Here is a 101978-nt window from a genome sequence, read left to right as displayed (position 1 = left end):
CTTTGGGGCTAAGGAGGAAGAATTGCTCGAGCCCAGGAGTTTGAAACCAGCCTGGGCAACCTAGGGAGATCCTGTCTCTTAAAAACAAAAAAAATTAAAGTTAAAAAAGAAAAAATGAAGTAAGAGATTGCAGACATGGCGCAAGGTTGCTGGGAGGTTCGCGGAAGACAATGTGAGCCTGTCTGGTATAGGCTAGATGCCTGGCAAAGCTGCTGTCCTTCTCTCCATCCCTCATCCCCCGGACCTGCCACTGGGTCCCATCTCTGCCATATTACTCTCTGCCCCTCCCTTGCCTGGCCCCCGCCCCTAGGCCGCTGCTGCAACTCCTCCTCCCAGCCTCCCTCTTGCACTCCCTCAGTGTCTGGGGCCTCTTTTCTACAATACAACACAAACTTATTTCAAACTCTGCTGTGCCGTGCCCTGCCCTGCCCTCAAGAGACAGCCCCAGCTCTACTGCCTGGCACTTGTGACCTCCCAGGACCTAAGGGCTACCCTCTGCAGCCCCACCTTCTGTTTGGACGGCAGTTGGCCCCTCCAGGCCTTTGCTGTGGCCATTGCTGTTTTCCACACCGTATCTCTGCAGATCCACCCCCAACTACAACTACCCTTCTTTTTTTTTTTTTTTTTTTTTGAAGCAGGGTCTCGCTCTGCCACCCAGGCTTGAGCGCAGTGGTGTGATCTCAGCTCACTGCAACCTCCACCTCCCAGGTTGAAGTGATTTTCCCGCCTTAGCCTCCTGAGTAGCTGGGATTACAGACATGCCCTACCACACTCAGCTAATTTTTGTATTTTTACTAGAGACGTTGTTTCACCATGTTGGCCAGGCTGGTCTTGAACTCCTGACCTCAAGCGATCTGCTCGCCTTGGCCTTCCAAAGTGCTGGGATCATAGGCATGAGCCACCATGCCCGTCCTAACTACCCTTCTCTAACCTCCAAGCCAGGCCAGACCAGTGGCTCCCCTCATGTCTGTGGTCACCGGGCCTGGCACATGGGGTCTCGCCTGTACCTCCTCCACTAACCATGAGCCCGCCACGTCTGCATCACGAGGACCACCAAGATGGCTAGCCCAAGAAAACCATCTTATTCTCCACCCTTCCACCCTGCCATGTGCCTCAAATTCTACCCCTCCGGATGCACAGGGGAAGGGCACACAAGACACAGCTAGGTACAGGTTTATTGTGGCACTGGAGGTGAAAGGGGGCCGGTGTGGCCAGCACCGGTGTGCTGTGGTGGTGGAGGGAGTGGGGTGGGAGGATAAGGGGGGTGGGGCAGGGCCCAGGGAACCCCAGGCTCAGGCCAGGAGCCAGGGTTAAGGCAACCATTGCCAGCCCTACCCAGAAATGCCGAGCCATGACTCCAGGCCCCTCAGGCTAGGCGCCACCGCGGCAGCTGTGGGCAGAAGGGGCTCACACATGAGAGAAGGCATGGCTCTTGCAGAGAGGCCTGTCCTTCTTGGAGTAGAAGGTCTTTCCTTCCAGGTTGATCTGACATATCTAAGGACAGCAAAGGCCCAGTCACATGGGACTGGGGGCAGCAGGAGAGGCCCCTTCCCAACTTCTCCTGTATCTCCCGGGGAACGAACAGAGGGCCGGTGGGCTTGGGGCTGAGTTCGAGGGGCGGAGCTCTCACCGCACAGACGAAGCAGGTGTCATGCCAGCTGAAGCCCAGGGCCTCCAGGAAGCGGTCCCCAGCGTCGATCTTGAAGTCACAGCCATGGCATTTCGTGCCAAACATCTTCTCATAGTCTGAGAATGGGGGCAGAGAGAAAGAGGACCTGGATTCATGCCTGCCCCATGCACCATCCCTCCTCACCCTCACTGGCCAGTGGGTACCTCGCTCGCAATAGGGCACGCCCTCCTCCATGTAGAAGGCCCTGTTCCGGATGGGCGTCTTGCAGGCAGCACAGGTAAAGCAGTGCACGTGCCAGGTCATCTTCAGGGCATGCATGATCTCCTGGAAGGAGGTGCCAGTCACTCGGCAGGCTCAGGCCCCTCCCGCCGTCCCCTGGGATGGGAACACAGGACGGCTGGCTGCGAGCCCTGTTGCTTCTCACAGTAAACACTACATCTAACTGTTCAGGACTCCCACACCTCCATCTCCAACTCCAAGGTCTCTGAGTGGACGGCCACTGTGCCTTCAGACTTGCCATGTCCAGCACTCAGTTCCTGATTCCCTCACCCCAAACCTCTCCTCTCACAGCCATCCCCATCACATGGATGGCAACTCCATTCTCCTGTCTGCTGCAGCCAAACACACCCTCCTATCACACCCCACACCAGGGCCACCAGGAAATCCAGTGGGGCCCACCCCCAAGGCACATCCAGATTCTGAGTGCTTCTCACAGCCTCCCTGAAGCAAGGTAAGCCACGGCCATCTGGCCCCTGGGACCACACACTACTGGCCTACGAGCTCCTCTCTCTGGTCCCAGCTGCCACAGCAGGCCCCTGCAACCTGAGACAGGCTACATCCCCCCGCATGAAACCCCGTGCTGCCTCCCATTGCTCCCAGCAAGAGCCAAGCCCCATGCAGAGGCTGGAGGCCAGCAGGTCTGACCTCGTTCCCGCCCGTCTCCTCCACTGCTCTCCCTTGGGTTCTCACCTTGCCTCTGCACACTGGCCTCTTGCCTGAAACTGGCACACCAGGCACGCTCCTGTCCTGGGCTTGACACCGGCTGTCCCCTCTGCCTGGACTGCTCTGCCCCGGATATCTCAAGGCTCACCCCTCACCCTCTTCAAGTTTCTGCTCGAATGTAGTCTTCTCCACGAGGGCCCACTCTGACCACACCAGCAGCAGCCAGCTGCCTTCCCTGCACCACGCCCCAGCACTTCTTGCTCTGCTCTTTCCTGTTTTCCGTAATGTGATCTAACATTACTTCCAGGCAACTTACTTATTGCTCTTATTGCTTACAGTCTGCCTCTCCCCTCTTCTTCCAGCCAAAATGTAAGGCCCAGAAGGGCAGGAAGCATCAACTGTTTTGTTAGCTGATCTATCCCCACAGTGCCTGGCCCTTTGTGGGTGAGTCGACTGGGCTCCGCAGGAGGTGGGAGGGGGCAGAGGCACAAGGGGCTGAGCTCTCCCTGGGCGAGGCTGTTCATCCCTAGGACCCTCGGGGCCAGCCAGGCCAGGAGTATTCACATCTGGAGCAGGCAGAGGGCAGCATGCGGCCTCAAGACAGTATGAGGGTCCTCGATCTGTGGGTTTGGCCAGACCTTGACCTTCTCAAGTCTTGTTTCTTCCCTTGTGAACCGGGAAGCTAATCCCAGCCTTGTGAGGCTGTTATGAGGATGGCCCTGAGTTTAAATCCAGGGATCCCAGATGCAATCCCTGCAAGGGCCAAGTGGGGACTGTGTCACACGGAGGAGCACCTCTTCTTCTGGGAGCAGTACTACTGGTTCATTCAGGAATGCCTGCCTGGCTCAGGCTGAAATCTAGGTGTTAAAGAGAAATCTGCTGGGCGCAGTGGCTCACGTCTGTAATCCCAGTGCTTTGGGAAGCCAAGGTGGGAGGATCACTTGAGGCCAGGAGTTCGAGACCAGCCTGGGCAACATAGCAAAACCTCATCTCTACAAAAAGATTTAAAAATCTGCTGAGCATGCTGGTGGGCATCTCTAGTCCTAGCTATTTGGGAGGCTGAGGTGGGAGGATCCTCTGAGCCCAGGAGATCAAAGCTGCAGTGAGCAGTGATCATGCCACTGCACTCCAGCCTGGGCAACAGAGCAAGACCCTATCATTAAACATAAAGAAATAAGCAGATCTCACTTTCCCTCTGCCTCCCAAGTAGCTGGGACCACAGGTGCATGCCACCACACTCGGCTAATTTTCTAATTTTTTTTTTGTAGAAACAGGGGTCTTGCTATGGTGCCCATGCTGGTCTTGAACTCCTGGGCTCAAGCAATCCTCCCACCTTGGCCTCCCAAAGTGCTGGGATTACAGGCATGAGCCACTGCGTCATGCAGGCAAATCTTCTGATTTTTTAAATTGTTGGCTACTGATTTTAAAATGAAACAGTGTGGGCCAAGCAAGACATAAGTGTGGGTGACATGTAGCTTTCGGATGGTGCGTTTCTGCCCTCCACAACACCTGTACCCCATCTTACATCTACCTTGCAACTGTGCTGGCCCTAGCATAGTGCCACCCTTCTCTTCAGTGAGGCCCAGAGAGGGCAACTAGCCCCTGCTCACACAGCTAGTAGATCACAGAAACAGGTTTTGTGCCCATGTCTGGCTGGCTCTTCTTACTGTCTGGTGTTGCCTGTTTTAGAGGAGCAGGCAAGGTCACAGTGAGGGAACTTGGCCTTTGAGCTGGTGGGAGAGGGGGCTCTACCAGGGGTGTGGGCTGGTAGGGTGGAAGCCCAAGGCTGGGAGGCAGATTTCTCTTTTTCTTTTTTTTTGAGACAAGAGTCTCGCTCTGTCACCCAGGCTGGAGTGCAGTGGCATGATCTTGGCTCACTGCAAGCTCTGCCTCCCAGGTTCACGCCATTCTCCTGCCTCAGCCTCCAGAGTAGCTGGGACTACAGGCGACTGCCACCACGCTGGCTAATTTTTTGTATTTTTAGTAGAGATGGGGTTTCACCATGTTAGCCAGGATAGTCTCAATATCCTGACCTCGTGATCCGCCCGTCTCGGCCTCCCAAAGTGCTGGGATTACAGGTGTGAGCCACTGTGCCTGGCCCTTTTTTTTTTTTTTTTTTTTTTTTTTTTGCTGCCTCCCAGGCTGGAATGCAGCGGCATGATCTTGGCTCACTGCAACCTCCACCTCTCAAGATCAAGCGATTCTCCTGCCTCAGCCTCCCGAGTAACTAGGACTACAGGTGCACCAGCACACCCAGCTAATTTTTGTATTTTTAGTAGAGACAGGGTTTCACCATATTGGCCAGGCTGGTCTTGAACTCCTGACCTCAGGTGATCTGCCCACCTCGACCTCCCAAAGTGCTGGGATTATAAGCATCAGCCACCACACTCGGCCATTCTCCTGTTCTTGCCTACTGATGGAACCCCCAATTTTGCTGGACACATGGGTGCCCAAAATAAAGACTGTATTTCCCAGCCTCCCTTGCCATTGGGTGTGGTCATGTGACTGAGTTCTGACCAACAGGATGGAAGCAGAGGTTCAGGTGGCAGCATCCTCTAAGGATGGACACCATGGGGCTCTGTCCCCTTTCTTCTCCTTCCAACTTCCTGCTGGCTGGAAGGTGGGCATTTTGGCAGAGGCTGAAGTGTTATCTTGCACTGTAAGTGGTAAGTAAGCAGGTGCTGCCAACAGTCAAGCAACAAGGCAGAGCCTGGGTCCACCAGACCCGTCCCAGACCACCCACCCCTGGATGTTTTTAGATGAGGAATAAGCCACCATTATTTTGAGTTTCCCACTGCTCGTGGTCAAGGTAAACCTCACTAATGTTAACATCACCACACAGAGCTCTCTGGCTACCCCTGGCAGCCCTGGCTCTGGATCCAGAAATAAGGAGGAAGCATGAGACAGAGCAGCTTCAGTGTGTCAAGTTGGCCGTTCTGTCATTTCACCAGGGCAGGGAGAGCCCAAAGTGGGAGTCAGGAGGGCCCAGGGCTTCTCCTGGCTTGGTCCTCATGCTCTTTGCAGCCTTGGGTGGTTTCTCAGCAGGAACATGGGCATTTGTTAAGAGCATCCTGACTAATGCAGGGTGAGGCCAGTACAGCAGCCCAGTTATTAGGCTGGTAAGGACCCGGAGGGCTCACTCGGGGAGAGACCTGGACTGAGGGTTTCCCAGCAGCCCTCCTCCCCACTGACAGGCTTGGGACCACCTCCCCGCCAGCCAGCCCTACTCACGCCTGTAATCTTCTTCTTGCACTTGGCGCAGCTGGGTGCATAGCGCACGTCATAGCATGGTGGGCAGAAGATGGCGCCCTTCTCCTCAAAGAAGCCACCCTCTTCCAGGACCTTCCCACACTGGCTACACACAAACTCCTCCGGGTGGTACGCGTGGCCCAGCGCCACCAGGTAGCGGCCCCTGCAGGGAGGCGAGAGCGGTGAGAGGGAGCACATGCAGAGAGGTGGGGGTCTTGGCCTCCTTCAGGTTGACTGACCACCCACCGGGAGGCCTTGGGAGGGAGAGTTCATTCTCCCCATTTTCCACATAGGGTAGAAGATAGGCTTGGGAAGTGACCGTGGCAGCCATGAAGCTTGCAGAGCCAGCCCGCCACACTGAACTGCTGGTGACAGGAGAGGCAGTTTTAGAGCAGGGAGGACCCCAGGAGGAAGGGCTGGCAACTGGAGCCTCATGAAGGCTGAGGTGCCCATGGGCAAACCCTGGAGCTGCCCTGTCCTGCTGGCCTGCCTATTCTACCTGGCAAGAGCCAATAGAGTCGGCTGGGCGTGGTGGCTCACACCTATAGTCCCAGCACTTTGGGAGGCTGAGGCAGGCCTGAGATCACCTGAGGTCAGGAGTTTGAGACCAGCCAGGCCAACATGGTGAAACCCCGTCTCTACTAAAAATACAAAATTAGCCAGGCGTGGCGGCGGGTGCCTGTAGTCCCAGCTACTCAGGAGGCTGAGGCAGGAGAATCTCTTGAACCCAGGGGGCAGAGGTTGCAGTGAGCCAAGATCGCGCCACTGCACGCCAACCTGGGCGACAGAGTGAGACTCTGCCTCAAAAAAAAAAAAAAAAGAGCTGACAGAGTCGAGAGCAGGCCAGGCCTGAGGACTAGGAAGGCTCTAGAATCCGGCACGCTGATGCTAGGGGGTGTTCGATTCTACTTGGCCCCATGGGGCAGTGCACAGAGGGAGTGGCTCCAGGCCTGTATGCTCTGAGAGCAGAGGGAGACAGAGAGCAGGAAGGAGGGGCAGAGGTACCCTGTTTGCCCAGAGAGCAGCAAAGGTAGGGTGCAGCTTCAGCCTACGGTTGGCCCTTCGGCCATTTCGCCAGGGCAGATGCTGCTAGCAGTTGTTGTGGGTGGGCTGGGGTAGGTAGCGTGGGATTAAGAATCGGAGGACACAGCCCAGGTCCCTACTCCTACTCCAGCTGGGAACTGAATCCTTATTCCCCCTAGTCGCAGCTGAGGCAAGACAGGTGGGCAGACAGGTGGGGCTGGGCTGCAGGATGGGAAAGCCAGAGTCGGATGGGAACAGGCCACCCACCGGATGACCTTGTGGCACTGGTGACACACGGGAGTCTTGCCGTTGTTGCTGCCCCCTCCTGGCACCCCTCCGGCAGCTGCCTGCACAATGGAGGTGCGGCTCTGCAGCGGCGTGGGCGTGGCCGGCTGGCTGTGCCGGGTCAGCACTGTGCTCGTTTTGTCCGGGGCATAGCGCTCGGCAAACGCAGGGTCCACAGCCCAGGGCGGGCGGCTGGTAGGGCTGGGGGCGGTAGGGCCTGCCGGGGAAAGTGGCTCTAAAGGGGTGCCCAGGGACCCCAAAGGACGGGGGTGGAGCCCCAGGCAGCTGACAGAAGCCCACCACCCCCATGCCCCTGGAGGCTGCCCACCCTTGCCCAGGCCCGAGCCCACTCCCTCTCACCAGGCCAGGGCTCCTGGGGTGTAGATGAGGCTGGGGCTGGGGCTTCTGTCCTGGGCACCTGGCTGCAAGATCTGCCATTCAAGGCCCTGCATGGCTGAGCTTCCTGGCATGGCCCCACCCCCCAACCTGGGTCCTGCTGGCCCCACGGGAGATGCCTGGGGGCATGGAAACTGCCGAGTTGGATTCCAGGTCCCACTGGGGTAGGGATGGGAAGGGCAGCTTCTCCTAGCAACATCCAGTTAGCTGGTGTGTGGTCTATAGCTGGGAGATGAGGCAGGGCTCCCGCTTCTGAGGCAGCTCCCGGGGCTCCCCTCATGCCAGGAAGCCATCTGTGATGGCAGGGCAGGGCCCCTTTGCCAGGTACCCCCTCCCACTGAAAATGAGGACGGCAGGGCCCAAACTGAGTCCAAACCACGAAACACCCCCACAACCCAAATGCAAACCAGGTCCACAAAGATAGAAGACAGGCAGAGCAAGCAGGGCTGAGAATGTTTATTCCATGCCCAAGGCAGCACAGACCTGGCAGACAGCAGTACCATAGGGCAAAGAGGGAAGGCAGTGTCAGATGAACCCAGGCGGGTGGCCAGGGCCAGGCCAGCAGCAGGCTCAGGCCGGGGGCAGGAAAGTGGGGGGTGAGGTAGGCAGAAGCTGGAGGCACTAAGGGGGTGCCCTGGGCAGGAGGAACAGAAAGAGGGAGGCAGAGAGGGCAGCCGGCTGGAGAGGGCCGGGCTACGACTGCACGTTGAGCACGTGGGCAGAGCGCTGGTGGTGCCAGTCCCGGAGGCGGGTGTAGCGTGGGCTCTGCAGCTCCAGGACATACTTTTCCCTGAGGGGCAGAGAGAGGGAGGAAGAAGTGGAAGGAAGGAGAGATGGAAGGGAGGCAGGGAGGGAGGAGGGAAGGAAGGAGGGAGGGAAGGAATGAAGGAAGGAAGGAGGAAGGGAAGGAAGGAAGGAAGGAAGGAAGGAAGGAAGGAAGGAAGAAAGAATTGAGAGCCCCAGCTGGGAGCCTCAGGAGTAGACATAGGGCAGTAGCTGGAATGGAAGAGGCAGGAGGTGGGAGAGGGGCTGGTGCCCGTCCCTGTACCTTGATTTCTTCAGGTGCTCCTCATCCGGGTCTTGCACTGAGAGGGCAGAGGCAGGCATTGACCAAAAAAGACACAGGGTCAGGGCTCACGCCTGGGCTGGGGGCGAGGAGAGTACCCCCTGCCCTAGGCTGGCACTTACTGAACTCGGTGCCTGTGAGGTGGGCAAGGATGCGGAACGAACGCGACTGGCCTGTCCCCGGCCGCGGCCGCCAGTCCTCCGTGTTCTCCATCAGCCGCTGCTTGCTGGCGTCTGGGACCAGCGGTCGGAGCGGCTGTCTGTGGGGAGGGTGTGGCTCAGAACCCCACACTGGGGGTGGGCGGTGGGGGCAGCCCCTCCCAGGATTTGGTGCATGTGGGTTTGGGTTACAGTGATGGGAAGGAGTGGGTAAGGGTGAGGCCAGGAGCCCTGCTGGGCGGGTAGGTGAGAGGACAGGAGGGCGAAGTGGAGAGGAGGGCAGCCAGGGTGGGGAGGGGCCGCCACCCAGAGTGCCAAAAGGAAGAAGAAAGGGACAGGCAGAGGGGGCTCACTGACTTGTCAGGGGTCTGCACCTGTGAAGGAAATAAGACAGACAGACAGATAAAGGGACAAAGAGACAGACACAGGAGAGGAAGAAAGACGGGGAGGGGTCAGAACAGCCGGGGACAAGTCGGCACTGAGTATCTGGGGCTCAGCTGGCCCGACACCACAACCCAACCCCCAGCCGCCAGCAGAGGGGCGCGGCCTCATTCAGAGACCCCTCCCCAGGGCGGTGCCCTGCAAGGCACCACAGCCTCGGGAGGGACCCTGTGCCTGCAGCCCCACCCCGGCCGCCAGGGGTCGCTGCCGCACGGTTCCGCCGGGCTGGGGCGCAGCACAGACTGAGCAGCAGCGGGCAGCGGGCGTGGGGCCACAGGGGGCCTGATGGCGTGGGCGCGGGCACGGGCGCGGGCGGGCAGGGGCCGACGTACCCATTCTGCTGCGGGGCGCTGTCAGCGGGCGGGGGCGCCCCAAAGGGCCGGGCCGTCTTGTTGAGGGAGACGCTGGGTGCAAAGGTGTACCGCGGAGGGTCCGCGGCGGGGGCGGAGGCCTGGGCAGAGACACAGCCGGGCAGGGCGGGCGGGCAGGGTAGGGTGGGGGCCTGGGTGGAAGTGGGGCGCCTGCAGCAGAGGACAGCGGCAGCTCCAGCCCCCCATCCCCACCCCCCACATCTGTCTGGAGGCTACGGGGAGAGGACGACTCAGGTTTCAAGAGGCTCATTTGGGAGTGGTGATCTCAGTCCACGCAGGACTGAGGGCTGACCGAGTGCGGGCGAGCACGCAGCGCCGGCGGCGGGAGGCAGCAGGCGGACAGACAGGCGGACATGCGTGGTGCCAGGACCGTGCGGCAGCCCCTGGCTCAACTCCAGGGCCCTAGACCCGCCTTAGCTCCGGTTTCTGCCCTCCACTCCCGGCCAGGGATTGGGGTACCGAGAATGTGCCAGGAGGGAGAGCAGGCCTGGCCGTCCAAGCCCACACCGCCCACCGCCCCGATGTCCCGGCCAGCCTCGTACCTTCTGCTGTTTGCTCTGAACCGGCTGGGCCCTGGAGGAGAAGGAAAGCGTGACAGCAGGCCGGGCCCGGGGGGATCCCCACTGCCAGCGCCGGCGCACCCATCCATGCCCACCCGCATACCTGCTGAGGCCGAGGCTGAGGCGCTCCCCGCAGGCCCGGATCTTGTTCTGAGCTTCGATGTGTGTGAGGCTACCCGCGTTCTCGCCATCGATGCTCAGCACCCAGTCACCCACGGCCACTCCGGCCTGCGCCGCTTTGCCTCCAGGAGTGAGCTGCGGAGAGAGAAGCAAAGTGACCGAGGCCCTGGACCCTGCAGACCCAAGCCAGGCTGATGGTGGTAACACTGCCACACCCAAAGCTGCCCCACTTCCAGAACCCAGACAGCTCTTCATTCAACATAGTTCTAGGCAGCTGCTGGACACTAAAGCAACCCAGGAGGTGGTGGCGCTCACCTGAGCTTCACAATTGCCCCAGTCACACTGCTTATTCATTCACCCCCACGACCCTCTCCCTCAGGTGGTGCTCACCTGAGCTTCCCCAGTCACGATGCTTATCTATTCACCGCCACCAGCCTCCCCCACAGTCCAGAAATTGTGAGGATGTCCACAAACAGCCACGCTCAGGCTAAAGCCCAAGTTTCTCAGGAGGACCATTGCCCTTGAGGCTCCTGCTGGCCTCCTGCCCAGGCCACTCCACCTACCAGATATGCCCTCTGGCCCATGCGGGGAAAGCTTCCTCCCTGAAACCACTGAGGGCTCTTAGGGACCTCTTACCCCCAGCACCCTGTTGGGGGCCATCTACAGGGGTCTGCTGGGACCCCTCGAAAGCCAGGAACAGGCCCTGTTATCTCCCGGTTCCCTGTGAACACTGCCTGAATGGGACCTAAGTTGACAGCTGGGGCTTCATAGGCCATACATGGCTGTCACTCCCAAACCCTCGACTGCCCACTTCCCCTGACCCCAATCCTTCAGGCTCTCGAGCTGGGAGTCCCTGGTTCCTGTGGCAATGAGTAGAGACAGTAGGCTAGGAGAAATGGCTGCCACCAGCATGAGCTGAGACCATCAGGAATGACTTCAAGGAAGTGGTGGGCCTCCGTAAAGGAGAATGGGGTGTGCTGCCTAGCGGGTGAGAGTTCACTTATGATGGCTTTGAATGCCAGGGGAAGGGACCAGGACTTGGCTTTGAGGGTAGAGGGGCCACTGGCAGTTTTAATGTCTGGGAGTGGGTATCTCCCAGGCCCTGAGAGGGTGACCCTGATAAACCCCTTCCAGGCCTCTAGCCCAGCCCCAGCAACACAGGCAGGGCAGCTTGACTGGGTCCCAGCCCAAGGGACAACCCAGCCATCTGGCAAGAGGCCTGGCACTGCATCAAGTAGGCTTTTGTGAGGCAGTGCTGGAAGACAATTTCACTGGGTGGGGGGGATCTGGGGGGTCCAGGCTGCCAGTGGCCCCAGGAGGCTCCTCAGGTGGGTCAGTGCACAGACTGAGCTGAGGCAGGGAGAGGGGAGGCAAGAGGTTTCAGAGAGATGTCAGACGGCAGGGCAGCCAGGCACAGAGCTTGACAGCACCGGGAAAAGAAAGGCGAGCTGGGCTCAACATGACCTCTTGCTTGCGTAGGAGGTCAGAAGGCTAAGAGAGCTCGGTGGCCCCTTCCTCACTCACTAAATAAGAAGAGTTGCTTCAGTTTTTTGAGCACCAAGTATGCTACATATTGACACTGAATCTTCCAACAACCTTGTGGAGTAATCTGGGATTTTACCCATTTTGCACTTGCAAACGTACACAGAGAGGTTAAACAACTCGCCTCAAGTCACCCAGCTAGTAAGAGGCAGGGCCAGGAAGTGTCTCTGACCCTAAGGCTCCACCACTGTGGGCCACCTCTGCTGAGCATGGGGGCCCAACTGAGGGGTCAGCCCACCTGGAGACACCCTGAGCCACTCCCTCACCTTTAGTTCAATCCAACTAAATCAACCCCTTATACCGTGCGTGGGGAAGTGACACCCCAGAGGGGAAGTGACTTACTCAAGGTCATGGTGAGTCAGTAGAAGGGAAACCTGGCCCAGCCACTCCCTGCCCACAGGGCTGGCTCCTGGGAGCTGTGGGCTGAGCCCAAGGTGGGGGTCTTGGGGTGCAGCTAGCTGGCTCCTGGAGAGGGGGTGGGGGCGGGGATGGCTTCCCTTCCCAGAGTGAGGAGGGCAAGAAGCACAGAGGATGAGGGGTGTTCAGAGCGTGGGGAGGGCAGCAGGAGAGCAGGAGACAGTGCTGGGCGGGTGGCTGGAGAGAGGCAAGGAGGGGCTCAGGCCAGGGGCAGGGTAAGGCCAGAGGAACCAAGGAGGGAAAAAGCCAGGGGGCTGGACGCTGCATGAGGTGGAGGTGAGTCAGCCTGAGCAGCCCAGCCCCCCAGTCCCAGACGTTACCTCATCTCCCAGGCCTGGGCCCACAGCCAGCCCTCGCCCCTCCCACCTCCCTCCATTCTGGGGTCAGGGGAGGGGGAGGGGGCTGGCCTAACTCAGAAAAGCCCACCTCACCCACCCATGTGGGCCCAGGTCCAACTCCAGGGCTGGGATCAGCTAGTGGCCCCGCCCACATGCCAGGGATGCTGACCAGGGAGCCGGAGCCCGGAGTGCCCCCAACAGGCCATATCTGAAAGTCATCTCCATCAGGGAAGAAACTGAGGTTCAGGCTCCCCAGACACACTGGGCCAGCACTTTCCCAGGGAGCAGGACGTCAGGTAGGTTTCGGGCTGTGTGAGGGCTGTGTAGGGGGATGTGTGTGATTGAGCAACCACTGCCTCACTACCTGCTGGCGGGGCAGGTTCCAGGAGAACGCCATGGAAGGACCCCTAAGAAGAGCGCTGCTGCCCTGCCTACCCTAACCCCCGCGCCCAGCTCCCACAGACAGACTCCACCTTGAGCCCCTCCTCAGGCCACAACCCTCTGGGCCCCTCCAGGCTGGGCTTGCCTTGGGCTTCCTGACAACATCTGCCTGCCTACCCGGCGCCTGGGTGGGTCTCTCAGGGCAGGCGGATATAGGGGCAGGAAGTCCCCACCCCCTCCTGACCCCCAGGCCAGTCAGAGATGCCAGCCCCCAGGCTGGCCTCACCCACTCTGGGCAGGCAATTTGTTGTGTCTCACAACTGGACCATACAGCTGGAGCTGCAGCCTGGTGACCAGCTGAGAGGCCCACCAGTGGGGTTCAGGGGGCCAGGCCTAGGCCAGCCCTTTTCAGCTCTGCAGACTGCAGCCACTGTTGGCCATCCCAGCGTGGGGCTGCATTCTTGGGCTTATAAGGCAATCCCCCTGCTACAGGGAGGAGCCAGCCTCCAGCTCCACCCCCACCAGGACAGGCTCTTGGAAGCTGAAGTTAAGCCCCTAGAATGGAGCCCTGTCCTACACTTCTGCTTGGGGTCAAAGGCCACCACATCCTGAATGGGAACAGTGGATGTGGGTCCTTACATAGGCTGGGGAGAGACCCCTTCTACCCACAAAAAAGCACGCCATGCCGTGCCTCAGTTCCAATCCCTGCTTCACCGTGGACTCGATGAGCGAGCCCCGCCACCTCTCCATGAGTTCTTCTCTCCTCTGGAAAAACAGGATGACGATTGCTATTCCCTGGGCAGCAGTGAGGTTGAAGTGAAATCCTATAGTCACAGTGTCCTCCCTGGGACCTGGCCCCAAGCATTGCCACCTCAAGTTTAGATACCTCCTGGAAATGTTAGGCTCCCATCCTGCACAATGAGCCTCCCTCCAGCCCTCAGAGGTGGCCACAGGAGCTTGGGAGAACAGCATCGGGTACAGTGCAGGGCTGAAGAAGCCTGGGTGCTCCCTCCCAGTATCCACCTCATTGGGAGCCCTTGTGGCGGGCAGGTACCACTACATCTCTGGACCTAGGCATCTCCTGGCCTGCTGGCCCCTGACCAGCTCTCCCCCCATCACCCTCTGGAGACCTGAGCACCGAAAGACCGCTGGGGGAGCCCTCTCCCCAAACCTAGGCTCACCCGGGAAATGGAGAGGGGCACATTGAAGTCCTTGCCCCCTTGCAGCCGGAAGCCCCAAGGTGCTGGCCCCTCCAGCACTACCTTGAAGGAATCCATGATGCCGGCTCCTGAGAGGAGAGAAGAGAAGGCGAGTGGCCAGCATGGTGGGCGGGCAGGCAGGCAGGCCGGCCCAGCTCAGGATACCAGCCTTGGACAGGGGCCAGGCAGGCACGGGCAGCCCCTGAGCACACCCAAGCCATAGTAGGCAGGTATTTTGTCAGGCTGGCCTGGGCTGCTGGCTGGCGGACCTCACTTTTGAAAGACAGGAGCAGCCTCCCTCCCCTTGGGATTGGAACGGTGAGGGGTGCCTGAATCCAGGCTTGAGGTTCTTTGCAACCAGGGGTGGCCCGAGGGACTGAACTGGCGCGGCCTCCCCCTAAGCCAGCCTGGAGCCTCGGGCGGCCGAGTGAGTCAGGGGCCGGCTCTCCTCTCCCCCGCCCCCAGGTCCCGGCAGGCAGGCCGCGGCTGGAGCCTGCTCGGACTATATAAGGCGTGTAAGCTGACACTGTGCGGAGAGCCAGCGGAGGGAGCACACGGGGGCTTGGGACGCGAGGGGGAGGGGAGGGAGGCGGCTGCAGCGGATCCTCCTAGCCATTCTGGGACCAGTCCAGGCTGCTGGGAGCCAGGGCAGGACCCCTGGGTGCTGAAGAAGGGGAAGGCGGGAGTGGGGTGCGGCCCCAGTGGAGACAGATGGGGGCTGGGACCCTAAAGCATGGCTTGGAGGGGGATTCTTCCCCGAGCCCAGTGGGGGTGGTGCCTCCCACACGGAACTGCTCCCACACCGACGTGACTCAGTTTCCCCCAGTCCCCCGCCCGGGCCCCATGCATTAGACTGGCCCCGGCCGCAGGAAGCGGCGCAGGCGCCAATCGGCCCCGCCGCAGCCGGCTTAGCGGCAGGAAGGCGGGGGCGGGGGCGGAGGCAGGGGCCAGGGCCAGCGGGAGGAAGCACAGCCTGGACCACGACCCCCAGTGCCCCTTGTGGTCCTCAGCAGGCCCCGGGCGCCCGCCTGGTCCAGCCCAAGACGCCCCGCGCGGTCGTCGATACCTGCTTGGCCCGGCCAGGGCGCTGCTCTGCGTCCGGCTCCAGGGAGCCTCGTTGGGATCGGCCGCCAGTGTTCTGACCCCGCCCCCGCAGCCACCCTCCACTTTGAGCGCGCGGACGGGGGCGGGGCACCAGGCCACGCCCTCGTCGCGACCACGCCCACTAGACGTTCTCCGATGGTGGAAGGCCCCACCCAGCTCTTCCGCCCCGCCCAATCACCAAGTCCCGTCGGGCTTCGAGCTGAGAGGCCTCGCCGACCCGGGCCCTGCAGCGGGGCGGAGTCGGGAAGGGGCCGGAGCTGCGGGTCGCCTCCTTAGGGAGGCGCTGCCTCGCCCAGTCCCTCGCACCGCTCGCTGACGGAGGGAGAGGAAAGCGGACCTTCAAACCAGACCGACCTGGGCCCTAGTAGTCTCTGAACCTTAGTGTGCTACTCCGAAAAATGGGACGATCATACTCGCCTCGCAGGGCTGCCGCGAGGGTCGGTATCGTAGGCGCAACCCTCGGGGACTGCAGAATCTCTAAATCAGAGGGGCTGGGGGAGACAAGTCGAGGTCGGGAAGTTGAGGGGGACAGGGGCGTTTAAAGCTAGATTTGCGCAACGCTCTACCGAAGGCAGGAAAACAGGGCAGGAGCGGACGCCAGGGGTCCCTGGCCTGCAGGCCTTGCCCTCGCTCGCATCCCTGCAACCCCGAGCCGACCCGCGCACCGTCGGAAGCGCCGCGTCCCGCTCCACCTTGGCCAGAGCGGACTGCGCCGCCTGGGGGCGTCCTCAGAGTCCCGGCCCCGCGTTCAGCCGGGGCACTAGGGCCGGCGGCGCGGACACTGAGCGCGTGCGGGTGTCGGGGTGAGGGAAGGGGCGTCCACCCTCCACTCGCTTGGTGGTCCCGGCCCATCAGCTCCTCCTAGGACATGGTCGCTGCAGTTCTCCCCTCTCTCCACCCACCCTGTTCTGGACAAACCGCCGTGAGAGTTCTCATCGTTAAAGACCTTCTCTTGACCCCACATCCCTCTCCAGCTACTACCCTTTAATTCTCCTCTTGAGAGTAAAATTCCTCCAGGGAGTTGTCTATTTATCGCGTCTCCACTTGCTTTCCTTCAGTTATCTCTTGAAGCCATGCCAGGCAGGCTCTTGTCCGCACCAGTCCCCTGAGGTCTCTCTTCTCAAGATCCCCTGTGGCCTGGAGGCCATCGGGCCATGGAATCCGTGGTGGTTGAGTTTCATCCTGCCCTGCTTAGGGGCAGCAGTGGTCCAGGTTGATCCTTTTCCCCGAAACACCCTTTTTCCCTGGCTTCGCAGCTTCCCCCTGCCCCACTGGCCCCTCCTTCCCATCCTCCTCTGCCTCTGGCCTTGGCCATCTGATGTCGCCTCTCTTTATGCTCACCGCCTAAGACCCCGTACTGTCCTGTGGCTTTCAACACCACCTATATGCCAAGGCATCCCATGTTTCATGGCCAGCCTGACCTCTCCCCAGGAACTCCAGACTCCATTATCCAAAACCCTGCCTAGATGTTTACTAGATCAGGGGTCCCCAACTCCCTGTTTGTGGCCTGTTAGGAACTGGGGTGCACAGCAGAAGGTGAGCAGCGGCAAGCCAGAGAAGCTGAGTGTAGCGGCAGCATTAGATTCCCATAGGAGTGTGAACCCTATTGTGAACTGTGCATGCGAGAGATTTAAGTTGCTCGTTCCTTATGAGAATCTAATGATAAATGGGCCAGGTGCGGTGGTTCACGCCTGTAACCCCAGCACTTTGGGAGGCTGAGGCGAGGGAGGATGGCTTGAGGTCAGGAGTTCGAGACCATCCTGGCCAACATGGTGAAACCCCCTCTCTACTAAAAATACAAAAATTAGCTGGGCGTGGTGGTGCATATGCCTATAATCCCAGCTACTTGAGAGGCTGAGGCAGGAGAATCACTTGAAGCCGGGAGGCAGAGGTTGTAGTGAGCCAAGATGGCTCCACTGCACTCCAGCGTGGGTGACAGAGCGAGACTCCATCTCAAAAAAAAAAAATCTAATGATAAATGTACTGCACTCGAACCATCCTGAAACCATCCCCACCCCACCCCCAGTCTGTGGAAAAATTGTCTTCCTGTCTTCCATGAAAGCGGTCCCTTCTGCCAAAAAGGTTGGGGAACCACTGTACTAGGTATCTCAGACCATCATGGCCCAATTTCAAACTTGTGCCTTTCCCACCTTCCTAACTCCTTCCTCACTTCAAGAAGTGCCACCAACATTTATCCAACTGGTTCAGCAGAAACGATGAAGTTATCCTTCCTTTCTCTTCTGTTCTCCCCCAGATTCTGCAAATTCCACCTTCAACATGTTCACATCTAACCGCTGCTGCCACCGTTGTCCCAACCACTGCCATTTTGTGCCTGCGCCCCTGTAACAGTCTCCTAACGGGCATCCCTGCTTTCACCCTTGCCCCTTCCAGAGTCTTCATGAAGCAGCCAAAATGATATTTTTAAAGCCAGAATCACGCCACCATGTCACTCTCAGCTTTTAGCATTCCAGTGGGCTCATATTGCACTCAAAATAAAACTAAAGTCCTTAAGACGTACAGAACACGAAGAAACTGGGGCTGACTCCTACCACTCACTCCCTCCACTCCAGCCACCCTGACCTCCTCACTCACATTTCCTCCAGGAGGCCAAGCATATTCCTGCCTCAGGGCCTCTCCACTTGCCAGTTCCCCTGCTTGAAACACTTCTCTTTTTTTTTTTTCTTTTTTCTTTTCTTTTCTTTTTTTTTTTTTGAGACGGAGTCTCGCTCTGTCATCCAGGCTGGAGTGCAGTGGTGTGATCTCGGCTCGCTGCAACCTCTGCCTCCCAGGTTCAAGTGATTCTCCTGCCTCAGCCTCCCGAGTAGCTGAGACTACAGGCATGAACCACCGTGCCCGGATAATTTTTATATGTTTCGTAGAGATGGGGTTTCTCCATGTTGGTCAGGCTGCTCTCAAACTCCTGACCTCCAGCGATCCACCTGCCTTGGCCTCCCAAAGTGCTGGGATTACAGGCCTGAGCCACCGTGCCTGGTGCCCGGCCCTTGAAACACTTCTCCAGGTATCTCAGCAACAGGCTTCCAACTTTATTTAGGTCTCTGCTCAGATGTTGCCTCCTCCCAGGGCCTTCCCTGATCACAGCTGAAACAGCAATCCCTGTATGCCTCACCCGCATCACACACCAGGCCCTCCCTCTGCTGTATTTTTCGCCATAGCATCTCCATCATCTCACATTCTGTATGAAGTGTTTGTTTATTTAAGAATCCCACAGCACCAGAGACATCTGGATGTGGAAAAGGCATCTCCAGATTCCATGTGTGGAGGGAGAGGGGGGAATGGGGACTCTCTGCGGTGCTCTTTCCAGGGCGTGTTCTTTGTTAGGACAATAAAGACACACAGCTTATGTGTCTCATCTAACATTTCCCCAGGGCCTGCACACAGTGGATGTGAATGAACACACGAAGAAAGGATTGACAAAGTGAAACAGCAAATGAGCAAAGGAAGAGGTGGCAGCCTGGGGGTCCTGGCAGTCCTCCAGCAGAGAGGACCCCAGGCTCCCATGCCTTGGGCTGGTGCAAGGCTCTGGTCTGTGTCCCCTGGGGATCCTCCAGCACAGGCAGCCCCTGCGTAGCAACTGGACCTGGACAGGGACCCAGCGCCCTCTGGTGGCTGAGACTCCTGAGGCTCCAGGCCAGGCCTCTAGAGTCCTGGTGGTTTCCCAGGACTTTCTTTCCCACAGTCCCCTTGGAGTATCACAGAAATCCCTGGGAAACAAAGCAGCTCAGATTTGTAATGAAGGAAAGGATGCCATGCTGGGTACCCAGAGTCCTGGGCTCTGGTTCTAGCCATGCCCCTCTCTGGGTGACCTTCAGTGTGTCCTGGGATTTGTTGAGCTGCCAGGGGCTGGGCTTGGGCTTGCCACTGTAGGGAGTGGGGGTGCCTGCAGCAGCACCTTGACTGCCAGCCTCTTGGCCTCAGCTTGCTCTAAGACCTTACCCATCAGGAAGTGCTTGTATGAATAAGTGACCTGAAATCTTCCTCCCTATGGCTCTAGCATCCCTCCAGGCTTTGAGTTTTGTGTCCACACACATCCTGGAAGAACACCAGAGTCTCCATTCCCCCAACCCCCTTTCACCCAGGGGATCTGGAGATGCCTTTTCCACATCCAGATGTCTCGTGTGCAGTGGGATTCCTCAATCTGGAGCTCAGGGGGAGGTGTGCACTGAAGACAGATCTTCGGGGTCATTAGCACCTAGAGGGTCTGTGACACCTGGAGAAAGACTGGCTTGCTGAGGCCAGTGGTTCCCAGCCTAGGCTGCATAATACAATCATCCGGAAATCCAGTGAGCATGGATGCCCAGACCCCACCTACCCAGACTGATGAAATCAGAGCCCCTGCGTGTGGGACCAGGCATGGGCATTTGATTTTAAAAATTTTTTATTCTCTTGGTAGGTCACTCACAGAACATGCATGGACATTTTTACAGGCTTTCAGGAGATTCTTTGTGTAGCAGGGTTGAGCTACACTATATCTGAGCCTAGGACCCTGGGAAGAACTCAGAGAAGGCAGCAGTAGAGGCTGGGAAGGAGATTGTTATGAGGTAGGAGGAATAGCAAGTTAACGGGGGTGTTTCAAGAACCAGAGTTGAGTGCTGCTGAGAAGTCAAAGTCCTTGTTGCTTTTGTTTTGGAGAATAAGGTTGGTGACTCTAATAAAAGCCACATAATGGCATCATGGGGTTGAAGGAGAGTTAATTGAGGGGAGAATGGGGGTGAGAAAGTGGAAATGAAAGTAATCAACAACTCTTTTGAATAGTTTTTGCTGTGAAGAGGAACAGAGAAACAGGGAGGTGGCCGAAGGGGAATGTGAGGTCAAGGGAAGGTTTAAGATGTGAAATTACAGAGCATGTTTTCGTGTGGCTGGAAAAGCTGCTGGTAGGATGAATGGGTCCAGGAGAGAGCGGGGACAGCTCAATTTTCCAAGCTCTGAGGTGAGAGGAGCCGGGATCAGAGCATAGCTGGGGACAGACAGTTACTCCTGTATGGGTAGGAAGAAGACAGATGGATGCCAGTACACTTGCAGATGTGGTGGGACAGCCTGACCTGTTGCCCCAATATGCCTGAGGAGACACTGGGTGGGGATAGACAGGAGGTTCTGGGGAGGAGAAAAGCTGCCCCTCAGGGAACAGGGTCTCTGGTGGCAGGGAGTGCCTGCCTTGCACTGTTAAGAAGGATGCAGGCAGTCTGCTTAAATGGATTTCTCTGGCTGTGGGCAACTGTGTGCAGGCACAGACGAGGTCTGGGCTCACCCAAGGCCAGGGACTTTGCCAGACTAATAAGATGAAACGAGAGAGAACGGGGGAAGGGACTATGGAGAGCAAAGAGGGAACGGTGGGCAGAGGCCTCGAAGAGCCAGAAAAGGGTCCCTGCAGGTCGACATGGCTAGGCAGGGGTGGTACTGGCCGTGCTAAAGGAAGTGAGCTGGAAGGATGAGGTGGCCAGAGGATGAGGCTTCGACAGGAGAGCGCAAAAATTGTGCGTCCGTCATGAAAATGAGGTTCAGGATGGGCCAAGCGTGTGGGCAGCTGAGGTGGAGTTGTAGTGAGGGGCTGAGCAGCCAGAGGCCTGGAGGCAGGATGCTTGCGGGCGTGGCTGACGCTTAGGATGGCGACAGGAGCAGGAGCAGAGGAGGGAACACAGCATGGAAGTCTTCAGGAAACTTCTCTCCCCACTGAAATGTCGGCTCCCGGAGAACAGGACCAAGGCTGTCCTGAACACGGCCGTGTCCCCCAGCGCCTGGCACTAAGTAGGCACGCAGCAAAACTCTCATTAAGGATTATGCCTGATACATCATCTGTTCTCTCTCCTTTACAGATGAGGAGACTGAGGCCTGGGGTTCCCAGAAGTATCTGCAAATTGTTGGAGTTTCAGCAGGGGACGAGTGTTTTGGGCGAGGGTGTCTCTGAAGTCCCTTCCACCCGCCCCCCGCCCCCACTGCCTCCTCCCAGCTAGGGCCTCCGGGTGTCATGTTGCTCCTTCCTGAGTCTGACAGGTAAGCCTCACGGCTCCCTCCGCCTGCCTCTTCGTGTCACTCCGGTCGTGCAGGGCAACATGGAGTCCTAATGATCTCCATCCCGTCTGTCTGCTGCAATGGATTTGAGCCCACGGGTGACAGGTCAGGCCCAGGTCACCTGTGCCCCTGGAACCAGCACAGGGTGCTGGTGTTGGCCGCAATGAATGTGGGCAGGGGTGTGTGCCGTGAGTGCCCCTGCTGGGAGCTGCTCTGAGCTTTATTATCTGCGAGTCTGCACACTGTTCATGAGGAGGGCAGGGCAGGGCTGAGGTCCTCCATAGGCGGCCTGCCTTGTTCCTGCAGGCCAGGGTGGACACAGGTGTGTGTCCACATGGGCCCACTGTTTGCCCACCAGCCCACCCACCTGTCCCAGGGGGAGCACCCTCCCCTCTGGCCACCTCTGCTGGGTGTTCAGGGCCGATCACAAGGTGCAGGGCCCTTCCTCCGCTCACGACTCAGCAGGGTCACCAGCTTGGCCTTGAAACCTGCCTGAGGGTCAGGGCGGCCTGTGCCCTCCGCCTGATCCAGCTCCAGTAGCCGCCGGTACTGGGCCTCCAGGGTGCTGTCGTGGGCCGGGCCGGGCCAGCTCAAGTCCTGGCCGTTGTGGTAGATGGGACTGGTTGTGGGGCTGTGGCTGCTGGGGCCCTTGTGCGGCTCAGGTTCCCCGCCGTGCAGCATGGGGCTGGCCTCCAGCACACACAGGTTCTCATAGAGGTGCTCAGTGCCTGGGGGCCCACTGGCGCGCTTGCACACTGAGGCGTAGAGCCCAGACGCTGGATCGTTGGGCTCCAGGCCTAGCAGTAGCGGCAGGCTCTGGGGTCCGGGCTCGGCCGGGCGCATCCTCCTGGAGGTGGGTGGCTCAGGTCCTGGTGGCATCTCCTGCAGCTCTCCAGGGGTGTCCAGGGAGGGCAGAGAGGTGGCCCGTGGCAGGGGGCAGGGCTGGGGCCTGGTGAGCTCTGGCAGCCGCTCCTGCTGGCGGGCGATGGCCCCGGCCACAGCCCTGCACAGGTCAGGGGCACAGGGGGTGCTGAAGGCAAAGAGGCCCTCACCCGAGTTGCAGCGACGGCCGGCCTCAAAGGAGAACACGCCCTGGGCACAGGGGACACGGGTGGGGATTAGCAGGAGGGTCCAGGGTGTCAGCCCCCCACCCTTCGCACCCCTGCACCTCACCTTGTCGGAGCCGAACTTGCGCAGGAAGTGATAGGGCCAGCTGTAGAGGACCTGGGTGCCCTTGGCCTCCCTCAGCTGGATGGCATCTGGGCCCAGCACCAGCAGGGCGGGCCCCTTCAGCTGGCAGCGGGTGGTGGCCTCAGTCCTCTGCACCACCACGGGAAACTCGCCCACTGTGGCAGCTGGCCAGGACAGACCCGTCAGTCCCACAAAGACCCGGCCCTGGGTGTCGGGGGCTGAGGCTGCCCTTGCACCTCCTCTGACTTACCTTCCTGCCAGGAGGAGTAGATGGAGTTTTCCTCCATGGGGACCAGGCCCCTCTTGGGAGACTGGGCATCTGTGGATCCTGAGGAGGCCTCCCCTGTCCCCTGGGGAATGAGTTCAAATCAAAGGTGAGAGCACTGCACTCCCATGCCCTGTCCCCTCCCCTCAGTATCCCAGGACTCCACCACATGCCAGAGCATCCAGGGCCTGGGCCCCAGTTCCAGCTTTGCCCGGCTCGCTGCGTAAGCCTGGGTCCTCTTCCGAGCCTGCTCTCCCACTTGGCTCCCCACTGAGAGTGCTGGGCTGGGAAAGAGGCACTGTGCTTGAGGGTGTCTGAGAGCTGCAGATTACTGGGGACACAAGGGGATGTCCCCTGCAGCCCCTGGGCTTGGCTGGGCCAGCTTCTGTATGTCTCTGACAGCCTAGAGCAGTGTAGGGACAGGAGTGTTCTGGTTGGGACACACGTGTGAGCTGGGCAGGGAGCAGTACCCCAGGTGTCTTCCTCCATCTCACCACAATCACCTGCTACGACCCTGCAAGGTGCCCCCAATCTCTGCCTCATCCCCACACCCAGGCCTTCAGCATGTCCCCTGTGCTCTTTCCCACTCAGCTCCTCTAGTAGGACCACCCTGGCCCACAGCAACACGGCCGGGTCAAATGCCACAGCTTCCTCACTGGGCTCATTGCTCCTGTCAACTGCCTTTTTTTTGAGATGGACTCTTGCTCTGTCACCCATACTTGAGTGCAATGGCGAGATCTTGGCTCACTGCAATTTCCGCCAACCGGGTTTTTTTTTTGTTTTTGAGATGGAGTCTTGCCCCGTCACCCAGGCTGGAGTGCAGTGGCGTGATCTCGGCTCACTGCAAGCTCTGCCTCCCAGGTTCACGCCATTCTCCTGCCTTGGCCTCCCAAGTAGCTGGGACTACAGGCGCCCGCCACCATGCCTGCCTAATTTTTGTTTGTATGTTTAGTAGAGACGGGGTTTCACTGTGTTAGCCAGGATGGTCTCGATCTCCTGACCTCGTGATCCGCCCATCTTGGCCTCCCAAAGTGCTGGGATTACAGGCGTGAGCCACTGTGCCCATACCCCCTTCCCGGGTTTAAGTGATTCTCCTGCCTCAGTCTCCCAAGTAGCTGGGATTACAGGTGCCCACCACCACACCCAGCTAATTTTTTGTATTTTTAGTAGAGACAGGGTTTTGCCATATTGGGCAGGCTGGTCTCGAACTCCTGACCTCAGGTGATCCACGTGCTTCGGCTTCCCAAAGTGCTGGGATTACAGGCCTGAGCCTCCATGCCTAACCTCAACTGCCTTTTGTTTTTTGATTTTTAAAATATGATAAAATACAGAGAACATAAAATTTACTGTTTTAACCATCTCACTTTTTTTTTTTTTTTTTTTTTTGAGACAGTCTTGCTCTGTCGGCTAGGCTGGAGTGCAGTGGCACGATCTAAGCTCACTGCAACCTCTGCCACCCAGACTCAAGCAATTCTGCTGCCTCAGCCTCCCAAGTAGTAGCTGGGATTACAGGAGTGTGCCACTACACCCGGCTAATTTTTGTAATTTTTTTTTAGTAGAGATGGGGTTTCACCATGTTGGCCAGGCTGGTCTCGAACTCCTGACCTCAGGTAATGTGTGCCTTGGCCTCCCAAAGTGCTGGGATTACAGGTGTGAACCACCACACCCGGCCCATTTTACATCTTAAAGTGTATCATCAGTGCTTTTTTTTTTTTTTTTTTTTGAGACGGAGTTTTGCTCTTGCTCTTGTCGCCCAGGCTGGAGTGCAATAGCACAATCTCGGCTCACTGCAACCTCTGCCTCCCAGGTTCAAGCAATTCTCCTGCCTCAGCCTCCCGAGTAGATGGGATTACAGGCATGCACCACCATGCCTGGCTAATTTTGTATTTTTAGTAGAGACGGGGTTTCTCCATGTTGAGGCTGGTCTTGAACTTCTGACCTCAGGTGATCTGCCTGCCTCGGCCTCCCAAAGTGCTGGGATTACAGGCCTGAGCCACCGCACCCAACCACCAGTGCTTTTTAGTATATTCACAAGGTTGTGCACTGTTGCCACTGTCTAGTTCCAGAACTTTTCCATCATCCCACATGGAAGCCCTGGATCCATGAGCAGCCACTCCCCACTTCTCCCCTCCTCCAGCTCCTGGCAACACTCACCTGATTTCTATCCCAATGGAGTTACCTAGTCTGTACATTTCTTTCTTTCTTCTTTTCTTTTTTTTTTTTTTTAGAGACAGGGTCTCACTATGTTGCCCAGGCTGATCTTGAATTCCTAGGCTCAAGCAATCCTCCTACCTCAGCCTCCCAAAGTGCTAAGATTACAGGCAAGAGCCACTGTGCCAGGCGTTTGTTTGTTTTTATGGCTGAGTAGTATTCCATCTTGTGGACAGACTATGTATTGTTTATCCATTTGTCAGCTGATGGCCACGTAGGCTGTTTCCACCTTCTGGTGGCCGTGAGTAGTGCTGCTATGGACATTCACGTCCATGTGGGTTTTTATTTTATTTATTTTATTTTTTTTGAGACGGGGTCTCGCTCTGTCTCCAGGCTGAAGTGCAGTGGCACGATCTCGGTTCACTTCAACCTCCGCCTCCTGGGTTCAAGCAATTCTCCTTCCTCAGCCTCCTGAGTAGCTGGGACTACAGGCGTGCGCCACCACGCCCGGCTCATTTTTTTTTTTTTTTTTTTTGAGACGGAGTCTGGCTCTGTCGCCCAGGCTGGAGTGTAGTGGCGCAATCTCGGCTCACTGCAAGCTCCGCCTCCCGGGTTCACACCATTCTCCTGCCTCAGCCTCCTGAGTAGCTGGGACTACAGGTGCCCGCCACTTTGCCCGGCTAATTTTTTTCTTTTTTTTTTTGTATTTTTAGTAGAGATGGGGTTTCACCGTGTTAGCCAGGATGGTCTCGATCTCCTGACCTCATGATCCGCCCGCCTCGGCCTCCCAAAGTGCTGGGATTACAGGCGTGAGCCACAGCGCCCGGCCAATGCCCAGCTCATTTTTGTATTTTTTAGTAGAGACAGGGTTTCACCATGTTGGCCAGGATGGTCTCGATCTATTGACCTCGTGATCCGCCCGCCTCGGCCTCCCAAAGTGGTGGGATTACAGGCGTGAGCCACCGTGCCCGGCTCATGTGGGGTTTTTTTAAGATACGGTCTTGCTCTGTCTCCTGGGCTGGAGTGAAGGGCACGATTACAGCTCACTGCAGCCTCGACCCCTGGGGCTCACGCGATCCTCCTGCCTCACATGTACGTGTTTTGTTTGAACACCTGTTCAAGTTCTCTTGGGCACACACCTAGGAGTGGACCTGTGGGCCCCATGGTAACTCTGTTTACCTCTTTGAAGAACTCCCAGGCTCACTTCCTTTTGACCCATCACAGACCTTTTGGGGCTTTACAAACATGTCTGGCTTAAACCCTCCAAAGCCTTCGCTTCTCACTCAGAACAAAACCACACACATGGCCTGGGGCATTTCAGCCGCTCCCCTAAGCTCTGTGAGTTGGCTTCTTCCTGCACTCCTTCCCTTCCAGCCATGTCGCCTTCTTTCTGCCCTTGAACACCCCACACTGTCCGGCCTCGGGGCCTCTGCCCACGGGACTCCCTCTGTTCACAACTCCCCAGGCTGCCTGTCCTCAGACCTTTGCCCAGTGGGTTCCTGTCATTCAGGCCCCTCCTCTGAGAGGCCTTCCCTGGCCACCCTGCCCGTCACTCCCTCACTTCCTCCTGCTCCCCTGACGGTCCATTTTCGCCATGGCACGCACGGCCCTCTGAGAGTCATTATAGATTTACTTTTCCCAAGCTTGTAGGTGCTCGGTGGAGCTTGCTGGGTGACGGGATGTGAGTGTGGAGGTGGACAAGTCGGGGGCAGGTGCCTCAGCCCAACCGACCCCTGCCCGCCGCACTCACCGGGAAGGCCAGCTGGCAGATGGGGCCCATCCAGGCCTGGCGGTGCTGCGCAGCCAGTAGGTGGCTTCGCTCAGTGGTGGTGAGCAGGAAGGCACCGGTGTCCCGGGGGCAGCTCTCGCCGTCGGCCGGCAGCACAGATACACAGTCAGCCAGGCGGATGACCCGTCGCTCCCCTCGCCGGCCAGGCCCTGCCGACCTGTCACCCGCTGCTCCCAGGCCACCATCCCGGACCTCCCAGCTCTCCAGCCGTGCCACGCCTGATGGACCTCCTGCATACAGCAGAGCCCACACCTTCCGCCAGCACTTCTGCGGGAGAGGAGCGGGAGGGCGAAGACCCTTGGGTGGCAGATTGTCCGTGCCACTCGGCTCAGCACAAGCTGCTTGGCAAACGCTCCCAGCCAGGAGCGGGCCTCTGCTCCCGAGTTTCTCAGGGCTCCAGGGAAGGAGGCCTTGGCTGTGCTTGGGACTGGTCAGCCCTGGGTTCAAATCCCAGCCCACTCTTTCCTAACTGTGACCTCCACAAGCATCAGTGTCGTCTCTCAAAAGGCCATGAGAACTCGAGCTGGGGCTGCTACTGGGTCATGTTTGTAAAGCATCCAGTAGCCGGCAGACCACCAGACACTGCCATTATGTTGGTTCCCTCTCACCCCCAAAAAGGGGCACTTGGGCCACAGGCCAAGAGCTGGGGTGGGAGGGAGGCCTCCGCCTCACGCTGTTAAGGAAGGAAACATGCAAATAGCTTCGAGCAAAGGAAACTGACGGTTTATCTGCCTGGGCAGCAGCTGCAGCTGAGCTGCGGGGGTGTGGGGCTGCTGCAGAGGAGAGGTGACCCCCCTGCCTCCTTGTTCCCAGGACAGTGCCGCTGCAGGGAGGGGCTCCACCCTTGGGGCCTCCTCCAGCTCAGCCCTCACCCTATTTAGGGCCCTCGGTGGCACTATTTCATGGGTCAGAGGCTGTGAAGCTCTTCCCTGCTGGGAGATTTGAGCCTTCGACCCTCTCCCGCTCCTGTATTCCCATCTCTCCTGGAGGCAGGGTCTGGCAGAGCCTGCTCAGCCCCTGCCTTCTCAGGCTGAGACCCGCACTCCGTTCCACTCCCCATACCTGGGTGGGATCCTCCACCCTGACTCCCTTCCCAAGTCTCCCAGGTCTGCCTGGGCTGTCCGAGGCAGGGGCGGAGGCTGCATTCTCCGCCCACTGTTGGTCCTTGGCAGCTGCCTGGCAGCCAGGGGTCCCCACCTTGCCAAACTTGACATGCTGCTGGTAGAGGATGCCATCCTTGATAGGGGTCTCCAGAGGGTCCATGGTCACGGCCAGGAGCAGGGCCGCCGCTTCAAGACCTGGGGAGACTGATGACAGGCTGGACGGGAACTCCTCACACTTCCCCTTCTGGCCACTTCCCGTCCCTCCGTCCAGAGGCAGCTGCAGGCCGGGGGAAGGGCAGCCTTCAGCTCAGGGGCTGGGGGCAGCATGTATTTCCTCCCTGGGGTTCTGGCTGTCCAAGGTGCCCACACCTACCTGGAGGGAGCCCCTGGCCACCTGAAGGCAAACAGCCTTGGCACACACCTGGATCAGCTGCGAGCGTCTGATCGCAGTCTGGCTCCCTGACTCATGAGTTCCTGCCCCTCCCCCGTCCCGCCCGGGGCAGCTGCGCACCCTGGGCCTGACACTCCCTGGCCCTGCCTCCACCGGGACCCTTCTCTAGCCAACTCCTGGCTTTCCCACTGGGCGTCCTGGCTTGAGCGCCTCACCCCGTGTTGCTGCTCTTCTTTCTCCCTGAAATCTCTCTTGTGTTCACCTGCTCCTCTCCACCCGAGCCGCTGAACATCACCAGCCTTGGCATCCCCCCAGGGGCCACTGCCCCACTGGGGCTCCATGCAGCACTCTCCGCAACCCAAGACCAACCTGTCTCTCCCCTTCCTGGGGTGCAGCCCAGGCTCCTCAGCCCAACACTCAGGGACCTGTGTGTTCTGGCCTCCATCTTCCCCAGGCTCATTCCCAGGCCAGCCCCTCCAGGGCCCCCTCACCACTGTGCTGCCTGGGGCGGTGGGCCACCTCTTCCTCCTGGAGGCCTTCCTTGACCACTCCACGCTGCCTGAGAGCACAAAGGCCCTCGCAGTATACACTCACGCTGGGCATCCAGTCCACATGGGACCCACACCCCTGAATGGCCCCAACCACGTGAGTGTGGGTGGCAGGTCCCAGGGGGCCCCGGAGAGGTCACATGTTCATTTAAAGCTTTGCTTCCTGCTGGGGGCTCCTTTCGTTGGCTTGCCTAGCAGGAGGCCAATAGCGGGGCTGTGTGTGTGTACCTTCATTCTGGAACAGCCTCAGGTCATTCAGCACCACCTCTGGGAGAGAACATGGAAGCAGGATAAGGAATCCCGTTTGGAAATGCACTTGGCCAGGAAATATTTCCTAAAGGCCTCCTGGCACCCGGCTCTGTGCCCACTGTGGCCCAAGCAGCCCTAAGCTCTGGCCACCTCAGACGCCACATCCTTTGCGTTCTCATCGCCATTTCAACAGTGAGGAAATCGGCGCTCAGAAAAATTAAGTAACTTGTCCAAAGCCACATACCAAGTGACAAATATGGCTTGAGCAACCGCCGTCTCACTGGAATGAGCATGTGGCCATACACGCAAAGTGCCGGCTCAGAGGAAGTGTGGCCGCCTGTGCTGGTCCCTGCCTACCTCTCACCAGATGCCGAGATCCTGCTTCATCTGCTAGCGGTCTTGTGACTGCTGTCCACGTTTCTGTGTGTGTGTCTTTCTCTCCCCTCGCCTGACGGCTTCCCAGGCAGTCATCTCCCTGGTCCATCTAGGTCCTCAAAGCTCAGCAGAGCTGGGCACAGAGCAGGCTTAGGGAGAGCTTGTGTCCTAAATGGCAGTTCTATGACATCTGCTGCCTCCTCAGTCAACGGAGTGGAGGGCTTCCTCCAGGTGGCTGGCACAGGCAGGCAGTGGGTGGGGGTCCTGGGGCAAGAGGCAGCCTCCCAAGGGGCTTCAGGAGAAGCCCCTGAAACATCACACCACTGACAGGAAGAGTAAGCCTGAGAGCTATGACAGCTGGCCAGGGAGACCAGAGAATCCAAGCACTTCTCCTTGGCCCGCCAATGTGGTCCCTCCTTGAGTCATAAATTCAGACAACCCAATGGAGAGACCCTGAGTCCCCAGAGGTGGGCACCAGCTCGGTGGCTCCTTCCACAGCCAAGTACCAGCAGGCCAGGTGTTGGCAGTGCCAGCGGGAGATGCCAGGGCCTTGCCTCAGAGGGGCTGCAGAGGTCAGAGGTGATGTCTGTCCAGGAACCAGGGGGCGGATGAGGTGAAACACAGAGGCAGGGCCAGCGCTGGGATAGAGGTTTGTGCTTTAATGGCAGCTGGGGTGAAAGGAAACAAAAATAGTAATTCTGAAGAGCACAGGGAACAGGCAGCCAGGACCAGCCTGGCCCAGTCCAGGCCAGCTGAGCTGAAATGCTGATTCTGTCCAGGGAGCTGCTGTGTGTGTAGAGTGGTGGCAGTCTTGGGGACTGAGGCCTCTTGGAGAGGAGGGAAGACTGTCGGCTCAGAAGTCCATGGAGCTGTGGGCCAGGTAGTCCTTGCGGCCGATGTTGCTGACCTGCTTGGTCTGCATAGCCTCGAGTTTGGGGCAGTCGGTGATCCGATGGCCCAGGCCCCCGCAGAAGGCACAGCCGCGCTCTCCTGGGGGAATGGGGACAGGCGTCAGCCAAGTCAAGGGCCAGGATCCACACCCTGGACCTCGGGCCCCCCGTTAGGCACCCTTGGTCCACCGGTTTCATGTTTCTGACTTCCAGCACCCCTCCCTGCCACCCGCCGGCTGGGGACTCAGGGATCCCGCTCCGCAGTCACCTCCAATGTCCAGCATGGACTCGTCCCCGCAATGCAGCACCTGCAGCACGGGCGGCACCTTCTGCTTGGCTTCCAGCAGCAGCGCTTTGAGGTCCATCAGCACTGACTCATCTGGGGGAGGAGTGGGGAAGCATCAGGGCCCATCCTGGGCCCTGCGGCCAGAACCTGGGTGGCCACAGGCAGGGGACCCAGGGAACAGCTAAGGTGGCTCTGGTGACAGACTCACCACAGGCTTTGTTGATGAAGGTAGTGGCGATGCCTGTGTTTCCCGAGCGCCCAGTGCGACCAATCCGGTGTACTGCAGAGAGAAGGACAGAGTCTCTGGCCCATCGCTGGACACTAGGGGCCTGGCTCGGCCCTTTTCCGGCCTCGCCCAGGCCCTTGGGCCCCAGGCCCTTACCATAGTTCTCAATCTCCTCCGGCATGTCATAATTGATGACGTGCTGGATGGCGGGGAAGTCCAGGCCCTTGGAGGCAACGTCTGTGGCTACCAGGACATCCTTCTTGCCCTCCCGGAATGCCTCGATGGCCTTAGTCCGTTCCTCCTGGTCTGGGGAGGGTCAGGCAGACATTGTCAGAGACACCAGGGGATAGGGGAGTGGCAGGCCAACCAGGCAGGGGAAGGCGTTAGGTAAAGTGCCGCTACTGCAGCAGGGTCCAAGCCAGTGCTTGCACCACCCTGACCTTTGCCCCCATGGATGGCTACGGCCTCAACCCCCTTGAGCAGCAGGTACTCGTGGATGGCGTCCACGTCTGCCTTCTTCTCTGCAAAGATGAGTACCTGTCCAGAAAGACCAACTCCAGTCAGAGGCTAACTGCCTGGGCACCCACCTCACCTCCCCCGGCACTCTGTCCCCTCCAAAGCCCTCCCTGGTCCTGGGGACTCTGTCCCCGGCCTGGCCTGGCTGCACTCACAGGTGGGGGTGTCTTCTGCAGGCATTCGAGCAGGTACACCATCTTGGCCTCCTCCTTCACATATTCTACCTCCTGCCACCACAAGGATCAGGTCAGGTGATCTTGAGATTATGCTTACCCGCCACAGCCCTGCCATAGCCTGTCATCTGGACCAGGAGGTGACCAGAAGCCACTGGCTGCCAAGGGCTGGGTGCCCTAAAAATGGCCCTGGTTAAGCATCAGGGGCTTTGAACGAAACCCCCGGTTCCCACAAGGTGGACCCCCGGCTCCAATCAGCTTCAGGGAGACTTGTCAGATCCAGCCCGCACAGGTGAGAGACCACCCATCAGGAGCACCTGCCCACCTGGATGACATCCAGGCTGGCAGCCCCAGCGCGCCCCACATTGATGGTGACAGGCTTTACAAGGGCACTCTTAGCAAAGTTCTGAATCTTCTTTGGCATGGTGGCACTGAAGAGCAGGGTCTGCCGCTGGCCCTGAGGAAGAGGGGGGCTGCGACCAAGGGCATGCAGGGCTGGGCTGACGGGCATGGGGTCTGGGGAAGCCGAGCAACTGAGACACAGCCCACAAAGTATGAGCAGTGGGTGGGGTGGCAAGGGGCATGGGGTCCCCGCAGTCTGATGTGGTGTGCGGTGGGGGGTGGTGCAGGGTGCCTGGCCGGGCTCCACAGTCTGATGTGGTGTGCGGTAGGGGGTGGGGCAGGGTGCCCTGGCCGGGCGGGGGCGGCACCTTGAAGTAGGAGAAGATGGTACGGATGTCACCCTCGAAGCCCATGTCGATCATGCGGTCAGCCTCGTCCAGGGCCAGGTAGCGACAGATGTCTAGGCTGACCATCTTCTTCTGCAGCAAATCCATGAGGCGCCCTGGGGTGGCCACCATCATGTGTACACCACTGGGGACCAAGGAGAGACCCTGAGGTTGGGGTCACTGGCCTATCACCTACCTAGAGGCAAGCAGGCACCCTGCATCTGTTCTGCTCTCTGTCCTCCTTCCTATTTCTTTGTCTGTCCCCTTCTCATCATTCCCACCACCTGCCCTATGTATAGCACACAGCTCTCTTCCAAGGCACTGCAGCCATCTTCACCACCGCTCGGCCTGGCACGCCTTCCCCCTTCTCCTGGGTCAGCCTCTCACCCAGAAGCGCTGTCATCAAGCTCCAGAGGCTTTACTCTGGACTCACTTTCCTGGCCCACTGGCTTCACCTTTTCTGTGCCCACATCTCCCTAAGACTCAGAAGTCCATGGAGGAAAGCCTCCGGGATGGGGTCTGGCCCATCTGTGAACGGAGGGCCTGGTCCAGGGCCTCTGGTGGTCTGCAGAGGACTGCACAGCACGGAAAGGACACAGGTGCCGCTGGGATCCAGCCCTACCCCAGTGCCTCAACCTCCTTGACTGACTGCTGAATGACCCTGACCTTCCTGGGCCGTCCACCTCTGTGCTTTCAGCCTGGACTGCCCCTCTTCCCAATTCAAACGTCACCTTCCCGGAAAAGCCTTCTCTGAGCTCCCACCTCCCACTGTCCCCATAAAGGTGGGCCATTCCGCCTGCTGTGCTCCCACAGTACCTGGCCACATCCCTCTGTCCTCCCCCAACTGACCTCCCCATTAGACTGGGAGCTCCTTGAGGGTTGGACTCACAGCAGCCCTCTGTGAAGATCTGTGGAGTGGCTAAGGTAAAGGGTCCTTTAGCTTTTCCACGGACTCGCAGGTGGCAGAGGTGGGGGCAGGGAGCGCCAGCACTCACTGTCGGATGGTCTCCATCTGCTCTTTCACGGACATGCCCCCAATGCAGAGGGCGCAGCGCAGGAGTGGTGAGCTGTCCTCCTGCAGCAGGCGGCAGTAGTACTCCAGGATGCCATGGGTCTGCCGGGCCAGCTCCCGCTGCAGGCAGAGGGACAAAGGCTGGTACCAGATGGCAGCCCCAGTCTCTGGCCTGCCCTCCAGGCCAGCCTATCTTACCGAGGGGCAGATGATGAGTCCATAGGGTCCCTCGCGCTTTGAGAAAGGTAACCTCTTCTCTTGTTCCAAGCAGAACATGATGACAGGCAACGTGAACACCAGTGTCTTGCCTGAACCCGTGAAGGCAATGCCTATCATGTCACGGCCAGATAGACTGTTGGGAGAGGATGACCCGAGGGCCAATTTCAACAGAAGATGAAGGACACCTAGCCATTGCTCCTCCCTGTTCCAGCCCTCCTCAAGGACCCCAGGTCCACAATCCAAACTCACATGGTGGGGATGCCCTGGATCTGAATGGGTGTTGGGTGATGAATGCCTTTCTTCTTCAGGCCTCTCAGGATGGCTATGAAAACCAACCGACATCGTCCTCGTGACTCACAGGTACTTTCTCAGAGCCCCAAAGCCTGTAAAACTGGCACTACCCCTACAAGTTGCAGATGAGGAAACTGAGGCTCAGAGAGAGAGACAGAGAGGAAAAAAAAAGAAAAAAAGAGACTTGTCCAAGGCCCACAGGCTAGGTGCAGCCAGGATTTGTATCCAGTGTCTATGCCCAGTGGCACTTTCCTCCTGAAGCTTTGTAACAGCAGAGAACAATGAATATGTACAGCTGGGGCAACAAGGAACCTAAAGAAACTTCTCCTCAAATCCCTCCAGCCCCAGTGACTGGATCCAATGCAGATGTGGCTGAGCTCAGTGGGAGCTAGGACATAACCTCACAGGTGTTTGATTATAAAAGTGTGGTATCTCTCTCCAGCCCCTGACTACCTGCAGGAAACTTCATTTCCTTGAAGCTCTTGATGGGCGGTGGGATACCGTCTCCCTCCACCAGGATGTGGTATTTCTTCCGCACGCGCTCATGTCGCTCTTCAGACATGCTCAGGACATAACGGGGCGGAGTCCAGCTGTGGATGGGTAACAGGGATCAAGAGAGCCCTGGGAATAGCTGGCCTGGGAGCATCCCTGCATGTACCATCCGAAGCAAGGGCAACTGCAGACTGTACAGATATACCTGGTTTTGATGGGGTCATCATACGTAATGCCCTTAGCCATCTCCTTCACTGACATCAATGCTGAGGAGAGAGACATGGCTCAGGGCTGGCTCCTGCTTCTGAGAAGCCAAATCCCTTGAGATATAACATGCCTGGGGCTAGGAGGAGGAGCCTCAGTCCACCTTCTCACTATCCTGGCTACAACCATACCTCGGCCCTCGGCCACACTCTCCAGGATCTTCTCTTCTTCCTTCAGCTGCTTCTCCTTGGCAGACTCTTTGCGGGCTGAGAAAAGAAGTGGAAGATGTCAGACAGATACACACGGTGCGCCAGGCTCAGCTTCTTCTCTCCCGCCCAGGCAGTGCTGCCCAGCTCACCTTCAGCCTTCTCTTTAAGGTGCTGGTGCTGATCCAGGAGGCTGACGTTGGACTGAGGGCCTAGCGGGATGTCGTCCTCATCTCCCCGGGGTTCACTACCGCTGTCCTGCTGCTCTTCCTCCGCAGCTCCCTTGCGTCTTCGCTGCAGCAGCTTCTGGAGCTGAAGTTCCACCCGGGACCCACAGATAGAATGGGCACGGGGTCCACAAGGCCAGCGTCAGGATCCTGGCTTTGGGGCGAGGGTCCTGTGCTCGAGGCGCAGAGCTGCCCTACCCCTCAGATCAGGCCGTCGGTCCCTCGTTTGTCTGGGGGCCGCGCCCCGGTGTACTGAAGCTCACTCCTCAGACTGCCCTCCTCCCCACGGAGGCCGAGGCCACGCCCGCCCCCTGCGACCCGGCGGTCACGGCCCCATCCCTCCCCGGACGCGGGCCCCTCACCAGTAGCTGCCGGCGCTGCCGTAACGGCACGTAGGGCACGTAGTCCTCGTCGTCCTCATCCTCCGCCTCCGAGCGGCTTCCTCCGGCAGGCATCTCGTCGGTGCGAGCCCGCTGCAAGCACACGCGAGTCAGGCACGGCCTGCTCCCCTCTTCACGCCCGCTCCCACCCGCGCGGGGTTTCGTCTCTCTCCCACCTTCCGTTCAGGTTCCGACTCCTCCATTCTTTGCTGCACGCATGCGCGCCACGACGAAACCCCGCCTCATCTTTGCGTGGGACCCAATCCGATGTGAAGAAGCGAACGTCGGCGCCTAGCAACGACCTGGGAGTTCCGGATCGCGCAGAGGGACAAATTTGCTCTGGAGACGCCATCGCACGGCGAAGCACGGACGTTTTCATGGGTGGTTACGCGACAGTTGCCAGGACCGAGGGCGAAACCGGCTGCAAGGCATTGTGGGACACTGGAGGACTTGGAACATGCGCTAGAAGGCTCAACCCAAGCCCACTGGAAGAGGAAGACGCACGCAGCGGAGACAGCTGATCCGGAGTCGGGGAGGACTGCCAGGTGCCCAACCTCTCCCAGAGCATGGCGTGTTGGGCACGCCCATGCCGGCGGACAGTGCATCCTCTAGGGCCGGGAGCTCCGGGCCGAGTTCGCGTGGGCCGCCTGCGCTTCCATCCCTGCCGGGGCCGCCGGGGTTGCGGGATAAACCGCTCGACGCACCCTGCCTCCCTGACTGCGCCTGTGTGACACCTACGTTCACTGGTGGGGCACGCATCAGATAAGGATGGCAGTGGTTTTGAACTGGGAGGCCCTGTATAAATGTAAACGGTTATTACTGTAAATGCTGTAATAGAGCTGCCTGGGGGGCGCTTCCAGGGAAGCGTGGGAATCTCAGGCCGGGAGAGGAGAGGCGTCCTGGGCCAGGGCGCTGCAGGAATACAGGTCTGGCGATGTGCAAGTACACAGATTCACCAGGCAACAGCATTGCGGCTAGGGTGGGATGGGGAAGCCGGACCTAAGGCCAGAAAAGGAGATTGCGACCAGAGCATGCCTGCTGTGACTGTCAGAGTAAGTGGTTTCAACTTTGTTAGAGACTTCTGAGGAATGACTTGGTCAGCTCTGTGCTTTCTTTCCTTCAAGAGTGTGTGCTGGGCATTGGCGCTGCGCTCAAGCAGATGATAATCAAGACACATACCTGGTGTGCGAGGAGCTTATGGATTAGTTGAGACTAGAAATATAGACAGATAACTGGTCTTGAAGTTAAAGAGAAAGATCCTAAGACAAGGTACCGCTTTTGGAAGTGTCCTAGTTTTCATAGTAAATGGCCTCTTAGCTGGGATGTGAAGGATACACAGGAATTCATGAGAAAAGGGTAAACTGAGAGGAGGAAAATATGTGAAAGTTGGGAGACCTGAGGTTGTGGGACCTAACTGGAGAGGAAGGTCGACCAGCATGGCTGGAACAAGTACTGGAGTCAGGGGCCCAGGCATGAAGGTCCCAAATGCCACAAGATGGGCTGCTTGATCAGACCTGCAAATTTTGAATGAAGCAGAATTTTAGGTAGTGTTGCCAGTTCAACTGCAGGGCAGGAGTGTAGTACAGGAGTCCATGGGAGAGGTGAACACAGCCAAGAAATATACAGAGAAAGGTTTCACAGGGAAGTGTCCACATTTCCCTTGGGGATTGGGAAAGGCCAGGGACCAGGAATTGTGAAGTCTGTGGGCACTGCTGTTCTCTTCTTTAGTAATGAAAGCTTAGGCTGAGCACAGTGGCTCATTCCTGTAATCCCAGCTCTCTGAGAGGCCAAGGCAGGAGGATCGCTTGAAGCCAGGAGTTCGAGACCAGCTTGGACAACATAGCAAGACCCCATCTCTATAAAAAAATAAAGAAGCTGGTGCTTACTGCCAGTCCCATAGTGGGTCTCAACCTGGGAGGGATGGAGGAGGACATGGTTTCTGGTCCTGCTCACAACACCCAAATACATGGCTCTTAGTGACCCTGTTAGCTCCCCACGTAACCTCGAGTTGGTTTTAGGAGCGAAAACTAAATTTGGGGCATGGAGTTTGGACACAAGTGTGTGAGGGGCATTTTGGGCAAACTCATTATATTAAAATCCAAATTTACAAACCAGATCCATTTCAGGGGATGAGGTAGTTTGCTTGACTTTACAGAAGAGTTCATTATCCTCTTAACTCTCAAGTCCTCAGCTACATGTCCCACCCCCACTGCAAAATCAGATCTAATTTATAAAAAACTCAATTTACCCCCAACTTCCCCTGACTGTGTGAAGTCAGTGTGAGGGGCCTCGATGGCCCAGGCTACAGATCCATGAAGGCCTCAGGGTCTTTCCTAGACCTCTTCTGACATCCAGATGCACAGAGACCAACTTCAACCCCTCCAACTCACCCATCTTGCAAAGAGGGAAACAAGAAAGAGTGGGGAAGGGGCTGCCCCAGGCTCACATACCAGAGACCTCCCAACAGGAGAAAAGAGCACAGATGCCAGAGTCATACCAGTCTGTGCTCAACCCTACTCGGCCAGACTGAGTTGAGCTGAGTCACTTTCCTATCGGCTTTAGTTTCCTCACCTGTAAAATGGGACAACAGCACCAAACTGCTGATGCATGGCGCATGCTAGGGTTAGTGACTAAGGGAGAGCCCATGCTTCTGAGCACACCCTCAACTCCCTCCCTGCCCAGACCCGCAAATCACCAACATGCCAATTCTGTGTCCAAATGTTGCTTTATCTTTCGGCACGAAAGATCTTCACAGTATCAAAAGTAAAGAATTGGAAAAAAATAAAATAAAAACAAAAACAAAAAAAAAAACCAAACACAAAGAGAGCAGTGTTGGGCCAGCAGTACCATCAGCCCCGGCCCTTAGGCCAGCCCAGTCCACGGGCTCTGAGTGTGGAGGCTGCGTAGCACCAGGAAGCGGCTCTGCTGAGGTCAAGGGGCCCCAGCACAGTGTGGCATCCATTCAGCTTTTGGTTGGTCCAGGATGGTAGGGAGCAGAGAGGGTCTTGGACGGGTAGGTGGGGCACACGGAGGGAAAAATTGTAGGCCTTCAGCTGGCAGTCGGGGTCTCAGGACGCCCTGAAGAAGCTCAGCCTGGGCAGGGCCTGAGAAAGAAAAAAAGAGCAGAATCACAGTAAGCAACGGGCCATGTTCCAGCCTCCCCATTGCCATTTGGGTACCCATGGGCCTCTGGCAGCAGAAATAGCTGGCTGCTATTTTTGTTCCCTGGGCTAAAAATGTTGAAGATTCCCTGGATCACCTGTAGCAGAGGATGTAAGTTAACAGGTTGGCAGACAGAGCCCCAGTCCCGGGATCTTGACAAGGTGTGGGACAATCCTTGATAGATCCAGCCTTTGGCACCTGCTGTCCATCAGCAGGGGCCGGGAGGCCAGCTGTGCAGCTGTGTTCCTGCCTCTGACTGTAGGTGCACAGCCCGGGGGAGGGTGAAGAGGGTCAAAGGAGAGTGTTTACTAGGGGGTGGGGAGAGGGGCATCTCCTATCTTGGAAAAGAGGCCAGACCAGGTGAAAAAGGGTCGAGAGGAGGCAGTGGAAGGAGACAGTTGCATTTGATTTCTTGGATGACAGAACTGGGCTTGTGGGAGGAAATGCGATCTCTTTTCTCTCAGTAGGGTTAACAGATGAAGTGCCTGGGGTTCCTGCTACTCCTGGTTCCCATGGAGGTGGAGAAGAGAGGCAGGAGGGCACCTTGAATCTGGAAGATGCTTCTGGGGCTTGTGGGCATCTCAGTTTGGCAAAGGGGGCTGATGAGCCCAACCCCCTCAGAGCAGAGGAGGACTAAAGTGAGTGTAAAGAAGACAGTCTGGACTCTGGGGCAGCACAAGGGTCACAGGGAGCCCCAGCTCTGAAGGTTGTCCCGGCTGCAGGCTCTCTATGCTGAGGGTCCAGGAAGTTTGCTGCTTAGGCCCAGAGAGGAGCTGGCCTGGCACTGGAAAGAGGAGAAAGACAGGTGGGGCCGTCATGGGGGAAGTGAGTTGTTTGTGAGCTCAGTCTGCCTGCCCCAGCCTTCCATAGTCTCCAGGATAGCTGTGTGGTTGCCAGCCAGAAAAGGCCTGACCCCAGGGACGCAGCTGAGGGTTGAATATGAAACTGCAGAGCCACTCAGCCCCCAGCCCAAGGTCTGCCTGCTAGCTGCCCTTCTCTTCATCAACAGGGTTCCAGGCCCAGTGCCTTCTCCAGTTGTCTGTTCCCAGTCCAGATCATCATCTGGTACATCATTGTTTCAGACAAAAGGACCTGTGTGGGTGGCTGGGAGGGGATGCCAAAGCCATCTGGCACCCAGGTCTCTTCCTCTAGGAGGCAGTGTGCTACCAATATCCTCATGGAACTTGTCCTGCTTTGGGTAGCCCCCATCAACTCCTCCATGCCTAAATGACCCACAAGGTGTCGGCCCAGCCCATCTGCACCCCCATGATGTTCACTCAGGGCTGGCCCCTTCTTAACACTGCTTCAGCTGGGAAGCACCTTGGTAGCCTATATTGCGGAGCCCAGGGCAGGAAGTGGGACTTGACACAAGGACTGATAACATCAGGGGTGAGGACAGCCCCATGGGTCTGACGGCTACCTGGGCACTTTTGAAATCAGCTGGTTAAGACCCTGATGGTTATTCCTTAGGAGATGCCAGTCCAGGAAGGGGACCTTCAGGAGCATGGGCAGGAGGGCCCAGGGAGGATTAATAGAAGGACAGAGGCCTACAGGTGAGTGGCTGTAGGAGGAGATGGGGCCTAGACCTTTGGAGGCTGTAGCCAGCTGTGCCATTGCTGTGGAGATGCAGACAGAAGCCAGGGCTCCCATGCCCAAAGTCCAACTCCCTGTGCCCCAGAGCACAGAATGGTCTGGTGGGCATATAGAGAGGGTGGCCAAGCACAGGGAGAGGCAGTGGATGTAACTCTTGGGGTCTCTGTACCTCACTGAGCTGTGCTAGGAGTGGTTTTCTTGAGGCTGAAGTTGGTCCAGTTCACAGCAACTTTCTGACGAGTCTGCTTTGCAGAATCCAAACAGAACCTGTTGGGTTTGGGGGACACATGAGAAGCACAATCAGAGGTTCCTTCTTTTGCTCACTGGACTCCTAAGGTACCATGTCCCTATCACTAAGAAACCAGGTTCTCTACAAAACCTCTTTGGCTCTCAGGTGTTAAGGTTAGCAGGCATAGGAGCTTTGCTGGCTTGGGGGCTTCTGGACTGGGCCCAGGGAACTACGTATGAAGACAGTGGAACTGCCTTGGGATTCCAGTTCTTCCTCATCTGGTGTTTGACTCTCTAGCTCTGCTGGGCTGGCTTCTGTCATTCCCTTAAGTACAGTCGTCCCTCTGATCTGCTGGGGATTAGTTACCCAAATACCAAACTCTGCAGATGACAAATCCCTTGTATAAAAATGGTGTAGTATTTGCATAAAACCTGCACTGCTCTTCCCATATACTTTTTAAAAAAATTACTATGTTTTTTTAAATAAGAGATGGGGTCTCACTATATTGCCCAGGCTGGTCTTGAACTGCTGAGCTCAAGTGATCCTCCCACCTTGGCCTTCCAAAGTGCTGGGATTACAGGCGGAAGACACTGTGCTTGGCCTTCCCATATATTTTAAATCATCTCTAGATTACTTAAAATACCTAATACAATGTAAATGCTATGTAGTTATTATATTTTTATTTATTTGAGACAGAGTCTTACTCTGTTACCCAGGCTGAAGTGCAGTGGCACGATCTTGGTTCACTGCAACCTCTGACTCCCAGGTTCAAATGATTCTCTTGCCTCAGCTTCCCAAGTAGCTGGGATTACAGGCACCCGCCACCACATCCGGCTAATTTTTGTATTTTTATTAGAGACAGGGTTTCGCCATGTTGGCCAGGCTGGTCTAGAACTCCTGACCTCAAGTACCTCAAGTGATCCACCCGCCTTGGCCTCCCAAAGTGCTGAGATTACAGGCATGAGCCGCCTCCTGTAAAAATACGTATTTTTTTGAGATGGAGTCTCGTTCTGTGGCCCAATCTCAGCTCACTGCAGCCTCCGCCTCCCAGGTTGCAGCGATTCTCCTGCCTCAGCCTCCCGAGTAGCTGGGATTACAGGCATGTGCCACCATACCTGCCTAATTTTTGTATTTTTAGTAAAGACAGGGTTTCACCAAGTTGGCCAGGCTGGTCTTGAACTCCTGACCTCAGGTGATCCACCTGCCTCGGCCTCCCAAAGTGCTAGGATGAGAAGCATGAGCCACCGCGCCCAGCCAAAAATACTAATTTTTTAAAAATGTGCATTATTTAGCAATGTATTGCTATTTTTTTTTCTGAATATTTTCGATTGCAGATATGGAGCGTGACTGTATGCCATGTTTCTTTCACCCTAATCTTTTGTACTCACTGCACTGGCCCCTTTGGCATGAATACCTTTTCATCTCATCTGGCCAACTCATTCTTACTCTTCAGGTTTCAACCTGGTTACCACCTCTCCTGGGAAGGCCTCCTGGCCAGCCCCCATCCCTTCTATCCTCCCCAACTCTATGCCATTTATCAGTAGGCTGCATGTTCATGGCCAGACTCCTGGTCTAGACTGCTTCACTGACCTCAGCCCAGGCAAAGCAGAGAATGTGCAAGTGAAGACACCAAGCGAATAAAGCTGGAAAAAGCCCTGGTTCTTGGGGCCTGACATGCCTCCTCCTATCTCTTGCACCTTCCCAGATGTGCCATCCTGCCCAGTGGCTCTGTGGGTTTTTGGCAGGCAGGCTGGTGGGAGAGGGCCTGCGGGGGCGGTGAGCCTCCCCAAGGGGTCAGGGCCAAGGGAGCAGGCCTTTCTGAGGCCTGAGGCACAACACAGGGCTAGAGTGTGGGCAGGACCTGGAGTCCTCCACAAGTGGGAGAGCAGGCAGCCCACACCTACCTCTTAAAGTACTCCACCTCTCGGTCAGTCTCATCCATCTCCACCCCGTCCATGTCCTTGGGCAGGAACACATCGTCTAGGAAGACACAGCCAGGAGGGCTCAGTGCCCATGGCCAGGCCTCTGGGGTTATGCTCTGGGGGCAGCGCTGCCTACACACAAAGGCTGCCCCTCCACCCCGTGGCCTGGCTGGGGTAGGGGGTCAGCCGCTCGGTTCCTGGTGCACTCACCCAAGGAGGAGGCTGGCTTCTCCTGCTTGTTGCGGCTCCGGCGGCTGCGGCCCTTGCCCTGGGGCAAGCTCTGTGGCCTTGCTGGGCCTGGGGGCTGCACAGACTCCTGCTCCTGAGGCCGTGCCTTGGCCTCGCCTGGCCAGTTTCGCCAGGAGCTGCCCTTCTCCTTCTCAGTTTTGGGACTGCCAGCCCAGCCTGGTCCTGGCCGGCTCCCCCGGCTCCCCTCTCCAGCCTCAGCACAGCTGCCTACTTTGGGAGGCTCTAGGACCTTCCCTGGCTGCTTGGGGCCAGCGACCTGGCCCTTGGCACTGGGAACCTCTAGGCTGGCTGGGGGCCGGGGGGCTGGGCTTGCCTCGCTCTTCTTGGCCTGACTGCCCTGCCTCTTGCCCTTCCGTGGCTTCCCACCTGAGGACACAGGCTCAGGCAGCTCCTGCTTGCAACTGGGAACTTCCTTTGAGCTTGGCTCCTCGGAGCTGGGGTAGCCCGGCTTGGGTGTCTTGACCCAGATCACCCGGGACAGGTTGGGCACGGTGTTGAGTCTCCTCACGAGCCCGTTCTCGGGGACGATACCAGGAGGGGGCCCCCTCACCTCTGTCCATGGTGGGTGGGGGCCTCTCATTTCTGCCCATGGTGGGGCTGGCTCGCCTGGAGCTTGTAACGTGTGGTTCTGAGGGGAGCCCAAAGTCAAAGGGGACAGGTCAAGGTTGATGTCAGGCTGCTGCTCTGAGGAGCCACTGAGGTTTGAGGGGGGTAGACTCTGAGGCTCAGGCTCAGCAGCCCCCTCCTTAGAGAAGCCATTGCTGTCCATGCTGAGCTCACACACACTGAAGCTGGCACGGATGGAGTCTTTGACAGTGTTTTTGATCTCCTGCAGACGGCTGCTCAGGAAGCTGTTGACCCGATCCAGTTCCCGGTCAGGCCACTCCAAGAGCCTCTCCCTGGCAGGCCTTGGCTCCCGGCTTCCAGAAACACGATTCGCCTGCTTTAGAGCTTCTGCTGCCAATTGGGCCTTCTCCTTTTCCTGCCAAGACAAGAGGCAGTTTTAGCAGGAGGCTGTCAACTGCCAGGCACAATATGATACCTGACCCATCAACCTGGGGCCCAGCTTTGCCACTAACTTGCTGGAAGCAAAGCCTTAAAATCCTAGCCTGCTTACCCACCCTGCAGGAGTGAGGGCAAACTGCAGCCAGACAGGTGCATGTCCTGGGGGCAGGGGTAGTCACACCCACAGAGGGTATTTACAACATGTTCACCCAGAGCCCCAGTTTCAGTGGACTAATCTGCAAAATGGGGACAATAATTCCGGAGTAAAGCCAAAGTGGGGATGCATGTGAAGACCACTACTAGAGAGGCATTCTGTCCACCCCTGCGGGTGGTGGGGAAAAAGCCATGCCATCACGGGGTCTTACAGGAGGCAGGTGTGGGGTAGATGAGATTACTCTGGTTGGGAGGGCATGTGCCTTCCTGATGCTATGTCTGGGTATTACCAAAGAGGGCGGTGTTCCTGTAGAAAGGCCACTTGCTGCACACTTGGTCTCAAGTAATCAAGGCCACACCTAGAGTGTGCCCAGTGGCATACTGCGGACAACCACACGGGCCTACACAGCAAGATGTGAGAGCTGCTCCTTTGCCCAGGTGAGGCCGGGAAGGCTCAGAGAGGCCAGGCCCTGCCAGTTGGCTTTGACAGATCTGGATCTAGGGAATCAAAATGAAAGTCTGTGGGATCTGAGTCACCCCAACCTCTCCATCCCACCTCAAGGCCAACGATGCCTTTAGAGGGAGACAGGAGGCAGATAACAAAACCCTCAGGAAGGAGGTGGCTGTGGTGCGCCTGGCGCCATTGACTCCCACTGCCTCCTGTACTTCCAACTGATTTGGGAATGGAGGAAGAGAAACATGAAAGGGCAGCTGGTGAGAGAAACCAGGGCTTGCTACCACCTCAAAGTCAATGTAAAGAGGGTGACCCTGCGTCCCAGCAGGCACTTATCTTTTGTGAACCCTGGCTCCACAATGGACTACAGTCAATTGTTCTGTGGGACCTTGGACAAATCACTTATTCTCTTTGAACCTTACTTTCCCTATTTGTAAATTAGGAAGAAGAGGTATCTCTACATTCCAGGGTCAGTATGAGGACAGCTGAGAGTCTGTGTGGGGTCCTTTCCCATGTGCGAAGGTGGGGCTGGGCTTCGTGGCCCTCAGGGAGCAGCTTGGTCTGCAGCAGCATTTCTAGCTGTGGGTAGGGCTCAGAGGCCCTGGGGTTGGACCAACGAGGACCAGGGCCCCTTCACCTTGCTCCCCCAGCACCACATAGATTTCACAGAAAAGTTTGGCTGCTAAAAAAGTTTGACAACTACTGGTGTGGAGGGAATGATATGGAACCATAAACACTCTGAAAGCCAGAAGAGAAAGCACAGAAACACACACTTTCTGCTCTGTACCGTGAGCACTTCCCATAGATGTCTCCTTTAATCCTCGCCACTATCTTTGCTGCATCATGACCCTCTGCTTATAGGTGAGAAACCTTGACTTCGGAAAGAACAGGAGGAGGAGGTGGCTAGGAAGTGGCAGAGCCAGGACAATACACCCAGGCCTGATCTTCAGAAGTTCCTATGTTTCTCAATTCCATCTGATGACTATTTACTGACCATCAAGGCTGTGAGGCAGCAGGCCAGGCCCTGTGAGTTTAGCGTACGTGAGACATTCTCTGCCTTGCTGACTTTAGTCTGCTCAGGGAGACAACAGCAAACAGCCTGTTGAATTCAGAGTGACAGTGACAAGTGCTGCATGGAAGAAAGCACAGGGTGATCTGGGAATGTAGAGGAGATGCCCCCAACACAGACTGGGTCACCAGGGAGTGCTTCCTGGAGGCGGCAGGATGTGCACTGAGCACAGAATGGGGAATGGGATCATCCTGGAGGCAGTGAGACAAGCATTTTCTAGAGAGAAGGAATAGCAAGTAGAAAGGTTGGAAATGGGAAAGCTCAGTATCTTCTGGGAATGCAGATCATTCAGAGGTACAGCTGTAGCCCAGATTTTTTGGGGGGTGTGGGGGTTGGGTGGAGCAGGTGGGCAGGAAGGTCAGAAAGGAGAGGCTGAGAGATAAAGCTGGCAAGCTGGCAGGGGCTGATCGTAAAGGGCCCTGCAGGCCCTACAGTGTTTGTGCCTGAGGGCAACGTCCAGCCACTGATGGCTTTTAAGGTAGTGGCAGTAGGGTGGAGAGCAGTGGACTGGTCTGAGCTATCAGTGACGTGGCATGCATAGGGCTTTTGGTGCTGGGTAGGGAGACAGAATGAGAAAAGTCAGAGAAACACTGACAGCCACTATGGCTGCCACAGCAGCCCCACTGCCTGAGCACTCACACGTGCCAGGCACTCTGCCCAACCTTTCCATGCATCACTCCATTTCATCCCCGCAACAATCTACGACTTAGGTTCTGTTATTCTCATTTTATGGATGAAGAAACTGAGGCTTAGAGGTTAAGTGATTTGCCCAATGTCATACAGCAAGTGTGGCAGAGCCAGGTGTCAAACTGAGATCCAGTTCCAGGCACGCTGCTCCGGGTCACTATAATGCACTCCCCAGGCTGGCGCCCAGGGCTCCGGCTCAGGCAACAGGGTGGGAGGCGGTGCCATTGACTAGACAGACAACAGAGAAGGGATAGCAGGCCTGTTTGGAGAAAGACAACAAGCTGAACTTTGGATGTGCAGAGTCTGAGATACCTGTGGGACGTCCACAAGGAGGTGTCCAGTAGCAGTTGGAGATGTGGATGTACAGGGCAGGGAGGAAACACTATTGGGCTGTTTCTAGATGGCATCTCTTTCCCAGGGAGATGTCCCCATGAAGAAGGGTCAAGTGGAGGACGAGAAGCTCACAAAGGAGACAGAAAGGACGTCAGAGAGGCAGGCAAGACATCTGGAGAACACGGCACTCCCCCTGCCCTTTCCTGTGTGGCTGAGGACAGAGGAGCCAAAGACAATGCGTGAAAAGGACAAACACAAAATGCCAGATATTCTCTAGTGGACTAATACGATGGCAACAGCAGAGGAGGATGGATTTGGCAACAAAAAAGTCACCGGTGACAATGGAGAGGGTGTGGGTAGAAAACTGCCTGCAGTGAGCTAATGGGTGGAAGTGAAGACAGTGAATGCAGACATCATTTTTCAAGAAATGTGGCTGTGATTAGAGGAAAGAGGCAGGGGAGGGGTTGAGAGAGAGGTAACAGGCTCAAGGAGCAGTTTGCTTCCAAAAAAGAGTGGTGGACACAATGAAATGTGGATGGGAACAGTACGGAGGAGAGGCTAAGCTAGACCAGGAGCCTGCTGCTGGGCTGACGGGTCAAGAAAGTACCTCACAGGCCTTAGGCGAGAAAAGGGTGACTCTCATGACAAGGAAGAAAGTATGTCTGCAGGTGGGAATGGCAAAACAGTGGGAGAATCCCTGTACAATGGCTTTTTTCCTCATTGAAATAGAAAGTGAGGTTATTTGCCAAAAAATAAGGTGTGGGTTGGGAAGGCCTAGTGGTTTGAGAAGACTGGAGGTCTGACAGAGTGACTGTGGGGAAGGACATGCTAAGGTACAGGAAGCCCAGGGAACCATGAGAGGCCCGCCTGGCGACACTGGAACTCAGCAAGCAGGAGCCCACACGGCCGGCTGCCACAGATTCACTCATGTGCTTTTCTTGAGCTGTAGAAAGGGAGAGCCAGGCTGGGGTGGAACCCAGGGCTGCGGGGTTTCTGAGTGGGTCTGAAGGAAAGACAGCGGGACAAGGAATTGAGTACTGGTGAGTGAGTGAGTGATGGGTCAATTTGCCTGCCCTCCTATCAATACTTGGCAATGCTTACTCCATTCAAGTGAGTGAGAAACGGATTGACCTGGGAAGAAGAGAAGGGGGCAGGAGAGTCTTCAGTGGATGTGGAGGAGTGGCTAGGAGGTCACAGATGACAGAGCCAGGGGTGCAGTTTTTAAGAAGCAGGGTGTCTCTCTGCTCCCTTCTCCCACTGCCAGCCCATGACTCTCTCACCTTCATGTAGACAGAAGACACAAAGACAAGGTGAGAGAGTCACGGGCTGGCAGTGGGAGAAGGGAGCAGAGAGACACTGAGCTCTTTCCATCTCCTGAGGCGGGAGAGAAGGAGCAGCTGGGCTTTGGTGGAGAGCCACACTGTGAAGTCCAGGAGGTGGAGGGAGACAAGGGAGGAGGCTGCTGTCTACAGAGATAATGACCATAATCACTTAATGCATGACGCTGCCACTGCGTGTCTGTCCCTGCCTGCAGCCCCACGACTAAGTCTGGAAAGGCAGGGCTGCCTGGTTCTGCCTGGGCCTGCCAGACAGGAGCTGTGCAGTGTGGGATGAGTGAGCAGAGCCTCCAGATATGCGAGGTGGGTTGGGAGTACAGTGGAAGTTACCCAAGGATGGCTATGAAGGAGGAAACAGCTGAACTGAACTTGGAAGGAAAGTTCGTCAGAAGAAAAGGTGAGAGAAGATAGCATTATCAGTAAAGGGGAAGAGACATCTGGGCACACATATTTACGAAAAGCACATCAGACTTGGGAACTGCCAGATGTGCTCTCTGGGGACCTAACTGGGAACCACTGTCTTAAGAAGCCAGGAAAGGCCAGAGACTAGTGCAGCCCACTGAACCTTTCTGGCTAGGTGACTGCATGGGAGAAAGATAGTGCTGACCACTTTCAGAAGGCAGCGGTGGGACCCCTTGGCTCACTACTTCAGGCGGCGGGAGAAGGATCCTGGTTGTCCTTGGGGCTGAAAAAGGATGGTGAATCACTTCTGCTTTCCAAAGCACTAGGGCTGTTTGACCACCCAGGAACTGGAACTAGCTGGTTGTTACACCCAAATCTCTTCGGATGCTGGGCTCCTAAACGTGTCACTGTGCAGATGCAGTTGGGAGTAGGCAGGTGAAGAAGTAATGAAGCCACAAGGGACAAGCCATCAAGCTCCGGGGCTCATCTGGCAGGAGGGCTGCCCAGGAATAGATCACCAGGTTCTGTCCTCAGTCCCGAGGACTGGTTCGTTCCCCTGGCTTCAATTACATCTCTGTGCTGGTAAATGCTAGCCCTGTACTTTTCCACTTAGATGTTTCACGGGAACCTTCGAGTCAACATGCCTCAACTGAATTCACTGTCTTCTGCAAATCCCATCCTGGCTCAGTGAAAGGCACCACCATCTTGCTGGTCGCCAAGCAAACACCTGGGAGACATCCCTGCCTCCATCTCCCTCTCCTGCCATCAGATCAAAGGCCCATCACTTCGGCTTCCTCTGAAAATCCCTCTCTTCTTCTCTGGCCCCACCATCAATCATCTCTCCCTTGGCCTGCATTTCCTGCCTGAGGCATCAAACTCGAGGTCTTCCTGCCTGGAACCCTCCAAGCTACCTTCCATTTGGCCACGCCATAATCTTAGGATGCAGGTGTGACCAAATGCATTCTTTGATTAAAACCCTCAGTGACTTCTCTCACCGGTACGATAAAGCCAAAGCTCTTCCGCAGGGCCTCAGAGGCCCTCCCTCAACAACACTGTCCATCCCACCTCTCTTCTGCTCAGTTTTGGCTGTCAAGCTGCTGTGGAATGTGCCGTGCCTGCTGCCAGGAGGGCCCTCCTGAGGAGTCTGTACTCACAGTCAGCCTTTTGTAAAGCCATTTCCAGGCAGGATGGGGGACTTCCCTCATCCCAGTACTTGTCACATGCTAATATGCTTGTCCAGTTTTGTGTCAGTCTCCCCACTGGACAGCTTCTCCTGGGTGAGAACTTAACTGTGTCACACTTTGGCTGCCAGTATTTGTAGAAGTGTTTGCTGAATGAATAAATGACTGAATGAAGCAAGTCCTCAGCTTGGAGGAATCCAGCAAGCAACTTCTCAGGCCACGACACGTTTTTTCCTCCAGTTATTTGCCCCCAGAATCCCTGACCCTGATGCCTCCCAAACTCATTCAGACCTTCCCAGAACAGTGAGCCAAGCTGAGGCCTTTGGCAGCCAGCATCATTCACGCCCCAGAAGTCCTGGGGGTTGGGGCGAGGGTCCTCAGGGAGGAGAGATGGCAGAGCTGGGCTCTCCCTACACCCACCTTCTTTTTCAGCTTGTGCCGGGCCCGCTTGGCGGCCCTGGCGCTGTTGGGGACTTTGGGCTCCGTGCTGTTGATGAATTCCAGCAGCTCATCCACATCTCGGTGGTCCACGGCGGGCTCCCCAGGGATCCCGCCCAGGGTGCCCCCCTTCATGGGCAGCTCCTCTTTCCGCCTGGTCAGCCTTGAGCGGAGCTTCTCCCGGATCTCGGTATAGTTCCGACTCGTCGGGGCAGCGGGTGGCTGGTGGGGGGGAGGTGCTGACATTACACCCTGGGCCTGGGAGGCCCATAGCACTCCCACCCACTGGCACCAAGTATGTGATGAGAAGCAAGACAACTGTTCTCTCTACCATCAGCCACCAAGGCCACATGGTTTCACCCTCTCAGCCAGGCTGAATCCAGGCGGCAGTGGGTGAAGGGACTAGGAGGGAACAGGGCAGAGCTGGGCAAACACTGACTGGGGAGCCAGGAAAGCAAGTTGGAGCCCGGGCTTCATCACCGGGAAGCTGTATGACCTTGGGCGAGTCACCGAGTCTTTGTGAGCCTCAATTTTATCATCTCTAAAATGAGGATAATAACCACTAGCTCAAAGGTGACTAGCAATTTAATTACTTTCATTTCTTCTATCCTCAGCTGCTCTACCCTAACCAGCGGCCCTCTCCTCTTCACCTTATGAGACTTCTGCACTGCTTCCTCCCCCTGGCCAGAGCCAGCATGCCCTCTGATCTGAGCCTCCTTCCTGGCGCCGTCTGTGCTCATGGCCTGTCCCTCGGCTGGCTGTCACACTTGGGGGACTGAGAGCCTTTTTGCTTCCACTCTGCCTTCATCACTCCCAAGCGTTCACTTCTCTGGGATTACACACGTATACATACTCATCAGAATCATAGCTTTCTCTCTGCCATTTCCTTTCCTTTTGCCTAAGGAAAAAAAGTCAATCTTAAGAGAAACCACGAGAAGAGCAAAGGTAGCAAAATGTTTAAAAACCCCTACCTCACAAATGTGCTGTGAGGAGCAAGCGAGCGGACGCAGGTGCAAGGACTCACGGCCCCAGCGCGGTAATTACCACCGTGAGCAAGGGGGTCTCTGGGGAGAGCAGGGTGCTCCTTTTGCTCACCTTGGCTGGCCCCCAGCCCTCTCTGGCCTGGGCAGGCTCACTCACCGCATTGTGGCCGAAGAACTCACAGTAGCAGCAGTCACAGAACTTCCCATCTCTCTGGTGGGTGGAGGACGAGGTGCAGGAGCTTCGCTCAGAGCTGCTATCCTCTTCCTCACCCAGCCCCTCATCTGCCTCGCAGGGCTGGGGCAGCTGGCAAGCCAGGCCACTGTGTGCAAACTTGTGCCCCTTGCACCCGGGATCCCTGATGATGGGGAGGAAGGCCCAGAGGTGAGGGAGGGTGATGCAGAAGCCCAGGAAGCATCCCAACCACCACCTGCCATCCTGACCGCCCTTCACTTGCCCCACTCCACAGAGGTCCCAGGCAGTCCAAGTACATTGCACCTCTCACCTGAACAGGGCGAACACCTGCACTGTCCCTCAAGGCCCATCCCAAACACAAATGTAGCTCTTCTGGAAAAGTTTCCCCACGCCTCCCCTGCCTGTATCCACCATGCACCCCTTCTCAGGTTACTGTGCACACCTCACTCCATCCTCTGCTTATTGTGCGTCACTGTCATGGTCTGTTTGCGCATTTGTCTCTTAAACTGGACTGCACGCCTCAAGGGCAGGGGCTGTGTTGCTTCAGTTTTTGGGTCTCAGTGTGTAGCATAACAACCCTGCACACAGCAGGTACTCAATAAATAGGCCTGAACCCATTATGGGCTGACAGCTCCTCTGGAACACTCAGGGCTATCCATGAGGCCAGTCTCCTTTCACTTTCTAAGGTGCTTCTGAGCAGATTCTGGTGCTCTGGAGCAAATGGGTGGAGCTGCCTTAACCACAGGGCACGGAGTTGAGAAAAAAGCAAGTTGACTTCTGGGACACCAACTATAAAAGCCACTGTTTGTGCCAGGTTCTAGAGTTGGCATTTTTTTTTTTTTTTTTGAGACGGAGTCTCGCTCTGTCGCCCAGACTGGAGTGCAGTGGCGTGATCTCGGCTCACTGCAAGCTCCGCCTCCCAGGTTCACGCCATTCTCCTACCTCAGCCTCCCTAGTAGCTACAGGCACCTGCGACCACGCCCGGCTAATTTTTTTGTATTTTTAGTAGAGACGGGGTTTCACCGTGTTAGTCAGGATGGTCTCGATCTCCTGACCTAGTGATCTGCCTGCCTCGGCCTCCCAAAGTGCTGGGATTACAGGCGTGAGCCACCATGCCTGGCTTTGGCATAGTATTTCTAACCATCCCCCATGTCCTCCAAAATAAGTGTCATTATCCCCACTTTGCAGTGGTAGAGAGTGAAGCTGAGTACTTGACTGCTTTGCCCAACAGGTAGCCAGGACTCAAGGATGCAAACAGACCATGACAATCATGCACGATAAACAGGAGGATAAAGTCAGGTGTGCACAGTGCCCTGAGAAGGGGTACATGGTGGGTGCAGGCAGGGGAGATGTGGGGAACTCAAGCCCACGTTTCTCTCTATGCAAAGCTCATATTCTCTCCACTGTACTGTTCTGCCTCTGGATTTCAGGAAGCACTGGGATATCTTGTAATACAGAATATTTTCCCAGGGTAAGAATGCGACATACGCCTGAAATATCCCATAATTTGAGCCAGGAAGAGCTGAAGCCTTAGGCTGGGCCATGAGCAGCTGAAGCACCCATTGGGCTGGTCCCAACGCTGGGCTGAGGCTGAGGTGGCAGGGGAACCGAGAGCAAGGACGGAGCTCAAGGAGCTGTGTGGAGGCCCAGCTTCCAGGGCAGTCCAAAGCAGCCCTCTCTGCTGCTAGAAAGGATGCTAAGCATGTGACATAGATTAAAAAAGATGGTGGCAGGAATCACTATCAGTGGTGCTTACAGAAGTTTGTTCTAAACCAAACATTTCATTATCTATTGCATTAGCAAAAGTGATTTTCTTTTTTTTTTTTTTTTTTTGAGACGGAGTCTCGCTCTGTTGCCCAAGCTGGATGGAGTGCAGTGGTGCGCCCTCGGCTCACTGCAACCTCCGCCTCCCGGGTTCATGCGATTCTCCTGCCTCAGCCTCCTGAGTAGCTGGGACTACAGGCACACGCCACCATGCCCAGCTAATTTTTTTTTTTGTATTTTTAATAGAGACGAGGTTTCACCATGCTGGCCAGGCTGGTCTGGAATTCTTGACCTCGTGATCTGCTCACCTCAGCCTCCCAAAGTGCTGGGATTACAGGAATGAGCCACCACACCTGGCCAGCAAAATTGATTTTATTTTCTATTTTGAGACTGGCTCTCACTTTGCCCAGGCTAGAGTTCAATGGCACGATGTCAGCTCACTGCAGCCTGTATCTCCCAGACTCAAGTGATCCTGTCCCACTTCAGCCCCCGCAACCTAAGTAGCTGGAACTAGAGGCATGCACATTATGCCCTACTAGTTTTTAAATTTTTTGCAGAGACAGGGTCTCATTATGTTGCCCTTGCTAGTCTCCAACTCCTGGGCTCAAGCAATCTTTCTGCCTCGGCCTCCCCAAGTGCTGGGATTATAGGCATGAGCTGGCGCACCAGGCCACAAAATTGATTTTAGACAAATTAAAATAGTGTGCCTGTGAATATGGGAAACCAGCACTCATTGGTGGTTACATCAATTTGGAGACCCCTTTGGATAGCAGTTTTTCAATGTGTATTAAGAACCCTCAAAGAGAACAAAAAACACCTAAACAGCCTTTAACTAGTAACTTTTTTCATTCTGAGAACTTGATTCCAACAAGAAAAGTCCAAAAGAAGAAAAAGGCTTTAAGCAAAGACATCTTTAGAGACACTGTTGGTAATGTTAAAATGTCGGAATAACCCAAATGCTCAGCAACTGGAGAACAATAACATGAACTGCGGTCGATGTTCTCCAGCCTTTGAAGCTAGGGGCTAAGAACACCACACGAGAACACAAATATGCTGAGGAGGCAACGCTAAGTGAAAACCGGCGGGTGGCAGACTGCAGACCCTGTCAACCCGGCATGTGCCAGACACGAGAGACTTTCCAACAGGAAAATAGAAATGCATGATAAACACAGATCTGATTTCTAACATAAAAATATACCTCTATCTTCTCCAAAGAATTCTCTTTCAAATATATGTTAGTATAACCTTTCTTAGTACTTAGGAGTTACTTCTAGGAATCTCCCTAACGGACATGATTTCTCATTCAAACAGATTTAGGTGCAGGGATGCTTATTACAGTCTCATTCATTATGGTTAAACAACTGGAAATGCCTACATATCCAGGAATAGGGGAATGATGAAGTATGCTTGAGCTATACAGTAAGACATTATATGACCACTGAAAAGTTTCTTGAAGAATTTTAACTGGGGAAATGATCATGACATAATGTTAAAAAATTACTACTACACAAAACGTATATCAAATATCTAATTATGTTATTTATATACAGAAACATGGTGAAAATATACCACAGTGGTAGAAGTTTAGGTTGTGAAGACATTTTTTTCCTTACACATTTCTGAGTTGTTCCAAGTTAAAACAAAACAAAACACAAAACAAAAAAAACCCACGTACTTGTTTTTTTAAAGCTCTGTCACCCAGGCTGGAGTGCAGTGGCATGATCAATGCTCACAGCAACCCTAACTCCTGGGTTCCAGCAATCCTCCTGCCTCAGCCTCCTGAGTAGCTAGGACTACAGTTGCATGCCACCACACCCGGCTAATTTTCAAAATTTTTTGTAGAGAGGGGGGTCTTGCCATGTTGCCCAGGCTGGTCTGAAACTCCTAGGCTCAAGTGATCTTCCTGCCTAGGACTCCCAAAGCGCTAGGAGTATAGGTGTGAGCCACTGTGCCAGGCCAAAACACATACTTGTTTACAATTGGAAAAATAATGAAAGGAAAAACATAGTCTACTTTTTAATTGCCACCTCAAAGTTACCCCCAAATTTTCCAAAATTCTAAGTTCAAGTGGGTAGAGAGTTTGCCCTTCATGCAGCACACTTACCTGTGAGTGCTAGGGAGTGGCTGAGAGCTCGGGGGTGGGAGGAGAGGCCCACTGCAGTGCCCACCACAGTGCCCGCTGCAGGGGTGGCTGCACCCCGAGAATGGTGGGGGCATCTTCAGGAGCGGCATGCTGGTGGAGGGTAGATGGGAGCTCTGACATGGCCCTGGAGTGTGGGGGGCGGTGGCAGCAGCAACAGGGCACTCTGAAGCCTGGGCAGGGAAAGGTGCTGCCGGGGTGGTGGGCAGCAGGTGTGGGTGGGGCGGGGAGCCAAAGGAGCTGGGGTGAGACGGGATTAGAGATGCTGGCTGGGGGTGGTGGCCGGTGGGGCTGTTAGGGGGAGCAGTGAGGTCTGAGTGCTGGTGGTGCTCCGAGATGGGGAAAGCCTCACCTGTGGGCAGAGGGAGGAGAAAGGGGTCAGAATGGGAGCCCAGATCTGGGAAGGAAAGCCCACAGGCTCACTGCCACAGCATCCTGCTTCTGTGACCAGAGGGCACAGCCTCTCAGCACAGGGGACCCTGGAGCTGGAGAAGATTCTGTGTGGGCAGCAACACAGCTGAGCAGGCTCAAGGAGCCCAGGCCCAAGCAAGAAGGTACTAGGAATGCTGATTCCACAGAAGGCCCCATGCCTTTTCTGCGGCATGAGCAGAGGATATGTATTCTGTCTCTCAGGGTCTCTCTAGGATCTGCTTGTATACAGGTGCTCCTCAGGCCTGGAGGATGATCTGCAGAAGCCAGTGGAGCAGCAGGCCCAGGCTCTGCATCTGTGCCACGTGTACCAAAGCAGCAGGGCATGCCAGACCCCTGAGGGCCCCAGATTTCAGAGAAGTGGGAAAAAGGTTCTGATTACTCTCTAGCTTATGTACCAAAATTAATGGAATTATATACTGCTCAACACTCATAATTCTGGGGGCAGCCCCACTTTGAAGAACTCAGCTCCTTCATTTAGAAGTATGACAGTAAATCATATTTACATAATAAACCAATAACCCAAGAGTTTTGTCTCTGGGTCTCTGAGAGTTATTTCAGAGTCAAAGAAGACTTACACAGCTGCTACATTAGCTAATAACCATTAAGGCTTACACTGCCAATCTCTTGGGCATTTAAATTCAGTGCTTTTACACCCATCCCTTAGGTGGGGAAATCAAGGCCTAGGAAGACAAGGTTGCCCTGGTCCTCTGTGGTGCTGCAGGGGTCAGGTGATCTAAGTCCTACGACTCCACTTTCTACTCACAGACCTCACCAGGTGCCCTCTTGATCCAATGTGAACTACCAGAGCCAATGACAACTTTGAGAGGCAAACGTTTTTCTATTAGCAGTATTTTTCAAGTTCAGAGTTGTGGGGAAAGGAGTTCCAGAGATAGTCAAGGTCTAAGCTGCCCCTGCTTCCACCAGAACAGTTCCACTTTTACTTATTTTAGTAACCAGTCTTATGATTTGTTTGAACAAAGTGGACAGGAAAACACAGCTGTCCACATTTATAGGGCCTGGCTCTCTCCCGAGCCTGGAGACTCACCGGGGATGGTAGAAGGACTCCCAAGAGAGCTGCCTGGCATGGCCCCACTGGAATGTGGGGAATTCCAGAGGCCCGAGAGCTTATGTGCCGACAGGAACGAGCTAGGATCCCAGTCTCCTGAGTTCCCAGGGCAGGAAGAGGAGGACGAGGATGAGGATGATGAAGAGGAAGACGAGGACGAATGAGAGTCATCTCCACAAGACTGTGATTTGCAGGATGTGTGTGACAAGGAGATCTGGAGAAGGGGGAGGAAAAAGGCTCACGGTCAAACAGCAAACATCGGAGCTGACCCTCTGCTGCCTCAGCTTTTCCTGAGGGAGCCCCTTCTCCTCCAGGCCATGTGCCATAGCAAAAACACAATGAATACAACTCCAGCTATAAGAACAAATGAGAGCCAGGCCTTTGCTGGGAAAGGGCTGTGGTGGTCCTACTTACATGCAACGTGTGGAGACTGGGGAGAGAGACTCTGGTAGGGGCAGAGACTGCCTGTGAACTGCGGGCCTTTGGGGAATAGACAGCGGCCAATGACAGGAAGGGCCTTTTGACCAGAAGTCCTGAAACTAAACTGTTCCTGGGTAAAAGGGAAGATCTGCAGCGACGTGAGAAATGAGGGAAGTCTGGCCATTGTGATTCATGAGACAGCAGACTTAGATGACTCCCAAGTGTCTGTCCTTCTAACTAGGGCACATTTCAGACCCTCAAACTCATCTCTGTCTCCCATGTCATACTGGTTGGCTTTCAAGCTGCCACAGAGCCGAAGGCAGCAGGCTCGTGATCTACCAGTACCTATGAGTGGGCCCTCATCCTGTGCACAGACCACCCTGAGGGACTGACCAGTGGGCTGCCAGAAGTTTCTCTTCTTCCCCCAAAACTGAACTTGAGCTGCCAATGCTGTGCCGGTGCAGCCCAGAAGTCTCTCAGTGCCTGGGCATGGGAGCTGCCCAAGGAGAGCCACCTGAGGACAGGCAACAGCCTGACTTCCTTGGGGAGGAGCCCTCCTGCATTCAGGGACCCCTGTCAGCGGTTACCTACCGCCACTGCATGTTCTCGACCTGTCTGCCTTTCATCTTCCTCCATGCTCTTTCGGCAACTCTGGCAGACCCACAGAGGCATCTCGCCTAGGAGATTCTTGACGAGCTTTGGCATGAAGTCAGGGGGCAGCTTCTCACCCTGCAACACCAGTCCATTTTGAGAAGGGCCTTCTTCCCAGCCTTTGCGTTCCCGGTGACACAGCAGGCAGCAAGTCTGCACAGGCTGGCTGGAGGCGGGGGGGACCTGTCCAACAGACAGAAACAGGGTTTCCCAGGAGGGGAAAGGCTCTCCTTCAAAATAATGGTAACAATATTAGTAATGACACTTATTACGTGCCAGGCACTGGGTTAGGCACTTTTTAGACATAATTAAAATTTAGTCCTTGTAACAGCTCTGCAAACGAGGTGTTCTTATTCCCATTTTTTAAGATGAAGAAACAGATTTCAAGAAGTTAAATGAGTTGCCCAAGGTTATAAAGCTAGCGAGTGGTTGAACCCTAGTGAGTCTGACTCCAAAACTCATGCTCAAATGTCCTAATTCTCTGACATCCCCAAATCCTAAAGGTTAAAGAGAAGATGGCCCTTCCCTCTCTGGCATGGCTGGGAGTGGCCACAATTCTTGGGCTGCCTGTGCAGCCCAGGGACCAATGCCCATCTGGAAGGAAAGAATGCTTTTAGTCAGTGGACAGTTTAGGAGAATGTGTGGGTTTTCTGAAGAATTGCACAATTCCCTTAGGATCGCAGCAACATTTTTGAGGAGGCATTTGTACAGCTAGTCAGAAAGCATCAACTCCACGGGAAATTGTGTCGGAGGGAAGGTAAGGCTCTGGTTGGTGCTCCTGAGAGGTAGTGAGTATGGTGAAAACAATCTGGGCTTTGAAATCAAACAGATTCTAATCCCTGCCTGAACACGTACTGGCTGGGTGACCTTGAGCAAGTTATTTAACTTCTCTGGGCTCCAATTCCTACCTACCTTGCAGAGTTGTTGTAAGGATCATTACTGTGTAGCAGGTAAAGTGTCTACCCTGTGTATGCCCATAGCATAGGCCCAATACAGTCATTATTTGGACTTTTTTTTTTTCCTTCTATGACAAACTTGACTTAGAAATATAACTCAGGCGGGGTGCAGTGGCTCATGCCTGTAATCCCAGCACTTTGGGAGGTCGAGGTGGGCGGATCACGAGGTCAGGAGATCAAGACCATCCTGGCTAACACAGTGAAACCCCGTCTCCACTAAAAACACAAAAAAATTAGCTGGGTGTGGTGGCAAGTGCCTGTAGTCCCAGCTACTCGGGAGGCTGAGGCAGGAGAATGGCATGAACTCGGGAGGCGGAGCTTGCAGTGAACCAAGATCGGGCCACTGCACTCCAGCCTGGGTGACACAGCGAGACTCCGTCTCAAAAAAAAAAAAAAAAAAAAAAAGAAAGAAAGAAAAAGAAAAAGAAGAAATATAAGTCTACAGGTTTGCTTTCACATTGAGGGGTCCTGACTGGGAGACTGATTACATTTAATTCCTCCAATTAATAGCTTCCTATATCCTGCAACTTTGTATCTGCCCCCACTCTGACACTGGGCTTGGCTATGTCACTTTGGCCAATGGGATGTTAGCAAACAGGCTGCCAGCCATAAACCTGAAAGGTGTGTATGCGTTTCCACTTGTTTCCATGCACGGCTGGGCTTGCTCGCTCCTGAACCTCTGCCATGGCCTGAGAGCGAGACCAGGCTAGCTGCTGGAGGGATGTGAGAGACTTGTGGAGAAAGCGAAGTCTTCCCAGCTGATTGGCCAGCTGATCAGAGAAACATGAGTGAGCCCAGCCGAGAGCAGACTCATGAGAGATAGAAAGTGGTATTGTTTTAAACCACTAGGTTTTGGAGGTGGTTTGTTATGCAATGGTAGTTAACTGACATACCTTCCAAACTTACCCAACACTGGGTAACATATGTCTGCAGAGGCCTACAGGAGTAAGAAGGGTATCACCCTCATCCTACCAATAAGATAATGCCATCATTTTTCTCCCATGAAATTACTTTCTCATAATGAGTTAGCATCAGGGTATCCTTAAACCTCTAATGTTACCATTACACTGACTTGGGTCCTTGGTTTCTCAAAAAAGAAAGGAACCGAACAGTAGTACCAGAAGCATAATGAAACTTTCGGGAAGTACAAGGAACTTAGAAAAAGAGTACCAGAGAGACAGAAATTTTACATGTGGAACTCGCAAAAGATACAGCCTAAATCAGTCTCTGCCAAGGGAACATTTCAATGAGCAAGAGAGTTGTTTAATGGCAACTGCAGGAGTGGAAGGTTGATAGAGAAGGATGGTATTCAGAGAAATTAAGGCAAAGAGGAAACTTTCCATAGCTACGAAGTGACACAGTAACTCTACATAGAGTCCCTTTTCCTGCCATGATGATGACCACAAGGCGAGCACCAGGACATGTAATTTTACTACAACAGTTTCATTTCATTTGCATGCTAGGTTCGAAAGTCTGTACATACAATTAAAATCTTGTATAGTTATTCTTGAAATTCTTTTTTTTTTTTTTCTTTTGAGACGGAGTCTCGCTCTCTCGCCCAGGCTGGAGTGCAGTGGCGCGATCTTGGCTCACTGCAAGCTCTGCCTCCTGGGTTCACGCCATTCTCCTGCCTCAGCCTCTCCAAGTAGCTGGGACTACAGGCGCCCGCCACCACGCCCGGCTAATTTTTTGTATTTTTTTTAGTAGAGACGGGGTTTCACCGTGGTCTCGATCTCCTGACCTTGTGATCCGCCCGCCTCGGCCTCCCAAAGTGCTGGGATTACAAGCGTGAGCCACCGCGCCCGGCCGCCTGAAATTCTTTATGTGGCCTATAAAGCACAATATACAGTCATCCCTTAGTACCCATGGGGGATCAGTTCCAGGACACCCCCTAGACACCAAAATCTGCAGATGCTCAAATCTCTGATATAAAATGGTGTCATATTTGTATATAACCAATGCATACCCTCCCATAAATCTCCAGATTACTTATAATATTTAATACAATATAAATGCTATGTAAATAGCTGCTATACCGTATTGCTTAGGGAATAATGACGAGGCAAAAAGTCTATACATGTTCAGTATAGACACAACCATCCTTTTTTTTCCTTGAATATTTTCTATCCACAATTGGTTGAATCCACAGATGTGGAGGAATGACTGTATATGGTTTTGTAGTTATAACCAATAATTCAAATATGTAATAAAACGTATGATACGTGTGTTTTCTGTTTTTAAAAGCAAATACACAATTCTTATAAATTAAGTGTGTAATCAGTGTGACTGCACTTAGTGCCAAAGTACTTGTGGAAGGCACTGGGGTGCAGTGGAAACAACACTGGCTTTGGCATTAATCCTGGCCTCTATCACTTACCAGCTGTATGATGCTGGGCTAGTTCTACTTACCCTCTCTGTTTGCTCATCTGTAAAATGGGATTAAGTCCTAATTTGTAGGGTCAGCTGTGAGAAATAAATGTGATAAAGCACCTGGTCCAGTGCTAGGCACATAGATGTTGCTGAACACATGGTATTAATAATCAACATGGCAGGAACAATAGGAAACAATAAATGGTCACTGCATTTTACACAAACGTGAGTCTCTCATATATGATGAATCTAAACTGACTTGTTTTAAATCTTAATCTCTCCCCTCAACCCCATGAAGTCATTCCCTAAGTTCCCAAAATAATCTCTGCCTTTTTCTATTTCATGCTTTTGCTAAAGGTGATCCCTTGCTTAAAACCCACTTTCTTCTCATGTTTTTCTAATGACTAGCTGAGACTAAAGGCCCAATTTAAGTCCAACCTCCTCTAGGCTTTCTCCTCTCGTAATTCACTTCTCCTCTCCCATCTCCTCCTAGTACACTGTGCCTTGGTTACAGTAGTTGTGCCTTCTGCACAATTTATTTACCTGTATCTTCTATCCCTTCTACAAGAGGCAGGTGCCAGGTCTGATTCCTGTCTGGAACCCTCACAGTGCAGCACAGGGCCTGGCTTGAGGCATGGACTCAGTGGGGCATGTGGTAGAGAACTCAGATTTGCTAGGTGTCCCCATGGCAATGCAGCCAGCAGGCAGTCCGATGAGACACTGCTTGAAATTACTGCTTCCTACAGAGAAAGGCCCATCTGTCCGCTTGACCTCCAGAATGGTTCCAATCTTAACCGTGTTAAGAGTAAAAGACTGCATTCTTTAGGGATTATGATGAGATGCCCCCAGTTAACGGAAATAATGTGACTCTCCCTAGAGCCAAAATGGTACACAAAATAAATGAGATTAGCCATCACTAGAAGTGACTTTACAGGATAGGTTGTCTTCCTAGTTAAAGCAAGAAACACAGGGCCTGAAAAGCTAATGAAGCTCTAATTGAAACTGCCCACAGGATTGAGTGATGATACCACCCATGCTGCATAAAGCTGCCCAGAGGATTAAGTCACATTAGAGATACAAAGCACTTAGCTCAAGGGATCCAGGCTGTAGGCACTCAATCTATTATCTAAGCCCCTTGGCTGTTCTGTTCTAAGTCTACATTGAAGACTAGTTTATCCACTGTCCTCTCTGAATTTGGTACACTTGAGTCCTTCTTTCGGGCCCAGGCAGCTTGAGGGGGCCACCCCTAAAGCTGATGTCTTAACTCTAGGCCCTGGTGCCTGCCACTGGGTATGATGCCTTGTGGAACTGGGAACTTTCCTCTGCTATTTTCATCTCCACTTTAATTGCTAGAGGGTGATGAGAATCCCAAGCCCTAGAGATGTTATATTTATAGTCAGTAATGCCACTGGTTCCTTCAAATTTTTGCTTTGGCAGAGAACAGCTCTTGGTTCAGAGTTCCCTTTGACTGTGATCTGCTGCCATTTCCCAAATTCTGGCATTCATGACCCCTTATGCCCTGAAAAGTCGGTCAACCCAGACTTTCAATCAGCTGCTCCCAAGCTGTATTTTTAGCACCTGGCACGGTATTCCTACACAAAGAACATGATCAGTAAATTCATCGAATGAATGAAAACTCCAAATTTTTCTTCATCACAAAGGCTGATGGAACTGATTCTTGAATCCAGCAGCCCTGGGCAGCAGCCCATTGTTCCTGCTCACCTCAGTTTAAATTTCAGAGCCTCTGAGGATGCAGGTCTGGCCTTAGGCAAAAGATGAGGGAAGAAAAGTTCTGGGGGTTCTACTGATTTTGGATCTCCTCAAAAAAGCTCCAAGATAATTTTTCTTCACTCTAAGCACAACCAGAATCTCTGGAGAGTATGAGATTACTCACAAGGGATCCATGCTGTAGCATGCACATCCCCAGAGCAGTGAAGGGGCCAAGTGAGCTCTAGGTGCACTCTAGGGCCTAGGGGCTGGCATCTGTAGCCATTAAAACCATTATTTCGGCCGGGCACGGTGGCTCACGCTTGTAATCCCAGCACTTTGGGAGGCCGAGGCGGGCAGATCACGAGGTCAGGAGATTGAGACCACGGTGAAACCCCGTCTCTACTGAAAACACAAAAAATTAGCCGGGTGTGGTGGCGGGCGCCTGTAGTCCCAGCTACTTGGAGAGGCTGAGGCAGGAGAATGGCGTGAACCCGGGAGGCAGAGCTTGCAGTGAGCCGAGATTGTACCACTGCACTCCAGCCTGGGCAACAGAGCGAGACTCCGTCTCAAAGAAAAAACAAAACAAAACAAAACAAAACCATTATCTCTGCTCCCTTACTAGATCAGGCCCAAGACTTTTTTGTCTTGGCCTGAGAAGCATTAAGTTAGGGCATTCTAGTTTTTCCTGGATAAGAGAGAGAGAAAATCAAAGGAAGAGGAAGCCACTTTTTTTCATGGAACACCATTTTTTAACTGAAAGAATGATTTACTATTTAGACTTGGGTATTGGCAGACATTTTCTCAAAGAAATGAACAATGAATAAAATGAGCCTGTCACTTCAAGGAAAACAACTAACAGTATTTGTGGTCAATGATATAAAATGCAAGCTTTCAAGTGAAAATTAGAATTCTGAAACTTGCATCCACCACCATGAGTTTGACAGCTTCCAAATACTTGAAGACTTTTCTGATGAAATTGGTGGTGATATTAACAAATGTTATCTTTTGGCATTGTAAAATGAAATGGAAAACATTTGGAAGATCTGCAAAATCCAGTGAGCCTATTTTCCAAATGACCAAAGCATGATGGATTCAAAGCACTGGCTCGACCAATAGATTTTAATGTAAATGCGTATGAAGACTTCACTGATATGGGCTCAAATTCAATACTGGAAATTATCTGGAAAGGCTACTGAAACATTCCTCCCTTTTTCACTTACATATTTGTGTGAGGTTGGATTTTTTTTTCATATACTTCAACCAAAACAATGTATTGCAAAAGACTGAATACAGAAGCATATATAAGAAGCCAGCTTTAGTCTATTAAGCCAGATGAAAAGAAATTGGCAAAAATGAAAAGAAGACCATTCTAATTTTTTTTTTAAGATGAAATCTCACTCTGTAATCCAGGCTGGAGTGCAGTGGCATGATCTCAGCTCACTGCAACCTCCACCTCCCAGGTTCAAGCGGTTCTCCTGCCTCAGCCTCCCAAGTGGCTAGGATTACAGGCGCCCGCCAAAACGCCTGACTAATTTTTATATTTTTAGTAGAGACAGGGTTTCACCATGTTGGCCATGCTGGTCTTGAACTCCTGACCTCAAGTGATCCGCCTGCCTCAGCCTCTCAAAGTGCTGGCATTACAGGCATGAGCCACCACACCTGGCCATTCTTCTAATTTTGTTTTGGAAAATATAGTTTTCATTAAAAATTGTTATGTTAACGAGATAGCTTTAATATTGTCTTTCTTAAATGAATTAGTGACAAAATATTTTAAAGCTTTCTCAGCTTTAATATTTAATTTGGTAAATATCAATAGATATAAACACCACAAACAAAAGCTCTTTGGGTTCCTCAATAATTTTTAAGAATATATAAGGGTCTCCTGAGGTTGGAGGATTGCTCAAGTCCAAATGACGGAGGCTACAGTGAGCCAAGATTGCACCATTGTACTCCAAACTGGGTAACAGTGAGAGCCTGTCTCAAAAAAAAAAAAAAAAAAAAAAATAGCTCTTTGGGGACATGACTTAATTTTCTAGCTTGGCCTTTCGGTCCACAATTTGGGAATAACCCATTGCCAGACCAGACAGCTGTCAAGGACTACTCTGAAGCTGGATTGAATTTCCAGCACTCAACTTGGCCTCATTCATCCCATGGATTCTTTTTCATCTCCAGAGTTTGTGTATGTTTGTACAGGATTGCCCCAAGACACATGCTGTATCTAACCAGCTGCCCTGCAACAGGTCCCAAATTCTATTTTGAAATGGCCCATTAGAGCACTCTACTCTCAAGGCACCCAACTCCAAGAGCCTCTCTGTCACCAAGGCAGGCAGAGGACAACACCAGCAGCTAAAATTCCCTTTCAGAAGCAGAGAAAATGATTAATCCTCAGCCTAGAAAAACTCATTGTCATAGTTATCATCATTCACTCTTCCAGTCACCCATTCATTCCCTCAACATTGTCAGAGTCCCTATCTCCTGCCAATTGTGCTAAGTGCTGGGAAACATCTACCCTTGACAATTCCTATTCATTCCCTAAGATTCTGGTCAAAGGTCAATGAAGCTTTTGCTGGTCAAGCTAAGCACAACTGATTCTATTTAGTACAGCATCATCAAAATGTGCCATAGATGTATTCTGTCTGTTCCTAAATTCCTGGTAGAATGTGAGCGCTCTGGGGGCAGGGTGTGGACCTCGGTCATTTAAGTATGCCCAGGAACCTAGGCTTGGCTTGGGCCTGGCACATTGCAGGCATTCACTGAATAAATAAATGAAAGCTTAAAGCCCATCTGGCTCATGTCTCAGCTGTTCAACACAAAAGCAGAATTTAAAACAGAGCAAAACCAGTGCATTTCCCAACATGCTATGAGTCACTCCGAGCCACTGATGAGAGGGCAATCAGTGAGAAAGAATCTCAGACTATTCTAATGCTGACAATCAGAGCTGCAGTTAATTCTAAGAGAGCTGACACAACCCTACCTCAGTGCCCTGGAGCTGTTACCCAAAACTTCCATGCAGGCTGTGGGCTCAGGCCCTTCCAGGAGGTAGAACAGCTGTTTCACACTACAAGACTAGTCAGTGGAGAATCCTTTCTGGTTGTACAAGCTCGGTTGGGAGTGAGTCTCTCTGATCCTAGTGACCTTAACCCTAAAACTTTCTCAGTTTTAATATCCCCACAAGGCTAGCTCATCCGCTGAACTGCCTCCTGGGTGCAATGAGCCACAAGGAGGGCTCATTCAGGTAAATGAGCCACGCAGATTTACCTGAATCCTCAGGTCAAACTGCCACTCTGCTACTCTAACCCCAGCACACATTACTCACGGAGGAGGAAGAGCATGAATTTTGGGGACGAGACACACAGTTGTGAGTTCAAATCCTAGTTGTAGTTTTCAATATGATCTTGGAATATTACTCAATTTCTTTGAGCCTCAATTTCCTCATTTATGAAATGGGAATAAAACCATATTTTACAGAGTTGTGAGGACAGAAGGAAATAAATTATGTAAAGTACCTGGCCTGGGCCTGGCACAAAGTAGGTGCTCAATACCCGTTAGTTTCTTTCCTCTTCTGCCCTGGAAGAAATGACAGGGAAACTTACTAAGTGAGACTTGCCCAAACCAAGTTTATTTCTTGAAGCAAAGGACAGAAGGACTAGACAAGTGACTTCAAGGCCTCTTTGAATCCCCAGCTCCTTGTTTTCTGGCTATAACTTCCTAATAAAACCTTCAGTGTTTGCAGTTCCACCAGCCCCTTCTTTCTGCTTTAGTTTCCCTACATCATTTTTCACAGTAGATAGATCTACTCATAGCTACCACTTGTGCTAAGCATCCTAAGAATGGAGGGGGAAATAATAAGCTAAGGGCCTTTGGTGGAGAATGAAGGGGAGATGGACTGCAGCATGTTGGCCCACAGGCTGCACAACCATGCAGCTGCTGTGCTGGGAGCCACGCAGAGTTTGAAGGATGAAGGCAGGCTCCCAGGCACAGAACCGAAGGCACAAACACAGGGCTCTTCCCAAGACATAGCATGCCTCTCCTCAGTCCTTCTCTGCTTCTGCACATCCTGCCAAGAAGGACCAAATACATGAAGTAGTCACACCTTCCCATATGCTGTTCCTTCTGCCTCTTTCTTCTCTTTTTTTTTAGGCTCGATCTGGGTGTTACATCCTCTTAAGTCCATAGGAAGAATGAACTTGGCTTTGCTCTGGGATATCCTAACACTCTTTTGTTTAAAAACGTATCTCTAGAATAGAGCTTATCATATATATTCTAGTGGTTGAAATCTGTCCTTTCCACAATACTGTGAGCTTTTCAAGGGCAGAGCCTGTGTCCCACAAGTCACTGTACTGCAGTCACTCAGCAGAGGCTGTAGCACAGAGTAGGCACAGGTAAGTGTTTGGATACACAATGGAAGATTAGTAGTTGGCAAATATCATTAATAGATCAGAACTGGGGGAAGGTTTTTTGTTCTGTTTTAAACTAAGGTTGTTTCTATTCCTGTTTATGGAAAAGCTCCTCCCTGGAAAGCCCATTGTTTGAAGAATACCCTAGGTCTCCTCAAAGATCCCCCTGGCACCCTCAATTCAGCAGCTCCCAGACCCAGCCACATGTCAGAGTCACTTGGGGACAATTCAACAAAGATACCTGGGATCCAGACCTGGAGATTGATTCTGCAAGTCTGGGATAGGGTCCAGCAAAGCACAGGGGATCTGATGATTATTAGGTTGGGACAAGGGAGAGGTGGAATCAAGCAGCTGTCTCTCCCACTGAGAATTACTTCCTCACATGCTATCAGAGAATGTATTGAGGCACATCACGTTCTCTTTCCTGCTTAAAACCTTTCATTGATTCCTCACCACCTACAGGATAAAGCCTAAACCTCTTGGTGTGGTTTTCAAGAACCCTGCTAGCCAGCCAGATCTCTCCCGACTCTCCAAATGAGTGGTGCTCGCCCTGGGTCTTTGTACAAGTTCCCTCCTTTGTTTAGACTCCTTTCTCCCACCTTGTCCTCTGGAGAACTTGTACACAACCTTGAAGACTCAGCTCTGAGAAGCATTCTCTGACCCATCTTCCTCTAGGTTATGTCTTGGGCAACCCCAACACCAAATATCTGCAATACTCAGAGCTACCACTTGTGTTAAGCATACAGCACTTGTTGGACCCTAACATTAACCTTGTAAGACTGGACTGTCTTCTCTTTTTTTTTCTTTTGAGAAGGAGTCTCACTCTGTCTCCCAGGCTGGAGTGCAGTGGCGCGATCTCGGCTCACTGCAAGTTCCACCTCCCAGGTTCACGCCATTCTCCTGCCTTAGCCTCCCGAGTAGCTGGGACTATAGGCGCCCGCCACCATACCCGGCTAATTTTTTTGTATTTTTAGCAGACACAGGGTTTCACTGTGTTAGCCAGGATAGTCTTGATCTCCTGACCTCATGATCCGCCCGCCTCGGCCTCCCAAAGTGCTGGGATTACAGGCATGAGTCACCGCACCCGGCCTGGATTGTCATTTTATACATGAGAAAACAAACCAAGAGGCTGAAACACTTACAAAGGTCACTTAATAGGGTCCAGGATTTGAACCTTTATTCAGAGGAAGCCGATGTTATATCTCCTTCTAGCATTATTGCAATTACTATACACACGTTCTCTAAACTATGAGCCCCCTGTGGGAAGGGACTATGTCTGATTCACTTCTGCACGCGCAGCTAGCCCAGGCCTGGCACAGAGCTGGGATTGGTTAGTGTCTGCACAACAAATGCCATGTGAAATAAAACTGGGCATCACAGCATGTGAATGGCTGGCCTAAATGAGTAACTGCCAGCTGGCCCAGTTGTGGGGGCAGATAAGAACAAAGTGGTAGAATCCTTACTTATTATAATTTTTAACAGCCACGTATTGAGTATATAAGGACCACAAACAATATATATCCCCCAAATAAATTAAAACATAGACCCTGCTCTAAAAAATTCTAGATGAGGTAAGTAAAGGTGTTAGGATCATCTATCTGATATCGGAAATTAAAAATTTAAAACTCAGCTGGGTGTAGTGGCATGCACATGTAGTCCCAGCTATTTGGGAGGCTTAAGGAGAAGTATCACTTGAGTCCAGGAGTTTGAGGATAGCCTGGGCAACATAGCAAGATCCTATCTCTAAATTAAAAAAAAAAAATTAAAATCCTAAGTGGGTAAGTCTTCATTTTCAAAGGTCTTTTGACATTTTTATATAGTGAGTCTCTACTGGCTTACAAAGAAGAACCAGAGGTGGCAAGGATCCCCTCAGTATCATTTCCTCCTACTGACAATGGAAGTAGTGCAGGCTGGGCAGGCAGTGATTCTAAGGGGGAGGTCCCCAAAGATAGGAACTATCTTATCCATCTGTGCACCCCAAATAAAGGTCCTGGCACAGAGGTTGTTTTGATATCTGCTGAGTGAATTAAACATAATGAGATGGTTTTATTAAAGATACTGACTAATCATCTGCTCCAATTTCTTGAGGGAGCAGTGGAAGAATCGGATCTCTAGAGTCCCTTTAAACTAGACTGGGCAAAGTCCCAGAGGACGATGTGGAGGGAACAAGAGGTGGGGAAGAGTAGGATGAGCTCACCTCTCCTCACCAACTGCTGGTTTACATCCTAGCAAGTCTCCTGGGGGCTTATTGAGTGTACACTGGATTACAAACTCAGTGGTCCAAGAGAGATGAAAGACAGCTAGCAGAGCTAATAGGCCAGAACACTCAGGCTTTGTATGGCCACCTGGCACAGCTCCTGCCCCCTCTCTTAGGTGAGGCGCTTCTATGTACTAGCTGCTACATAGGTTGCTTCTCTTGTGAAGTATTATTATTAAGAGAAAGAGATGGGGTTTCCCTCTCTCCCCCAGGCTGGGGTGCAGTGGTGTGCACTTGAAGTCCTGGGTAACTTAACTCCTGGGTTCAAGCAATCATCCTACCTCAGCATCCCAACTAGCTGAGACTATAGGTGTGAACTCATGCCCGGCTAAGTTTTGATTTTATTTTTTTATAGAACCAGAGATCTCACTATGTCACCAATGCTGGCGCAAACTTCTGGCCTCAAGAGATCCTCCTGCCTCAGCCTCCCAAAGTGCCAGCATTACAGGCGTGAGCCACCAAGGCCTCTTGTGAAGTTTTTGATGGGGTCAGAGAGAAGCAACTTGCGGAGTCACAAAGCTAGGAGGCTAAGCTGGGAATTCAATCCAAGTCTCTAAACACTATTCCCCACTGCCTCCTACAATTGCTTTTTCAGTTCTTTGTTTTTCCTTTGCTAATAAGGTAGTAACTGTTTCAGCCTTCTTGTGCTATAAATGAGGATTTGGGTTGTTAGGAAACAGATCAATGTGGTTTAGTGGCCTGAAACAATTGAAAGTTAAGCCCTTTGGGATCCCAATTAAACTCAAGGTCCTGCTTTAAATGTGTACAGGTTATACCAATGAGTGAAGGGGCCTGGAAAGAACCGGAAGAGGCCTAAGGAGCACATGCTGTCTAAAAGGGCCAAATGCTACTGAGAGACAACTGATTACTGCCTTGTGGAAAAGTGGACCCAGCATCACCATATCTTTAGTTTAAAAAAGAGCCCCAAATCCAAATGTGTGGGAAACCTTTTGATCTTTAAAATATTGGCTCAAATGAAAATAAAAACAGAAACAAAACAATGTGTGAGCTGGGGCATTACAATAAGCCTGTGGACTGGAAGTGGTCTTATTTGCCACCTTTGGATTCAGTTTGGTATATGACACTGAGTTTCACCTTCCTTATCCACTCTGTATATGTAAGACAGGGTTGTGAGTGGCACTGGGAGCCAGAGTTCCTCACCAAAGACATGCTTATAGGCAGAGCAATGACTGAACCCTACCCTTATACTAGGTGCTTTGCACCAGGGCACAAAAGCCTGCTTCCAGACCCCACCCCCGGTCAAAGTGGGGCATAACTAGAACCAAATTTACCAGTTTGTTTCCCTTCTTTGGGGCTATAGTTTTAAAAAAAAAATGCCTTGTTGAAAATCCCCCAAAGTACCTAAGAGTCCTTTTCTTTTCTTTTGTCTGACACCTACAGTTGGAGTCATTTGGGCAAATGTTTAGTTGCTCTGAGTTTCTGTTTCTTCATCTGAAAAATGGAGTAATAATACTTATGTCCTCCAGTTTGTTGATCAGTATTTGTTAACCACCAGGCACAGGGGTACAATGATGACTGACATGGCTCCTGAACTCACAGAGTTCACAAATAAAAACAAATAATCACATCAATAGTCAATTCATCATATTTGTGCTAAACGCTGCAGAGAAATACAGGGGAGCTGGGAAGATTAGAAGTAAGGTATGTAAAGTGCCTGGCACAAATAAATGAATCAGCAGGTCAAGCAGTGGAGTAGGTAAGAACATGGTAGGAACCTAGATGTCAAAGAAATTGATGAAGCTTAGAGCTCTTGGCAAAGTTGTGTCCTCAATAAAAACTGAATGGTTGAGCCATCATCCAAGCTTTTTGGCATCTCTATGTGGCAGAGACCCTAAAGTATTCTATGGTCTGCTGAATGGGAAGAAGAGAAGACAACAGCTTTCTGGCTCTCCCTTCTCCCACTCTCCCTTTTTGGATAACAGCACTCCCACGAGGGTCCCAGAGTAGGCTGGTGGGGGAAGCGGCTTCGGAGTTGGAAGCTAGACCCAGTAGGGGTTGGGGGTCCAACCTGGGGAGTCTCCTACGGAAGCAGTGTCAGCCTAGGATAGGAGATGGGGATGGGGATAAAGGTGGAGCTTCTGACACTCAATAAGTGGTGACATTTTCATTAATTAAAAACCTTATTGTGATCTGAGACACAAAGGAAATCAGCATGAAAACTGGGTTACAATAAGCACGGGTTCTGGACTGATTCATTTTCTCTCTCATTCACCTAGTTATTTTTATTCTGTGTTAGCAAGGCCCTGGGCGAGGCGTGGAAGATCAGAGAAAGATGGCATCGCCTGTGCCCCTGTGGAGTTCACAGTCCAGGGCAGGCAACAGACATATCAACAGAATGTTTCATCACAGAAAGGGGAGTGCTACCAGAGGGAGGCACAGAGGGCTGTGGGCACAGAGAGGGCACCTGACGCAACTGGGGAGGTCAGGGGAGGCTTTGTGGGAAGGTACCCCAAACGGCAACCCCACTCACATGCACAATTCCAGAGATTCTACTAGAAGGCTGTCAAGAGCCATGCCTTCTGGCTGCACCAGCCTCCCAGAGTCCCCTGCTGCCCGATGCAGTGTCTGCAGAGCCAAACGCATCTTCCGCCACGCCTCATCCTCATCCGGCGCCGCATCCGACCCTCCAAGACTCCTGCAGGAGCCTGCCTTCCTGGGCAGGCTCAGCCAAAAGACCAACTCAAAACTCTTTTGTCAGAGCAAGCTTAGGGAGAGCCACCCAGCCCCGAGTGCCACAACCCTCCCAGAGCAACCGTGGCCCATGTCACCCCCGCCTCTCAGTGAACATTGGCAGGGTACCTCCCATTATCTCCTTTGCTCAAAAGAAAGTGACCTTCTTCCAGGTGGCAAACTGGAAGCTTTGGGGAATCCTCCTACTGTTCACTCTCAGCAGGATTCTCCAAACCCGGGATCTCAAGGTCGGGGTGGGCTGTCTTGCGGGGCAGGAGAGGGAAGAAAGGGCAGGTTCTGCTGGGTTTCCACCTCAGTGCAGAAACCCCACCAAAAACTCTTCCGGGCAGCCTGGTTGTCTGCTCCAACTGCTCTGCTGGGTATGGCGAGGAGGCGCCAGGAGACACAGCTGCTGAGGGGGCCGCGGCTGCAGGCGGTGCAGGGGACGGAGTGGAGCCGTTCCCGGGGGCAGAGGGAAGAGGCTGCAGCCGTCCAGTCCCAGAGCCCCGAGATGGCCTGTGGCTGAGGGAGCAGGTGGGCCCGGAGGAGGTGGCGGGACGAGAGCGGAGCTGCGGCCTCGGGATCACAGCCGAGTCCCAGTCCCAGTGTGGGTGTACGGCCAGAACGCCCGGAGGCGGCGGGGAGAGGGGAGCAGCTTCAGCCTAGTCGCAGGAGCGCGGACCGAGCCTCGGCTTTGGGGAGAGGGGTCCAGCCTCCATTCCCGCCCCGGGGGAGAAAGCTTCGGCGCCGGACCCGGGGGAAGGCTGCTGCCCCAGCCGCGGCAGGATGGCCCATCCCCAACCCCGCCCCACTCCCGCTCCCGCTCGGGGAAGGTGAAAGCGCCCGAGCCGCCGAAGTCTCCTCGCTCGCTCCTACCTGCGGGCCGTGCACCAGGCTGGGTTCGTCATCCTCCCTGGGGCCGTCATGGTCGGGCTCCGCTGGCGCCTCCGGGGGGCCTGCACCCGCTCCCGCCTCCAGGCTTGGCGGCGGCGGGGGCTCGGGCGCCTGGGGCTTCTGCGGCCCCGCGGCCCGAGCCCGCTCGCGCCTGCCCGCACCGCCGCTCGGCCTGCTCCGCCTCCGAGTCATGCCGCCGTTCGCGCCGCTCCCTCGCTCCACACGCCGCGCCGCCGCCGCCGCCGCCGCCGCCGCTACCGCTCCCCTCACAGGACAACAGCCAATATGGCGGCGCCCGGTTCCCCCCTCTGCCTGCTGCCAACAGGTCAGAGGGCACGCGGAGTCTGCGCCGCCGCACTAGCCCCCGAGGCCGCCTGCGCCATTTTGAATAAGGTCACCACCCGGAGTTCCGTGGGAGAAAAACTTGGTGGGGAGACGCCCTTCCCCGCTACGCGGGACGGGAAGGATGCAACCTGCTGGAGGAACGCGTGTAACGCGGCGGTAATCGCGCTGCACCACCCTAGCACTTAATAATTGCCTGTTAAATGGATGAGTGAATTAATTTCTATAGTGTTACAATACTTTCACACCCATCGTCTGACTCCTTCCGATAGCACAGCGAGGCAGGCACGGATCATTCCCATTTTGCAGGTGAGAAATATTGAGGCAACATAAAGGCCTGCAAAAGGTTGCTGTACATCATTTTGTTGGAACTCCTGGGCTCGTGGACGGCCTGAGTTGAAAGGGACGAAGGTCTTTATTTGCAACATATGGTCTACCGGGAGTCCAGCGTTCTGTGCTTGGGACAATGGGACTCAGACCCGACTCGTTGTTCCCGAGTCTGATGGAGAAGGTAGACACGTAGGTACATAGTTACAACCGGTGTGATAACGATGAGATGACTAGGTGTTTCTAAAAAAATAGTATTTGCAGGAGAGGATTTTGGAGTGGTACACAAAGGAGAATTTTTAAAACTTAATAATTATGTATTTAATTGTTAAAAATGGAATTCCCGGCCGGGCGCGGTGGCTCACGCTTGTAATCCCAGCACTTTGGGAGGCCGAGGCGGGCGGATCACGAGGTCAGGAGATCGAGACCACGGTGAAACCCCGTCTCTACTTAAAAAAAAAAAAAATACAAAAAATTAGCTGGGCGTGGTGGCGGGCGCCTGTAGTCCCAGCTACTTGGAGAGGCTGAGGCAGGAGAATGGCGTGAACCCTGGAGGCGGAGCTTGCAGTGAGCCGAGATTGCGCCACTGCACTCCAGCCTGGGCGACAGAGCGAGACTCCGTCTCAAAAAAAAAAAAAAAAAAAAGGAATCCCCCCCCCTTTTCTTTTTGTGAATATACTGTATAATACATGCACATGGCACAGATTAAAAAAAAAGTTTTGAGTGAATTCTGTCTCATGCCTGGGCTATGTACTCTGAAATTGTGGTTATATGCAGAGTTGCTATTGGTATCAACAGGGGCAGAATCCTGACATTGGCTGCCTAACCCATGGGGCAAGGGCTATTTTGAAAGGAAGAGCTACATGGAAGGCCCTGGAGCTCTCCTTAACTACCAAGAAAATAAATCAAAAATAGTACCTTATCTCACCCAGGGATTAATGCCACTATCAAAGATTTGAAAGACGCAGGGTGAGTCCCATCACATCACCATTACCTCTTCAGTTTGGCCAGAATAGAAGAGAGACGGCCTTGAAGAACAACAGAGCATTATGATAAACTTACTTATTCTGGTAAGAACCCCAACTGCAGGCACTCTTCCAGATGTGGTCCTTCTTGGGACAGATCAGCACAGTTGTTGGTCTCTAATAGGCAACAAGAGGTCTGGTCAATGGTTATTCTTCTGTACCAAACACCAGGAGTCCCTTGGATTGATCTGGCAGGGGCAGCAGTAAACCCTCACTGTCTTGCTTCAGGGTATGTCACGCTCTGGACCCAGCCACTTAGTTTACAGGGATTTTTTTTTTTTTAATGACAGTATCACTCTATCTCCCAGGCTGGAGTGCAGTGGCACAATTTCAGCTCACTGCAACCTCTGCCTCCTGGGTTCAAGGGATTCTTGTGACTCAGCCTCCAGATTAGCTGGGATTAGAGGCGCATGCTACCACGCCCCTTAATTTTTTTGTAATTTTAGTAGAGACTGGGTTTCGCCATATTGCCCATGCTGGTCTCGAATTCTTGACTTCAGGTGATGCACCTGCCTCGGCCTCCCAAAGTGCTAGGATTACAGGGGGAGCCACTGCACCCTGCCAGTTTACAGGGACTTTTTACTAAATCTCCATTCTAATGGATATCAGGCTAATCTACCGAGGCACTGATGACATCATCTTGATGGACCTTAAGAAAAGGGAATAACAGATATCCTGGATGATTTGATAAGGCAAGATGTGTGTGCCAGAGGATGGATAATAAATCTCACAAATATATAGGGGCCTCTCAGTAAGCCATCTAGGAGTCTGGGATATGTTGAGATATTTCCTACAAAGTGAAGGAAAAGCTGCTGTAGATCACACTCCCTACTAAGGAAGAGGTGCAAGACTTGGGCTGGGGCTTCCTTAGACTTGGTAGGTAACATAGATGTATTTAGATACATTATTATTATTATTATTATTTTTTGAGATGGAATCTCTGCCGCCCAGGCTGGAGTGCAGTGGCAGGATCTCGGCTCACTGCAAACTCTGCCTCCCGGGTTCGAGCAATTCTTCTGCTGGCCTCCGGAGTAGCTGGGATTACAGGCACGCACCACCATGCTCAGCTAATTTTTGTATTTTTAGTAGAGACGGAGTTTCACCATGTTGGTCAGGTTTGTCTCGAACTCCTGACCTCCTGAATCTCTCGCCTCAGCCTCTCAAAGTGTTAGGATTACAGGCATGAGCCACCGCGCCCGGCCTGTATTTAGGTACGTTATTTTGACCAGTTACTGGGTCACTTGAAAGCTGCCAACTTTAAGGCAGGATCTTACAAAAAGAGAAACTTTTCTTACTGGACCAGGCTGCAGAGTAAATAGTTCTGGCTTTGGTCTTAACACTCAAGCATTGGATTTTGGAGCAAAGTTATGCTTTCCTTCAGCAAATAGTTATACTCCATTTTAGAAATAGCTCCTGGCTTGCTTCAGGGGTCTGGTGAAATTGGATGCCTGATCCTGGCATACCAGGTGACCACATGACCTGAACTGAGTGTTATCTGATCTACTCAGCCATAAAATCAGGGGTGCTCAGCAACACCCTGTCATCAAGAGGAAGTGACATGTGTGGGTTGGGTCCACGCAAGTCCTAAAGCACAAGTAGGTTGCCAGAGCAAGTTACTTACATTCCTCTCCTGCGACCCTCTTCTCCATTCCATCCCTCAACCTGGATCAATGGTTTCATGAGCGGTTTAATGATGAGTTGACTAAGGAAGAAAAATCCAAAGCCCAGTTTGCAGATGGCTCTGCATGGTGTGCTGGCTCCAGCCAGAAGTAAATTGCTAGAGTGTTCTAGTCTTCCTCAGACAGGGCCCAAGGGCATAGAAAAGGGAAATCCATGCAAAGACCCTGAAATAAAGACACATCAATTCCTGGCCATTGGATCATGATTTACTCTGTTGTTGAGGGACTTGGGGAAAAAAAAGACTGCAGGCTTAGTGACAGGAAGTTCTGAGGATGACAGATGTGGAACGATTGCCCAGAATGGCTTCAGAACATAAGGCTATTTGTGTCCCAGATGAACATTCATCAAAAGAACCTCTTAAAAGCCCCATGGGCAGTATGGCCTCTTCTGTGGCTGTCAGACTGTCTCTTCCCAGCTATTTAAGAACTTATTCAATGGCTCCATGAGAAAACTGCTCAGCAATTTGGACTATCTCGTCCCCAAGGCTGGCTGACCTATCTACTCTCAGTGCTGAGTCCAATTTGCAGGAACCAGCCAGAGCCCCTGTGTGGAACCTTACTCTGAGGGACACACCCAGCTCTCTTCTAGCAGGGTGATTACTTTGGACTATGTATTAGGGCTGGTTAGCTGCTGTAACAAACCAACCTCACATAGCAAGAGTTTTAACACCTTAGATCTCGTCTTCCTCATGTTGCAGGCCAAAGCCTGTTGAAGGGGACTTTGCAGTCACTCAGGGATCCAGTCTCCTTGGATCTTGTGGCTCTGCCTTCACCTCAGCTCTCAAAGTCCTCTTCATTCATCCAGAGGATGGGAAAGGCAATAGAGTGAGGGTTGCATGGGACATTTCTATGAGCTGTACCCAGAAATGAATATACATCACTTTTACTCACACACCATTGGGGAGAATTCCACTGTATGGTTCCCCCAGAGGATAATCCTTCCCTCCTACTTCTTCCTCTCTCCCCAGGAAGCACTGATCTGCCTTCTGTTTCTATAGAATATTTTGCATTTTCATACAGTATGTATTCTGCTTTGCCAGGCATCTTTCCTGCAGCATAATTATTTTGATTCATCCATATTATAGTGTGTTTAGATAGCTTATTCCTTTATACTGCAGAGTAGTATTCCATTGTACGGAAGTATCACATTTTGTATCCATTCAGTGCTGATGAGCAGTCATAACAAACATTTCTCATGCATTAAATTAGCTTATTATGCTGCTCTGAGAACTGGAAGAAAATATATTTAAAGCCCAGTACAGGCTGGGCACAGTGGCTCATGCCTGTACCCCCAACACTGTGGGAGGACCACTTAAAGCCAGGAGTTTGAGACCAGCCTGGGCAACAAAGCAAGACCCTGTCTCTCCAAAAAAGAAAGAAAGCAAAAAAAAGCTGGCATGGTGGTATGTGTCTGTAGTCCCAGCTACTTAGGAGGCTGAGCTGGGAGGCTTGCTTGGGCCCAGGAATTCAAAGCTGTAGTGAGCTGTGATCACTGCCACTGCAGTCCAATCTGGGTGATAGAGCAAGACCCTGTATCTGTAAGAAATAAATAAAGGCTGAGTGCAGTGGCTCATGCCTGTACTGTCAGCATTTTGGGAAGCCAAGCTAGAAGGATCACTTGAGGCCAGGAGTTTGAGACCAGCCCAATCAACATAGTGAGACCCTCCATCTCTACAAAAAATTAAAAATTTAGCTGGGCATGATGGCACTCACCTGTAGTCCTAGCTACTAGGGAGGCTGAGGCATGAGGATCCCTTGAGCCCAAGAGTTTGAAGCTCCAGTGAGGTAAGAAGATGCTACTGCACTCTAGCCTGAGTGACAAAGCAAGACGCCTTAAAAAATAAAAATCTCTTAAAAAAATAAAAATAATGAAAATAAAATATATTTAAAACAAGTATACAATGCACAATATAGTGAAATTATATCATGTGCAACTGTTTAAACATATATTTTTTACATGTTAACATGTGAGAGCAGGATTGGCTTCATGGATACATAACCTGTGCCACCACATAGGGCTCCACACTCAGAAGCGCTATGTGTGTCATGCCTGGCTTAATGCTCTGCTGTCACTTTCTTGAAATTCTTTATTATTTATTTATTTATTTATTTTTGGAGACGGACTCTCGCTCTGTCGCCCAGGCTGCAGTGCAGTGGCACAATTTCGGCTCACTGCAAGCTCCACCTCCCGGGTTCACACCATTCTCCTGCCTCAGCCTCCCGAGTAGCTGGGACTGCAGGTGCCCACCACCACGCCCAGCTAATTTTTTGTATTTTTGGTAGAGACGGGGTTTCACCCTGTTAGCCAGGATGGTCTGGATCTCCTGACCTCGTGATCCACCCGCCTTGGCCTCCCAAAGTGCTGGAATTACAGGCGTGAGCCACCGCTCCCAGCCTTGAAATTCTTAATGTTTGAACAAGGGGCCCACATTTTCATTTTGCACTGGGCGCTATAATTTACGTTGCAGGCCACAGGACGAGCTACATAAATTGTATAGTTTTTAACTGCTTTTAGGGAACATGCAAGTATAAGTTTTTCTTTTTTTTTTTTTTGAGACAGAGTCTTGCTCTGTCCCCCAGGCTAGAGCGCAGTGGCACAATCTCTGCTCACTGCAACCTCCGCCTCCTGGGTTCAAGTGAGTCTCCTGCCTCAGCCTCCCAAGTAGCTGGGATTGCAAGTGCGTGCTACCACACCCGGCTAATTTTTGTATGTTTAGTAGAGACAGACTTTCACCATGTTGGCCAGGCTGGTCTTGAACTCCTGACCTCAAGTGATCCACCCACTTTTGTGGGCGGCAAGCCACCCAGGTGCCAAGGCAAGAGACCAAGGGCACGAGCTGTTCCAGTATAATAAAACATATAAAACAATAAGAGTTATACTAGATCTAGATCATAGACATGATTATATATGAATATCATTAATCATTAGTTTGTAGCAATTACTCTGTATTCCAGTATTATAATAATCCTTGCTGTACAATCATAACCTAGGAAAAACCAGGCCATACAGAGATAGGAGCTGAAGGGATATAGTGAGAAGTGACCAGAAGACAAGAGTGGGAGACTTCTGTTATGCCTGGACAGGGCCACCAGAGGGCTCCTTGGTCTAGCCGTAACGCCAGCGTCTGGGAAGACGCCCGTTGCCAAGTGGACTGTGGTCTAGCAGTAGCGTCAGTGCCAAGGAAAAACACCCGCTACTTAGCAGACCGGGAAAGGGAGTCTCCCTTTCCCCAGGGGAGTTTAGAGAAGACTCTGCTCCTCCACCTCTTGTGGAGGGCCTGACATCAGTCAGGCTTGCCCGCAGTTTTCCGGAGGCCTGACCGTCTCCCTGTGATGCTGTGCTTCAATGGTCACACTCCTAGTCAGCCTTTATGTTCCATCCTGTACACCTGGCTCTGCCTTCTAGATAGCAGTAGTAAATTAGTGAAAGTACTAAAAGTCTCTGATATGCAGAAATGATGGTGTAAGCTGTCCTCTCTCTCTCTCCCCCCTGCCTTGGCTGCCAAACAGGGACGGGGCCGCTGTCCAGTGGACACGTGACTCATGTGACCTTATCAATCATTGGAGATGACTCACACTCTTTACCCTGCCCTTTTTGCTTTGTATCCAATAAATAACAGCGCAGCCAGGCATTCGGGGCCACTACTGGTCTCTGTGTCTTGGTGGTAGTGGTCCGCCGGGCTCAGCTGTCTTTTCTTTTATCTCTTTGTCTTGTGTCTTTATTTCTACAATCTCTTTTCTCTGCACACGGGGAGAAAAACCCACTGACCCTGTGGGGCTGGACCCCACACACCTTGGCCTCCGAAAGTGCTGGGATTACAGGTACGAACCACCACGCCACTGCAAGTAAAAGTTTTGAAAGCCACTAAGTGCTTGGGCTTTTGGAACCCCAAATCCAGGATGGTTTGCAAGGCCTCCTCCTTTCCACCCTGTGACTTAGTCTCCCCTCCCAAGGCAACAGGCATGGAATCCCTAGTTGCTCGCATGGAGAAGGAAGGGGAAATTGCAAGGGCAATGTGAACTAGATTACCATCTCAGCATTGTTTCCCATCGGCACAGGTAATGTTCGGTGCTGATGAGTCTCACAGGTGTGTGCTTCAGCCAGCCCCAGGGAAGTCACTGAGCACCATCTGTCCAATCCCCCTCATCCCAGAGGAAAGCAAATCCAAGCCCCTTCCTCTCCTTGAGTTCTGGAGTTGGACCTCAGCCAGACCGAGGATTTCTTAGCACTTTTTGAGGGAGGAAACCAACTCTGATCCCCTCTTCCTCAGTCCTCCTCCTTCTAACCTTGAGAATGGGCTTGCACCTTTGGGCAAAAAGAGTTTAGAGGAGAGGAAATATGGTTGCAGTGCGTGAGAGATGGGGTCAGGTATGAGGGATCTTGAACCCCAGGGTGAGATTGGACCTTCCTCTAGGGTGATGGAGCAGGGACAGAGGAAGAAGGAAATAGGGAAATCCAGGTAAGGCCCTCTAGGGAAGTGAAGCATGCTGGACTTTGCCTTGATCTTTTCCAGGCCTAAATGTTATAGTAACTATTATTAAAAGTTTTAATGGTATATTTTTAACAGATACTCTTTTTCTTTTTTTTTTTTTTTTTTGAGACGGAGTCTCGCTCTGTCGCCCAGGCTGGAGTGCAGTGGCACAATCTTGGCTCACTGCAAGCTCTGCCTCCCAGGTTCACACCATTCTCCTGCCTCAGCCTCTCCGAGTAGCTGGGACTACAGACGCCCGCCACCACGCCCGGCTAATTTTTTTGTATTTTTAGTAGAGACAGGGTTTCACCGTGGTCTCGATCTCCTGACCTCGTGATCCGCCCTCCGCGGCCTCCCAAAGTGCTGGGATTACAGGCGTGAACCACCACGCCCGGCCCAGATACTCTTTTTCTACGAATAGTAAATTGCTAGTAAAGTAGATTGCATTATTAAAGTAAATGGTAATTACTCCTGATCATTACTTAACTGGGCAAGAACAATTAAACCTATACTAAAGGCCCTATGAGGGAACACCACCAGGGGAAGGAATAAAACATCACAGACAGTGTTGAAGAACCTGAATTTGCCTGGGGTGTTTAGGAAACAAACCTCCCAAATAAGGGAGGAGAGACTTCCTGTTGTTCACCACTCCATCATCATCTGACCTCTGAGTCTTGTTGATTCTGCTTCCAAAATATTGACTCCAGCTGGGATGAATCTCTGTTCATAAACCCACATGCGCAAGAAATATAAAGTTTTCTATAACTCCACCTAATTTCCACTTTGCACTCCACTGGAGTGACAGAAATTTAATCTCAGCTAATTTAGGGTTCCCTGAGGCTGTGCATAAGGGCTCAGAGCCTTATGAGTGTGTGTGTTGGGGGAATCTAGTTCTTAGTGTCATCTGTCCCCACAAGCGTTCATGGAGAGGTCATTGGTCCCCACTGGTTGGTGCTGAGACCTGGCTCATTCTTCCCCACAGCTGGCTTTCCTCCTCCAGCCATCCTTGCCTGTGGGAATCTGGGTGAGGCTATCTAAGGTCTTCTCCTAGACACACCTCATTGGTGTTACCATGCTGACTGTTGCTGCTTTCTGGGATAAGTTCCCTCTGCTCTTGGATTTTGTGCCCCCTCTTTGGGCGCCTCAGATGCTCTTGTCACTTCCCTCCATTCTCTTCTTCACTTCCTTCCTTCCTTTTCTCTAGACTCCAGAAACCTCTGTTTTGGGGTCTCTGGAAGACCCTCAAGAGATGGCCCTGTCTCCCTGACCAGGGTTCTAAACATACTGGGAAATGAAGCAAAGGAAAGGCAGATGGAGTCGCAATATCAACCTTATTACCAACTAAGTCATGCCCCAGGTCAGAGTATGTTGCTCGGTGTGGGCTGATGACTGAGCCCCCAGGTTAGGCTGACACCCTCCGCAGCCCCTGAGCCATGGCAGTACTGGACTGGGTAGGCCTCCCTCTCAGAATCCCTGTAGGGGCAGTGGGTGTGGACCCATTGCAGGCAGGGAGATCCCAAGAGGATGAAGGGCAGAACAGAGCAGATCATGCACCCGACTCTCCAGACGCACTGATCAGAGGACTCATTCTCTCCCCACGGTGCAGAAGTAGCAGGCCTGTGGGGCCCTACCACCTGGAAAGAGTGAGGAATAGGCATCTCTCCTAATCCTTCCTCCCCCTCCTCTTGCTCTTGATGTTTCTTGGAACTTTTCAGCTATGTCTGAGACTTATTTTCTCTAAGTCCTTTTGAAACCAAATCCAGAAATATTTTTAAAGATATTTTTATTACAGACCTTTAAAACATAGACAAATATAGACAGAATTCCGTAATAAATCCTCATGTCCCCATGCAACCATCAGTCAGCTTCAGCAGTTATCAACTCATGGCCCCTTTTTTTTTTTTTTTTTTGAGATGGAGTCTCACTCGGTTGCCCAGGCTGGAGTGCAGTGGCACGATCTCAGCTCACTGCAAGCTCTGCCTCCCGGGTTCACGCTATTCTCCTGCCTCAGCCTCCCGAGTAGCTGGGACTACAGGCACGTGCCACCATGCCCGGCTAATTTTTTGTATTTTCAGTAGAGATGGGGTTTCACTGTGTTAGCCAGGCTGGTCTCAATCTCCTGACCTCGTGATCCACCCGCCTCGGCCTCCCAAAGTGCTGGGATTACAGGCGTGAGCCATCGTGCCTGGCCGGCCATTTTTTAAAGAGGAGAGATCTTGCTCTGTCACCCAGGATGGACTCATATTCCTGGGTCCAAGCAATCCTCACTTCCCAGGCTCCTGCGTAGCTGGGACTACAGGGATGCACCATCTTATCTCGCACATGGCCTATTTTTTTTGAGACAAAGTCTCGCTCTGTCTCCCAGGCTGGAGTGCAGTGGCGTGATCTCAGCTCACTGCAACCTCTGCCTCCCAGGTTCAAGTGATTCTCCTGCCTCATCCTCCCGAGTAGCTGGGACTATAGGCACCTGCCACCATGGCCAGCTAATTTTTGTATTTTTAGTAGAGACGGGGTTTCACCATGTTGGCCAGTCTGGTCTTGAACTCCTGACCTCAGGTGATCCATCCGCCTCGGCCCCCCAAAGTGCTGGGATTATAGGTGTGAGCCACCGCGCCTGGCACACATGGCCTATTTGATTCATCTGTACCTCTACCTTCTCTCCCCACACCTGTGTTGAAACAAGTCCAGTGCATCATAACCAGAACTCTTGTTTCTGTTTTCTGCACCGTCATGTCCCGCCCCTGAGGTGCAATGAGCACAGAATGGATTAGCTATTTGAGAGCAGGGGTGGGAGGGCAGATGTGAATTACGAGAGAAAAAGAAAAACGAATGGCAACATTAGACAAACATTATCCTGCTGTTTCCATTTCCTTGCCACTGTTCAAGTTCAGGACTCATCACTTACTTCTGGCAGCAGCTTGGTAACTAATCTCCTTGCTTCTTCTCCCTTCTAGATTACTGGTGTTTCCTCAAGTGACCACTTGTGTCAGAAAAACTTGGAAAATTGACTGACATGCAGATCCGTGGGCCACTCTCCAGCCCCACTGAATCAGATACTTTGAGGTGGGTGTCAGGTGTTTTTTTTTTTTACAAGCCCCCAGGTGATTCTCAAACACAGTACTGTGGAGAACCACTGTCCAAACCAGTCTTGATGCTGCCCCCAGTGCTGTCTTGAAACACTAAGTCTGGCCCTGTCACCCCTGCTTAGAACAACTCAGGAGGCCCCCTGCCTGAAGAGTAAGTGCCACGTATTTTTTCTTTGTCTTTTTCTTTTTGAGTCGGAGTCTCGCTCTGTCGCCCAGGCTGGAGTGCAATGGCGGGATCTTGGCTCACCGCAACCTCCGCCTCCTGGGTTCAAGCAATTCTCCTGCCTCAGCCTCCTCAGTAGCTGGGACTACAGGCGTGTGCCGCCATACCTGGCTAATTTTTGTATTTGTAATAGAGACGGAGTTTTGCCATGTTTGCCAGGCTGCTCTCAAACTCCTGACCTCAAGTGATCTGCCTGCTTCTGGCCTTCCAAAGTGCTGGGATTACAGGCGTGAGCCACCACGCTCAGCCCAGGCCTGGTGTTTCCTTCTGGACTTTGCCTGACAGCAGCGTCTTTCCCCGTCACTCTCCACCTTGAACCCTGGGTTTTAGCCACATCTTACAACTTTGATGTGCTCAACTCTCTGGATTCTCTCCCTTACGCCTCCCAGGACTGATAAACTTGTACTGATCCTTCAAGGACCAGGTCAAGGGTGCCTTCTTCTTTGAAGCCATCTGTGGACTCACTCAGCTGTACATTGCAGTGGAAAGGCTTGGGAGTCAGACAGAGTTAAGTTAAAAGCTCTGCCACTTGCTAGCTGCATGACTCCAGGAAAGTCCTCAGTTTCTCTGGGTCTCAGTCTCACCATCTAGAGAATAGGGATAAAAGTAGTGTCTTGGCCGGGTGCAGTGGCTCACACCTATAATCCCAGCACTTTGGGAGGTCGAGGTGAATGGATCACTTGAGGCCAGGAGCTTGAGACCAGCCTTGCCAACATGGTAAAACCCTGTCTCTACTAAAAATGCAAAAATTAGCTGGGTGTGGTGGTGTGCACCTGTAAGCCCAGCTACTTGAGAGGCTGAGGCAGGAGAATGGCTTGAACCTGGGAGGTGGAGAGTGCCGTGAGCCAAGATTACTTCACTGCACTCCTGCCTGGGCAACAGAGTGAGACTCCGTCTGAAAAACAAACAAACAAAAAGAGTGTCTTATGGTATTGTGAGATATAAATGGAGACGTTAGCACAGTGCCTGGCACATACAGTAGCGTGTCCAAAAACAAGAGCACCCTAACAAGAGCCTGGCACAGACAGAGTTAAAGTCCAGGGCATCTTGAAATGTGGTGTGTGGCCAGGCGCGGTGGCTCATGCCTGTAATCCCAGCTACTCAGGAGGCTGAGACAGGAGAATGGCTTGAACCTGGGAGGCGGAGGTTACAGTGAGCTGAGATCCCACCACTGCACTCCAGCCTGGGCAACAGAATGAGACTCCCTCTCAAAAAATAGAAATGCAGTGTGTGGTTCTCGGTGCCTCCGATAACTAATGCAGCCTGCCCGTCAGAAGTCAGCTAACAAGGCTGTGCACGGTGGCTCATGCTGTAATCCCAGCATTTTGGGAGGCTGAGGCAGGAGAATTGCTTGAACCCGGGAGGTGGAGGTTGCAGTGAGCGGAAATCGTGCCATTGCCCTTCAGCCTGGGCGACAAGAGCAAGACTCCAAAAAAAAAAAAAAAAGAAAAAGAAAAAAAGTAAAAAGAAAGATAAAAGGTCAGCTAACAAAATGACTTATTACAGAAAGATAGCGAAGTCGTCACCGCTCTGTTGGACAATAACAGCCTCATCTCAGGGCCCCCTGCCTCCAGACATTTATACCTTCCAACCCTGCCATGCACTGCCCCAGAGTGAATTTTCTAATAGATGTCATAATGGAACGGAGGGTTTCAGTAGTTTCTGTCTGAAATGGCTCTCCACATCTGTGCTTCTGTTGCATAGCCTTTTCTGAGCTCCTACTGAAATAGGCAAACCAAATAGGAACAATTAGTCCTCATCACTGGACATTAAGAAGGGTCTCACCTACACATCTGAAAATGCGTGGTCCAGCAGGAAGTCATTCTGATTAGGGCAGAGTGCAGATGGGAAATCTGCTGGTCACCTAACCCGCTCACTTCCTGGTCCCACTGATATCTCTTGGCTTAGAGTCGGGACAGGAGACAAGAGCTTTCATGGTCTGCAAGGGACATGAACTCCAATGGGCTTGAAGCCCACCCCAGGAGCATCTGCAGGGAATGGGGACCCCGCATAGGATCTCACACCCAGAGTGCCCATGACAGGGGGTCTGGATAAAGGTGAGGGGGTGGTTTCTTGAAGGATACTTAATTGGAGAGAAGAGATGTGTAAGTAACAAATTACACCAAAACTTAGTGTGGCTTAAAACAAAAATAAGCATTTATTATTTCATGTAGTTTCTTTGGGCCAGGAATTTGGGAGTGGCCTAGCTGGGTGCTGGATCGACTCAGCATCTCTCATGAAAGGTGAGGGCAAGATGTCACTTGAAGGTTGGGTGTGGTGGCTCATGCCTATAATTCCAGCACTTTGGGAAGCCAAGGCGGGTGGATCACTTGAGGTCAGGAGTTTAAGACCAGCCTAGCCAACATGGCGAAACCCTGTCTCTACTAAAAATACAAAAATTAGCTGGATATGATGGTGGGTACCTGTGATCCCACCTACTCAGGAGGCTGAGGCAGGATAATTGCATGAACCCGGGAGACAGAGGTTGCAGTGAGCCGAGATCGCACCACTGCACTCCAGCCTGGGCGACAGAGCGGAAACTCCATCTCAAAAAAAAGAAAGATGTCACTGGGGGCTGCAGCCATCTGCAGGCTCGATGGGGCTGGAGGAGCCATGCCCATGAGGGTGCAGTCAGGCTGCTGGTGGGAGGCCCCTGTCCTCACCGTGTGGGCCTCTCCGCATTCTACTGGTTACACAGACTTACCCTCTTCATTGTGAAGGGGGACAACACAGGAGCATGAACACTAGGAAATATGACTCATCGAGGCCAGCTTGGAGGCTGGCTACCAAAGGAGGTTGTCTCCAGCCAAGACAGAAGGGAAGAGGAGTCCTTCCACTCCAGACACAAAATATGATGCAAAATGTAGATGCATTGTTCAGCTTCAAAGGAAGTGAGGGACATCTTCAGGGCCAGGAGAAAGAGGCACATCAGGCCGGGTGTGGTGACTCACGCCTGTACTCCCAGCATTTTGGGAGGCCGAGGTGGGTGGGTCACAGGGTCAGGAGATCGAGACTATCTGGGCTAACATGGTGAAACCCCATCTCTACTAAAGATACAAAAAATTAGCCGGGCGCAGTGGCGGGTGCCTGTAGTCCCAGCTACTCGGGAGGCTGAGGCAGGAGAATGGCGTGAACCTGGGAGGCAGAGCTTGCAGTGAGCCAAGATCGCGCCACTGCACTCCAGCCTGGGCGACAGAGCCAGACTCCGTCTCAAAAAAAAAAAAAAAGTTCATATTAATTGGCCTGGAGCCCTATTTACCATTCCAAGAATGTCTTTTTTTCCTCACCTCCCTGCACTGTCTGCAACTCAGGTGCCTGGCCAGTTGGGTGAGGCTTTTGCAAGCTAGAACCCTGGAAAGCTTGGAGAAGCCCCAGAAGCACTCTGTTTTTCTCTGGCTGCTTTTGCTGCTGGGGCCCCACGGTGTGGTCAGAGGTCCAGCAGGGCAGCGGGGTGGGGTGGCGGGGGTGCTTTTCTGGTGCAACTGGAGTGCCCTTGGGAAGCTGGGGCTCTGTCCTCTTCATTTCTGCCACTGTCAGTGGCTCTGGGAAGGGAGAAAACAGTAGTAGGGCCCAGGATCTGGCTTGCCCTGGCTGTCTCCTTGAAAGGAAAAGCAGTTCTTCCCTGTGACAGCCTCCAGAGGTTCTCTGATGCTGGGCTGGACCGCATTTGCAGCCTTAAGTTTGGGAGTGGCTTCCTTTCCCCCATTTCAAAGCCTTCCCTCATTTTCTATCCCAGAAGAGGGGCATTGCTTGGGGAGATGGGAAGAAACTAACCTGGTTACCTTTTCCTCTGCAGATAAATCTTCACAGCTATTTACAAAGTGCCAACCTCTCTCTAAAAATCCTTGCTTGGAGGGCACCTTGTAGTGCTGAGGATTTTCACAGATAAGACAGCTCTTCAGAGAGCCTGGATCTTGGAGGAGGCATTTTCTCACTGTCTCATCTGCAAATGATATCCCGTATATCAGTGATACCTTTATCTCCCAGGGGCAAGTCCTCTGTCTGTCCAGCTACTCAGATGCACCCAGGAGCATGCCAATCATATTATCATTATTGGACAATTATTAGTTGTTGGACAATTATTCATCTAACTGTGAAAATTGGAGTTAGCTAGACCTGCATGTCACCTAGAGTGAAAGGCAGAATCCTTACCGGATGCTCTCCTTCTCCTGAGCTCTTCCTTTCCCCTTTCTCGCTGTATCCCAGGCACTTGCCTTCCTTGGTCTCCATACTCCCACCTCAGGGCCTTTGCACATGCCCTTTCCTCTGCAAAGATGGTGGCAGCTGACCAAGGACAGGCAGTGAGGCTTCTGTGCAGCATACAGGCAGTCAGGGATGTGTCTGCAGAGAATTTAAAAACAATAACACTGACTAAAAATTGGTCTGCATTCTTTTTATCATCACCAAGTGCTGGTAATTCTAAGCAGTGTCACTGATGAAACACTCCACAGGGAAGTATTTTGCCAGCTTCTGTTGGTCTAAGTTATTAATATAAACAATTGCTAGGGTTACTGATAAGTTTTTGTTTGTTTGTTTGTTTTTTATCTGAGACTGGGTCTCACTGTATCGCCCAGGCTGGAGTGCAGTGGTACGATCTTGGCTCACTGCAACCTCTGCCTCCTGGGTTCAAGCAATTCTCCTGCCTAAGCCTCCCGAGTAACTGGGATTACATGCACACACCACCATGCCTGGCTAATTTTTGTGTTTCTAGTAGAGATGGGGTTTCACTGTGTTGGCCAGTCTGGTCTTGAACTCCTGAGCTCAGATGATCCTCCCGCCTAGGCATCCCAAAGTGCTGGGATTACAGGCGTGAGCCACCATGCCTGGCTGATAAGTTTTAATAATATACATGTATGCTTCAAATCATTATTTTTTTTTTACTTACCCTTTAATAAACATTGTGTTCTATGTGGAAATTAATTGTGAGAACTCCCAGTCATACAGTTGTCTCCTCCCCAACTCCCCCCAATGGCTTTCTGAAATGAAAGCAGAGAAGCATTCATTTCAAGAATAAAATTGGCTGGGCAGGGTGGCTCACACCTGTAATCCCAGCACTTTGGGAGGCTGAGGCGGGAGACATGGTGAAACCCCGTCTCTACTAAAAATACAAAATTAGCCAGGAGTGGTGGTGGGCACCTGTAATCCCAGCTACCTGGGAGGCTGAGGCAGAAGAATCGCTAGAACCTGGAAGGCAGAGATTGCAGTGAGCTGAGATCATGCCACTGCACTCCAGCCTGGGTGACAGAGCGAGACACGAGACTCTGTCTCCAAAAAAAAAAAAAATATATGGTCGGGTGTGGTGGCTCACACTTGTAATCCCAGTATTTTGGGAGTCCAAGGCAGGTGGATCACGAGGTCAGGAGTTCAAGACCAGCCTGGCTAAGATGGTGAAACCCCATGTCTACTAAAAATACAAAAATTAGCCAGGCGTGGTGGCACAGGCCTGTAATTCCAGCTACTCAGGAGGCTGAGGCAGGAGAATCGCTTGAACCCGGAGGTGGAGGTTGCAGTGAGCCCAGATTGCACCACTGTACTCCAGCCTGGACAACAGAGTGAGACTTGATCTCGAAAAAAAAAAAAAAAGTAAAATTGGAGCTGTTTGGAATTGTTTGAGTTATAATCAAGGGCAGTTTGTGTTGTGGTTCCAACCCCCTGACAGTATATATTCTTTTTTTTTTTTTTGAGACGGAGTCTTGCTCTGTCGCCCAGGCTGGAGTGCAGTGGCGCAATCTTGGCTCACTGCAAGCTCCGTCTCCCGGGTTCACACCATTCTCCTGTCTCAGCCTCCCAAGTAGCTGGGACTGCAGGCACCCACCATCACGCCCGGCTAATTTTTTGTACATTTAGTAGAGATGGGGTTTCACCATGTTAGCCAGGATGGTCTCGATCTCCTGACCTCATGATCCACCCGCCTTGTCCTCCCAAAATGCTGGGATTACAGGCGTGAGCCACTGCGCCCGGCCCTATATTCTTGTGTTTAAAGATTCAAAATAAAAAATGATAGTATAATGATCTTTCCTTTTTAAATTATGTTTTTGTTAATTTTTTTATTTTTTATTTTTCAAGACAGGGTCTCACTGTTACCCAGGCTGGAGGGCAGTGGCATGATCACTGCTCACTGCAGCCTCAACCTCCTGGGCTCAAGCGATCCTCCCACCTCAGCCTCCTGAGTAGCTGAGACTACAGGTGTGTATTACCATGCTTGGCTAATTTTTTTATTTTTTTATTTTTATTTTTTATTTTTATTTATTTATTTATTTATTTTGAGACGGAGTCTCGCTCTGTCGCCCAGGCTGGAGTGCAGGGGCACGATCTCGGCTCACTGCAAGCTCTGCCTCCTGGGTTCACGCCATTCTCCTGTCTCAGCCTCTCTGAGTAGCTGGGACTACAGGCGCCCGCCACCACGCCCGGCTAATTTTTTGTATTTTTAGTAGAGATGGGGTTTCACCGTGGTCTCGATCTCCTGACCTCGTGATCCGCCTGCCTCGGCCTCCCAAAGTGCTGGGATTACAAGCGTGAGCCACCGCGCCCGGCCCATTTTTTAATTTTTTGTAGAGACAGGGTCTCTCTTTGTTGCCCAGGCTGGACTTGAACTCCTGGGCTCAAGCAATCCTCCTGCCTCGGCCTTCCAAAGTGCTGGGATTGGAGGCAGGAGCCACCACTCCTCGCCTGTATGATGATTTTAAAGACAAAGAAACAGAATTTATTTCATTTCTGTAATCCTGTATGTGACCACATTTATTTGTATTTAGCATGCAAAACAGTGGGAAAGTGCACATTTTAACTGATACAGGAAGTTGTTTTATTGAATTTCAATAGTATCTTTTAAAATTGATTTTTGTTTTAAAATTGTTCATTGTTTTAAAAGTAAAAAAAGAATAAAAAACATCAAATTAGTGGGGTGCACTTTAGTAGTTGCCTCAGTGGTACTTCTTGCAGATATTTCCTTTTCTTAAATTGTGATAAAATATACTTAAGATTTACCATCTTGGCTGGGCATGGTGGCTCACGCCTGTAATCCCAGCACTTTGGGAAGCCAAGGCAGGTGGATAACGAGGTCAGGAGTTTCAGACCAGCCTGGCCAACATAGTGAAACCCCGTCTGTACTAAAAATACAAAAAATTAGCCAGGTGTGGTGGTAGGCACCTGTAATCCCAGCTACTCGGGAGGCTGAGGCAGGAGAATCGCTTGAACACGGGAGGTGGAGGTTGTGGTGAGCCGAGATCGCACCATTGCACTCCAGCCTGAGTAACGAGAGTGAGACTCTGTCTCAAAAAAAAAAAAAAAAAGATTTAACCATGTTAATTATTTTTAAGTGCACAGTTCATTGACATTAAGTATATTCATACCGTTGCACAAACATCACCACCATCCATCTCCAGAACTTTTTCATCTTCCCAAATGGATACTCTGTACCCATTAGACACCAGCTCCCCATTCCTCCTCCCCCCAGCCCCTGGCAATCACTCTTCCGCTTTCTGTCTCTATGAATTCGGCTATTCTAGGTACCTCATACAAAAGCAATCATACAACAGATGGGTTGGTTTTTATTAAAATTCACTTATTGGACAATTATTTACATACGATAGTGTTAAGATGAGACTGTGGGAAAGGGTAACAGCAGCCCCGGACACCTTGAGCTGGCCTGGCCCCGAGATGATGCCTTTGAGAGGTGATTAGGTCATGCGGGCAGAGCCTTCATGAATGGGATTAGTGCCCTTAGAAAAGAGGCCTGAGACAGACATCTTGCCCCTTCTGCCATGTGAGGTTGTAGGAAAAAGAAGTAAAAAGAAAAAGCCTGGGGCTCACACCTGTAATCACTGAGGCAGATGGGTCACTTGAGCCCAGGAGTCCGAGACCAGGCCAGGTGACAGAGCAAGACTGTCTCTCCAAAAACATTAAAAAAAAAAAAAAAAAAAAGAAGGCTGTCTTTGAACCAGGAAATGGGCTCTCAGTTGACGACAAGTTTGTCAGCACATTGATTTTGAACTTCCTAGCCTCCAGAACCGTGAGAAATCAATGTATTTTTTGTTTGTTTGTTTGAGGCAGAGTCTCACTCTGTCACCCAGGCTAGAGTGCAGTGGCGTGATCTCAGCTCACTGCAACCTCTGCCTCCCAGGTTCAAGCGATTCTCCTGCCTCAGCCTCCCATGTAGCTGGGATTACAGGTGCCCACCACCACACCTGTCTAATTTTTGTATTTTTAGTAGAGACAGGGTTTCACCGTGTTGGCCAGGCTGGTCTTGAACTCCTGACCTCAGGTGATCCACCTGCCTTGGCCTCCGAAAGTGCTGGGATTACAGGTGTGAGCCACCACGTCTGACCAATGTATGCTCTTTATAAGCCGTGCAGTCTGTGGTATTCTGTTATAGCAGCCTGGATGGACTAAGATATGCTAGGTTTTGGGAATGTGAGAATTTTGGAAAGCCACCATCTAGCCCGATGGGAGGAATTTGCCCCAAGAACCTAATGTGGGTCTCTGCCCACACTGTGGCTTTTGCAGTCTGGTTTCCCTCGTCTCCACAGTGGGAGGGGCTGTGAACAGTGAAGGATGGAAACCAAATAGGGGAGTGGAAGGAGCTTCAAACTGAGAACAGGGACGCTCTCTGAGCTTCCCTAGATTCCTTTATGACATGGAGAATTGATGCTGGACAACCAGGGTGATTACAAGGAAATGAAGATGTGAAGGTTTTGAGGAGATTCTGATCTTGGCACGGCAGCCCCATGAGGTAATAGGCTTATATGGGAGGAAAGACTTTTCTTCTACCCTCTTAGGTTCTGTGAATTGAACTGACCTAAGAAGATTAGCAGGGGAAAAGCATGCAAATTTTGATGTTAAAATTTTAATTTTTATGTGTACATGGAGACCTTCCTTGAAAAGAAATGAAGACCCAGGCCATGTGCAGCAGCTCACGCCTGTAATCCCAGCACAGTGAAAACCCAGGCCATGTGCAGCAGCTCACACCTGTAATCCCAGCACAGTGAAAACCCAGGCCATGTGCAGCGGCTCACGCCTGTAATCCCAGCACTTTGGGAGGCCAAGGCAGGAAGATCACTTGAGCCCAGGACTTTGGGACCAGCCTGGGCAACATAGTGAGTCCCTGTTTCTAATTGAATTAAAAAGAAAAGTAAATTAAATTAAGACCCAAAGAAACAGCTTATAAACTATTTTAACAATGAATGACAAATTGTGGACATGTGACAAGACAAAGAAAAAAGGGAGTTGAGCTGGGACTGAAAAATTGTGGGAAAGTGACTAGGAATATATGGGGGAAGCTAATGAAAGATGAATTCTTTTCTTTTTAAGAGACAGGGTCTTTCTATGTTGCTCAGGCTGGTCTTGAACTCCTAGACTCAAGTGATCCTCCCACCTCTGTCTTCTGTGTAGCTAGGACTATAGATGTGTGCCACTGTGCCCAGCTAATAAGGCTTTTATTATGATTTTTTGAGACAGAGTCTCACTCTGCCATCCAGGCTGGAGTGCAGTGGTGTGATCACGGCCCACTACAGCCTTGACCTCCTGGGCTCAAGTGATCCTTCCACTTCAGCTTCCTGAGTACCTGGGACTACAGGTGCATGCCACCACACCTGGCTAATTTTTTTGTAGAGATGGCGTTTTGCCTCGTTGCCCAGGTTGGTCTCAAACTCCTGGCCTCAAGCAATCCACCCACCTCAGCCTCCCAAAGTGCTGGGATTACAGGTTGAGCTGCTGTGCTCAGCTTGATAAGGGCTATTTGAATAAGGCTTGCTTTGTACAGATTCATCTCAGCATTGACTCCTCATCTCCAGTGATTATAATGTTATTCACTTCCTGTTACTAGAAGGGCACCTTTCGGCCGGGCGTGGTGGCTCACGCCTGTAATCCCAGCACTTTGGGAGGCCGAGGCGGGCGGATCATGAGGTCAGGAGATCAAGACCATCCTGGCTAACATGGTGAAACCCTGTCTCTACTAAAAATACAAAAAATTAGCCGAGCGTGGTGGCGGGTGCCTGTAGTCCCAGCTACTCAGGAGGCTGAGGCAGGAGAATGGTGTGAACCCGGGAGGCGGAGCTTGCAGTGAGCCGAGATTGCACCACTGCACTCCAGCCTGGCCTGGGTGACAGAGCGAGACTTCGTCTCAAAAAAAAAAAAAAAGGGCACCTTTCTCTTGGGAAATTTATGCCCTTCTTTTAGGTAGAAAGTGGGAGGTCAAAGAGCTCTTCCTGCATCTGCTGTGTCTCAATTACCTTTAGCTTAAAATAATTGATATGTCAAAGTGGCATGTTCTGATCCCCTTCAGGTTCTTAGTTTTCCCCATCCAGCTGGGAATAGTGGCTCATGCTTGTAATCCCAACACTCTGGGAGGCTGAGATCGGCAGATCACTTGAGCCCAGGAGTTTGATACCAGCCTAGGCAACGTGGCTAAACCCCATCTCTACAAGAAATACAAAAATTAAGGCCGGGCGCGGTGGCTCACGCTTGTAATCCCAGCACTTTGGGAGGCCGAGGCGGGCGGATCACGAGGTCAGGAGATCGAGACCATGGTGAAACCCCGTCTCTACTGAAAATACAAAAAATTAGCCGGGCGTGGTGGCGGGCGCCTGTAGTCCCAGCTACTTGGAGAGGCTGAGGCAGGAGAATGGCGTGAACCCGGGAGGCGGAGCTTGCAGTGAGCCGAGATTGCGCCACTGCCCTCCAGCCTGGGCGACAGAGCAAGACTCCGTCTCAAAAAAAAAAAAAAAAAAAAAAAAAAGAAATACAAAAATTAGCCAGGCATGGTGCTTCATGCCTATTTTTCCAGCTACTTGGGAGGCTGAGGCATGAGAATCACTTGAGCCTTGGAGGCAGAGGTTGCAGGGAGCCGAAATCTCACCACTGCACTCCATCCTGGGCGACAGAGCGAGACTCTGCCTCCAAAAAAAAATTCCCTATCTTCATTCTTTCCTAAAGTGGCAAGAATAGAGGTGGGACACCCCAATCCCTGCCTACAGACTTCCTCAGTGTAGCAGATTCTTCACAGTATGTCTGTGGAGCCGTGAACAGAAGACATAAGACTCCTCTCTTTCTGTGTCCCTTCTGTCCCAGGTGTCAAGGACTCCCTTCCATCCTAGATAAATCTCTCCACCTGGGTTCTGATTCCACTTCCTCCTGCCTTTTTGAGGACCTGGCTTCTTCTATTTTCTCTTCTGTTATCTTAAATCCTATTTCTGCTACATTTTATGCCTAAGAATATAAATGACCTATCAACCTTTTTTTTTTTTTTTGAGACAGAGTTTCACTCTTGTCACCCATGCTGGAGTTCAGTGGCGAGATCTCAGCGCACTGCAAGCTCCATCTCCCAGATTCAAGTGATTCTCCTGCCTCAGCCTCCTGCGTAGCTGGGATTACAGGTGTGCACCACCATACCTGGCTAATTTTTGTATTTTTAGTAGAGACAGGGTTTCACCACGTTGGCCAGGCTGGTCTCAAACTCCTGACCTCAGGTGATCCACTGCCTTGGCCTCCCAAAGTGTTGGGATTACAGACATGAGCCACTGTGCCTGGCCTATCAACCCTATTTTTGACAATGACAATAATGAGGATGGACTATATGGCCCTCCTGTAGGTATAGCCCTTCCTTTCTCCCTGCCTTCCAAAAAGCAGAAGACACATTCTCACCTCCCTTTCACTCTTGGCTCCTGTTTTCCTCACGCCAAGAAGCTGCTCTGGATTAGCATGACAGTAAGGTCTTGGGGGCCTTGGAAACTTCAGCCTCCACTGGATCAGCCTTCTCAACGGCTTCAAGGCTGACACGTGCTGCCTTCATGTACCCACATCCCCTGGAGGCCATGGCACCACTCTCCTGATTGCCATCCTCCTTTTGGGCTCTCCCTAATCATCCTTCCTTCCCAGGATTCTGCCCACCTCCTCATCCAGCTTGCTCTATTCTCCTGGCTTTGCAGACAACCTTTGGGTTGGCCACATTGCAGATCTAGCTCCAAGGGAGAGATCTAGAAGGTCAATCTCTCCCTTGACCTTCAGCCTGTTTGAAATGTTGGTTTTTCGGTGCTGTAAAGAAATAGCACTTGAACATAAATTTAATTTCTTCAGCAAGGCCATTTTTGCTTTTTGCAGAAAAGGTACACTCGCCAGCAGTTTTGCCACGAGAGTACACTGAACAAAGGAGACAGGGTCATTTATAACCTGACGCGTCTGCCTTCCTGCGGTGTCCGGTTATATTGGCTGGAACGGGACCTCACATTTTGTATTTGTCCTGATTGGCTAGTAACTTAGAACTTTTTAAAAGAGGCAAAGGCAGAGGAGAACAAAGGAAGGAGGAAGTAACTTGTGGAATGCTGAGAAAGATAAAAGCACCTTCAAATAAGGAAGAGGAACAGGCTATGACCTAATGCTTGCTTGGACTAGTATAAGCATGCCAGGGCAAATATTTAGGCTAAATTGTGGGAGCTAAAAACATAAAGTACATTGATTTCTTTATTACAGCTAGCAGATATTTAAGAATGTTAGCACAGGTCTTTGAATAAATTTTGCTTCTAAGAGAAGTTACTATTTATTCCTAGTTAGATGGGAAGGAAAGTCTTTGAAGAGGAACCTCTACTTTACTTTTTACAAGCCCTCCCCAGCAGTCCTATTTTTCTCTTCTCAGATATCATTCCCTTCAGTGGCTACTTGAAGACGTCATTCTGCCTAAGATCCCTAAACTGCTCCCCCTTATTCTTAGCGGGCCATATCAGAGGGAAATGTCACCTGCCTGCCTGTAATACTCTCCCAAAGCTAACTGAGCTCACACATCTTTGCCTGCTTTTCACCTGGCCAAAGCCAATGCCCCACCTGTGAACTGATCTTTTGTTCACTTGAGGCCACATGAAACTTGAAACATGAATTGTTGCTCAATTTCCTGCAGGATGTTCCCAGGCCCACTCCAGTGGGGTTTGGAAGCTGCCCCAGTTTAGGAAACAGATTTCTTTTCTTTTTTTTTTTTCTTTTTGAGACAGAGTCTCAATCTGTCACCCAGGCTCGAGTGCAATGGCGTGATCTCGGCTCACTGCAACGTCCAGCTCACGGGTTCAAGCAATTATCCTGCCTCAGCCTCCCAAGTAGCTGGGATTACAGGTGTCTGCCACCACTCCCAGCTTTTGTATTTTTTAGTAGAGACAGGATTTCGCCATGTTGACCAGGCTGGTCTCGAACTCCTGACCTCAGGCGATCCACCTGCCTCAGCCTCCCAAAGTGCTGGGATTGCAGGCGTGAGCCACCATGTCCGGCCAGGAAATAGATTTCTTAACTCTCAGATCCCCATTAAATTTGCATGTCTAGACCTGTATTTGCAGTCTAGTTATATTTGCACAGTAACAAGTACTGGAGCAGTGCCCTCTGTGATGGAAAGTAGCTCCTGCTGATTGAGTCCCTACTACATGCCAGGTCTTGTGCCCGGTGCTTTGCCTTTAGTGTCCCACAGAACCTTTAGACTGTATTTACGAGGTCAGAAATGGTAAGTGTCTCACTGGAAGGCACGCCGCTAGAGAGTTTCAGAGCCTGGAAGTCAATCCAGGTCTGATCTAAACCCTTACTCTGTTCCCTATCCCAGCTGCCTTAAGGCTCATTTTAATCATGTTGTCAACTTTCTGGCTCCCAAAGCTCACAGGAGAGACCTCAGGAGGTGGCTGGAGAGATAGAGCAACACTATTCAATTGAAACAGAATAAGACGTATATGTTAATTTAAGATTTTCCAGTAGTAGGCTGGGCACAGTGGTTCACACCTGTAATCCCAGCACTTTGGGAGGCTGAGGCAGGCGGATCACCTGAGGTCAGGAGTTGGAGACCAACCTGGCCAACATGGTGAAACCCCGTCTCTACTAAAAATACAAAACATCAGCCCGGCGCGGTGGTGGGCGCCTGTAATCCCAGCTACTAGGGAGGCTGAGGCAGGAGAATGGTGTGAACCCAGGAGGCGGAGCTTGCAGTGAGCCCAGATGGTGCCACTGCACTCCAGCCTGGGCGACAGAGCGAGACTCTGTCTCAAAAAAAAAAAAAAAAAAGGTTTTCCAGTAGCCACATTAAAAAAAGTATAAAGAAACAGGTGAAGTTAATTTTATTAATATAATTTATTTATCCAAATATATTTTAAATATTATCATTTCAACATGTTTTATTTATTTATTTATTTTTTTATTTTTGAAACAGAGTTTCACTGTTGTCGCCCAAGCTGGAGTGCAGTGGTGCGGTCTTAGTTCACTGCAACCTCCACCTCCCAGGTTCAAGCGATTCTCCTCCATCAGCCTTCCGAGTAGCTGGGATTGCAGGAGCCTGCCACCATCCCCAGCTAATTTTTTATATTTTCAGTAGAGATAGGGTTTTACCATGTTGGCCAGGCTGGTCTTGAACTCCTGACCTCAGGTGATCCACCCGCCTCAGCCTCCCAAAGTGTTGGGATTACAGGTGTGAGCCACTGCGCCTGGCCACATGTACTTTTTTTTTTTTTTTAAGACAGGTTTTGTTCTGTCACCAAGGCTGGAGTGCAGTGGCACAATCATAGCTCACTGCAGCCTCGACCTCCTGGGCTCAAGTGATTCTCCTGCCTCAGCCTCCCAAGTAGCTGGGACTACGGGCCTACAGGCATGTGACACCACACCCAGCTAACTTTACTTTTTGTGTGTGTGTGACAGTCTCACTTTGTCGCCAGGCTGGAGTGCAGCAGCATGATCTCAACTCACTGCAACCTCCACCTCCTGGGTTCAAGCGATTCTTGTGCCTCAGCCTCCTGAGTAGCTGGGACTACAGGCGCTCGCCACCACACCCAGCTAATTTTTGTATTTTTAGTAGAGACGGGGTTTCACCGTGTTGCCCATCTCCTGACCTCGTGATCTGCCCGCCTTGGCCTCTCAAAGTGCTGGAATTACAGGAATGAGCCACCGCGCCCGGCCTAATTTTAAATTTAAAGTTAGCAACAGAGCTGAGGGTGGCAGACTGGTGAATCCACTTCTTCCATAATCTCCATCACTCCTCTTGGAATATGCACGGCTGTCATTTTCTCACGCTTATGTTAAATGTGGCAAAACAGCTTCAAGCTCCTATCCAATGTGTCCCCAAATTTGTTTTTTTTTTTTTTTTTTTTTTTTTTTTTTTTTGAGATGGAGTCTCGCTCTGTCACCAGGCTGGAGTGCAGTGGTGCAATCTCAGTTCACTGCAACCTCTGCCTGCCAGGTTCAAGCAATTCTCCTGCCTCAGCCTCCCAAGTAGCTGAGATTACAGGCACCTGCCAGCACGCCCAGCTAATTTTTGTATTTTTAGTAGAAACCGGGTTTCACCATGTTGGCCAGGATGGTCTTGATCTCCTGACCTCATGATCTGCCCACCTCAGCCTCCCAAAGTGATGGGATTACAGGCGTGAGCCACCGCGCCCATCCCCCAAATTCTTATTATATAGAAACTGTGGCACTGTCACTGTTGACAACTAATCTAAGAAAAATTGTAAACATTGTGCCGGCCAAACAAAATATGCCTGCAGGCCACCAGTCTGCAGCCTGATGACAGCCTACTTCTAGTTGTCCAACTTGTAGTAAGGATATTCACTTCCACCCATTGTTTGATCTAACCTCTCTCCTGGCTTCATTCTAATCAAGCCACATTTATTTTTCTGAACCTTTCTTTTTTCTTTTCTTTTTTTTTTTTTTAATTGAGACGGAGTTTCGCTCTTGTTGCCCAAGCTGGAGTGCAATGGCGTGATCTTGGCTCTCTGCAACCTCCACCTCCTGGGTTCAAGCAATTCTCCTGCCTCAGCCTCCCGAGTAGCTGGGATTATAGGCATGGTCCACCATGCCCGGCTAATTTTGTATTTTTAGTAGAAACGGGGTTTCTCCATGTTGGTCAGGCTGGTCTCGAACTACCTACCTCAGGCGATCCGCCTGCCTTGGCCTCCCAAAGTGCTGGGATTACAGGCATGAGTCACCATGCCCAGCTGAACCTTTCCTTTTCAAAGCCTCTATTGGCCGGGCACGGTGGCTCACTCCTGTAATCTCAGCACTTTGGGAGGCCGAGGCAGTGGATCAGCTGAGGTCAGGAGTTAGAGACCAGCCTGGCCAACATGGTGAAACCCCATTTCTACTAAAAGTACAAAAATTAGTCAGGCGTGGTGGCAGGCGGCTGTAGTCCCAGCTACTCAGGAGGCTGAAGCAGGAGAATCGCTTGAACCTTGGTGGCAGAGGTCGCAGTGAGCCGAGATCACGCCACTGCACTCCAGCCTGGGTGACAGAGAGACTCTCAAAAAAAAAAAAAAAAAAATAAAGCCTCTATCTTGGCCAGGCATGGTAGCCCTCACTTGTAATCCCAGCTCTTTAGGAGGCCAAGGTGGGAGGATCGCTTGAGTCCAGGAGTTGGAGACCAGCCTGGGCAACATAGGGAGACCCTGTCCCTACAAAAAAAATATAAAAAATTAGCCAGAACGTGGTGGCATGCACCTATAGTCCCAGCTACTCCGGAGGCTAAGGTGGGAGGATGGCTTGAGCCTGGCAGGCTGAGGCTGCAACTTTGTCTCAGAAAAAGCCTCTAACCTTAACATGTTATGTAATTAAGGGTTAAGCCACTTCAAGTGCTTTTTTATTTTTTATTTATTTATTTTTTTTACAGAGTTTCGCTCTCCTTGCCCAGGCTGGAGTGCAATGGTGCAATCTTGGCTCACTGCAACCTCTGCCTCCTGGGTTCAAGTGATTCTCCTGCCTCAGCCTCCCAAGTAGCTGGGATTACAGGCGTGAGCCACCACGCCTGGCTATTTCTGTATTTTTAGTAGAGACAGGGTTTCTCCATGTTGGTCAGGCTGGTCTCGAACTCCTGACCTCAGGTGATCCGCCTGCCTTGGCCTCCCAAATTGCTGGGATTCCAGGCATGAGCCACTGTGCCTGGCCTCAAGTGCTCTTAAGATCCTTCCTGCATTTGTGTCTCTGCAGGTTTCTTTATCCCCACCTGGAATTCCTTCCCCTCTCTTCAGATTCAAACCCTCCCAACTTTCAATGCTCTACTTACATCCCTTTTCCATCCATCCATCCATTTGTCCATTCATCCATCCATCTATCCATCCAAGTCTCACGCCATCCTGAATTCTGTGAGCTCTGAATGAACCTACTCCCCCTGATATGGCCAGCTCTTTAAAGACAAAGGCAGTGAGTCATAACTCTTTGTATGGGGTCTTTCCTTTATCTGGAGAAAAGTATCTGGTGCAGAGAAAAGAATGCCAAAAGTTGAGTCACATTTGCCAGGTTTTGTTTTATTTTATTTATTTGTTTATATATATATATATTTATTTTTGAGACAGAGTCTCACTGTGTCACCCAGGCTGGAGTGCAGTGGTGCCATCTCTGCTCACTGCAACCTCTTCCTCCTGGGTTCAAGTGATTCTCCTGCCTCAGCCTCCCGAGTAGCTGGGATTACAGGTGCCCACCACCAGGTCCGGTTAATTTTTGTGTTTTTATTAGAGATGGGGTTTCACCATGTTGGCCAGGCTGGTCTTGAACTCCTGACCTCAGGTGATCTGCCCACCTCGGCCTCCCAAAGTGCTGGGATTACAGGTGTGAGCCACCGTGGCTGGCTTAAAATGATGATATCTTTTATCCTTCTGTTTCAGACACTGTTCTAAGCACTTTTAAGGGTATTAACTAATTTCATCTTAAATATAATGGCATGAGATAGACTTTATTATTATAATAATTTTATAACTCAGGAAACAGCATAAAAAAGAAGTTTAGTAATATTTTGTCCAAGGTCATCCAGCTGATAAGTGGCAGGCATTTGCTCACAAAAACTCTGGGCCAGGCCTTATGATACATGTTGGATACAAAATTGAATAAAACCTGTCTCCTGCCTCCAAGAACCCACTAAAAAGTACATGAAAACTGTTAATACAATGTCTTAAGATTAATAATATGTTTCAGCTACAAAAAACTGTCCACTCATTCTAGCGGTATGGCATCTTGATAATCCTAGGGGAACGTTTTCTATTATTTCATCGGGAATTATTTTTAAACAAAAATGACAGATGCAGATGTTGATAAAAGTCAAACGCTTTAGAAACGTCAATTAAGGCACGTGCTGAAAAGCACCCATAGGATTTGGTAGCTAGGAGCTCACCATTCACTGGAGCTGCAAACAGACAGAGGCAATGACGATAGGGTTTGGGAGGGAGAATGAGGTGCTGTCCATGGTTCTGAACCATTCTAGCCCGGTACTATCAACTGTAAAAAGAACCTGTGTGTGGGGGTGGGGGGTGGGGGTGGCAGGGTTTTGTGTTTTTTTTTTTTTTTTTTTTTTTTTTTTTTTGAGACGGAGTCTCGCTCTGTCACCTAGGCTGGAGCACGGTGGCGTGATGTCGGCTCACTGCAACCTCTGCCTCCTGGGTTCAAGCGATTCTTCTGCCTCAGCTTCCTGAGTGGCTGGGATTACAGGCACCTGTCACTATGCCTGGCTAATTTTTGTATTTTTAGTAGAGACAGGGTTTCACCGTGTTAGGCGCCTGGCCATTCTTGTTGTTTAAATTCCCAAACCCTCACAAACGA

The 101978-nt window shown here is 52.4% G+C and overlaps 4 protein-coding genes across 16 annotated transcripts; all 4 read right to left on the bottom strand.

The window, feature by feature from the left end:
* Window positions 1-1157: 1157 nt before the first annotated feature.
* On the bottom strand, window positions 1158-15262 carry PDLIM7 (PDZ and LIM domain 7). Of its 5 annotated transcripts, XM_030808527.1 has the most exons (14): window positions 15185-15256; window positions 14101-14207; window positions 10225-10376; window positions 10104-10134; window positions 9523-9641; window positions 9103-9123; window positions 8714-8850; window positions 8574-8610; window positions 7490-7551; window positions 7112-7346; window positions 5804-5984; window positions 1834-1954; window positions 1631-1746; window positions 1158-1494 (listed from the first exon to the last, which is right to left on the bottom strand). In XM_030808527.1, exons 2-14 carry the CDS (start codon window positions 14194-14196, stop codon window positions 1408-1410), a joined length of 1395 nt encoding a protein of 464 aa, XP_030664387.1. In that variant the 5' UTR covers window positions 14197-14207; window positions 15185-15256; the 3' UTR covers window positions 1158-1407. The 5 variants fall into 5 exon arrangements, with proteins under 5 accessions (XP_030664387.1, XP_030664388.1, XP_030664390.1 ...); XM_030808528.1 differs by lacking the exon at window positions 9103-9123 and having other exon boundaries at window positions 15185-15258; XM_030808530.1 differs by lacking the exon at window positions 9523-9641 and having other exon boundaries at window positions 1160-1494; window positions 15185-15262.
* Window positions 15263-19600: 4338 nt separating this feature from the next.
* DOK3 (docking protein 3) lies at window positions 19601-29863 on the bottom strand. 2 transcript variants are annotated; one of them, XM_030808526.1, is made up of 6 exons: window positions 28509-29863; window positions 27843-28025; window positions 26607-26912; window positions 22691-22790; window positions 22423-22604; window positions 19601-22341 (listed from the first exon to the last, which is right to left on the bottom strand). In XM_030808526.1, the coding sequence occupies exons 2-6, from the start codon at window positions 27906-27908 to the stop codon at window positions 21664-21666; spliced, it is 1332 nt and encodes a 443-aa protein (XP_030664386.1). In that variant the 5' UTR covers window positions 27909-28025; window positions 28509-29863; the 3' UTR covers window positions 19601-21663. The 2 variants fall into 2 exon arrangements, with proteins under 2 accessions (XP_030664386.1, XP_030664385.1); XM_030808525.1 differs by having other exon boundaries at window positions 28631-29863.
* An 87-nt stretch (window positions 29864-29950) lies between these two features.
* Window positions 29951-36856, bottom strand: DDX41 (DEAD-box helicase 41). Its single transcript, XM_030808524.1, has 17 exons — window positions 35338-36856; window positions 35144-35254; window positions 34707-34866; window positions 34540-34614; window positions 34350-34410; window positions 34106-34242; window positions 33611-33683; window positions 33341-33494; window positions 33126-33262; window positions 32113-32275; window positions 31728-31859; window positions 31385-31456; window positions 31154-31250; window positions 30870-31019; window positions 30696-30767; window positions 30470-30580; window positions 29951-30301 (listed from the first exon to the last, which is right to left on the bottom strand). Exons 1-17 carry the CDS (start codon window positions 35362-35364, stop codon window positions 30165-30167), a joined length of 1869 nt encoding a protein of 622 aa, XP_030664384.1. The 5' UTR covers window positions 35365-36856; the 3' UTR covers window positions 29951-30164.
* A 1011-nt stretch (window positions 36857-37867) lies between these two features.
* Window positions 37868-72592, bottom strand: FAM193B (family with sequence similarity 193 member B). Of its 8 annotated transcripts, none has more exons than XM_030808519.1 (11): window positions 72282-72461; window positions 71206-71388; window positions 56965-57207; window positions 55933-56167; window positions 54420-54807; window positions 50516-50714; window positions 49358-49597; window positions 42278-43298; window positions 42050-42125; window positions 40086-40183; window positions 37868-38265 (listed from the first exon to the last, which is right to left on the bottom strand). In XM_030808519.1, exons 3-10 carry the CDS (start codon window positions 57076-57078, stop codon window positions 40087-40089), a joined length of 2370 nt encoding a protein of 789 aa, XP_030664379.1. In that variant the 5' UTR covers window positions 57079-57207; window positions 71206-71388; window positions 72282-72461; the 3' UTR covers window positions 37868-38265; window position 40086. The 8 variants fall into 8 exon arrangements, with proteins under 8 accessions (XP_030664379.1, XP_030664376.1, XP_030664382.1 ...); XM_030808516.1 differs by having other exon boundaries at window positions 57102-57207; window positions 72282-72455; XM_030808522.1 differs by lacking the exon at window positions 72282-72461 and adding an exon at window positions 50026-50204 and having other exon boundaries at window positions 57102-57207; window positions 71206-72268.
* Between the last annotated feature and the right edge of the window lie 29386 nt (window positions 72593-101978).

This window comes from Nomascus leucogenys, unplaced genomic scaffold (genome assembly GCF_006542625.1).
Source record: "Nomascus leucogenys isolate Asia unplaced genomic scaffold, Asia_NLE_v1 Super-Scaffold_3019, whole genome shotgun sequence".
NCBI classification, from domain to species: domain Eukaryota; kingdom Metazoa; phylum Chordata; class Mammalia; order Primates; family Hylobatidae; genus Nomascus; species Nomascus leucogenys.
This window is presented reverse-complemented; position numbering and strand designations above follow the sequence as displayed.

What these genes read in the sequence shown, in the direction of transcription:
- DOK3 (XM_030808526.1), bottom strand. Translation starts at nt 27,908, where the DNA reads ATGGACCCTCTGGAGACCCCTATCAAGGATGGCATCCTCTACCAGCAG. An exon ending in CTACTCCTCCTGGCAGGAAG is followed by an intron (nt 22,605 to 22,690) that starts GTAAGTCAGAGG and finishes TGTCCTGGCCAG; the next exon opens with CTGCCACAGTGGGCGAGTTT. An exon ending in GCAAGTTCGGCTCCGACAAG is followed by an intron (nt 22,342 to 22,422) that starts GTGAGGTGCAGG and finishes CCCTGTGCCCAG; the next exon opens with GGCGTGTTCTCCTTTGAGGC.
- PDLIM7 (XM_030808527.1), bottom strand. Translation starts at nt 14,196, where the DNA reads ATGGATTCCTTCAAGGTAGTGCTGGAGGGGCCAGCACCTTGGGGCTTC. An exon ending in TGCCCCTCTCCATTTCCCGG is followed by an intron (nt 10,377 to 14,100) that starts GTGAGCCTAGGT and finishes CTCTCTCCGCAG; the next exon opens with CTCACTCCTGGAGGCAAAGC. An exon ending in CAGTGCCACAAGGTCATCCG is followed by an intron (nt 5,985 to 7,111) that starts GTGGGTGGCCTG and finishes GCCTCCCTGCAG; the next exon opens with GGGCCGCTACCTGGTGGCGC.
- FAM193B (XM_030808515.1), bottom strand. Translation starts at nt 72,491, where the DNA reads ATGACTCGGAGGCGGAGCAGGCCGAGCGGCGGTGCGGGCAGGCGCGAG. An exon ending in GCCTGGTGCACGGCCCGCAG is followed by an intron (nt 57,208 to 72,281) that starts GTAGGAGCGAGC and finishes TCTGTTGGACAG; the next exon opens with GTCCCCCCCGCCTCCAGCCA. An exon ending in GAAGCCAGCCTCCTCCTTGG is followed by an intron (nt 42,126 to 42,277) that starts GTGAGTGCACCA and finishes GTGTCTTCCTAG; the next exon opens with ACGATGTGTTCCTGCCCAAG.
- DDX41 (XM_030808524.1), bottom strand. Translation starts at nt 35,364, where the DNA reads ATGGAGGAGTCGGAACCTGAACGGAAG. An exon ending in AGTCGGAACCTGAACGGAAG is followed by an intron (nt 35,255 to 35,337) that starts GTGGGAGAGAGA and finishes GTGTGCTTGCAG; the next exon opens with CGGGCTCGCACCGACGAGAT. An exon ending in CCATCTTCTCCTACTTCAAG is followed by an intron (nt 31,860 to 32,112) that starts GTGCCGCCCCCG and finishes CCTCTTCCTCAG; the next exon opens with GGCCAGCGGCAGACCCTGCT.